Source organism: Ptychodera flava, chromosome 4 (assembly GCF_041260155.1).
Source record: "Ptychodera flava strain L36383 chromosome 4, AS_Pfla_20210202, whole genome shotgun sequence".
Classification (NCBI taxonomy): Eukaryota; Metazoa; Hemichordata; class Enteropneusta; family Ptychoderidae; genus Ptychodera; species Ptychodera flava.
In genome coordinates this window covers 29,293,023-29,417,711 of record NC_091931.1, presented here as the reverse complement: position 1 = coordinate 29,417,711, position 124,689 = coordinate 29,293,023, and the positions used below count along the sequence as shown (strand labels likewise).

Here is a 124,689-nt window from a genome sequence, read left to right as displayed (position 1 = left end):
AAAATGACTTCTTACTGTCCGTAGTACGGTATGACACCGACGTTTGCTTCCATAAATTGCTCGGCTGACCGACTCTTCGTGCCGAGGAGATCTCCGAATCCTGCCGGCTGACAACGATTCTGTCGGCATTAACACTGTCAGAGGTTACAGTCGCACTGCTCGCATGCACGCCTCTTATTTGACCGTCATCTGTTTTCTTGTCGAAGCCTCCGATTAAAGCGGAAACGCTGACACCGGTGATCTTTTCAAGCTCGATCTCTCTCTGTTTTTGCTTTGTGACTCTAATGTTTGACTGGAGCGTGTGAGTTGGCGATGTTAGTTCTATTGGCGGAGATTCGACGCTACGGGTTTTGCTCGGCATTGCATCAGCGTCTCTGTTAACGACCTTCGATGCCGAGTAATCGCCGTCTTCCCTCGTGAAATTTTTAACCGCCGGGTCGCTTTCGTGTTTTTCCACGATTAGGACTTCTTTACTTGTTTTCGGGGTGAACACGGAGCGCGGCGACGAAATTCTGGTGCTGTCTGCTGAATCGGCGTGGTCCACCTCGAACCAGGTAATGTTCTGACGAGCTATCTCAGTTTTACGTGGCTCGCCAGGATCCATTGCAAAGCGAGATGTCTTGTCGAATATCGCTCTCGCCTCCGAATCTTCGTCTCCGGCGTTGCGTCGACCGGCTGGTAGCGGGGGTTTACCATCAGGCGTGGTGATATCTCTGGCATTTCTGTACTCATCCATGCCCCCTCTCTTCCCGCCTTTGTCCTCGAACACACCGATCATGGCTGCCACGTTGATTTTGACGAGTTCCTCGTCTTTTTGAACCTCGTCATGGCTTTGCTTTATCGAGAAAGGGCGTCCCTTCGTAGCGGCGGCATCACCGTTTTGTTGCGTCATCTTATCCTCCGCTTTCTCTTTCTCAATGATTCTGATGCCGCTTTTTCCGACTTGAATAAATGTTGTATCGATGGTATCGTACAGGGGATCATCATCGTCATCATCATCGGAGCTCGCCAAAACCGCTGCATTCACGACAGGAGCCGCTGGGTAGGTGGTTGACAGCTCGTTTGCGCTTGGCGCACTAACGCTCACAACAGATTGTACTTTAAGTAAATCGACGGGCTCCTCGTATATCTGCTCGTCCGACTGTATTATTGAACTACGGTTCAAAGACATGTATTCATCCGTATCTACGGCTTCAATGTCAGCATAGGTTTCCTCGGGATTAGCTGTCCCCAGGGCGCCCTCTATGGATGGCAAGGGACGTTCCTGAATCTTTAGTTTTGGTTCTTTATCCGGAGTTTCCGTGCCGTTCGATTTCGAGGACTCCACTTTGCCTTTTTTCCCTTTCTTCTTCGATTCCTTCTTCTGCTTCTTTTTGCTCTTCTCTTTTTTGCTCGACTTTGTCGTCTTACCGTCTACTTCCTGTGCGGTATTTTCATAGACCACTGTCGCACCGTCTCCCATTTTAGCTCTTCCCGACGTTCCCGTAGCAGTTCTCGGTAATCCACTTCCAGGCGGGTATTTGATTTCTATGTCTTCATAATCTTCCCCAGGGTAAGCTGAAGTAGAATTGTCTTTCCCAGAGTCGGTGATGAGACAGAGTTCTTCGCTCTCTGAGAGGCTATCCAGGGGATCATAAATGGCGTCGTCAAGAATCTCATCTTGTATCAGCGTCGAAGAATGATCTCCGCTCTCGCCGTCCACTTCCTCTGATATTTGATAATCGGTGACGGCCACTTTCGCGCCCTTTTCTCCAGCTTCCCAGTCGATGTTCGTGTAGCTTTCGAAGACGACTGCTTGTTCAGAGACAGTTGGTGATGTCGATGCGAGTGATGGCGTCACGGTGTCCGCTGGTGCTTCTGCGTCCACGGACAGCATGTCTTTTTCAGATGGAGATTCCTTTTCGGATGTCACGAGATCAGACGAATCAGAGCGGATGACGACGCTGTGGCGTTGCTGCTGTCCTGTGTGACTGACATTTCTCATCATTACAAATGTACTAGTCTTCTTTGTGGCCTGGACGATCCTGTCATCGAGATCTTCGTTAACCTTAATCTTCATTTCTTGACTGTCATTTTCTTTTTCAGATTTCGCGAAAACTTCTTGACTGTTCACTGATCTGTCACGCTCTTCTGCCTGTTGAACTAGCTCTGTCACGCGCTGGAAACTACTTCGCCTATCGTCTTCCGTGCAAGAAGCATCAACTTCTGTCAATTCGCCTTCCAAGCTGTATAGAGTTTTGCTACCAGCACTGTCCTGCTCGTCGTCTATCTCAGAATGCTTTCCGCTGTAACTTCAAATGTCGAGTTTTCCTCCATATCATGCGTGTCTACCGTGACTCTTACGGTATCAACTTCACCAGCTCGACTTTTGTCCGCATATAGTATTTCTGTATTTCCGTACACCAACTGTATCTCAGAACGCTCTTCCATCATTTCTTCTGTTGTCGTGATTACTTCTCGATCTGGCATGTCGACCTTTATGGCGTCAAGTTCGTCAGCTCGACGCCTGTCCGCATGCAGTCTCTCGGTAGCTTCATTCACTAACTGTATCTCAGAATGCGCTTCCGTCGTTTCTTCTAATTTCGATGTTACCTCCGTGTCTCGCATGTCTACTTTTACTGTTACGGCATCATCTTCGTCAGCTCGACTTCCGCCCTCACGAATTTCATCCTGTCTTTCTGAAGCTTCGTCCACCAACTGTGGGTAAGTTTCCTTGTGACCACTGACACCAACCACCCCGCCTCCTTCCAGGTTTTCATATACAGTTTGGTGCGATTGTGCATGTATACCCTCTACGGGCTCGATTTCTATATAATCCTGAGCACTACTCAGCCGATGATCGGCGACGCCGATGCCTCTCTCGTCATGTTCGGCAGTCTGCACTTCTTGTACTTCTTCTGAAATGGTGATTTCGTTTTCGTAACCGCCCTTCACTTCAATGTCACGTTCTGATTCATTGTATACGTGTTCGTCAGACTTCATTGGCTCGGTGACTTCAATTTTGACAACGTTCTCGAGTTTTTGTGTGTCTCCATGTTCGTGCGTGTCTTCATGTTTTTCGTTGTTGTCGACGTTTTTCATACCTTCACTTGCGTTGGTGCCTTGCGTCCCTATGGGCATGTTAACGTAAGGATTTGGTGTGGCTTTCTTTCCATCGCCCATGATGTCACCCATACTACTTTTCTCATTCACCACTGTTACAGACACTACACCCGTGGACCCGACGTCTTCCTCGTAGGCGTTGTTGTCACTGCCGCCTCCATCGGCGACCGATTTCCAGGCCTTTTTCCCACACTGTTGACATACATGAAGCCGTTCCGTCTCCTCGACAGCGCCGGCTTCTTCGCCGACTTTCCGGGCAGGTTCGGATGATTTTCGCCGTTTACAGCAGCAACAACAGATGAGGGTGCAGACTATCACGGACACCAGGGCCGTGGCACACACGCTGATCACGATAGGCAAAGTGCAGCTTGCACAAATGCAACCTCCACCACCGTCACCTGTTGTGGTCACCTCCATGGCGCCCTCTCACAGGCTGTCTCCAGTAAATGATTAGGCTACACGGGCGTTGCTGTCGTACCGACGTACCTGGAGACAAAGACAGGGACAGAACAGGGAAATGTAACATTGCAATCTTTTTGTAAAACGTCACACTTTTATTCAATTGTTTGAATGAAGAAACCCTCACAATACGTTTTACTGCAGATTACAGGAAACGGTTTTCAATTTCAGATGTGTACACTAGCTTTCTCCGTGAAGCTGCGGTGCTTAGACCGAGAAAAAAATGTGCTGTTCCGATAACCCGACCTACCCTACTTTTTACCTGGCGACCCTAAACTTTTTAAAGCTACGTAAACATGGAAGAAACAAAAAAGAGAGAAAAACACCATAAAATCGCGCATTCATTACCTGATGGCATTTGATTTTTGCTGAACGAGGATGTCTTTTGTGTATTTATTCCTTTTATATGTATGATCCTTATTTCTGGAAATTTTGTGGCCAGTGTTTGATCGCCCTGAACCACTGAAAAATGCATACTTAAAAATAAAAATATTTTAGAAAAAAAATCCCCGCCGACCTACCTACCCTATTTTTGAAAACCATGTCATCGGAACAGCACAATTTTTTTTTGCCAAATCGTGAACTCGGTTGTTGATGGCGCGTGATATGTACAGATCATGAGAAGGCATTCGATCCATTTCATGGGAAATGTTGAATAATTAATGAATCACAGAATCGCAGTAGCTTTGACATCGAATGTAAAATAAACTTCGCTGCAATTTTTTAACATTTTGAGAGCCATAGCTTGGGGTAGTTCGCACCTCGTAAAATGAAAGACATTTGCGCAAACTTTCCTCAAGCAATCTTCCAACCATCTCTTTCAAAATTAAGAATAGAAATCGGGGTCACTGCGCAAATTTTGGTGACTAGAGAAACAAATTACCCAATATATTTGCCAATATTTGAAATCCAAAATGGCCGCCATCCCTTTGCTATCTCTATGAGAGAAAATAAAACTCCCGACCACAAAACTAAGTGGGTGATAACCTTCTTTACTCCATAGGCTTCAAAATAGGCTCCCATAAGTGGTTGGCCAAAAGAATCTTGTAAAAATTAATGAGTACAAGTATCTCTCCCGAGACGCGTTAAAATAACTTTCGATGAAGAAGTATTGTTTAAGATAGATATCACATTGCATCGATATTCCCTATTACTTTATACGGGATTCGCCGTATCCTATTATTGAATTGTAGCTGTGTTTCTTGGTTAGTGTCGGCCTATTACAACCCTTTTCAGAATTAGAGCGCGAAGCCACTGCAGTGAACTGCAATAAAACTGCTCACACTAATTAGTTTCAGCTGTAGCCAGCTGGCAAAGTCGACAACATTGTATGTCCCATGCAGACAGTTTGTCTGGGGAAGTTGAAATAAAAAAGATTTGTACATGGACCAGTGCATGGTAATGTTACATTGTATCTTAATCTTGAACACAGGGTGCCAATCGTAAACTCTCATTTACAACTTGAGCCTCAGACAGAGCTAGTTTTGCCTTTGTACAAGCAGACTTTTTGGTCTTTATCAAGTAGCCTTGTTCAACACCAAAGTGGCCACGGCTACAGCTGAAACTAATTAGTGTAAGCAGTTTTATTGCAGTTCACTGCAGTGGCTTCGCGCTCTAATTCTGAAAAGGGTTGTAAACTTGGACACCAATTCCTGTAGCTGTGGGTCCATAGCTGTGGTGTTTTCAGACGGTATTCCTGCCTTTTACGGGCTGGTTTTGACTTTGACGACCTTTACCGGACCCCGCCACCATAGCTGTGTTGTTTGGTATTAAAAGTCGTAAAAGTCAAAACCAGCCCGTAAAAGGCAGGAATACCGTCTGAAAACACCACAGCTATGGACCCACAGCTACAATTCCTGAAGAGGTTGGCCCGATGAGAGAGGCCTTTTCATTTGACTAAGAATTGTAAATAAAAGAGCTTTCTAGTTTAACATCAAAGACCATTCGATTCAGTTTGTTGTAAGTAGTAATGATATATTTCAATCCCGAGGACTGGCATGTCCATGAACTTCATTGTGTTCAATCACACAAGGAAAGTAAGACCAATACCAAACCTCTGGTATGTATTCGTCTTGGTCATCTGTGTGTCAGGATCGACAATTTTGGAAATAAGTCCAAAGAAAAAAGTGCTGTTCGATAACCCGACCTACCCATTTTTTGCCTGCCAAGCCTAAACTTTTTAGAGCTACCTAAACATGGAAGTATAAAAAAAAGAGAAAAAAAACGTAAAATCACGTGTTCGTTTATTTTTCTTGAAACGAGGACGCCTTTTATGTTTTTATTTCTTTTATATGTATGATACGTTTTCTGAAAATGTTGTGGCCAGTGCTTGATCGCCCTGAAAAGTGCATATTTAAAAATAAAAATATTTTGGCAAAAAAGAAATAACTTCCGACCTACCTACCCTATATTAAAAACCACGTTATCGGAACAGCACAATTTATTTTTTTTTTGGCCTAACCAGGAGTCACCAAAGGCCAGTCAACGAAAACGTGTTGTGCTGTACATTGTTATTGACGAGCGCAAAACTTAAAGTTACTAGAGCACTTCGACATACAATCACGGTAACCAGACCGTTCTAACTTCATTCAAATCTCCCATGTCAGATGATCTTCTTTTGTGCCCATTGTGCGCAACAACAGTCTTTTCACAATGATACGGCTCCCGGGCTACTCCTTCATAATAGTCCATTTTACATGTACTCTTCAAAAGCCCCTATGATCCACATTTCGAATTTTTCTCTACAAAAGCTTCCAATTACGGTCTGTTTGTTTCGTTGCGTACTCGATGTGAGCAGGACTGAACAGTTATTAACAAGTTTATGTTAGATGTATCATAGCTCGAGCACATGATGACATCAAAAGCTCACCCCTTCGTAATAATGGAATATTCTTTACTGTGAATATAAAAACCATGGAACCGCCCACGTACAAAAGCGGCAGACCGGACAGGTAAAGAAATGGATCCTTGGAAGTGTAAAGGTTTCCAATTTCCTAATGATTAAAGGGAACTGTATACTTTATAGTGTAAGTTCACCAATATTCAAGTTGATTCATTTTAAAATACTGTATTTCATTGGAAACTCGGGAAACTGAAGCTGTTTTTTTTTCCTGGCCCCTTTACACTCCGCCGCACACGATGGCCCTGACACTGTTGACCTCTGAAGGGTGCAAGTCTAGGATTCTTGTCACTGCCCTTGAAATTGAGCTAAGCAATTGCCATTCTTGGAAGTGATCCCATGTCGATTGAAAGCAAATGCTTGAATAAATCAACAGAGAGATTAAGGTTTACACGAATGCGTTGCAGATTTGTTCTGAGTGAAAGCTTAAAATACAGCACAATGTATTATATATACGACCTCTTATATCAATCGCCTCACCTGTTTCGGGCAGTGAAAATCGAGACTGTTTGCTCTACAGGTAAACTTGGAAAGACTTCCTCGGAACTCAATTTGCCGTCACCAGATTGCACATGACGAGACGAAAGCGCCGCGGCGTATGACGTTGTCCCCGTGACGTTGCTGTTGTAGCTGACAGGCGCCGGACATGAACGATCGACACGCTGACAACTTAAATCGTCAAAACGGTTTGTCAGCTAAGGTAAACCCCTGTTTACCTGTTCAGAAACAGGCGAACAATACAGGGACTCTTATAAAGGGGGTTCTGCGCATACCAAGTAGGCAGACGTGTAAGTATGCAGAGAACGAGGAACAAGGACTTGGAAGTACGGGGTCTCCAGAACGTCAGCCCCTCTTTTATGTTTACCCTAGTTCTCACAGGATGCGCAAGTAAAACAAAGTGAACCCGGAAAATGTAATTTTTGGTTCTTTTCATAAACTGAGTGAAAGAATGGGGTGTGGTCGCGGTGCGGTTGTTTTAAGCTGTCTTTTACGCCACGTATACCAGCATGTCATCAATGTCGCGTCGAACTATTGTTGGAACTATTGTGGAAACATTAATCGCTACATGAAGTGGACATAAAGCGCGCTTGGCTATCATCTTGCCTGGGACGCCTCCTTTTGTCTTTTCATGAATACCAGAAGCCATCTCTCGGCGACTGAAGATAATCATGACATCCATAGAAATGAAAAAAAATTATAAAGCGCAGGAAAGACATCGAAAGCTCCTCTGACTACTCGTCTACTGATAAATATGTCGCACATCGTCATAGGCGTTCTTTAAGGTAGTATGCGCCTCGAAAGTGAAAGACTTAAACTTTTGCTCAAACTTTCCTCAAGGAATATTTCAATTATTCTTTTTCAAAATCAAGAATAAAAACTAAGGGTCACCTCGCAAATTTTGGTACAAGAGATAAAAATTACCTAAGATTAACCGACAGTTGAAATTTAAAATGGAGGCCATCTTAGTGTTAACTCTATGGAGAAAAATAAAATTTTCGATTTTCGAAAAACTAAGACGGTAAAAAGTTTTCTATCACCAAGAGCTTTAAAATGAACCCTCATACAAGTGGTAGATCAGAAAAGAATTGTAAAAGTTTGAGAGTCCAAATATCTTATCCCTGGGCTCCTTATACCTTAACCAAAGTCTCGGTTTGCTAATGAAGAGAGCTCGTCCACTTTATATCAAAATAACAGAATAAAATAAAATTATCGTTTCTTATGAATAAACATTTTTTAAAATGAATTTGCTATATCTTTAGAATCTAAAATTATTTTACACGCTCTTCTGCTTTTTGCAATGATAATCATGAACCGTTCTCGTGACAGATAAAATTACTTCTGGTTTCGGTTGTCTCTGATAAGGAGCTGACCAGGAGAACTGTTTGAGATTGAGACCTTTCAGTGCTTTTTTGCTTATTCTCGTTGATTTTCAGAGATCAGTGGAAATATCAAAGGAGCAATACAGAGAGAGGGTGTAATTTAATAGCACCATTTACAGTTCGTGACTCGTATTTTGCATGTTGACCCGCTTTAATTCAAACATTTATCAAAAAAACCGAAAGAAAGTCAAAGACTGAGACCTTTCACCAAGTTCAAAGGAATATGGTAAGTTAAGAAAGAACCTGTAACAGTGCCGTGAACTGTTTTCATGGTCACGTGGAACACAAAGCATCTTCACAGAGTGTACTGTGTTGTTCTGTCACATATAGGGTATCCCATTCGGACATATCTGATCTTGAAGCGTTGAAGCCATCGAGGTATATCACGGTAATCCGTGCCGTGAAAGATAACAGACAAACCCGTTACTGATTCCAAGGATCCGATACTGATTAATGCATACGGGGCTTCAAATATTGTGCCTTCCGTATCCTCGACAAAAATCAAGGGGATACTTAATTCTACATTACATGACCAAAGTCTCTTTTTTTTGCTAATTCTGTGTCCAGCGCAAAAAAGAAGAGAATTTTCTTATTAATAAAAACATTATCAAATTTAGATCGCAAAGAATAAAACAGATTTACTTTGCACTCTTCTGTCATTGGGAAGTAAATCATGAACACGCTTCGTGACGTAACAGATAAAATGACTTCTGGTTTCAGGCTTCTCCGATAAAGAGCTGATAATGAAGGACGATAAGACCAAAGTAGCAATGATAGTCAAATATATTCTGTAATGAAATGGTATCACCTACATTCTGTAGCCTCGTACTTTACATGGTGGCGCACCGTTATAACTCATTCACTTATAAATGGGACCGAAAGAAGCATAACAATGACTTTTTCAAGGAACTTGGTATGTTTGATTTACAAGGTCAAGGTTCATTTGCTGACATACGGGCATTGCTATGTTTAACAATGCCTCTCTCAATACCACATTCAGCTTGCAAAGCTTTCACTTAATGACTTTGATGATAACGGTTCTGCGAACTTTTTGTCCAGTCGTGTGTAATTAAATATATCATTTCTAGACACCTGTCTTCTTACAGTGTACAATACAGAAGAAATGATAGTACGTATAGCATGTGTGGATTTTTCGATTGAAGAGTTGAAACGGGTAATTTAACAATCTTAGCTAACGAGTATTTGTGTGCAGATAGTAAGTTGTTAGCTTGTGTTGTAGTGTGTCGATCACTCTAATGGCTTCAAAATGAGCCAAAACATGTGGTAGATAAGAAAAAATTGTTAAAATTTGAGAGTTTGAATATATGTCCCCGATTCATTTGGCACAACGCCCTAAAGATGGAATTAAATTAGTCAGGAAGTAAATGAGAGCAATTAAATTCAACAACAACAACAACTGCGACAGATTTTTTGAAAGAAGTATCATAGATCATAAAAAAACCCTTTTACAGAAGAATAATCAAAGGGGCGCCTCTTTCGTTCGCGAATGAGAGCGCCGCGTTAGATGAGATACAGAAATTCGTTTGTTTTTGTACCCACTCGCAGACCGTCACTCTGTTGGATTACATCGTCAGAAATGTTACCGTAATTCTTCACCACACACTTGAAATACTCGAACAGTTTCCGTCAATGACGGTTGAACTCTCCACTGGGAAAATTTCTGTCTCAGTATGGGAGCGATAACTAATTGCTGATTTTATTTGTAATTTTAGTTGACCTCCTTCCCAGTGGTGTTAAAAAGCGTCAGTTTTTTTAGTTTGCTGGCCTTTTTTCAGACATCCGACTGCTATATCTAATCTGCGTTTCAAAGAAATTCAACGCCGTGGGAAGTTCAGCTATACTTCCAAAGTGCGTGAAGCGGATGTTTGAGTTCGTTAATTGGGACACTCGTCTTTTCAAGGATAATTACAGGACAGCCGGCATTCTTCACATCATTCTATTTCACGTACCTCCCACAGAAGCTATTACGCGCTGTATTGCGGTCTCAGATCAACAAAATTTAAGAAGGTGATTATATTTACACGATATACTATGAATGGTATTTCCTTCCATCGTGGTCGGCCTGATTTCCAGGTGTATGCTGCGCGGACTAGTTTCTACACGACATTGATCATTATGGCCAGCAGGCTTAAGATGAAGAAAGGCTTGTTTCCTACTGAGATCAGTGTATATTTTTTTTCAATGTCCGGACTGGTTGAGAATTGGCCTGCCGTCTGGAATTTATCCTTCGAATGTGAGGGTCTACAAGGTCAAAATATATCTTGAAATCGTGAGATAAGTTAAAGAGTGATAAGCGCGACAGCTGACTTGGTGACGCAATTACCGGTACACCATTGCAGTAGCAGTGTGATGCAGATATTCGGTGCAGCTCAAACGGGATACCCACTGATCGAATTACACAATGCAAACGGTGAAAGTCACGGCGTCATTGAATTGTTATCGACATTGATTAAGGCAGAGTCGATCCCAGAACATCACGCATCCGATAGCTCCCACATTAAGCAAGCCGTGCATCGCATACGTTCCGGGATAGCTATGCGGGCATGCATGCGTTTAAGCTAGCCGTTTAACATGTTTAATTTGGCGTGGACAGCTGGTCTCATTCTGACATCTGAGAAGATAGCGGCTGGACTGTCAGTGTAACATGCCGCTTACAATTTACTAGTTTGCATACCCTTTGTAGGGATGATGGCTGAACGCTAACAAATTGTGAGTTGAACTCCCTAAGCAAATAATAAATTAATGTTTTTCAGGAAGTTTAAACTGCTGGCTGGCTTTCAAACAAATATTTTAAAACAAAATCTGAAGATACACATACTGTTGCCATGGCTTGACCATGGCCTGTAGTTTGTGCATATTTAGACGCAGCAATCGAAATACATAGATTTAGGTAGATACTATTTTTTATTTGTCTTCTTTCGACGTCGACGTTCTGTTAAACACGATTAATTTCGTCTGTCATGCGCCTGTCGTAAATTATCCTCGCCCCCTTAGTGTTTTGAGAGTTAAGCGCCCCAATTTCTCTGTGCGTTTGCCTCGAAAAAACAATAAGAAGCAACATACGAATCTAGAGCTAGAATCTACAATATATAAAGAAATTCACTTAGAGATTGCGGGTGTACTTGTAGAATATATTTTTTTATTATTTCTGCTCTACAGAATCATATGCATTTCCTTGCTTGCTGGTGTACAAAGTATTCGCCTTCCAATGCTGTTAATGCAGTTTGATGTTTACGGATGGATTCTAGCTCGAGCCAAATAAGTTTTTAAAAATGGACATTACGGACGTTAGACTACAGATATACTCTACTGACGAGTTGGATACCAGACACTTCCGTGTGATTATGGCATTAGAAAAATGATCTGCATTACACAAACAGAGCACAAGTACTGTAAGTAATATTTGTGAACAAACAAACAAACAAACAAACAAACAAAAAGCTAAATTTTCCTATACGTTTCCATTTTCAAAATAAAAACGACACCTTTTTTAATTGCTCACACGAGACGTTGTCCGTGTTGGAAAAATGCATCGGGCACACTTCGGGTTTTTCGTCACAGGGAATTAAAGCGTTGTGTGTCGTTCGCCTTACTCTGTGAAGCATGGCAGTTTAAGAAATCAAGCTGACGGGTTTGGTATTGTTACAGTAAGCTTTGCAGCGAAAGCATTGCCAGTGAGTCTGTGCTTGTTTCTCTCCCGTTCACTGAGCATGCGTGTACATTACATGCCTGTGTGTCACACTGTACACGGGCGACACTGTCGAAATCGGATGTATTCTACGTGAATAGTGACTGCGTTAAAATCGTGAATCATAATAATGATACTCTTATACGTGCATTCTGACATCATCATCTGATGACTTTCTGGCGGAAGATATTGCGTCAAATTTAATTACTCCACAAAAGTGCATAGATGTTAACAGTTAATGGTGAGTAACGGACACAGGAGAACAGAATTTGACAGACAACAAAGTAACGCCTACTCGGCTATCTTTACATTGTTGCCATTATAAATCATGTGCGTCAGTATAGATGATCTTTAGATTGTTTTTCTTTGGCCAAAGCGATTTCATGCTACGCATGATTTTGTTTTCCTTGTCAGGGTACACAAACAACAAACGGATATAGATGTTCTGGTCAAATTACTTGAGGGTCAAATTCCTCTGGGATTGTTTTCGATCATTGGAGCAGTGGAAAAGAAACCCGACAAATCGACAGCCTTAAAAGAAAACTGCTACCACTCATAAGTATCGCCTTTCATGATTCGGTTAAGGTAGAAGGCGCCAAGGCGACAGATATTCTGACTCTCAAGTTTTTGTACTTTTTTGGGCTCATGAATTCGAAGCTCATAGAGTAATTTACGTTTTTACATGCTTATTTTTGTGAAAAGCTACAAGCTGACCACACCCAGTGTCAACAGAGGGATGGCGGCCATTTTGAATTCCAAGTGTCGGTAAATATTGGGTAATTTGTTTTTCTAATATGACCGACCAATGAGAGAATGATTTGATGTTCCCTACAGGAAAGTTTGAATAAACGTTTACATGCGAGTTTTTAAATTTCAAACTGCATACATACAACATTTCTGAACCACATTTCGAAGCATTTCTAAAGAGTTGAACTAGGCTTCAGGGTATGACGTTTCAACGACAAGGCCCACTGATTATTGATCCGTTACGGAGTATTATACTCGATGGCCTTGCAAATGTTACTCTATAGAAAGCCGCAATTGTATAGTTTCCGACATTGACTCTGTAGGTCTATCTCTATCTTCAGTGAATCAGAATCTTCAGTGGGGATAGTCTGCGGAAAGAAGAAATGAAACTCATATTTTGCGACGTGGCGCGAAGAAGAGAAAACTTTCACTGTTGTACAGTGCAGGTGCCGCCAACTAAGCTGTTCGTGCAAAAAGGTGTTCGTGCGAAGTTCTTCAGCGGGCGGGCAAATTTTAAAACTAATCAGCGGGCGGGGAGAAAATATCGATATTTACTGTGGGCGGGGAAGAAATTTCAATACTTTCAGCGGGCGGGGAGAAAATTTTTGACAGTGGGCACCGGAAAATACGTAGAAGGAGGGGAAAGCGGCGTGCTTGATAGAACTTGAGGAGAAATTAAGCGCCTAACTTAGAGGGGAGCAATGTTCCAAGTACACTGCTAACTGCTCGCACGGTTTTGCGTTGTTCTGGGGTGCCTAGTGGGCATCAAGTTGGCAATGGAAAATTTCAGTAGTGGGGAGAGGGCAGCGGGGAGCTTGAATTGTTGTGGGGAGTGGGGAGCGGGCAGACTGTAGATACCGGAGGGCAGTGGGCATCAAAATTCAGTGGGAGGGTATATTTTCAGCGTATGCCAGTGGGAGGGCAGTTACGAACAGCTCTCACTTTCCCCTCCAAATTTTAGGTCAGGGTCAAAAATAAGAAAAATCGGTATATCAGCCTTCAAAACATGTTTTGTGATGATTTTGCGAAATTGATGAAATTTACCAGTTGGCGGCACCTGACAGTGGGTGCAGAGTAAAGCCGAGCACTATTCTTGTATAGTATACCATGCAGTGCAGATCAATAATTAAACTGTGCTTTAACATATCGAAGTTCGTTTATGTTAAAACTAGATCCCAGACGTACCATACGGGACGTTAGCAAAGGAAAGGGGTAAAACCCAGAAAGGGAAAACACAAAGAAGAAAGGTGGGAGAGCGACAAGCGGCTGTTATTAGGATGGCGCTGTTGGCTGCCGTTCTAGTTTTTGCAATTCAAGTTGTCATTTTCAAGTGGACCTCTCAAAAATTGCGTACAAAGATTGGAATGCGCAACTAAGATGTTATCGGCAGGACTCAACACTCGTTGAATACATAGTCCCAGTACTTGACTATTAGAGTGCATCATGCACAAGTGACAGGTCTATTTTTGATTTTCAAATATATGTAAATCATGGACAGGGGTAAGTTTTCAAGTAAATTGAAATTTATGTTCTCGTTCTCCACACGCTGATTCTCCAGCACCAACCTGTCTGCGTCTCTGTCTGTGTGTCTGTGTCTGTCCATAGACTCCAGAGAATCTCTATGGTCGGGGGTCTATCTGTCTGTTCTTTGTCTCCGCATTCATTAGTGTCTATCTCTATGCCTATCTCTGTTTCCATCGTGCAAATCAAACGCGAAACTTAAACCTAATCAACAACTGAAACGAGCCGTGTAATTGGATTTATAGCTATAATGTGGGAGAGAAGTTCCGCTTTCCCGCCGAACATGAGTCACATGCTAGTTTTGAACGAGAGAAAATGAATCACCAGGCGACAAAAGGCAAGTAATTTGTAAAATTACAATTACATCGCAGAGAACTCGCGAGATGATTGAACGCCATAAAATGCAGATATCGATATCGCCTTACAGAATGCCGACATGTATTACGGTGGTGAGTCTATCGCTGTCTCAACACATTCCTCGCATTTCAATACACTGAAGTAACATTTCTCAATCGAGGGAAAGACCCACTGCACTTCGTCCTTTCGACGCCGTTTTTGCCGGACGGCGCGGCAGGTCACATGAGCGGAGAATTTGTCTGCAGAACCTGCGGTGTCACTTTACATCGGGCCCGTTGGGATCACGAGTGACCCCGGGTAGGTTAACCCGCGTTACTTCGCTTTCATGATAACGTTCATTCTGAATTTGCGCATTACGGTTTTATGTGTTATTGTACTGGGCCTCAGCCCAAGTACATTTGTTTTCATTCCGTGGGAAAAAACTCTGTAAGGTATAACCATTCCTGGCTGAGACCAGGGAGGGCAAAATGTCTTGGCTTCATCTTTCTTGGCATAATAAATGGCGTAATGATGTTAACTGAATGGAAGTGCTGCTCTCAGCCAGTCTTGAATAAGTGAGATGTGAATATTAATGCTTCTCTATCTGAGTTTTTGCCACAAAATCTTCTGAATATAATCAAATGTGCATCGAAATGCAACAATTAATGCACCCTCCGTTTCCTAGGCGATGGCACGACCCTTGCTAACACCCACTGGACGAGCCAAAGTGGGAGGGGTAATTTCAGTTTGGTCGAACAAGAGGGCTCGAGACCAGAATTTAACATTTAAACTTGAAACATGTTTAATCGCTGACAAGATGTGGGACTAGTGTTAACCGAAGTAAAATTGTGAAAAGGAAAGGTTTTATATCCCGGACACAATGAAAAACATTACGACTGGAAACTGTACCCCCAGTTGAGAATAGTAATGCCCACAGCGATGGAGAACACTTATCCTTGAGCTGAGAAAACCAGACCATCATTTCGAAATAGAGCTGCAGATTCGAGAAGCTCGTTCAAAATAGCTAGGTACACCCCATAAGGGGTGGTTTCGAGTTTTGAGGGCAAATTTCGCCTCCTTCATATAGAAATCGTACGTTTATTTTTCCAGAGAACACACCATTTGACACAAAATTTGCATGTAAAGGGGTCGCCAGTAAGCACGTGGTCAAATCTGGCATAAGAAACAATATGAATGTTGGGTAAAGCCAGTCCAAAATAAACTGATTTGAACTTTTGTGTTTTGTAATTTATACCACTGCAGTAACATTACCTTTTTTTGACAACATCACACAATGTAATACGTTTTGAAACTGAATACTCCGACGTATTCTGTGTCTCCTTTGCTAAAAAATACGGTATGCCGATTACCATGTAAGGAGATGATGACGTCAAGACAGATTTGTAGTGTGTTTGGTCCTGGATGGTGCACGAAGTTTTGTCAAGGTAGCTTGTGTATTTATTTCCTAAATGGGAGAGATTAGGGTCGATCTAAACGAAGGCCGAAGAATGTTATGATCCTCTAAGCGAGCTGAACTCTAACGCGAATGGTTGGATAATTTGGAGGATGTCTAGAATGATCTCGTCTCATTAAGATTATTTGGCGGTCAGTATTGAATTTCAACTGCGTCACAAGTTTGCGAAATGAGTATTCCGTCGAACGGTCAACGAACGATATTTTAGAAATCTGGAGACATGGCACATCGCATTTTTATATTAATATTTTATATTTTACAAAAGATGTAAGAAGCAATGATTTTGTCGAAAATTCTGAAAAAAATATAGGAAGATTTGATCGCGAACACATTTTCACTTGGGGTCAACTAGCTCTGCGTACGATGCTGTGTGTTCCGCTACAGTTAATCGCCCCGCTCACCACAGCCCTGCAAAGACCCGTACGCGTACGTAGGGTCGGTGACTTCAAATCCATTTTGGGACTTGACGTAAAAAGCCAAATTACTGCCGAAATTCAGCGTTCTTGGGCCCAAGTCGTATCCCAGCCTACCTCAGCTACTCGATCGCTTCCAAAAATGAGAGTCTTTTATTCACTTCTCGTAAATAACCGTCGATGTCGGCAACTCTCTCGCTAGCCCTGCGTACGATGCTGTGTGTTAGCTGTAGCACATAGCATCGTACGCAGGGCTAGGGGTCAACATGGGGTCGCAGCCATGTTGCCTCAAAACTTATTTCTGTCTGCAGTCAAAACTCAAAAATGTCGGATATGAACCTGAAAAATCGATGCAATTTTGTCAAACTTCGGCGAAATTTCAGCATATAGACAAAATTTCATCTAGGTAACTTAGGTAAATTTACTGAAATTTGATCGACAAATAATCCTGACCTTGAACGTGACAGCTCGCCTTCTCCGGGAAGTCAAGCATCCAGCTGCTCATACACAGTTGCCCATATGGCCAGGTTTATGAGATTGTTTTCAAGCGACGGCGGCAGACCGTACGGGGCTCTGGATATGAACCTACCGCCGGTGTAGCTGTAATAACTGTTGCGTTGTTTTTAGTGCCCACGGACGAAGTCCTGGGGGAGTTATAGGTTTGGTCATGTCAGTCCGTCCGTCCGTCCGTTCACGCAGATATCTCAGACATGCCCTGGTCAATTTCTTTCAAACTTTGCACAAGAATAGTACCCAACCCCATACAGATGCACGTCGATTGTTTCACAATGCGATCGAATTTGGCCGTGTTAGAGGACTTTTAGTTTACACCTCCATAGACTCCCATGTATAAGGCAGTTCTCCTTAGACTTTCATGTATAAGGCCAAGAAAAATAAAAATTTAGTTTCTCATCGTATTCATATTGCCTAAAGGATGCAGTGACACAGTTTTTGTCCCACCACGGATAAAGTCCAGGGGGCTTATAGATTGGGTCATATCCGTCCGTGAGTCCATCAGTGAGTCCATCGGTTCACGCAGATATCTCAGACATTTTGACAAAATATCATGTGACCTTGGTGACCTTTGACCTCAAATATACATTATTGTCCATAACTCAGTAACCACAAGTGCTAAACCTTTCATATTTGGTATGATGGGACACCTTATGACGCCACATATTGTACCTCATTAATTATGCGCATATCTAATTTTGAGCGAGCCAATAGAGCTAGAGGTCTGATTTTTGGTATATAGGGATAAGTTAACAATATGATTTGTTTGACAAAACGTCACGTGACCTCAATGACCTTTGACATCAAATATACATATTTGTCCACAACTCAGTAACCACAAGTGCTACACCCTTCATATTTGGTATGATAGGACACCTTATGACACCATATATTGTACCTCATTAATTATGCACATATCTTATTTTGAGCGAGCCAATAGAGCTAGAGGTCTGATTTTTGGTATATAGGAATAACTTAGCAATACAATTATTTTGACAAAATGTCACGTGACCTCAATGACCTTTGACATCAAATATATATATTTGTCCACAACTCAGTAACCACAAGTGCTACACCCTTCATATTTGGTATGATGGGACACCTTATGACACCACATATTGTACCTCATTAATTATTCGCATATCTAATTCTGAGCAAGCCAATAGAGCTGGATGTCCGATTTTTGGTATATAGGGATAACTATAGGGTAGAAATCTAAATATGCCCATCTAAATATTAGACATATACCATCGAGAACAAAGAAATTTGCTGTAATTTGAATATTTAAGGAGTTTAAGCAATTTCACTATAAATAAAGAACCCCTGCCTCAAACTCCACAAAAGTTGCTAGACATATTTTGCCGTTGTCATGCCATTGCTTCGTTTTATAACCAGTTAATCAAATGCCTAATTGACAGGAGGAAATTCAAGACCATATTTGAATAGTAGTATATATTGTCCTCAAAATTACTCTATCTCGGCCCAAGTACTCATTGCCTTCAGCAATACTGCCTTGTTATTATTACATACACCCCTCTGGTGCAAATACTTTAAGCTTGAGCAACTAGTAAAAAATTGCACTACCTTTCGACATAGGCACCTGATACAGTTGCTATACCGCTCCTAAATTTATCACATTTAATGACAATTATTTTCTCCCTGCGTTCTCGATGTTATTTGGGATAAACTTTGGCAATGGATAGCTCTGTATGGAAGCCGTGGCAATCCGATTTTAGCGTACGTAACGCCCCTTCTGGTTTCACGTGCTCTTTTTAATTGATTATTTGACAGGAAACGCCATTTGATCAGCGAGAACGGCGATAACGTAACCTATAGTGTGTTTCGGGTTAAAGGGTCGCTGATAGGAATGATCTTCAAATAGCATAAGGAACGAGGTCAAACTGGGACAGTAACGTTCTGGCCCTACTGCAGTGCGGAGCCTCGTCATATTTGCCACGGGTGCTGGTGTTGTCTCGAGAGAGCGCCCTCTTGCGCCCTAAAGAGAAACCCTAAAAGGGTTTTCTGAGATTGGCGGGTGCGCAAGAAAGTTCACGAAACTAAATCGCCGTCTCCTTTCTTTGTCACAGACGTGTGCATTGCAATATCTCCATAAACCTAGAAATGTATATCTCCATGAAACTGTACACTCACACTGCACAACAAAGTGTGCTAGTCCGTCTGGAACTCCGAAGCTGTTGGGGTCGGTAGATATTTTTAGACATTGCACGGCTCAAATACATCAGAAAGTCAGTCAGTGATCTCATTGTATCATCTAAGAACTACTTGTGCCGACGAAACGCGTTCACTGACGCCAAAGGAATACAAAAATGGATTAGGCAAGTTTCAAAGTGGATAGCTTGCTCTCAATACTTTGAGATTGCCAGCCAGACAGACTAAACATAACTACAGTGGTAAACCATTCACTGTCTTAATCCTCACTTTTTCGACGATATCTTGGAGACTGAAACATTCCGGAGCAATCCACTCGATTTTGAAGCCACGTTTAGGACAGTCAGGAGGCAAATAACTGGAACACATAATCATTAGATAAACTATTTGTCGTAGACTAAAATAAAAGAGAGTGATGGCTGGACAAGAAAATGTCTTCCCGGGCAGCGCTGGAGTATATCCAATCCGCTGACCGTTGGAAGTGTTTGCTCAGTATATGATATTAACACTAGAGACTCGGTTTGGTTTCTGTACAGTCAATGAGAAAGCCATATACGACGTTTCTAAATACATCCGATGTATAGTACTATTTAATCCAACAATACTGTATGTCTCTGTCTCTGTGTCTGTTTTTCTCTGCCTCTGTCTTTGTTTTTGTCTGTTTGTGTCTGCCTTTCTCTCTGCCTCTGTCTTCCTCTATCTCTGTCTGCTGTCTGTCTCTCCCCATCTCTCTATTCAATGGGATTTAACACCTGCAGGAAACCAGTTTACTTTCATTTGCTTACTCAGGATACTTTCACGTCTGGCCGGTGTAACTAACAGCTCGTTGAGTGGGAGTCATCCACGGTGACTAAGCGAGCTGGCTTACATCATTGGTAGGCCCAGGTCAGAGTGGTGTCACGTGTCAAGTCAAGAGGATACAGTTCAGTCGAGAGCAGACACAGCCACGTCTTTTTTCTCCCGCTACTGGAATACGTTTCGTTCCTCATCTGTGAGTATAGCCATATTTTTCTCCATTTGAACAACCTGTGAAAAGCTACGACGTAGTTCAAACACACTTATCTAGACAGATTGGCCTTCAGTGTTCAGAATTGTCCTTGATTACTTGAGGCTTACGATACATTACATGCTTATACCAATTCAAAGTCTGTGTACTATACGTACGTAATGCTTTCTCAAAGTTTTGTTTGTCGGTCCGACCAAGTCGACTAGTCAACAAGTTCGGGCAGTGTCTCTTACTGTATGGTTCGAGTATGTATGTATGGTAGTAAATGCCCCCCCCCCCCAACGGTGAATCGCAGAGTACGATTTCGACGACAATGAGAATGACTCGATCCTGATACACGCGCAACTTTACTCTGTGTTGAATCCAGCTTAATTCTTGTAATATGTGTGCATTGCTTAAATATGCATCACGTAGACTGTAAACAGTTTGTATATTATGAGTTTTTCTTCGTGCGTATAGGTGTATAGTTCAATTATTTGATTGGCAGACAGAGATACAGACAGAGATACAGACAGACAGACAGACAGATAGGCAGGCAGACAGACAGGCAGACATCAGTTGAATCTTTCGGTGCCTGATAACCTTGGCAACAGTACTTTAGGGGCTCTACCATAATGTGCGACAGAACTGGTCACCATTAGTGCAACTTCGCCAAAGGTGTTTCCTCGTGCAGGGACCCTCTCTCGAAACATGGCTATAGAAAGGTTACTCCAACCGGTACCGTGTGGACCGGACGATGCTACTAGTGAGATATCGTCTATTTATGTCTGTCTGCTCTGTCTGCCTTTAGGCCTCTGACCCGCTCCCTGCTTCAACTACGCTCCATATTTAGGGACCTATAGAAACACATGCCCGGCGGAGTTGCTGAAATACTAACGACATTAAATTGTCTGTGCAGTCTTGTATTTACCACTGCTTTCTTATATTCGCCCAATGATTGCCTTCCCCTACTTGAGATGCTTATTGATATACTTCGGCTTCTTCCCTTCGTCGATCATTCAATCATATGCAGCGAGTTTTTTTCTCACTCTGAAGCCTCGCCTAGTTTTTCCCGATTCCTTCCGACGTATCCATAGTCACTTATGCAGACAAAACTTCATGACATGTTTTTTAAGCCGTTAGTCGACAGTTAGTTTTTACCCTTTGTATTATTAAAAAGTTTCCGGTTTCACAATGCGCGAACACTGAAAGTCATATCCATGCGTCATTACCGCTCGCTGTTTGTGAATCGTGCAATGGTTATTAATATCCACATATTCAGAAGTCCTATTTCCGACATAGTCAAAGTGGTTTCTCTCTGACGTCTGTGTAGATGGAGTTTAATCATGCAGCTCGGCTCTTGTAAATGTCAGAGCGAAAGCATGGACACCAGTCTATAACCTCTCTCTGGTTTAACAGGCGTCGCCTGCAACAAAAAGGTGACTTTTATAACTAACACTTTGCTTTCCCACAAAGGTCCTCTCCTGAGGATTTCCAACCTTAGCTTGTATATGCATGTCTTAAAATCTCCACAGTTTAAGGTAGTATGCGTCTCGAAAGTGAAAGACTTAAACTTTTGCAAAGACTTGGGCCTAAACTTTTGCTAAAACTTTGAATCTTTCAACCATTCTCTTTTAAAATCAATAATAAAAATCGGGGGTCACCGTGAAAATTTTTGTACTAGCGAAACAAATTACCGATATTTACCGATCTTTAAAATTCAAAATGGCCGCCATCCCTGTGTTAACTCTATGGAGAAAAATTAAATTCCGAATTTCGAAAAACTAGGGCGACGAAATGTTTTCTTACACCAAGAGCTTTAAAATGAACCCCCACACGTGGAATATCAGTATAGAATTGTAAAAGTTTGAGAGTCCGAATATCTGTCCCCGAGGCGCGATCTACCTTAAGAAACCCACTGCATTACATACTTGCGAGTCTTGCAAAACAAAATGATAAATTTGTCACGCGCGAGGCTAGGTCCCAAAGCGGGCCGGGTCCCCGGGGCCGGGTCGCGGTGGCGGTATGCCGGTGGTCCGTAATCAATTCTCGTGATTTATGTGTGGTGGCACTCTTCCAATAAGTCACTGAGAATGGATACCACACATACACTCCCACTCATTGAAACGCAGGCTCTTGAAGATGTTCAGGGTGTTTGTTAATGCGTTTGACAAGTATCTAACGAATGCGACCGACTTGTCAACAGTATGAAGTGAATACTGGATACGATTGTCTTGAACGCATTGACACACTCTGGTTTCTTTCCACAGAGGTGTTTTATTTCCACAGACTCTAATCGGTGAGCGGCATGTCCCTCTTTTGCTGAACACAAAACTAAACAAAGCAAAACAAAACAATCCATTCTAAAATCGCCTTTTCATTGTTTTACGGTTCTCTCTGACGAAATCGTATTACGCAGAAATCGACTTCCACAGCCCTATCCAGTAACTTTAATTACATGTAATATAGGTCATTCAACTCACATTGAAAAACATGGACCCGATACATGTGTGTGGAAGGAACATTAGCATTGTAGCTGAAGGGTGACGTATGTGTGGTTATATCGCTAGACTAGTAATGACTTCGACATATAGCAAGAAGTACTTATAACTCGTTTGGAAATATTGACAGGGTGCCATTTTGGTAGAAACACTTGTTGTGGATGGAGCATCCATCGACTGGCTACTGCTAAAAAGAGAGAGAGAGAGAGAGAGAGAGAGAGAGAGAGAGAGAGAGAAGAGAGAGGAGAGAGAGAGAGAGAGAGAGAGAGAGAGAGAGAGATCACGGTCCCCACAATTTCACAACTTTCAATGCAGTGCACTGCTTATCAATAGAGATTGCTAAATGCAGGATCATCGTGAGTTCATGTTTGTCAAATGAAATTCAACATTCGATAGTTCTCACGGTAATTGCTTCCAGTACTGTCAATTAACATCGATTGAACTCGCCAACAAAAGAGGTGATCGCTGCAGCTCGGGGAAAGCCAACATCATGGCGCCGTAGATCATAATTTCTATAAAACATCCAACGTTTAACAATGATATTCATCCATGCACCTAGCGCTCTGTTTCTGTACTCCCGGCATGAATTTAAATCGGGACTGTCACATCGATAAATCATTTCTTACTCTTGGTGAATAAAAAAAATCTGTTTTGTTAGTTGGTAGACAGTTATTGGTATCAATCGCTCAAGTCGGACATCCAACTAGCGTCACGTGGGAAAATAAAATGTGAGCGCATATTTTCTTGACGGCTGAGATAATTAATTCGCATGCGGGAAATCGATCATTACGTGCACACAAAGGCGTGATTTCCATCCGTAGCCGTCCCCACTTTCAATTTTTAGTTATGAATACATCTGTGACGTCATAATGTGTGATCTGCCGCTCTACTATAAATTTATAATTAAACTTTTATTCATCATCGAAATTATAGTAAAAAAAAAACAGTGTGAGGCGATTAATCATAAAACCTTTGCTCGATCATTACTTTTAGAGTTCGAAAGCGAGAGTCTTGCAAAATTACCGATATTTTTAAATAATTCTCACTGCCGCTTTTTCCCCGACGTTTTGAAGGTTATTGTTCATTCATGGTATGGTTTCAGTATTCCTTCACTTCGGGAATCATGGCAAGCAAAAAATAAAAGAGGTAAAATTATATTCCTGAGGAAATTTCGAATATGTAGAGAGATAAACGCCTCTCTATTTTTGCTATAGTTGCAGTGTGTTGTAAAACCGAATTTCAGTTTATAATCTAGATTTCTCGGCCCTCTCATTTGTCGCCATAACACAACAATAGGAACGATTTCCGTAAGCGTGAAAGCAGCCGTAATTGGTAAAGTCGCGAATTGGTGAGATGCCGTCATTTAAATTTAATAACCATAATCCTAGGGACATGGAGAGTGGAAACAAAGTGTGCCCTTTAAACTGCGCATGAGCCGATTTACTGAGTTGTCGATCTCCTTCGAGTAGCAGAATGGCCCGTGCGAATTATAGACTGTGCGAAACCACGTGGTGTTCTACCTTCCTTCATGATAAAGCTAAGGGAGTAAAAGAACTTATTATAAAAGAACTATGCTGAAAACAATAAACTGTGCCATTGAGTATTTAAATGTATTCACATCTAATATATTTTTCGGAGTCATGGTGCGATGCAGACTCATGGACAACGATCACTGCGCACTTTCAAACTGCGTGCAACGGCCTTCCTAATCTCGAATCGCAGGACCTCCAGAATGCGAATTTTCCGTTTGTCAACTTCATCGATAAGGATGAATACATGACATGGACAAAAGTAGACTTAGGCATAAAATACGTAAGTTATGTGTGTATGTGGGTTGATAGGTTTAACTTAAATTTAATGTGGAAATATTAATAGCACGTTCTTCAATCGAAATTAGCCTACCAATCGAAACTTTCTGTCGTCATATGAGCATCGAGAAAGTAATTAGACTAAGCTTTGTGGTACATGTGGATGGCAAAGGTCCAGCGCTGAATTTAATGTACACATTTGAATAGTGTAAGGCAACGAGTTTGGGTTCAACCGCGGCACGGTTTCCTTAACCGTGGCTCACCACGATATTCACGGGTTTCTAAGACAAGACAAACACAGATCCGGTTACAACAAAAGACAATACAGAGTGTGCATCTGTTTCTTTTCCTAAAACTAACGAAAATATGCCATGGCTGTCCATATTGTTATTTGTATGCCAGTACAACTTCATTTTGTACCGCCGTCCAACCAAATCTGAGCCTATCTCACGCTAGAGGGCGCTGTACTCGCCAGGCAAAGCAAACACCAATCACTTTCAAGTGAGGTGAACAAGGGAACAAAAGATTCCCTCTCTCCTATTATAGGCTTACCGACTTCTATTGTTCGATGGAAATGTCAAGCAGCGTCGACATTGGTGGTGTTTATGCAAAAAACCTCCCCCATCAAATCACGCATTCGTTGCAGTATCATCATAACAGTAAGCAGCGTGACAAACATGCACAGCCATCCGAGTAACAGCCACTTGTCAAGATAACTCGACTGGCTTACTCTTTATTTTCGACCACAGATATTTCTTCGAGGGAAACCTTTGTTCATACGAGGGAAAGTTAACATAGTGCAACGACGTCACTGCCACGATGGGCCTCTTCAACGCTTTGGGGACGATCACGCTGGTCTATGCCTCGATTACAGCGTTGCTCTTAGCGGACCCGGCCTCGTCTACGTGGTGTGGGAGTCTTCCCAGCGGCTGTATATGCGACGACTCGCAAGCTGTTATATGTCGAGACTCCTTCACTAGCATTCCATCGGGTCTCCCTTCTCAAATTCACCAACTGTAAGTATGAACAGTCTTGCAGTTAATCACGTATAATCCCTTCCCTTTTCTTTATTCAAATCACGGTCACTAGCTACATGTAAACATGAAAGTGAAATATCAGCTCTGTGTTATCGATGGTTCATGAATATTTTTTGGTAGGATGGATCATGAACATACTACAGTGCCTTCTTAAATAAAATAATAAGCTCTCAAAGTTGTCAAAATTCTCAACTGGCATAGACACTTTAGAAAATGCATAAGAAGTGCATCCTATGTTTGATTGTCGAACTACATGTATTTACTAGGGCATAGTTTGTCGCACAAGTTGTGCATTATAATGCATGTTATTGGGGAAACCATAGAAATTTCACAGTGCAACTTCAGCTAGGGGTCTTCCCCCAAAATAAAGCAACGCACTGTGTTTGGTGTCATTCGCGCCACGATGCATATATGCTTGGCCAGTTCACGGTTGTATTGTGCCACCTACAACGCAGAGAAAAAAAACCGATTATCACTCGTCGGCATTCTGTGATTCACACACACACTCTCTTTTTCTTTTTGTATGGCGAAACGACACAAAAGCTGTCTCAGCGTCCTTCAAATTGTGCAATGGGAATAAGCTGGTTCCCTTATAGTTGTGAGCAGAACACGGCCCTTCAACACTTTGGAGGCACAAGTTTGGTCCCTTCAGTCGAATTGCTACAACGAAAGGTGACAGCACATTCAACGCTAAAAAAGTAAACACTTAAAACTTTTTGTATCGCCTCTTACGTTTAAGAAAACGATGCTGTGTTGAATACGGAATTGAATGATGCGGTGTATATCGAGGCGTCGATGACTCAAAGTTCAACGGTTTCTTGACCTAGATAGTGATCGACAGCGCTACATGTGAAATATTTCCAAAAGTGCGAAGTACTCTTCCTTCGTGATAAACACTCTCACATCACCAACTGGTCGTCATTCAAGAAGCGCTTATGAATTTCACAATCTGTTTGTTCACATCCATTTCTCATTGACGGGGGAAAACACTAATAACCTGATCCGTGTTGTTGCTTTCTGCGACCCTTTCACTCTGTAGCATTGTATACGAAGAACCTATCGAATTTCTTTACTGGGACGTTTTTCGGCCATGCACGCAGAGATGTCGTCAAAGGGATCCGTTTTGTCAACGCTCGGTTTACCCCCCCCCCCCCTCCATTGTGGTGGTGAATTTCCGATATAAGTGTTTGAAAAGTGAAAAGTAAAATCGATGATTTGACATCCTTTCTTCTCTGCTGATAAATCAATTGTTGATTTTTCCCTATCTGAAATAAAAAAAGTGCACATGCCGTATGTAATTATGATTGAGGGTTGAACAATCGGCGTTTAATATGACACTTTTACTCTGTATAACACTGTGGGAACGCATACTGCTGTTACTGGACGGGTGAAATGCTATACTGTTACTTTTGGCGATGGTACTTAAGAATGAAAAAACACAAACAAAAATTACGATATATCCGCTCTCAATAACGACGGCATCACTGTCTCTCTTTCGTTGGCAGGGTCTTGCAGGGGAACCAAATCAAGGAAATTGAAGTAGGCGATCTTTCTGCGCTGACTCAGTTGATATCGCTGTAAGTATTGATACAGACACGGAAACACAAAGATTCACGTTGGGGTGACTTCAAATGATTCTCTATCGATAATCAAGAATAAAAAAAGCAGGTTTCATCCTCCGAAGTTTTGCATTAGAGAAACAAATGACCTAAAATATATCGATTCTTGCAAATATATTGAAAATAATTGCTGTCTCTTTATAAGGATATGGGGGGGAGGGGAGATAAAATGTCCAGGGTTTTTTTTCACAAGCACAAAATCATGGTTGAAACTTCAACTTGCTTCAAAATGAGCCCGAATCAAGCAAAGTACTGTAAAAACTTTGATGTTTGGGAGGGGTACGTTCTCAAAGTGCAGTCTACTGTTACCGTAATACAGCATCATTACATTTCACTACTTGATTATCCGTCGGACATTCGATGAAGTAACTGGCAATTTCAACAGAAAGGAAACAGGAATATTAGACCTTTACATTTCCGTTATCACAGAAAACACGATCAATTTCCCGGGATTTACAACCGCGATTTACACGTTGTATGGGAAGAACAAATAGTTTACCAACATTCTTTTCCATCCAATGGCGAAATCCGTATCTCGGAGTTTCTGAGACCGAAAAATTTCACTGCAGGCTAAAATTAAGCTAAAATGTCACTGCAATTGACATTTACCCAGTCACCGATTGCCAGTCATGTTTGAAAATATCACAGAAAACATGCGATGATATAAACATAGCGCAATGCCACGTACTGAGCTCATTGTATAGACACGTCCCCCGCTAATGTTTTGTTAAATTGTCAAAGAAAAGAGAGCTCAACAAACATGCGAAAATATATTATATGAATGTGTTTATACGGACATCAACTGAACCCTATCTCTGGGAAAACACATTACTGTCTGCGAAGACATCACGATCTGTCGCTATTTCCGATATGTATTTGGTTAAAATGCACGCACGGGAAGGTTTCTATCCAATCACAGATGAGTACCATCGTCTTGCGTTGTTTCAGAGGTCACCCTCCTTGCGAATTGGAAGTTCACACTCATGACAGTTATCAAATTTAGTTGTTTTTCCTGAACGCAAACAGTGTCATCAAGTTTAGGAAAATCGTAAATACGACGCGATTCGTTCTTTTAGCACGTCGCTAGTTGGGTAGTTGTTCTCTGCATAAATCTCAGTTTCACAGATTCTTTGCAGGGTAAATTCTTGTGTAATTGTTCAGTGCGCACCAGCACTGCCAGCGTTCGTTTTTGTTCGTTTTCATTTCTTGCAGGAGTTCGCTTTCAGAGAACCGGCGATATGCACTGGCAATTACATCATACACACAGAGCGCTCAGTAATTATTATTGTTGATGGCAATTGATACTGAATGTAAAACTCATCTGTTGTTTGCTTATGCTGTGTTTTAGTCATATTGGAAGAAATAAAAAAACTAGTTGTTTATGTTTGCTCTTACAATACTGTTATTGTGAGATCATATAGAAGAATTGATTTCTCCCGTGTATGCCCAGGGAGAGAGAGTACATGCGCGGCTCGTACATCGATACTAAGAGTATAAAAAAGCGTAGGCGAGCTCCATTACTTCGTGACTGATGTTCATAAAGATATTTTATGATGTTCCTGCACAGTTACTCATAAAAAGATTGAAACAGCGTTTGTAAAGGAGAAAATATGAATGACAATTTTTTTTGCAATTTAATACGTCTAGGATTTTTATCAATCATGTTTACCTCCGACACTATTGCCTGTAAAAGACCCTGTGACTTTTATCGCGACACACAACGAAAATGAATTGTAAGGTGGTCGTTCGTCAAGTTGCGGGTAGAGATGGCTTTTAAAGTCGAAATACCCTGAGAACAAAAGTGGCTGTTGGTCAATGATGGCTGGAGGATGACCTTGAATAAACTCAATAGGCAAGAGATGTATCAAAGGGCGATATTGAAGACAGCCACGCGAAACAATCCGTTTGTCCCGGTCATCGTCGATTGCGCAGATCTAATGATCGATGCGGGTGCCCTGAATCCCAGCTTTGTTGTAATCTCGCGACAAGTATAACATCACCTTATGTTGTTCCATTTGGCTGTGCGTGAAGTGAATGGAGACAGTAAACATCTGCGCACTTGACTGCTACATTAAAACGTTCTATTTTAGCCGTTTATGCGTTGATAAACTCGCCCGGTCATTTTCGCCCTTTTTGAACGAAGAGAGAGAGAGAGAGAGAGAGAGAGAGAGAGAGAGAGAGAGAGAGAGAGAGAGATTATGAAACATAATTTATCTCCCAGAACTACAATGTAGGTAGAATGGTATTGAAAAATGCTAGAGGGATAAGAAAATTCGCCTTTGTCAGGCACATCGGATCTTAGCACAAATCCAGGAATGACCAAGACGTTGACGTGTGTGACTGATATCAGCGACATCCATAGTATCCGACAATGATCACGTGACTTGACTCTCACTCAACTAACGGGCGGTCTCAGAGTCATCGCACGGCGAATCGTTTCTCCCCAGTGCCGTCACCCGCAGAGCACCCATCTGTTCAGTATTTCGGCATCTGTTCGTTTCTGACCCAAGAAGTCCCATCTCCACTTCCTAATCCACCCGGAAATCCAATCAAATTTACTCAGGGGGCACTATTAATCAACGAGTAAGGAAGACATATACCCTTGATCTGACATCTGTCACCGATCTGATCTAGACTGACTCGATTTCCGTTTCCAACTACTCCAGTTGATCACCATAGCACGAATAGGCAACACATATTTCGTGTTCAATGAACGCACACCAATGAGGGAGTACTGCCGAATTTGGAAATTTGATTTTGATTTTGCTTCAAATTGATGTATGTATATATATATATATATATATATATATATATATATATATATATATATATATATATATATATATATATATATATATATAACAAATACAAAGTAATAATATCTGTTCTGTCTGAGAATTGCAGGATGCATGAAACTTACAGATATTATTACAGATAATATAAGTAATATGTGAAGTAATATGTGTTCTTATTTATAACGCTCTGCTTTAAGCATCGAGCATTGCAATTTCCCACGAGGACATATATATATATATATATATATATATATATATATATATATATATATATATATATATATATATATATATATATATATATATATATATACATAAATTGTACGTGTATGTACATGGAGAGAGAGAGAGAGAGAGAGAGAGAGAGAGAGAGAGAGAGAGAGAGAGAGAGAGAGAGAGAGAGAGAGAGAGAGAGACCATGAGAGTGACTATGACTATGAGACTATGATAACTAGCAAATCATTGCAGTACGCATCTTAATATGTTACAGAAGAACATAAAACATTAAATTGAGTTGTAATAGACTCCTCTCTCTCTCTCTCTCTCTCTCTCTCTCTCTCTCTCTCTCTCTCTCTCTCTCTATATATATATATATATATATTGTTTTTCTTTAAAAACTCTCTTAAATTCTAAGTGAATACAAATAGCATTTCCGTTTCATTGCTCACTGCCGGTGAAATTAAAGGCAATTATGAAATAGCTATTACCTGTCAGACAGTAGAACTCTAATTCATGTATCCATGGTCAAGCATGAGAGAGGATTACTGACACGTTGATTATGGCATAAACCCTTTTCAATATCTATGATTATGCATTCACAATCTTGACTAGCACACGCATGGTGTATTCAATGGGCATGCGTTACACCGGTACTGGAGTTATGGTTGCTTAACGAGAGTGGGTTCATAGCTTTCCACGAGGTGTACACACGCTCATGTCGCCCATCATCGAGTAATTTTCCCACAGTTAAGTCCAAAAGAGCAACGTACGCACGAGTGTAGTGGAGAAAAAATCGACCAGTTGAGCACGTGTACTTCGCTCTTCGTAGTCGGTCGGTTTACTGGTCGGACCTTGTGTATCTCAAACGGAACACTCGCACGTCGATGAATTACGAGTTTGGTGCCCTTTTGTGAGTGATTTAAAATTATTGAAATGCGAATGAACTATCTGCAGATGTGCAAGTCTTTGGAAGGGAATGAGAAGAAGGAGCGAGCGCCGGACATACCGACTCGACGCGTACTCTGCCCGCGCCCGATTGTCTGGTCACCCGGGTTAGATTCTGAGCGCACGCGAGCAGCGCGGAGCTGGCCGGTCGCTGCCGACGCTCGACGGAGTCATACCGGTGAAAGTGGCTTCGTGGAAGATGCATGTCATACAATTCCCATAAAATGCCAATAATAGAGAGAGGCACGTGTCCTCCGTTGTGCAGATATTTTCCCAGAGGTAATGTACGACATACTGCCGCGTGGCCCTCCCTCCAACTCGACGAGCCAAAAGAGGGATAATCCCCCGTTCCCACGGGATGACTTCCCCCATCGGAGCGGGGTCTACCTGAAAACGTACAATGTCCCAGCCTCAGTTCGCACGGAGCGTTGCACGGTTCCTCTCGGCCCTCGATCGGTTTGAGGGAGGAGAAGGGAAGGCCGCACTCTTCATCTATTCTAACAGACACGTGTTAGCGTGTCTTTGTTCAAAACGGCCCGGAGGCCTGATACGTTACCGACACCACGACAGCGACACAATGCCGAGGAGTTCAAGCAAAACGCGAAAATCTTTTGGCGATGAAAGAAATTCAGGCAGATGGAGCGCAGTTCGTCTTTAATATTAGCTGAGATGAAAGAAAATAACGCACATTAGGTTAGTCTTACATGAATACTCAATATTCAATAAAGGTAATTCAATTGATAATACTGAAAAAGGCTGGCGCTTGTTCGATTCGTTTCAACCTCCCCTCTATTTTTTGAAACCCCATGAATGCTACGCAGGGCCAATTGTTGACTACAGTCAAAAAAACAAAACCCATTTAGAAGGTGGTTTATTGTCCTGAATTGGGTTTCGTTCAAAATTTGGTAATTTTGTGCTTATGAAGCGCAGGATGACGACCGCCGTGCTATAGACGACAGTACGGGCCTTCTCTAACACGATACTTCCAACCCCTGCTGCCGTGGATGTTTAGCTCGACACGTGCAAGCGAGTCGTCTTCAACGGCAGGGTCATCGTGGTTTTTGCGCAGAGCTCCATCGGAACACTCTAGGTTAACCTCGTCGCGAATCTGACTTGTACTTTGTGAGGCTTTGACCAGGCCAATTTTAAAATTGTAAAGGAAATTGAAAGCCTTGCTTCTGTCGTCTGTTAAAACCGTCAATGTAAGCTTCGAAGTCGTAGAGTTGTACAGATCGCACTTAAACTAGTAGACCTAGGCTCGATTCAGAAGGATATAGAGGCGACCCTTTGTTCTTTCCCGTTGAGGACAAGAAAAATACAACAAACAATGAAGTCCCTTCTGACAAATATAGATGAGATATTAAAAAAAACCGCCTGCCGATGATTACGAAAGTCTAGCCTCTCTTAAGGTTGCGTGCACCCCGGGGACAGATATTTGGACTCTCACATTTTTTTACAATTTTTTTTCTGCTATACCACTTCTTGGGCGCTCATTTCAAAGCTGTTGGAGTAAAAAAAAATCATTGTCTCAGTTTTTCGAATATCTGAAATTTAATTTCCCCCAGTGAGTTAACACAGGGTTGGCCGGCCATTTTGTATTGAAAAAAATGGTAAATATTAGGTAATTTGTTTCTCCAGTAGCAAATATTTATTCTTGATTTGGTAAGAGAATGGTTGAAAGTTTCATTGAGGAACATTTCAGCAAAAATATAAGTCTTTCATTTTCGAGGCGCGTATATACGTACTACCTTATGTAATGAATGTTATGAAGGAACGATGTAGTCGGCTATGCACGCCGCTTTGCCCAGGGGCTATGCCAGATACCCGATATTGCAGAAATAGCTTTAACATTCTAAAAATTGCAATGTATATGCCGTTGAAGGTACAAATAACATTACTAAAAGTAAAACGTAAACGAGGGGGAGCGATTGCCTCCGTACGAACTGTTATTCAAGAAATGGAAGCGGCCGTATAGACAATTACCAGTGAATAGAAATTAATTAACGGTCATCATCATCCTTTACTTCTCTTAGTCCCCGCCGTTCCACGACTTCGGTGATTACAAATGATATGATTAAGAAACAGATGGTCATTCGTTTTCACAGTTTCCTTTCAGAATAAAATAAGAGAAACTGATTTCCCCACAGTTAGAAAGAAGCTTTTGTGTTATTGTTGACCCCGTCTCAGGATTGCGCAATGCAAGAAAAAATAGTCTGAAACAAGCTCTTGTGTTATTGGTGACCCCCTGTCTCATCAGAGCGCCAAACATGTGTACCACATTCGAGGGATTGCCCAATTCAAGAAAAAAATAGGAATTTGTGAAAGAGACATCATGCAACTTAACCCGAACTAGTGTCGATTTCTCAATGGCGCATGTTATTAAATCTGGCAACGTGATCGTATGTTTTGCCTGAGGTAGTTCGCGCTTCGAAATCGAAAAACCTAAGTTTTTTCAAACTTTCCATGATTAACTTTAAACCATTATCTTTTAAATCAAGAATAAAAATCAGGGGTCACTGTGCAAAATATGGTACTGGAGAAACAATTAACTCAATATTTCCCGACACTTTAAATTCGAAATGGCCGTCATCCTTGTTATGTGATTAACTGGACTGGGAATAGTAAATTTTTCGGTTTTCACAAAAATACGCAGGTCATAACTTTGTACACTTCATGAGCTTTGCAATGAGCCCCTTCAAGTGGTAGATCAGAAAAGTATTGTAAAAGTTTGGAGTTCCGAATATCTGTCCCGGGGGGCATTCTACCACAATCCGGAAATTATATAAATATTTACAAAAATGATCATGATCGTTCATCATACATCAAGTTAAGTGACTCGAGAAGCAGTATATTTACTCAAACGTCTGTCCATCAACATGTAAGACCATCTAAAGCTTTGACTTGTATGTTTTGAGAGTTGCAGGAAAATTTCGATAAACGAGACCATGGGACTTTATTTTTCGTTGACTACAAAGTCCGCAAAACATATTAAATGTTTTGAAATACATTGTTCGCCAGTTCAAAGTTTATTATTCCGTGGCGAATATTCCATTTTGATTCGTATAAAAGATTCCGATGATATATTGGTAGCATGACATTCAACGACCTTTACATAATTAAAAAAGTGTACTTCAGATCGTATCGTCAAACGTCCTCGGCTATCTATTGCCTTCGTCAGTTGCATGGTCTAGCAGGCAAAAACTAACCCACGTCTCAATTGTACTTTCACCACCAGCAGAGAAAATGTTGACCCACTCCAAAGAGTGTGCCTATATATTATCACTGAGAAAGGTTATAGGAAACCGTGCACCCCTATAGCCCACTTCATGATGCCATTCAGTATTTCGAGATATTTAAACAGCATCCCTTAACTCTTCATGATTGTTTACCATCCCCCCCTTGCAAAGCGAGTGATGTAAGCGACCTGTAGGGAAATTCAAAAGGCTTTTGAAGTTACTCTGTACTGTAGAGCTATACAAGTAGCTCTCTGGACAATCTAAGTGGGCAGAGTGGCTGGAATGCAAATATCACTCCTCAAAGAGTCTCTCGCAGCAGGAGAGAGAAGCTCAATGCGTGTTTATCAGAATCTATAATTTGTGTCAAACCAAACCGAACTGTTGGTCATCGTTTATTGATATGAATTATGTATATCTTGCCGTAGGGTAGGACTCTCGACACTCGGATACTCATTACTCAATGATAAGCTTATCATGACGTCACCCCAATCATCCCACGTATGATAATTATCTAATGACAGAAATGCAGGATACCTTCTGCATTCGATTATGACATTCCTCTTTGAACTTAAATTTGTTAATCTTTTCCCCGCTTCTTTCTTGCAGTGACCTCAGCAGCAACGAAATAAACAGAATAGACAACGGCGTTTTTGCGTCTTTACAGAATCTAGAGTCATTGTAAGTAGCCTGCTTAAATCTAAAATATTTTGTCTGATTTTTTTTCTTTTCTTGCCTATTACATATACATAATAGAGAGCACCTACACCAAGCATTGGGGATTTCATTATAAACGTTTTCATCTCAACAATAGCTCTGGGCGGTAGGCTTTGCACAGTGTCGGAGAACAGACATTTCCTTCCAGCACAATGACGAGATGACCTTAGTGCCGCTCACGGGGCACATAAGGTCACGCGACCAGCTGTTTTGAACTTCTTCCACAATACTCGCCTCAAGACCGGATTACTCAACCGTTGGTGCGTGATGCCATTGCGCAAGTGTTAAACGGTTGTCATACAACAACTAACAACTTCCCAAGTGTCGGAACATAGTTCACGCATGGTCAAGTGCGAGTCCGCCTCATGAATTGTGTTAAATATTAAAGCAAAGTTTGTTTGCCATGAGGCAACATTGTCATCAGAATCCATCCGCCACTCTGTTTATAATGATCTTGGTAGACGGCCAAGCAAAACACGTTGTGTCAAAGTTGACGATTCTGGTCTTTGCATCGTGAAGCTACAAAGAGGGCCCTCTCTAGAGTACCGTGTTTATAAGAGTACAAAAGAAGGCATTTTTGTTTAGGCGAACGTGACAACTGGGTTTTAAATATCATCGCAAGTAACTCATTTACTTTAACACTAATGCATCTTTTTGACTCGAGATTTCTCACATTTGAGCGTTATTGCCGCAAAGCTGACTGGCAAGGACTAAACTAATGTATCGAGAGTGTGCGTGTGAATAGAAAACTACTAATAACAAGTTGTGAGACTACATTTAGAAACTGGAAATGGAAAAAAAAAGAATCATGACAGGAATGCGTTAGATAATAAATTAATGATGAGTTAGACTGCAGTAGAATTGGTAGCCATGTTTTTGGTGAAGTCAGTAAAGCGTGATTCACAGCATGGCTCGCAGCTCCAATATATACATGGTCGATAGGAGCTATTTTAAATCCCATTAGCTTTACATTAGCCTGACTGACTCTCACGCTGGCAGTGACATTGCAGTGAGAATGTGGCTTTGCTCTCATCTTCCCGAGACCCCCCCCCCCCTTGGAGTCTGTCTTACCCTATTTGAACCACAATACTGGTAAAAACTTTCTCACTTTCAAATTTCCCTATTGCTTACAGATATTTAGAAAGAAACAACATAAACTGGTTGGACAGAGGTGCCTTCAAGGGCTTGACCCGGCTGCGTCATCTGTAAGTATCTTATCCTCTATCCTCTTCTGACTGTTGGCGGCGCTGTACATTCTCGAACAAAATACCATAGTCGATGTTAATGATTCGAGTTACGCATCATAGGGTTTGTCAGAATGCCCACATGGCATTTTTCGCGTTCCCAAATTTGACATTTTCCCCTGAGTTTTTACATTGTATGCTTGCTATTTGCCCCAAATTTCGCATTCTTCATTTGATAGCCTTCTTGCAGCGCAACTGCAATCTTTTTTGTAGAGCAATTTTTGCCCTGCAGTAATTTCATTTTCATATTCGATCCCCCCCTTCCCGAGATCTTATGATCGGACCCTTATTAGGAATTTTTCTTTCACACCAGTCGACCGCATTACCTAGTAAGACACACACAAAGCAAATCTAAAGACAAGAGTCTGAGCTCGAACAGAATCTGATCGACAGCAACATATAGAGCTGCCAAGTGTGCCAACTAAATGACAGTTGTCACGGCGAAACGCTCGGCGAAGACACGTGCCCTCATTCATCGTGAGACCAACACTTTGTAGGGCTGCGCATGCCCCATGTAACTGAGCTCCAGACAACATGAATGCGCATTACAAAGGAAACTATTAATTAACGGTTCTCAATCGCCGATGATAGTCCCGTACAGCGGCTCGTGTGAGATATTTGGTCAATAATACACACCCTTCATAAAAATCGGAACGTTTTCCTGCAGCTGTGAGTTACCGATATCGTAATTAGTTCCCCATTCATTGATATTTTTAAGGCATTATTACTTTCCCAGTATTATTTAACGTATAATGGAGAATAATAGAGGAAATATTCTATCAGACATGGTACGATAACTTATTTTCCTGAAGGATTTTCTTTTTGGGACTGTTTTTCGATGAGATTCTCAGATCATGGATATTTGCGCTATCTTGCTTGAATTGGCCACGGCCAGTCCTTGCAAACCGACCCGGTCCCAGACCAAAGCCTCAGATTGGACATTATTTTATTAAGGAAGAAAGGGCCTCGAAAGTGAAAGTCTTCAACTTTTGATAAAACTTTCCTAAGGGAAATTTTCAACCATTCTCTTACCAAAAATCGGGGGTCATCGTGCAAACTTTGGAACTAGCGAAACAAATTGCCCAAGATTTTGCGCTACTTGAAAATTAAAATGGCCGCCATCCCTGTATTGACTTTATGGGGGGAAATTTAATTTCGGATTTTCGAAAAACTAAGACGGTTAAAGTTTTCTTTCTCCAAGAGCTTTGAAATGAGCCCTCACAAGTGGTAAATCAGAAAAGAATTGTAGAAATTTGAAAGTCCGAATATCTGTCCCAGAGGCGCGTTCTACCTTAAGTTCTCTGCTTCAAGTATTTGTTATGTCGGACAGGAGCGTGCTTTATGATTTCAATAAATTCGATCCGATTCAAGTTGACACACTTTGCTCTTTGCTTTCTATATTTCAGATATTTGGATCATAACAGCGTGTCTTTTCTTCCGATTGGTTTATTTTCCCAACTGCCATACCTGCATGAATTGTAAGTAGCTCTTAATTTTGCCCCTCTTTTAGCCATCATGGCGCTTGTTTCAAACAACTCAAATGATTATTATTGGTTCGTTTATGACCGTTACTTTCTTATTCGTACAAAGGCGACATACACCTACTTTAATCTTTGACAGTTGCATGGAGGAATAGGAATGCTCCTGTCATGATCACAGTCTCTGCCATCGGTGACAAGACGAGCGCCTCACTGAAATCGTTCCCTCTCGTAAGACTCATCATGGGGGGAGGGCGGGAGAATTCGATGACAAAGCGAAGAGCGTTGTCCCTTACACTAATGTCACATTTCTTCCTACTTTATTTCAGACGCTTGAACAATAACAGATTGCATGACGTTGCAAGACACACTGCCGATGAACTATCTAGAACTGCCGTTAAACTGATGTACGTATGAATTCCTCTTATACACAGTCTGTGCTTTCCCCACACACTGATAGATGATATAGTATATTTCATTGTGGCCAACCATGGAACAGTAGCCAACGAATGTTTGTATCTAAGACGATATCTGCAAATTGTGTTTACTGTTTCTCGCTACTCGCAATTTGAACGTAATGGTAATAGAACTCATTTTTGACGTCTGTTTCTCAACAGTTCTTTAGACCACAATCCACTGCAGTGCAACTGTGACTTGCTACAATTCGTGGATTGGCTGAAAGGAACGGACGATGTGTTACTACTCAAACAGGCAACTGTCAAGTGCACGAACCAGGACGACGTTAGGCGAGCGGTCACTGAGCTCACCAAGCATGACGTGAGATGTGGTATGTAGGCGAACTAATCCCTTATAATTACATTGCAGTACAAGCTCTAGTCTCCTTAGAACTTTTAAAACTGTTTTTTATTTATAAAATGCAGTTTCCTTTCCACTTTAAAAATCCCATTGAAATGCCCAACGTCTATCTTCGTCAACACACCCTGTATGTGTTTAATGTGCACTGTTATACTGTTGACAACGAAATATCCGTTCGGATAAGATTTCTTGTGTCAACAATAACACAACTTATTTATAAACAATGAGCAATGTTGGCATGGCTACTACTATGTATATGCATTTCAACATAATTTAGATTAAAAAATAATGTGTACCATGTTTGATAGAGCAAAAAGACGGATATCTTCATGAAAGCTGCATTTCCCACTAAAATGCAAACTACATTCTAGATGCATATATTTGCCACTTATAAAAGCAAAGAACTATCATTTTCATTAAATCTGAGAACCTATCGAACTATCAGGCCAAGGAGCCCGGATGTGGACTATTCAATTCAACGGAAAAGGGGATAATATCGAAATATCACTGCCATCTTCTCAGGAAATTAAAGTGTGAAGAGCAATATAATTGTATTTTTTGTTCTCATTTCATTTGCAGCTCCCTCCATAAAGCCAGAAATTTTACTCATAGAGACAAGGTCATGTGACAGTGTCCGACTGCATTGGTCATACTCTACACTAGGTTTGTTCCACGAGGGCAAAGTTCCGCCGACGTCCATGGCATACGCAGGCGAAAGCCGGTCAGTCCCAGAATTTAATATCATGATAAAGACAGTCGACTCTCGCGAGTCATCTCCCCTCCCTCGTGTTACCATGGAAACGTCATCTACGGCGACCATTGAAGGGCTGAGAGCTCTGGACGAGTACCAGTTCACGATCCAAGCCTTGAACGAGGTGGGACGAGGACCCTTCAGCGAGGAGCACAACTACAGGATTTCGTCTTATAAATTAGGTGAGGAATATGCCGCAACGGTCACGTATGGACCATAGCGTAAGAAACTTTAAAGATAAAGTTTCACTTTTTTTCTGAAGTGTCATTTAACAATCCTCGTCGATGTCAAAATGTCTTCGTGAAATGTAACATTTTGATCAATCGTTTTATTTCCTTCGACATTCCCTCCACTCTTCGCTTGTTTCAGATATTTCACGTAAATGCAGTCAAGTCAATTTCACGTCGGGATGAACCCCGTCAGCGAAGCACATGTGTAAACTTACATATTTTATGAGACTATAAATTTGCTCCACTATACCAGATTTATGAAAATTTGCAGCGATATAGTGATCTGTCGTTTCAAATGCACCAACCTGACTTGTTGTTTTTCTCCATTCAGATGGCAAGATTATTTCATGTCTTACCAGAGAAGAGGAGACAGGTAGCATGGACTCGAATCCCGCGGGTAGTGGCGGGAAAGGACATGACAAAGGAAGCAAGAACCATGGCAGAAGTGACGACAGTAGTCAAAGCAGTCTGCTGATCATCATAATTTCTTCCGCCGTCGGCGCCATTGTGATGATTGCTGCTATCGTCACGTTGCTGTGTAAAGTGTGGTTACCCAGGAGGGATATTTTGGCGCCTTTTCAGGCGGTCAAGTTCAGTAAATTCATCCCCGTGCCAAAAAATCGAGACCCCGAGATAGCGTCCTCATCTGTTGACAGCGTCTGCAAGTACAACTATCCGAAGCCGAGTGAGGACGTTCCCGCTGTTCGAATATTGACAGAAGTTCCCCGAAAGAAGGTGAAGTTTGTGAGAAATTTACACGCAGGTGGATTCGGGAGACTATATTTGGCGGGACTCGAAAGCCTGTTTCCGGGACATCCTCCAGCCATCGCCATGGTGAAGGAGTTGCAACTGGATGCCACTGAGCATGCGCGGCAATCGTTTGATGGACAGGTGTCGGCCATGTGTGAATTCGAGCATCCAAATGTGTTGGAAATGCTCGGCGTTATAACCATCGGGCAGCCTCTGTCAATCATCTTCGAGTACGCCGAGTATGGAGACCTCAAACAATTTCTCGCGGCTCGCTCACCATCGGCGGAGAAGGGCGCCACCAAACTGCAGCCCCCATCGCAGATCCACCGTAACAAACTTGTTGACATTGCAACGCAAGTGGCATGCGCTATGTCCTATCTTGCGTCCAATGATTTTGTTCATCGTGACTTAGCTACCAGAAACTGTATGGTTACCGGAGACCTGTCAATCAAAGTGGCTGACTTAGGAATAGCGAGCGAACTGTACCCTCAGGATTACACGAAAGTAAGTGCTATGGGGTTTTTACTGCCCACGTTGCAACTGCCCAACGTTGCATTGAGTCTATTTCTGTCGGGTAGTTTTTTGGCCACGAACTTTCTTCGGTTATTCGACTATATTCCAAAGAGTGAAAAGATCGATATGAAAATTAAGCATATGGCTTTTGTCCAGCACTGTAAGCTTAATTCAATGTTCTGTTGCATGTGTTCGTTTTGATAATTTTCACCCAACACTCATAAACAGACTTCTTATATTTATGCGAATCAATATTTCATTGCTAATCCAACTTAACAGTACTACATCTCTGATGTACTGACCATATTTTGCCTGGTAAGATCATTCTAAAAAATATTTATTTTAATACTGTTGCAAACACATCCGTTTGATGATTCTTAAATAATATTTTCCAAATGACATGAACACAGAAAATGTTCCATCATGTAAATCTAGCATGGTTTATCTAGGTGAGCAACATTAACGGTTCACATTTTTACCATCATATGCATTACATGTAAAAATTGAGTCAGTTAGCAAAACAGCTTCCGAAGAAATACTCCTATATTTTCACAATTTACTGACTGCCGTGTCTCTCTCTATTTTTTTGCAGATCGGACGCAAAATGCTTCCGATTCGTTGGATGGCCCCCGAAACGTTGGAAAAGATGGTCTACACGACGGAGAGCGACGTTTGGTCCTACGGAGTGACTCTGTGGGAGATTTTCTCGTACGGAGCGCTCCCTTACAGTCACCTTGACGACGAGCAAGTTGTCGACGTCGTTTTGAAAGGCACGAATCTTCAAGCGCCCGCGGACTTCCCCTCGAAGGTACTAGATGTCATGCTGAGCTGCTGGAAACTTGATCCCAACGAGAGGGCGACATTCAATAAAATTCACAGCAGCCTGTCAAATTGCTGTCTGACACCGTCACATTCAGCTATCCCAGTTGTCCCAAAGTGAGGTTCTCATTACATGGTCGCATCCTCAAGAAATGACGAACTTTACAATGTGCAGAATTTAGGACATGGACGCAATTTTTGCCATTCCCGTGAAGTGTTCATGTGCAAACACGCATTCTTCGTCTCATCGCCGTCGACGGGTCTCTCTGCCCTACTACCTACTCGATGACGTCAGGGCTTCGTTTTGAAACTTATATGGCGGATCAAACGGCCCCCTGTGTGACAGTTATCGTGAATCGCGTGTGCTATCTCTGTGTGGAATTCAAAGAGTCGGGTTTGGGACGTGGAGTTTACATTGAAGATCCATATTTTTATAAGACAGATTTGAACAATATTTATTTATATCTGTTTAAAGGAAGGAAACATTCCATTGTTTGTGAAGTTTATTTTCAATTTTAATAAATTTGTGCTGCCTGTCATTGCAGTATTCAAACGTATCAATGAAATCATATTCGCTTAACCACTGAGTATTACTGCGATATACAAAACATCAAACCAACAGCCTCGATTCTCCGAGGCGCAGGCACCCTGTCAGAAAAGGTACTTTACCCAGACACTCACCTGTAGTGTTAAACGGTTACGTTTTGCCGCCAAACTGACCGAATGTTTTCCCCTGAATAAGATCTACCCCTATTTCGAGATACCCCGGATGACACAAGGATTGCCAGTTTGATGGTGACAAAGGACACGCACGCACAAGCGTTTGGCGGGGAAATAGAAAACTTAGGCGACTGAGTGCATACGGAGACAAACTTACAAGCTTATCGCGTCCAAAAGCTTGACTCTTTTTTCGCGAGAGTTGGCAGGGCGGGCAAATTTTCCCGCGAATGTCACGCTTATTCAGTCTTAAATCACGTAAATATGTCTCCCTTTTTGCGAAAGCAGCAAAAGTTCAAAAATGTTTCACGGTTTTTTCCCCGTGCAGACATTTTTATGTCATTCTTTCAAGATCTAATGGCTGTTGGTGATAACTCGATCCAAATTTTTACGAGTGGCATTCCTCATCTATTATCCAAGCCTTTGAGCGCGTCTTGCAATATTTATCCTTCAGACACGCCACTATCCATAAGTTCTTTCACCAGGACGAGTACGCACTCCAGTCTCGCTGTTTGATGTAGCCTTTGTCAAACTCACACTCGAAGCTATCTTGAAAAATAAAACTACCAGTTCAAAGTTACGCCATGAAATGTTGAACTTCCAAACCATGATACACCCGTTCAGTCCAAAAGATTCATTATCGACTCTTTCCTTTTATTTCCAAAAAAATACGTCGCCTCCACTAGGTGTAATTTCATTACAGTGCCTTTGTCCTATATACAATATCTTTTTTCGAAAGTATCATTTACATTTCTGGAAGCTTAATCTAAAGTGGTATGCACTGTTCTAAGTTTTTAAGTTTTTATAACAAAAAGAGTACATTAAGGTAGTATGCGCTGCGAAACTGAAATACTTCAACTTTTGCCCAAACTTTCCTCAAGGAAGCGTTCAACCATTCTGTTCCTAAATTAAGGATATCCATCGTCACCGTGCACAGTTTGGTTCTAGAGTAACAAATTACCTGATATTTACCGATATTTGAAATTCAAAATGGCGGCCATCCATGGATAGAAAAAATAAAATTTCCCAAACAAGCGGTACATTAGAAAAGTAATGAACAAATTTGAGAGTCCGAGTATAAGTCCTCGAGGCGCATTCTACCTTAATTGAGCAGACATTTCATCCGAAGATGAAACGCCACGATCTGGCTAAGTCTACCTCAGTTCGTAATTTTATATCTGGTGAGATGGTGAAATTACTGATTGCCTCCTAAACTTCTGATATAATACAAAGTCCATTCTATTTTCTCTAATTTGAACGCTAGATGGGATTGTGGGTTTCGGTCTCTAGAAAATCAGAGCATGAAAAAGATTGTCAATTTCAGCAACAGCGAGCACTGTGTCATCTCGACAACAGCATCTATTGGACGGAAAGACTGTTTATTCGGCATCGCTATGTGGATTTGCTGCAGATACTTTGTTGTCACTACGTGAGTCGTGGTATTAAAAAACGCTGAGTGCAACGTTAAAGTTCAACTAAAGCTATAAATTCTTAAAATGCTGCGCAATCTTCGCTTAATTTGCTACAAAAAGAAGCTGTACAAAAACCTTTGTGAGAAAAAACCTGTAACGTTTTAAAGGGACGGCTATAGACAAGGGCTATAGGTGTGTTGAAGACTGCTGCACTGCAAGGCTATAAATATCAACTGGTATAGTGCTCTTCAAGAATAACATCAAAAAGATTAACTACAATTACTGGGAGTACCGAGAGTTATACTGTCACCTACAAATGAAACTAGCGGCAAAACAATGTTCAGTAGAATAGTATGATATCGACTCGAACAATATGGAACAATTATAATCACCATACATTTCCTTAAATACCAGAATACCTATTTTCACAGACCGCGCCTGGAAAACACATGAAGCTAACTTTCGTTTCGCAGGCGTCTCAACAGACTAGCTGATTGGCTAAGCATGCAAGATTTGTAACTTCAAAAAGACAATGTGCCAATCCCTTTTTATGGCGATCTTGAACACCTAAATTTGCAACATAGCTTTACGAATGATATGAATATTTTAGGAACAAGAAGATATCACTTTTTTCTGATCCTTTGGCAAAGGTGATGCAGATATACCCTTTTATATAAACAGTTTGATGTAAATACACTATCGCATCACTTATACTGTTTTTTCTTTGTGTGTGAGTTCACTGAGGCTGCTCTCCTCATTTTTGGCATTAAGGGGTGTGAAGATAAGGCAACTGATCACATTCGACCATTAATCTTTATAATACCATCGTCAATCGTTTTCGTTATGTTGGTCCAGACCTGTCCACCTATTGTCCGGAAAGGCAAGTGACACGATTAAACTCCCTTTGAAAAACTAGAATTAATATACCTCTCAGGGAAAATTTCACTACATATCAGTGGCAAGGGTATCTAATATGTCCGATAAACGTCAAGGAAACACTGTCTGAAAGGTTGCCTTTGGTGACTTTTTCCGTGAATTTCTCATCGCCGACCGATGAGGGCGCAGCCGAAACGTCCATATCATCGAGGCAAAATCCCTTTGTATTTAGCAGGTCTGACGGCCATGCTTGCACTAATTTCTTGGACTCAAATCGGCTGCTGCTGAAGTCAGAGGTCAATCGACCAGGGGCGTGTTCGGCAGCTCTGTTTCCACTGTGTTGAACGAAGTATTCGAGCATGGTGACCCACCGACCTGTCGGGATTAAAGAGTGAAGTTCCAGTTAGCCCGCAAACAAAAAACCATTTTCGACAGATTCATGTTGCTGTTGCCATGGTATGGAATCCAGGGAGTTCATACAAAAGCGCTAACATAGTAATCTCTCGAACACCAACATTGAAAAAAACATCATCTAGCTTCAAACGATAATTTACGCAAGTGTGGAATTATCTTACGAGTCATCTCGCCAACTTACAGGTAACTCTCCCTTTGAAAATGTTGCCCTGTCTTACCCTGGTGACAATGACGCCGCCCGTTTTGTCCGTGATGCTGAAATCTTTCATCCCTTCCGGTTCAATTTCTTCCACTTTCACGACATTAACCGAGCTTGACTTAGTTGCCCTCGACATGGCGTTGGTGGCTCTGGTTCTTGATTGTTCCTGTAAGATTGGCAACCGACTCGTTGACGAATATTATGTATTGTGAAAAGCCAAACATTCGGTTCGTAAGTTCTAAAAACCTAAAATAAAGCTTTTTTAGTAAAACAACCGTGTGCGCACCCTTTTCGAAAAACTATAGTCATTTTTTGAACTCTTCGATGACCGAGTTGGTAAAAAATATACCACACACTGGGTGTGTGATCTCTTCTTTTATGTAGATATGCAAATTGAAAATTCGTATCTAGGAACCTTTGTCGATACCTTAATTACCATTCTCTTCCACGAGGTTTTTGTTGTTTAGCCGTTTTAGTTAAGAGACAACAAGTAACAAACTATCCAGTTGTACTCCAGTGATAAAATGTGAATATTCTATACTCTAGGTCTCTCTCCCTTTCTCTTATATTTATATACATACAGAAAAACATATCCAAACCAAAAACAATCGGGACTGGAAAAGTAGTTCAGTTTGGGGAAGTGTTCGGTTCATAGAGGAATGATTGACATTGCGTCATGGGTATGGGACTAGGATAATTGTTCAGTATAGACAGTATTCTTGTTTATAGAGGGTTTTGTTTTAGAGAGATTTTACCCTACAGGTGGCTGATCTTGTTGTGTTGTCTTTTTATTACTGTCATTAGTTTTGGTATGCTGACGAAGAAGAAAAGCGCGGGCATTCTGCATCAAGGGAGCATAAACGATGTTTGCGCTAATAGGTGTTCACTATAGAGGACAACAAATCAGTACTGCATTTGGCTGATTGCCAGACAGTGATAATGTGCCAGTGACTTACCATCGTTGACAGGCCAAATGTGAGCGATCCCTTTTCAGCGGCGCGTTTTTCGAGTTTTCTCCTTAAGGCAGCTCTCACCTGAAACGTGGGGGAAATGTGAATCCTATTATATAAGTGTCTCTACTAGAGTACGCCAAGGCTACGTTCTGATTGGATGAGAGCTCATGCAAGATAGGGTAAATAGTGATTATGCAGAATACAGGGCTCCGCATCCACTGACATGGAAGGTTCAAGTGCCGAAAAAAGGCGGTTAGATAACGGGAAAATTCGGAACTAGAAAAATTGTACGACTGAAAATAAAAAAACGATTTTTAAGAAATGGCGTAATTTTTCACAACATATATTTCAAACTGCTCCATTTATTTTGGCGCCAACACATATTTTCCAAAGGGATATTTCTTATCAGAGACGACATTATAACACCTCCGTACTATGTCTTTTCTCAAAAAGTAGAGAATCTAAAGTTTAGTACGGTAGCATAGGGTGAAGTGAGTGGACTATATTGTTTAGAATTATTGAAAATTGGTGAAAAGCCAGAGAATCGTGCAATATTATGCATAAACTTACGTTTCTTTCTAATTAAACTTATGACTGTTACGCAAAAATGTAAGCCCTACTAACATTTTAACCTTTTGTCAATATATCAGTAAAACTGAAATCTTTGCAAAAAAAGTAAATTTGGAGGGAAAAAGCTGTCTAACGTATAACGCCCCTTTTAAGTTTTACTTTTAACAACTACAACATATGCTAACAACACCGATGAAAGTCAATTGGTGAAATCAGTACTCTGATAACTCCCATCATGCGTTGCTGAAGGTACCTCTTTAAATACGTAATCATACTGAAATCAATGAGTGTCACAGAGAAAATATAGTAGCACCATTTGTAAGCTGCGCGACAGGAATTGCTTTGCAAAGAGGTACATTTTGAAAATTAGATTGCAAGGAAGACCGCGTTGGTCTCAGTCAAAATATAGTTCATGCTCTGACCGAACCCGGGACTGTATAATATCATTGAATAATAAATCAATGTTGTGTATTGTTCAATATTTGATCTACAGAGATCACATAATATTTTATTATTTTCACTGGTATTAATGTTCGGTTAATATTTATGGACTATTTTATATGATACCTGTGGTGTTTGAATCGGAAAATTAAAAAAATATCACATTTTAGCATCCTGTGAAAGTAAATAAATAAATAAAAGATCAAACTTAGGGAGAGATATCACGAATATTCTACACAATTCAACAGGCCTGTAATATAGTCTTTAATATGTTTTGTCTAAATGTAGTTTGGCTCTGTATGTGTTCCATTTATATTCAAAACGACATATAAGTAATGTTCATATCGAACAAAGCGCGACAAAGGGTCAAACTTACCTCCGAGTTGAAGACAAAATGGAACAGCACCACGAAGAGACCCTGTCGTAGGTTGGGCAAGGCAGAGGCAGCAATGGTGTGAGAATTAAGGTACAGAGATGTCAGACAGATATAGTTACAGATCGCGCGAACCAGGAAGATGCACAAAGAAAAGAAAAGAAAAGAGAGAGAGAGAGAGAGAGAGAGAGAGAGAGAGAGAGAGAGAGAGAGAGAGAGAGAGAGAGAGAGAGAGAGAGAGAGAGAGATTAATTTAATTAAGTTACATGAAGAACTGAACTCATCAGAATCTGACAGAAGTGTTGACTTCTAGAGTTCACTAAACAGTACAGCTAAAACACATGTGTAGGCCTACAGCTGTATATTTTCCACACTTTCGTGTAGAACTATGCACATCCATACTTACTTGCAGGGAGTTCAAAATCGCGAAGAGATACAGAAACACTATTGTCTCGTTGTCGACTGCAAAGAGTCCAAGCAACCATGTCGTTCCTAGTAAAGGAAGCAACATTAATGCACTTTTGACACCCGCTCTGGAAAAGAAAGAAGCAAAATGGTGAGTGTAATTTCGGCCAGCACCGTGGCCTTCTAAATGAAAGCACACAGTGAAGGCAAATTGGCTCTGACCTCCCTGTCTCGAAAGAGCGCCACCATACGTTTGTTTAAATACTGTGCCGATGCGGTCAGGTAAGATACCATCAAACGATCTTTGAATCTGTATCAAACTGTAGAATTTGATATTACTCGATTTAAGCTGCTAACAGGCTAGCCATTTCTTGATATTATGTTTAAAATATTATATACAGAGTATGGCTGTAAAATGTTAGAGTCAAGATCAGGTAAGCGATATTCTTAGCTATACCTGCTGTTATACCGTCAAACACTTATCAAAACGTCTTACATTTATTTCAAGACATCTCTGAACATCATAAAAGAGTATTCCTCAAAAATACAAGAAAGTGTATGTGATCGGAAGATACCATTATCAGAAAAGTAAGCGTGGGAATTCGAAATTCGACGTGTGTCGACCCCAGTTCTGTCCCTGGTTAATCGCGTTTTGAGCGGCCGGTCAATGGATTCATTTAAAGCCAGACCACACGTACATAGGATTCGTTTCAGTGTGGTTGCTTCCCGGAATTTTGTTCCATCTAAGTGACATTTATATACAGGTAATTTCTTTGCATTGAGAGAAGGATGCATACAGTTAGTTTGTAATTATCGGTAATATGTAGACGTCATATATTCATTACTCTTATCTGACTCCAGCTATTTGTAGTCTGTAGGGCAAAACATGGAAATGGTAATCAAATGTTATAAATCGAATATCTACTGAAATTGCTGCAGTTTCTTCCAGTAATAAGACAGCGGATAATATACAACGTTTCAATATATTGAAAAATTCCTAGTGTATGGTATTTCTCTGAAGAGTGAAGATCGTGAGAAAGTACTCGGATAGTTTTCGCCGACTATAGGTCTTTGCATATTTCATGAATTGCACACAAGACCGTAGTAGTTTTAGCCCGCAGTTCTTCCGCGGCGTTCAGCGACCCATCACCTGATTGCCCGTTCTTTTGCAAGTTACGCATGAGTCACTTGCTGTCTCGCTGCCCTGTCTAGAGAGTCACAAAATTTCTGTGACATGCTAGTATCACTACAAACGTACACACCGAGAGAATCCTTTTAACTGCCCTCTTCGCTATGGGAATGAACTCATCGCGTTAGTGACATCCAGGGGTGTAGTGAAAGAGTCATACTGATTGTTTTCCTAGACACATGTTGTAAGGTATGTTCAGATGGCGGCCCCACGTGAGTCTTTTCGTTATAAGAGACACGTTGCCCAATTTCAAGTAGAGACAGGTAACTCAATCACTTTTTTTACAACCTAGGCTAGTCCTGGCTGGGTTTGTAAATATTTAACCAGGTCAGAAACACTTCTATGAAGCCATACTGGAAACAAACGACTTTGTGTTTGAATAATTTGTATGTATTCACACAAAGGGACTTCGCTTTATGCAACAAGAAATTGTATTGTGTACGCTCATAAAAAAATATTCACACTTTTGAATCGATGATATCTGAATTGTTAATGTTTTTATTAGTTTGTCCTTCAAAACTACGACATTTCCTTCTTTTCCTTACTAAAGTGAGATGAAATACACGGTATAAACGTTGTCATAGTTACTTCGGAGTAATCGTGACATTACAAACATGACGCCTTCTGTACGAATAAATGCAATGTTGTCGTTGGCACACGAATTCTTGTCCGGACTAAAAGTCGGTCATGAACGACAACATTGGTCATTAAATGCATGAAGGCTACTATTTCAGTGCTTTGATAAATTGCAAGCAGAACATGAACACTGGGCAAAGTTCGACATGATTTTGGGAGTATGACAAGTAAACTTAACTGACAAACAGGATAAAAGTGATGAAATAAAACACCGTAGGTCACAGACTGTATATATCTTCAACCGCTTAAAAAATTTAAAAGTCGAGTACTCGAGAAGTGGCATGTTATTAGCTGATAATAATAATACGTATTGATAAGATGAAAGCTAATCGAGGTATTGTCAAAAGAGTGCAATGGCGTAGTTGCAAATTAGTCTTTCGACACATCCTTTTTAAAACTCAATTATGGTCGACCGCCTATCGTATTTACCAGCTTGAGGATTTTTTGCGAACAAGTCTTTATTTCAAAAGCTACGCAATCCTCGATGAACTTTCTCCTTGTTCTACAGACCCCCCCCCCCCCGAGATCATAGAATAAATGTAAATCTACTCACTTTGCGTGGTCGTACTCTTTAGCTTGTGTCATTTTCGCAGCGGTAATGACCACCTTGACGACCGCGCCTAATACGATAACGTTGGCCTGCAATAGTTGTACAGTTTTGAGGTCAGCATGTGGTGTGTCCCGCGGCCTTTGAGCTAGCACAAGCGGGCGCACTCTGGTAGATACGAGCATAAATCGACCCAAAAGGTCGGAAATGATTCAAATAAAGAGCATATATGAAATCACACTGGTGTGCAGTTGACTTAGTTCATGCTGTAGAGTTTCATCAAGACAGCCAGGCGGCCTAAATCGCCGGCAGGTCTCCTGCGTAGAGGGTCAAAGGGCTGAAACTGTTGAATCCTTTAATGTTGCTATCGACTGAGAAACAAATATGAGCACTATACTTACCAGGATGATGAAAATTGCAATAGCTGCAAAGGCCCATATCAAACCGTGATCAGCCGACAGCCAACACCTGAAACGAGTCACAAGTAAAGTTTTACCGAACAACAAACCAAATGCAAAGAATGATAAAAATGTTTCCAAAACGAGAAACTTGGCAGAAAGGCGGACACGGTATATGATCATTTGAAATCACTGGTAAGTTTTGTTCTTAGTTTTTTTTTGTAGGAAACAGTGTCCGTGTCTCCAAAAAGAAAGACCCGGACCAAATCTTTGGTCACATCGGGTTATAAGTGAGTTCACGATCCTATACTCTCTCTCACAATATTCAATCACAGTATACAAGACTGATAATCACTGGTTTACAGCACGACACAGAATGTTGTCCCGGAGGGCAAACAGATTCAGCGTTCCGGCGACGACAGGTAATATAGACACCGGAGACAAGACGTTCACTTGGTCACGTGATGTGATGTGATGTGATGTGATGTGATGTGATGTGATGTGATGTGATGTGATGTGTGCAGGCATGAACAGTTAAGCTTCTACATCGCAGCTATAAAACATTCACCGAAGTCTTATTTATATCTTTCGCATGCATGAAAGCGCGATGCAGGTGGTACAGCGGCATTGATGATTCACAAGCATACATGCAAAATGAACTTCAATGCACATGCATTAAGGCGTAAACGGATGATGTTAGAATGTCGACACGACTGGATGCCGACCGTTACGATGTTGGGGTCAAGTGATATCCAGAATCGCCTTGTTGCTATATTCGGAATATCGTTTTACTGATAGCATTTTAACTCTGAAAGACACGCGTACATTGTTTCTATACATTGCTCAGTCGTAAATCATGCTCTGATTTTTCATCGATGTCGCCTTCCCGATTTAAAAACATCTACTGAACTCTGCAAATACGCATGTCCGGTTGAAATGTGAGCACAGAGAAAAAAAGATGATAGACTCTTTAACGCTATGTTATCAGGAGTGCGCCATCAACTCTGCGATAAAGAGGGAAAGTGAAATTTCAGTACGCAACAAACTGAGAAGACGTCACTGTACGCTGCTGGCGTGAACCCGCCGATAGACCTTTCTCTGTTTTTGTGGCCCTTACCAGCCTATGTATGGATCCCCCGTGCAGTCGTGGTCTTGTAACCTGTGATGAAATAATTGTTCAACAACACTTCGTTTTCGAGAGAAAAGAAATCAAACAAACAAACAAACATAAAGATCATCTGGCATTCGTTAAATTATCTGTGATGTTAGTTCTATTGTTGTTTACTATATGTTAGATACTATGGGTGCTTAAATGCGTATTGAGTGTCGAGTTAATTTGCATAAGGACTCTAACTACAGTATCTGCTAAAAGTGAATAGATATTATTAGGTACACAGGTGCCTTTCCTGGACGTTATGTTTTGACAAATCTATATCAACCGTCATATTGTGTCGTTCCGATTCTTGTTGCTGGAGACTAGGGACACCTCTGACAATTTAGGAAAATTAGCATGATCATCGACGCCATAACTTGCTGACGTAGTATGTCAAAGTAGGATACGCATCAGGGACAGATAATCGGGCTCTCAAAAAATTTCAATACTTTTCTGGTCTACCACTAGTGGGAGCTCATTTTAAAGCTCTTGGTGTTACGTAGTCTTAGCTTTTAGCTTTTGGAAAATCGAACATGTTATTTCACCCATAGGGATGCCCGCCATTTTGAATTTCAAACATCAGTAAATATTGGGTAACTTGTAGTGCCAAAGTTTGCGCGGTGACCCCTGATTTCTATTCTTGATTTTGATGGAATATTGTCGAAAGTCTGTTTGAGGAAAGTTTGAGAAGAATTTAAGTCTTTCACTTTCGCGGTGCATACTTAAGTACGATGGCTAATGTCATCTGTATTTACCGTGACGGTTGGGATTAAACCGCAAACCCGTGTCCCGAAGAAAACACCCGGATTGACACAACCTCTCTTTCAGCAAATTTGCCAAAAATATCATCCAGGAATGGCAAAGCTTCACTGGCTCGTGTGTGACAGAAAATAAAAGTTAATAAATTTACTTCATGGGACTGATTTTGCACATTGCTTGAAAGTCTTATGTGAACTGTTGGTATACAGCAACTTCCGAGATCGGCTGTTAGGCTGATTACCAAAATAAATTAAGAAATCATTTTGACAGTTGCTTAATTTGACATTTTAAAAAAGGTTGTATTGCTGATCGACTTATACGAAAAAGCACGCCCAGAAAACCGCATTTTCATCGACATTGTCTAAATTTGACTGAAACCTACTTTTTATCACTTCCATAATCTTGCCATCTTACACCGAGACATATTCCAACAATCACTGCCGGAGTGCCTGTGGGAACAAAGTGGAAAAAAATATTACATTGACGTAATTTCTGTCTCAGTGCTACCCCTTGGATGAATGCACCAATCATGCAAATTTGAACGTATCAGTAAATTAGTTCTATACAAATCAACAAATCTCTCATGTTCTGATTGTGACTCGCTGACAATGCGTCCTATAGATTCTGAAGAAGGGTATAATTATCTCTTAGGTATTTGTACTGTCCGTATCGAAAGAAAATTTAAGCATTTAGCCTCGTCTAACTGTTATGAGACAGCTTACCTCAAAGGTGTTCAATAGACAAATCTAGGAATGAACGACTGGGTTTCTTTCATCAATGAAATCGATACTTACCCCAACAGATGGTATAGTAGTACTTCAGCCAACTGGTCTCACTGCCGTACACTGTTATGACCTGTCTGTACAAGTGTACGCCCTCTACCAGCATCCAGAGGAAAAGCGCTGTGCAAGAATAGTGTAGAACGATGGCCACCATCTTGCAAGTCACCTGGAAGATGGTCACAAGTGAAAGAGAAAATTTAGATGTGCACTTCGAGGCACTAACTTCATTTGTTTCCCTATGCAATGATCCCATGAGTTCAGGTATAGTCCTGCCTTTTTCCCTCCTCGTCATAGGTAGTCAGTTTCATGGCTACACCACATCGGGTCCTGTGTTTTCTATGCTATCACAAAATTTAAGGTAGTATGCCTATCGAAACTGAAAGACTTAAACTTTTGTTCAAACTTTCCTCAAGGAATCTTTCAACATTCTCTTTCAAAATCAAGAATATTTTTATTTGGGGGGGGGGGGTCACTGTGCAAGTTTTGGTACTCGGAGAAACAAATTACCCAAATTACCGATCTGTTAAATTCAAAATGGCCGCCATCCCTGTGTTTAGTCTATAGGAAAAAATTAAATTTTATATTTCCAAAAAACTAAGACGGTGATAATTTTTACAGAGCTTTGAAATGAACTTCCGCATGTGGAAGATTAGAAAAGAAGAGTAAAAGTTGAACCGGGTCAGAATATCTGTCCGCGAAGCGCATTCTACCTTAACACGAAGATTTTCAGGTACATGTGATAACATTTCCAGAAGCTCAGTAACTTGGAACTATTTCGCAAGGCAAACACATATTCAAGTTCTCCATTCGCTAAGTGTCCACAGTCGAAGGTAGCACTGGCTGGAGTTTTCTGTGGGTTTTAAACCATTTTCTTACTTCGCTCATATTGGGTTAAGAAACATCACCGTTTAGAGCATTTGCACCGTTACACATTGGTTACTAATCAGGCAGAAACTCTACGCTAATCCATGAATTTTGCAAGATAGCAAAGTATGATTTTATCTAGGTAATGTTGCAAAATTGAGAATCGCGTTTCGGTCATGATAACAAAAAACAATCAAGGATTACACTCACAACATGTATACTTGCTGTATCCGAGCTGAGAACAAGAATCTGCACGATAAATATGGCCACCATCAAATTTTTGTGAATCGTCATTCTTTCCGAAGAGAGTGATGAACTGTTGTAAGAAAAGCAATAGATAGTCACGTGATTCAGTGTAACCAATAATGTGTACTTCGCTGCTGTGAATCGTCAAAGGTATACAAGATCTACACACTTTTGACAAAACAGGGAGTTCGAGATTTGCATGGACCAAGCAGAATTAAGCATAACTTTTGTAAAATTCAACCAAACATGCAGTCTCTCGCCCCCTTTTTTGTGTCGCAGGTAATATCTGGTTTTCTCTCCTAGCTGCAGTAGTGTGGAAAAAGTTCCCAGTGGATGCACATCAACTAATACCTCGTTTAAAACCGAGTTAATCTTTTTTAACTTGCTGTCTGCATAAAATGAGTTAAGGAGTAACGATGAAGCCTTATGACTTTTTACTTAGACTTGGTTCAAGCCGGTGAATTTTTAAAAAATAAAATCATTTATAATAGTTTCTCTTGTGTCTGTCCTATTTCGTATAAACCTATTCGGAATTTGGTGGCCCAGGTCCGGTTTTTCCAGGGATTGAAAGCGTTACCTTTGAGTCTGCGCAGTATAGTGAGTTAGTTTCTGCCGGATTCCGAGTGAAACTTCCCTGTATAGCGTTCACCCCACTCATCGCGTCCACTCACGCGCGCGTTTCACATGGAAACAAAATACAAATCATTGCGTTCGTTCCACTCAAACATTCACAAATCACACACTTGAACCAAGTCTAATTTTTACTGTAAATTGTGTACACAAACAAATGATCGACTTTTTTTCCCATCTGAGATGACATTGTTCGAATACTTACCCGAGATAAATGTACATAACAAAAGTAATGACAATTGCTCCAATGGAGATACTTGATCCGATATATACAATCAGGTCCAGTATTTTCTGATGTACAAAGGATATCTGGGGAAATACAGAGTTGTAAATTAGGACGACAAAAGACGAGTATTATGCTCCATGACACTTCCAACGGCAAATTCCGCCGACATGTGGTCGCTGTATTAATAGAAGACACTTTTGTTTTGCTCCTATGTGCCTTCTTGAAATGCAAAGAGTCTGAAATTCTCTTACGACAAAATAGAAACCGTAAATTACTCTATACGTTGTGACATCGACACAGGATGCAGCCTGAATTCAAAAAGCCTTTAGCTAACTCCTAAAAGCATGATTATTTTTTATATTGGATTCTGTATCGCCATTCTTGCTTTTTCTATTCAAGCGTTGTCCTGTGGGTTTTTTTCTAAATTTGTATGTTTTTCAGTCACCTCTGTGTCTATTCTCTGTGCCCATTTACCTATGTATGAGTTGAATCAAAACGCACAAAATAACCACTCGTAGGCCCTTGTGACAGATTGGTTTCTGAGAACGTGAATGTTCTCGATTTTCTGCAGCCAATTTAAAGTATGCAGAATTTGCAAATTGTCAAGAGTTCACCGCTCAGTTGTCATGAAGATACATGTACCTCTATTGCAATGCAAACATCATTGCACTGGGCGGGATATGATTACGAGCAGTTCAATGTGTGTGAGTGAGAACGTGCCTGATCGAGTGCATCGCAACACAATCGATTTACTATACACAACAGCGAGATGTACGAAGATTGAAAGCGTTGGAAGAGACAACTGGAATTGAAACATAAAGTCTACGTGGTCAAAGTTGTTAATCTTGGGTTTTGATATCACATCCACTCTCAGAGTGCCGTGAGACGAATAGGTTGTTGTTCGACCGAAGTTGTTAAAAAATAATAGCGTAGATAAACACCGAGAAATCTAAGAACAACAGCATCATATCAGATAGTACGGCGATTCCTTTCATGAGTTATATGTACAATTGCCGTTTTGCGGTTGTTAAAAGTACCCGTACTTAAGCTTTATTGTGCAATTGATGAACCAGATGCAAAGGAACTCCTGTAAAAATGAGATGGGTAAACGCCAATCTCTTCTGATCCGATCAAAAAGCCTAAAACGACCAAAAAACGAAAGCTTAACGCACAAATTTCAGTCATACTGACCGCTGGATCGCAGTGAATGACAAAACTGAAAGTTGTAAAATAGAAGGCAAACATCTGCATCAGCAGATAGGAATATTGTTTAAATGACATCACGACACTCCGCATCTTTCTTCAGTCATGGTCATTATCCTTCATTGTAGCAATGAACGATGCATCACGTTCATTTGGAGAAAACGGCCTACGTTCATCCGGGGAAACCAAAACTTTCGCCCCTTCTGAACCATGACCCCACTTTACCTGGTTTAGCCTCAGACTTCTACCCAGGTTCATGCGCATCTCCTTTCCTCAGTGAAAGTTACATATTACACTGTCTTTGTATTACACAATTTCCTATGATTTCCTGACATATTTTGTTCTCTGAGACGAAAAAGGAAGATGTCGCCCCCGGCCCCCTCCCCCGAGGAGAATTTTACAGGAGATAGTCGTCGTGTTTGACGTAGCTTACCTCGATTGGCACCACCGTCATCAGTACTGCGAAGTTTGTGGTGTGTGTGCAGTAACACTGCACCAATTCGTCTGACACGTTGACAGCCCTGCACCCACCGCTTCTCCACACGGCCAGTGAGTAGACGTACTCACTGTTGTTCCTGTAACGGTAAGAGCGCGCGAAATGGCTCGGGTAATTTACCACGAACTCAGTAACGAAGATGAAGGTATTTCAAATATAAAGTAGTTCTTGTCATTGTACGTTCTGTGTTAGCATGGCATATTCTGGTATGATCAGGCTGTTATTATTACTACACACATTTTAGGTAATTCAAAGCGAGGCTTTGACAGAAGGCCATCTTGAATTGATACTGATCAAGTGCAATCTACCATTCGCAACAAAAGACGCATACAGAGTTTAAATACATACAAGAAACTGGGTAGATTTTTTTTCGGTGAAAGCATACAGGCGGATAGACACACAGACATAAACACAAACAGGGTCCCATGTTACATCGTTGAAACGGAACTTACGTCATAAAATCTAAATAGGCGCAGGATTCTTTCAGTGAATTGCACTGCCCAAACTCTGATCCATTCTGCAATGGGATTAGAAATACAAAAAAATATCAAAATTTACCAGAAGGTTCCGTGAGTGTGTTTATATTCAAACTTTAACGATTGTGACAGATATTTTGTGCTTTGAAAAAACGACTACACACACCATTAAATGTTTCTGGCTCGCTCTTTAAGATGTAATTGTTACTTCAACGTCCGTATGAGCAGACTACTTACTGTTTCTCAGTGCAACAAGATACGAGGTGATTTAGTATTCGTTTGTGCAAAAAGTATTAACGAGCGTTATTTTGGTATCAAAATTTTATGGAAGTGATTCCTTTTCAATGTGCAATCTTAAAGAACTTTGCATCTTGCGGTGTATATTGTGTATTAGGAAGTCATGAAAATGCTTCATGGCGAAACGAAAAACTCAAAAAACAAGTGAATGGCCGATAATTACCGTTGTTTGTAGCTGATATGTGACTGGCAGACTGACAAGGTGCCCGTTCAACGTCACCGATAAAGACAAAATATCGGTCGTGAGGAATGTTTTACCGCTGTCGTCTGCAGCGTACGCCACACTGCCACCGATTATATCGTACATGTCTCGATACCATGCACCGATCATAACTACAGAATCGTTGACTGGAGAGAGAGAGAGAGAGAGAGAGAGAGAGAGAGAGAGAGAGAGAGAGAGAGAGAGAGAGAGAGAGAGAGAGAGAGAGAGAGAGAGAGAATAGGGTGAATCTGAAAGCGGCGACGTTTATAAGGCTGCGTTCACAAATAACGCTTGGGGGGGGGGGCTAGAGGAATCTCGATTGAAATCTTATGTTTTTTCAGATCCCCCCTCCCTAAGTACCCTAAAAAATTTTCAAATGCCCCCTCTACATGGTCAAAATTTTTCAAGTCCCCCCCCAACTATCACAGGCCCGCATATTTGTGAAGGATGTGAGCGCAGAAAAAATAAACATGTATTGCGTCGTTCTGCTCACAGGTGTTCAACACTACCTGTATTAGCACTTTGTATAGTCATATTCCAAAAGCAAGTTCTTTAAATGCATCAGTGAATTTTAAGATTTATTGGTCTAAAAGCCAACTTCAGTTAATCCAACTCTGGCCAGGTCAATTGCTCCTGTTGAAGAGCACACAAAATGCAATCATGAGAGAGTAGGAAAATTGTGAATTTTGGCTAATTGCCGTATTGCACAGTGACCTACCAAAATATTGTTTCGAATTACAAGACCTATATGAATTAGATGCTACTCAAAATTGACAATACCGTAAGGTTAAAATATTCCATCAAATAAATGTTTTAATCTCTGAAATTTTGGGTGTGATAATTGCAAATTCGGTTAAAAAATAAATAATTCCATTTGGTCACATATTTTTTCTTTTAGTCTTTACTATTCAAAGTTTTACTTCTGTATAATTTTATAATAAGAGTGTGAAAATTAAAAAAAAAAATCAAGCATGGTGACCCCATATTTTTCTTTAATATTTGATTATTCTCATATGCCAGAATTCCAACATTTCTATGTTTTCTTCCATGTGTTGCTCTCTGGCCTGATCTTGTGTTCAAGTGAGTTTCACTGTCATGAGTGTCATTTGACCAAAACTCTTCTTCAACTACCATGTACATCAGAGTCAGAGCTGTCTCTCTCACTGTTCAGGTATGCAGTGACAGTGACACTGCAGTAGCAGGGTAGTATCTGATAGTGACACTACCCGTAGGCAGTAGCTGTATTAACTTTGATAATTTTGGCAATATTTTTGTTCAGTTTTACAACTCCGTTCTTGTTCTACTCCCTACAGTACGTTGAATTGTCCAGTATTCAGCTTGCTATCACAGCCTATGTATGTGTACCATGCATTTGTATCACTGACAACTGACTGTCAGTCTGGACTCCTATTAAATTATCACCAAATACATATTTATATTTATATATACAGGCTTTGTCGACAAACTAAATATTGTGTGTTTGAGCATGCTGTAGGGAGATAGCAAGAAACTGTAGTTGTTATATTCCATAGAAATATTGCAGAAATCATTAACAGTTGCAGCTTCTGCCCTGTTACGAGGCTCAAGTTTGTTTTTTACGACAAATCACACGTTTAGATTTTTTCGAGATAAAAGTCATGAAATGTGACAAAATGGTTCTAGATTTTGTTAAATTATTACTAACATTACAACATTTTGATGACATAAAAATGGTATTCATTTTTCATTGAATTACCTACAAAAACTTGGAATCGGAAAATGTAAAACTCAAAAGGGACCCAAAAATTTTCAAGTCCCCCCTACAGGTAGAGCAAAATTTTCAAGTCCCCCCTCCACTACCCCCAAAATTTTCGACCCCCCCTGAATTCCTCCAGCCCCCATAACCGTTTTTTGTGAACGCAGCCTAAAGTACAAGTAGATCATTTCCCGATTAGTCTATACTTCATTCCTGTACTAAAATGTTCCGCCTAGGCAGATATGGGTTCTTTTTTCTTTTACTCTCTTTTCCCGTTAATCCACACAGGTTGGAACCCAATTGCGCGCTTCAACGAAGACAGACCGAGTACTTACCCCCTGTTCCGTAGACATCTACGATCTCTTTCAAGTCATCTCCGTTCACCTGTATGAACTGACCCTCCTCTACGCCATCGTAGAAACTCCATCCCTCTGCTACGGCCTCGTTGCTCATGGAAACCACTTCTAAAACTGACGATGATGACAATAGACAGGTTATATATTCTGAATAGGGACTCAATCGTACCTTCGGCTTCTGAGGGGAAATTGCAGTCCTATGCCTTTATTCGTATGGACACTTCAACGCACTGCATGCTGGCCTCACTGATATTATATGTAATTTATTTTTTTACGGTCTCACTACTATAAATCATTTTATAGACAGTGTACAATAGTAGTCTTACCTTACCAACGTTTAGAATTTGTAATTAAACTTTAAATGTATCTTTCTAAACGCGTGAACTTTTAAAACCCGACATTTAACCTTATTAATGAATCTAAGTTAGAGTAAAGGGATAGCCATGAGCCATGCACTGTTTATTGAAAGTCGTGCACTCAACAGTCTTATCGGGGATCTGACTTTATCATGCAGGTTCTTAAGCAACTTATGGCTTCTTACCCACGTTCTGGGAAACTTCGCGTATCTCCTCGCCACTCGGCAGCTTCTCTGCAACTCTTTCAGCGAAGCCGTCAATGCCGTGAATGAGATCCAGTCCAGTCTTTCTGTCGACCAGACCGGGCTGAAATGTTGAAGTGTGAACTTGGTTAAAAATCGAGAGGAGAATCAGGGTCACTCCACGGCTTGTCTCGTGATTTTATATACGAAGCCACTCCTAAAAATACTTTCAACTCTCTACATAGTCAAGAAAATGATCACTCAATTAATGGTAAATTACCAAATCAATCAATCAATCACTCAATACGTCAACTCTTATATCAGATCGAAAAATTTACTAGTAGTCATTATCACTAATTTGACACCAATACAGAACTCTTACTGAAGCATTTCTGTCACAGACGAGCGCCTTGTCAGCTGTACTAAAGTTCGAAAGCCCCGTGCCAATCGCGATAGCCCCGGAGGGCTAGGAAGCCCTCATACAAGGATACACCCTCTTGTCCAGACATATGAATCATTCGTTGATTTGACAATTACAGCGTAAGCGTATTGTCAGGCCTTCTTGTATTGAATGTCACTAACCTGCTCTAGTATGACTTGAAGGATGTCATTTGAAATCTCCACAACGGCCTAGATGAAGAAAAACATAATAAATGCAAGCGACACCTGATATATTTAGTTATGCGAAATTTCAAACATGTCTTTTAATACGTTGTCTTCTCATACGTCAAATTCTATCGATAATATAACTGATACAACAGATAATTATTCCAAGATGTAGGATAGAATGCCTAGTCGTCATTATCAAACAGTGATATTATAACCATGGGGTATTGATAGAGCCACGCCGGATGAAGAATGTATACAGTGGTTGCAACGACTGGCATTGCCTTTATTCTGCATGCACATTCTTACTCTAGCACCAGTGTCCATAACTTTTCCTTCATTTACTTGTAATCAACACTGAGGACTGAGGAGCATCTTATAATTTGACAGGTACTATGCCATGAACTGATAACAGGCTTCGTATCGGTGTAATTTACCGTGATGGCCGTGATGAGTTGGGTCATGTCAGAGGTCAAAGTGACATCATCCAAGTTTTGAAGGAACCAGGTCGCGTTGAAGTCTCTGATTGGTGTCTCCGCCTGAGAAGGAAGCCAATGTAGAGACATTTCATTTTCTACTTAGACTTGACAAGCATGGTGAAAATACAGATAAGGAAGCAAACTACAAACAAAAAATATGGTGAGACAAATTTTTCTTGCAAAAATACATCTTGTCGTCAGGCAAAAAACTGTCACAACTATTTGAGCATTGCGTCATGTAAATGAATGGGTTGTACCATTATATCACCGTACAAGGTTGTTCAAAAGTTAGACAGTGTATACTATTGTATTACGGTACTAGGTAGTGTGGAAGTTAGACAATACCATTATATTACTGTACTAGGTAGTTTGAAAGTTAGACAGTGCCATTATATTACTGTACTAGGTAGTTTGAAAGTTAGACAGTACCATTATATTACGGTACTAGGTAGTTTGATAGTTAGAAAGTACCATTATATTACTGTACTAGGTTTTTCAAAAGTTAGAGAGTGCCATTATATTACTGTACTAGGTAGTTTGAAAGTTAGACAGTGCAATTATATTACGGTACTGGGTAGTTTGATAGTTAGACAGTGCCATTATATTAATGTACTAGGTAGTTTTAAAGTTAGACAGTGCCATTATATTACGGTACTAGGTTGTTCGAAAGTTAGACAGTACCATTATATTACTGTACTGGGTAGTTTGAAAGTTAGACAGTGCAATTATATTGCGGTACTGGGTAGTTTTTGATAGTTAGACAGTGCCATTATATTACGGTACTAGGTTGTTTGAAAGTTAGTACCATTATATTAAGGTAGTAGGTAGTTTGAAAGTTAGCGGTATTAGTTTGTTCGAAAGTTAGACAAATTATGTTTGTTTTGGTTGTGACTTTTTTAGACTAATACAGCGTGAATTTCAATGTTTGCATTACTAAAATAGGCGATCTTGTTGCAATAAAACTTGGCACTCTCCTAGCCAGTTTTAAAGCATAGTTTCTATTCATTCGGAAGGAATTTTATCCAATAGTACGATTAAGACGTTTGTTGATCCCACCTCCTTTGATTGACACAACAAAATCCAACAATCGCTTAAAGAGGAAATAGATTGGGATTTAATTCATTCTTATCATCGTCCTCCGTGTATTTATTCGAACTTATTTGTAAAAGAATTAATGGCAATTTTATTTTGAATTATCCTCTGTATAAATTTTAAGAAGGTAGCATTTATAAATTCTTGATTATGTCTAGTTTTTTCAGGAATGACAAGAATCAAGGCACAGTTTGGAGAGATCTATTTCAACTTCGGGAAAAAATTAAACCTATGTTCACTTCTTGTACCTCAGTCCAATTCCGAAAAAGTAGGTGTTCTTGAATGGTGTTCACTCCATGACGCCAATGCAACCTACTCTTTCATGTTCTAATCAGGGTATAGCTCATTCTCTAATTGTGTTTTTTACAGTGCCAGAGTTATACATCATCTTTATCATCATTTCCATCAACATTAATAACATCATCAACAACAACAACAACAACAACAACAACAAAAACAACTTCACCATCATCATTTCCATTGTTTCATCGTCATGTTTCATTTTCTGACTTACCATTGGTGCCTCTTCAATCGGCGCAGAACATGTACCGTTGTCACGGGTAAAATTTGCCATCGTAGCGAGATCTAATAAATTTAAAAATGGTTTCATCGTAATATCGTGGTCCCATTTTCAAATTTCATATAATTTGTTTTGATTTCATCACAATTGGAGACCCCTCCCAAATAGCGTCACAATATTCAATCAGGTAACACAACCACTCTCGTCTGTAGGTAATAATACTAAATAAGCAATATATTCATCTCTGAGAACTCTACGACTGCAGAACTTCAAGGTATCTCCCAACCACGATTAAACAGGTCACAAATTATTCTTCATGGTGAATGTTTGTGATACATAAGGTACTGTATCATACAGGAAATACTTACCGAGTCCAAACCGAACGCAGTTGTCACAGTCACACTCATTGTTACACCAGCCAGTAGCCGTGATATCATCACAGCACGTGGAACCTGAAAACGACTGGCACCATCCAACTAGCCCGTCTGCGGCACGCGTGTCGATGACAACTGGGGTTGTTATGCCGACTCCGCAACGATTTACCATTTTGCTCAATCGGTTACCTAAAGAAAACAGTAGAGATATGCGGCCTAGAATAAGATCGTTGATCGTTGAATCAGGAACGAAGAAGACATTTATAGATGCAATAAACAATTTATAGTCAAATTCTCATCGAAAGAATTCTAACAAAGTTTCACATTTCAAGGCCAACAAAATGCAACTAAGATTTTCGTCTGTCATACCTTCCTCTTTCTGCCCCTGATGAGGAGCACGATACGGTCACAGTAATTTTCAACATTTATTCAATACATTTTTCTCCCTCGTAGAGTAATACGCACCTCAAAACTAGGCCCTGATATTCTCACAAAAACTTCCGCCGAGGAAACTCTATATATTAAATATGTTTATACATTGTATCGTCCATAAACAAGGATTACGATGCAAAATTAATGTTTAAGGGGGCGCGGTACCCAACTCAGCGTATTTTGCTCAAAATCACTTTTTTGCAAATATTCATTCATATTTAATTGATTTGTGAACCCAAAATTAAAATATTGTTTGGGTTCACCTTTTAGCTTGTCAAGCAGTCGTACGTTGTGTGATAAAGAAGTGTTGATTTATGCAAATTTATGCAAATCACTCGATGTCCTGGCTTCTCTTAGTTTCTCCCGATTTAACTCCACTCTATAGCTGGATGAAAGTTTCATTCTATGTTCTTTAAATGCTGTATAACAAAATGACTATTTTGTTAGGTAATATAGTTCTAACATTTTGAATAAGAGGAATTTTAAGTTTGCTAATCATATTTTAATCACTTTTTTGACTGTAAGTCTTTCAACTCATGCCATTTAAGAATTCGGATAGATAATGCAAAATAGAATAGCCGTTTTTTTCTACATATACTCTTGTTTCAAGTGAAATATTACATTTCAGAAAATAGTACCAAGTTTTTGACTTCAATTAATTTTTATCATCAAAACCAAAATTGAGGTTTTTTACCCCAAATATAAACCCACTTCATCCTTCGAGTAAACTATTGCTACCATACTAAACTTTAGATTCTCTTCCTTTTGAAAATATATGGTATGAGGGGGTTTCCTTGTCATCTTTGATGAGAAATAAAAACTGTGTTGTCAACATGCAGCTCAACCTTAATTCAGAGGAGGAATATTTGTATCGATGTCTTTCCGAATTTCCCTTTTCACTCGATGGGAACAAAATTACATGTTAGAGTTTCGATAAAAATACGAGACGTCGAGAAGATTTCACTTTTCTCTGCCGGTTTCACAGTAAATCCTCATCTCGTGTAGAGCAGCAATTATTGCATTACTTGAAAGTTCAAAAATACAGGCCCAAGGCGCATTTTTGCCGTCGTCGGATATCAAATACTGTCAGACAGACTTTTTTCAAATAATTTTGCCGAGTGACGTACCTCGTCTAGGCTCTCTCATCCAGTACCAAATCTTACCAGGTTGCGGTAGTCGGCTTTCGATCCATGGTGCCGGGTCGTAGCCTACGACGACGCCCCCAGTTTCCACGGCAACCGTACCCCACAGCGAATCGAAGAGGAGGTCGGACGTCGTCAGCATGCGGTTGGTGGCATCGATCCAGGGCATTCGGTTCTGAACGGCCCCATACCCAATCTCCCAGTCGTCGTCGAACTTTTCGACCAAGGTCGAGAGCTGATATGGGCTGGTGCTGTTAAAGCTGTACGTGTGCGGTACCTCCCATATACCACCATAGCGACCGGGGCTGGTTCGGAAGGCATCGAGTCGATACTGAGGCGAAAATATCAATATTGTATGTTATTTACTTCAAGAAATAGAAGTGGATGTTGTATAAATCGTCGGTAAAACAGAGCCCAGGGATTACTCCGTGACAATCACAGCAAGCCTATTAACCGCGACAGGGTAATCTATTTTCAAATTCATTTATTGAAATCTCATTGTATTAAAAATGTTGGCAGCGATTTGTGACGGATTGCGATTGTGATGATGTATTATACTCGTTTTGTTGTTTTTTAACACCTATGCATTTGCAGGAGACTGCAGTACGCGTAGCAACGACTATGACGATCTGCTTTGCTCAATGTTCTAAATCTTGGCTTGTTGTCCCACTATTGACACCAGGTGTGTATATATATATATATATATATATATATATATATATATATATATATATATATATATATATATATATATATATATATATATAACATGGAAGCTCAATAATAGTTGTCAACGATAACGTGAAAGTAAAATCACCGAACTGTCTCATTGGAATACATGCATTTGAAGTGACATGTCCTAGAATGGTTAATCAGGTTGCCTAATGTGCGAATTACAATAAGTCCCGAAATAATAGACCATGATAAACGATGGCGTCTCTGTGATGCTGTGATTGTCTTTGGCCTGACTTTGACAGGTGTGCGAGCATCAATTTTAAAAAGACTCGTGTGACGAGTCTATTTTGGTAAAACTGCGGCTACCGTAAAAACATCAGGTCAGCATCGTCAAAAGAAGGCGTGTATACGGCAACTGAACGTATACCTAGAGTCTCCGATTAGGCCTTAACTTCACCTTGATTGTTTGTGAGGAAAATAAGTGGCACGGTTATTTTTTCAATCATCTCATTTATGATGGTTTGACTTGATTTGATAATTGTTTGATTTCATGAAAAGCATTTGGCCGACCCCAAGAATGGGTCAGAATAGAATAGAATATGAACGGTTAAACTGCAACGCGGAGTACAGCCGCCATATTTGCCGAGAGCAACGTAAGATAGCAATTGAACAAACAAACCTGAACATTACCGACCAATCCAGTTGACTTTATCGTATCTGCCCAGCCGAGTATGGAATAATCGTTCTCCAAGGAAGGGTCGTCAGGATTGGTTTCAAGTAAACCCCCACTTGCAAAACCAGCTGAGCTTGACGCTGTTATAAGCAGCGTCCATCCTCCCCCGTTGCACGACATGTCGCAGTATACCTGTTTCTCTTCACCATCGACTTCAATCGTGTAAAAACCGTCGTATAGGGCCTCATCGAAGTTTGGTTGATAGGATACGATTTGGTACCAATCATTGCACGACTTTGGAATCACTGAAACGACAAAATTGCATATTTTACGAGGTTACAGATGAAAATTTAATGTTTCAATCACAGGAAGGCAAAAAACCCCACCCGAAAAAATCTGACGGATGGCATCATCAACAAGTGATAATTTGCGGTCACTTCTATGCATACCAATTGTACTATTTGTAGACTAATAGTAAAGGGAACTTCTGTCCTTCTTTATGTTACCTTACTGTAATTCGTTTAACTGTTCATTTTTATGACGACATTTTTGTGCGGGACTGAGGAGACATTAAAGACAGTAACCCACTGCATTCAGCAACATTGGTAGCACGACTTTCATGACACGACGATATTTCTGGACTGATCGCGCCATAATATTTCCAACGTCGTTCAAGGCTAACATTTGTCTTATTCCGGCTGGCATGACATGTGAATAATTCGGGTAAACAGTGTCGTTAATGAAGCATCGTCCGAGCGTAGGCAGTTATTTTACATCCTTCAGTAGGCTTGCAGAGTCTCATGTGGCTGCTTCTCTCCTTCAAAGACATTGAAATCAGTCGCTCTTAAATCATGAGTCATGGGAACTTGCAAATATGCAGACGACACGATACGCACGATTTCCCGCGCGCGTCTGCATTCCGACGTCAAAGTGATGCCACTGGGATTGGAACACAACGTGTATACCCTTGCTGTTGATATTTGTGTATATGGCCACAGTTAGCCTCCCACGAAAAATCAAAAGCCATCAAGATATTACAGGATACTCAATACAAGAACCGGAATTTAGTGTAAGTTCTTGAAGTTTCCTTTGCAATGTTTCATGTACAGTGAATTAGCGAAATTGAGGACAACAATCGAAAGTCGTGGTAGGGCATAAATTAGCTTTGAATGTTCAAGAGTATTGTGAATGCAACTGACATCGGGAGACAGACAAGCTGAACATACTTACTCTGTGTGTATGCTAGCGCCAGATCAAAGAAAACGCTCATAAAAACAGCCTAGAAAACGAAAGGAAACAAAGTTTTAGTTTTAAAAGAGATGTCTGTAAGGTATAAGCTAATTTTGACACAGCCACGGAATATAATTTTTATGACGCTTATTCGTCGAATGCATTTCCTAGTATCTGCTCGAAAATAGACCTGTCCGCCGGCAGACGAACTTTACGCGTCATCATCGGAGCACTAGAACAGTTGAGGCTTGACAATTAGCCCTTTCCCTTGGAAGTTATGTTTCTGAAAATGAACTCTGGAGTGTTTGTTTTTCGCTTTCTTTTTTGCTTTATTCTACAGTCATTCATCGGTACATTGCCGTGTGCTATCGTCTACGGCAACGGGGCATGCGCAGCTAACGAGATGCCATGGAAATGCAAGCTACGTAAGACTTAAAAGAGAATGGGCCCAGTGGAGTTTTGTCACCGTTAAAGTCCACAGCTTGCAATTTTGACGGCTAATTCTGAAATTCAAGAAAAACTTGGACTTTTAATGGTCTTGAATTTAGGAAAATCGAAAATTTATATTTTCCCCCTTTAATGACGCAGTATATGGTCATTTCAAATTCTATAACATCTGTCCTAAAAATTACTTTGTGTCACCCCAGATACTTATAGTCGATCGATAAATCTTAGATTATACTTCAGAGATTCGTCGAGTACAGTATGGACAAAAGTTTAAAAACTTTCATTTTTGAGATGTTAACAAAAGCGCTCTGCAAGCGGTTACCTCAAATTCTTCTCGATGCAAAGAGTGCGGAGTGACCACTCCGGGTCTCTGAGAATTACTATGTCGTTTGTCTATAATGTGACAAAATGTCTACCGAACAGTTCACAAGGAGGAAAAATATCTTGTTCCTTACATCCGTACAAAAGACAGTTGGCTGTATTGCAGACGACCGTACATGCAATGATGTGCTATATTCGACTTGGATGTCATCTGGATTCATCTGGACTTGCCATGATTGAGCAAGGCACACGCCATTTTCACGTTCACGGGTTTACAAAAACAATCGTTGCTATTTTGTCCCTCCAACCGAACGATATACACCAACACAGCGACGTTTCAATGAACAGGGCGCTATCTATTTATTTAACAGTCGTCTATCCGTAGGTAGTGACCAGAACATATCGCACTTCGAGCTTTGCGGACCAAATACTTCCTCAGGTTATATATCTCTGCTAGTATCCCAAAGATTTTAGTTGTTCAATCCTCCAGTCTTAGCTTAAACCACGCTGGAGCAATCGGAGTACTTTATGCATACCTATACTCGAGGCTAAGTTGAACACAGTGTGAGAATAGAGTCGTTTTATTTCCTATATGTATGCTGTCCACCACATGTGAATAATATCTGTGTATTTATCAGCATCGATTGGGAGTCAATTAAATTTATCCCCATACATTTCAAATGAGGCAATGCAACTTGTCCGTATCATCTTGGAGCACCAAGTAAACGCAGTAATTCACGGCCAGCGAAGTTATTCCCAGAGGGATTCATCTCCACTATCGACAATTTGCATAAAATAAATCAGACCCAATTATATCAATATTTACGGCCAATGCTACGGCGTGCATGATTGAATTTCGAGACACCGGGTATATATTGCTTATTTTCCCTACATTATCATGACCGGAATGTATCCACTTTGACTTGGATTCGAGTACACATGTCTCTTGATCGCAATTTCAGTTTTAAAAAATGATGAATTATTTCGCAATAATTCATGGGAGCACTCGTAAACTGTGTCATATCTATCTGATAACCGTAGGCCATGAGTTTTTAGGTCTATCAATCAATTCGTATTATCATGATCTTCGTTGGAATGCAGTTTATCCAGTAGAAAAGTCAATGAACCGAAAGAGGATGTTTTCTCACTACAGCCTACGGAGGGGGAAAAGCAGCATGCCACCCTGCGTTTGACGACATACGGCAGATACCCCTTGTCTAAATTACCCAGCTCCCCGGCCGAGGCAGAGCGCAGAGCGAGCGTACGTGCAAAACAGTGTACCGTCCCCTCGTATTTCTCGACAGTTTTGGTGGAAGCCTCATGACGTATACAAGTTGTCCGTGGGCGCCAATTTGAGAGAACACGGTTCCAGTGTACGTGTAGATGGCACAGAGTTGATCCGAGCGCAACCGCAGAGATGTTGATTGGTCGTCGGAAGAAAGCGCCCAAGGGTTTCGCTGTGGTAAAGTAGGCGCGGTAAGCCATCAAATTCACGACTCGAACACATTGTAAAAATGCAATTTTACGGACCACTGCGGCTACTACTGTCTGATAAACAGACTTAATTTCGTGTTTGCGCCGAACAGGAAAAAGCATATTTATAGCTTTCATATTGACACTATTTATAAATCTTTCAAGATTCGTCTTTCGTACTGCGTTACACGCCCTGAAATTGAGCAACTTTTTGAGAATTCGTACACAACTCATGTATTTTGCTTTTGCACATTCAGTTTCTGCTGAGACATTTAATATCAAAGTTTGATTAAAAAGGGAAAATAATGTAAAATAACGTTTTAACTGTTATTTGCTTGACTTATTGATAGGTGTACCCGTCCTGCAATATATTTTTATTCTTTTCCTCTGATAATCGAAGTTTGACTTTGATGACTCAGCAAAAACTAAATGAGCGAAACCCAAAATTCATGAGCAGGTATTACATTAAACAAATCTTATTCTTTCAGCCCTACTGTGTCAATATAAGGGTCCAATAGATCACACTAGATCAGAAAACATGAGACTTGACCTAACGGTTTACAGGGAAGGGGCTTGAGGATTTTCTCGGTAAAGCAAGCGCATAAATGGACACAGAATTCTGTAAAATTTAATAGACGTCACATGATAATAGTTTGTATACTTTAAACATAACGCCACTTTTTATCAATATCAGCTCCTACCGTGTTTCGCCGTAAGCGATTTGGCTGTATGATTATTCGAGTCCTATCGATTTCTGCGGGTTGTCGAGAAGAGTAAAGTGCTCGCGAACTAACCTAGATATACCATGGAAATATTACGGGGCCGAACGTGCTAGGTTTAAATAAATGTACGGAACAGCTTACAGAACCCTATTGTTTGAAACTAATAGCAGCTCGTCCACCCAACCGGCTCTCATCGCTCCAAAACGTCAGTCTGGTTTGTCTGTCCGATTTCCTTAAAGTGAGCTTAGTTACAAACATTACTCAAAAGAGGACGCTATGGCACTATAGGTCAAGATCGGGTAAGAGATGAAACAATCGGATAAAAATAATCACCGGGCACACCATCCTCGATAAACAAAAAACCTGATAAATCATGATTCGTAACTGGTTTGCGATAAATAGACGTCATCTACCAGTAAATAGTGAAAGAGCGGGCACAGGACGTTGTCGCGTACTTAATGATCAAACAGTTTGATCGTTACCAGGGATAAAGCCAGCTTTGCTGAGTCAAGCTGAAGGAGACGATGACACTATAGTCCAGCATACGCGGTGAATAGAAACAAATTTGTCTAAATGACATGGTCAGGACATTGAGAGCCACACATTCATCCAAGACTCGGCACAGAATTGACGAAGCTACATAGGATGGTTGTAACCTGCAGGTTTCTTCAGCTGTGATATACCAGGCTATGAAGTTTCACTTTTAACAATGATATACCTATTGACTAATCAATGCGTGCAAAAACTGCAGATTAATTCTTAAAGGTCATTAAGTAACATACAAATATGTAATTAGCTGTAATTTAAAACACTTAATTTCTTTGACTGTTGTCATTGTATCACCACTTTATATAGCAAGTGTAATTGCCTTTGGTCAAGTCCTTCAAGCTATATATGCCGAACTGTGAAAGCTCATTAGATATACAAATTATAAATTAGTTGACATGAAATGCGAAATGACTTTCAATATTGTTTTAACCAGGTATAATCATCAATGTGCATAGCATGTTTTGCCGACTTTGAAGTAAATCCCGGTATATATCCCTACTTAGGAAAGTTCATCAAATATGCAAATTAGGCATTGTCTGAAGTAAAAATGTTCAATTTATTATAGTACACAGCAAGTTTCGTAAACTTTGGTCAAGTCAATTTAGATAAATATCCTTAATTAGGAAAGTTCATTAAATATGTAAATTAGGAATTGCATGAAGTGACAGTGCTTAATGACTTTCAATAATGTTGTATCATAGTATCTTTAATGTACATAGCACGTTTCGTCAACTTTGGTCCAGACAATTCAGATATATATCCCTAATTAGGAAAGTTCATTAAATATGCAAACTATGAATTGGCTGAAGTTAAAATACTTAATGACTTTCAATAACGTTGTATCATAGTATAGTCAATGTACATAGCACGTTTCGTCAACTTTGGTCCAGACAATTCAGATATATATCCCTAATTAGGAAAGTTCATTAAATATGCAAATTAGGAATTGGCTGAGGTGAAACTGCGTAATGACTTTCAATAATATTGTATCATAGTAATGACTTTCAATAATATTGTATCTTAGTATTTTAATGTGCATAGCAAGTTTCATCAACTTTGATCAAGTCAATTCCGATATATCCCTAATTAGGAAAATTCATTAAATATGCAAAGAAGGAATTGGCTGAAGTAAAAATGCCTTTTGCCTTTCAATTATGTTATATCATAGCATCTTTGATGTACATAGCAAGTTTCATCAACTTTGGTCGAGTAAATTCAAATATATATCTCTTATTTCAAAAGTGCATTAAATATGCAAATAAGGAATTGGCCGAAGTGAAAATGCTTAATGACTTTCAAGAATGTTGTATCATAGTATCTTCAATATATGTAGCAAGTTTCGTCAACTTTGGTCCAGTCAATTCTATTACGTATCCCTAATTAGGAAGTTCATTTAATATGCAAATTAGGAATTTGCTGAAGTTAAAATTATTAATGACTTTCAATATTGTTAAATTCTAGTATCTTCAATATACAAGCCAAGTTTCGCAATTTTGATCACGTCAAATCAGACATATATCCCTAATTAGGAAGTTCATTAAATATGCAAATCAGCAACTTTCTTTCATGTCACCCCTTAATGCCTCTCACGACTGATATATTTTTGTATGATCAACATTTGTAGCAAATCTCATCAAATTCTCTGCAGTCGTTCTCAATGTATATTCATTTTTTTCTAAAATCGTTAATTATGCAAATGAGCAAAAAGTAAGCAAGCCACACCCATCAAAAACTAATCACTTCTTGCCATTTGCAAATTTAATCTATGTACAAGATTTGATGATCTGATGAGCCGTTTTTTGAGATATCGGGCGCACAGTCGGACAGACAGACTGACAGACAGACAGACAGACAGACAGACAGACAGACAGACACACAGACATCGCTGCAACATTAGCCCACTTGTGTGAACACATGAGCTGAAAATGGGGACATCTCAGGTAAAATGTCAGCCCATTGCTCGCTCAGTGTGACTGGCATGTGAAATGGGAGTTAACAAAGACCGCGATATAAAGTGTCGCGCTAATTACTACTCGATACCAGACCATCGACCCTCGAGAAAAACGAGGTCTAAGGCCAGACTTAGCATTCAAACTTTGTATTTCTGGATGAGAAGACTTGCAGAGTCAATTTTAGTCAGTCAGTGAGTTACCCATTGAATAACTGTTCGAAAAGAAAATTTACGGTATACAAAGAATAAGCTATAGGTAGCAGGGAACTGCTTTCGAACGAATCTTTCTAACATAGGGAAAATGGAACACTTACTTTATGTTTCAAAGATGGCTCAGTACCTTTATTTACGTAAAGATTGCTTTAGTTGTCACGTGATGCTGGAATTCAAGTTTATGCAAACTGGTTACTAGGCTTACGGAGAAGCGGGCCTGATTAATTTGAGTATATATTGTACTTATTTTGCTAGCCTGTGTACCTCATTGTGTCAGTAGTGGTAAACTGTATAGAAAGTGAGCTTAGCCCCAGGGAGATCGTGAAAGACGCAGATGTTCATCTCTGGGTACGAGTCACAGCCCAATGCATTCTACGCGCGCGCATGGATACACACAACCGTTATTTTGCATTGCTGACGCCTTTTTTCCCGATTATCTGTATCTTAGTTGGGAGATAAAAAAGCTAGGGACGCGCTATCAAACATCAAAACTTAGAGACTACGAGAAATGTTAACACACGAGTACACATGACTGGACTGTTCTTGCCTTCAGGACTCGTACATTTTAAACGGGGAGTACGGTCGACACACACTATCGTGACCAAGTTGTCGAAATTCGATGTCCCAGTGCAAATGGGGCATATCTCCTATTCTTTAACACAGGGGTACGCCCCTCTTGAACTGGGCCATCGAATTGTATAGGCTTTGACGAAAATTTTCAAATTTAAGAAAAGGTTTCCAGAAAACTCGCTTAATTGTTATGATGTCGCAGTGCCCTTAAGTTGATGAGGTACGAAGGAAATCGATGACTTAATCAAGACTAAGAGAAATAAAGTTAGCAAGAAATATTGACTAAAATAGTTGAAAAAAAGAAAAAAGACGTCAAAATTGTTGAGCGCAAGTTTCTAGTATTTTAATTTAATAACAGTGAACCTCTATAACTGAAGTAGTATGGTCTCTCCGGCATACTGAGGAATATCGGCTCAGTACGAGATGTCGCGAGATTTAGATATACAACATGTGATATGCTAGACTGCCAGTCAGGTAAAACACGTTATTGCATAAAAGTCGAAGGACAGGCGTACGTGAAATGGATTAAGCGATTGTTTTAGCGGGAACTTACCAACATTTTCCATCTTCGGGAGATAAAAATCAGACGACAGGGAGAAAAATCAAACGACAGGGTAAATAAAACCTCGAGCTATTATGACTTGGAGGAAATAAAACGATACGATGACATTAACCACGACTAATATTTACCTGGCTCTGCACAGTATACGTGGTTCTCGTAAAAATTTCACAAAACTTCGAGAGAAAAAAACACAACAACATGAGCAGGAAGTCTCTTCAGAGCACCTACGCCACTCAGACTGTGCAGTCATGCAATACCGACGTAAGAAACGTCGTATGGGCTAAACCACAACCGTAACTCATGCAAAGCGCTTGAGATCAAATCAAATTCGCTTACCTCTCTTCTGAACGCTCTGTTCCGGTGAATCACCCCGATATTGTTAACGGTGTACACTTTCCTCGCGTCTCCGAGACACTTCAAAAAAGACTGTTATTCTCGGATAATTAACTGGCTAATCCGCGAATTGCCCCGGGGCATTGAGTTCCCCCGTCGAATCGAAACGTTGAGCGGAAAGGAAGTCGGTATTTATCTACTAGAAAACAGGACCTATCTAGGCAATATCATATTCGGCATTAACGCACATGTGTACAGTGATACTGTAAGTTATACGCACACAGCTATTCATAAAGCCATTCATTTAAATCACAAGCATTTTCCCAAGTACTCAATTGCGTAAGACGAGTACACATTGCTATGAAAAGGCGTTTCTTCTCAACTCGATAAATGATAAATGAAATTATGGTTATGTTATCTTAGAGCGTTTTTCAGCGATTAATACACTCTGTGAGTCATAATTTTAGAATGGAAGGGAAACGGAAAAGAAAGACTTTGCTTTGAAATCAACATTTTGCTGCCAGGAGCAAGGAAAATGTGCAAATTCCCTAATTGGGCCGTGTCTGCAGACAAAGCTCTGACTTGAAAGTTTATATCACTCTAAATTTACTGAAATTTTCCATATGACGCACCCAAGTGTTTTGCCGACTCTGATTGAGTTCTGAATCAATGCCACCAAAACGAACGAAACAGTGCCGTTTAGTTGAAAAGATGATGTAAACCCACGTGATTAATGTCACTCCTACGTCAGTCAAGAGTCGTTAGAGACAGCAGCAGTGAACTTGAAATCAAATTTTAGCTTCGTTTCCTTGGCGAGAGATGTTTCTTAATCAAATGTGATACTGATTGCTGTTGTACAACAGACTCACTGCATGGATAATTATTCTGCGACAAGAGTAGATATTGGTTTTATGATAGGCCAAAATTATCATTGTTAACAGGACATGCCGGTCCACAGGGAGTCCAGGTAATTTCGAAGTTTTTAGGTCTGACAAAAATTTAAAATTTGGCCGGCCTAACACAGTATGTGTGTGTGTGTGGGGGGGGGGGGGGTGTTACAATGGCCCTATGATCCAGTCAGGGAAGGGCCCAATGTTATCATACCATTCGAATCAAGAAGGCCAGGGGTCACAGCCACTGGTACCGTGGTAATTGTTTCAAGCTCAGAAAACTACTGTGGTAGTTGTCTGTCGAATTTTCCGTGAGCAAGACTTGCATAGAGCAAATCTACCCTACAAAGAGGTACTTTACCCCCCCCCCCCCCCCCTAGCCAGGTCTAGTCGTGAACGGACTGTACATGATGCATGCTGTGTAAGGCTTCTCAAAGACAGGTACGTTTCCACTTAAAATCAAGAATTATTTCGTATTTCTGAGGCAAAAAGTGTCCCAAGCATAGAGAGAAAATGGCAGATTTTTCACTTTTTATAGCTGTGCATAAACCTTTACGAGCATATTTTAGCTCGACCGCATCGGTTGAAAAGTCAGTCATCAAGTTAGCCGCGAGCAAATTCCTTGAAGAAAACAAAGGAACGGTTTTGACGTTTTGTAGAGCGCAGATTCTAATACCATGACAAATGCTGTATTTTGAAGTGAAAATCGCACCGAATTGCGTGCCCGTCAAAAAAGGGCAATTTCCTGCCTCCGTCGTTGCAAGTTTCGCTGCGGGCCATCTGCTTCGGTCGACCTTGACACATGACGAAACCAACCTCACTACGCTATGGTAAATTAATATCGTCAAAGGACTTCCACGTTTCCGAACTTCCTCTGCCATGCTCATATCACAGTCACATCGGTCCGGCCACCGCGCCACTCATCAGATCCCCAGTAAAGTAACTCATAAATCTCCATAGCCGAGCCGACGTTTTAAGTGACTGCTCTGCCACGCAATGTCAATAAAAGACAATTGCAATGCTATGGTGGTGAAATAACCGCCTCCTTAAAGGCAAATTATCCACTAAAAACACGATTTCGGACCTTAACCGCGAGGAACGATCTCTTCATTTTACGCGCACTTACCAAGTTGATGGGAAGAAAATAATAAAATGACAATTTAATAAAGTGCTGAACACAAAATCATCGCCCACACCTCGACAGATTTAAGGTTCACTAGTCTGCGTGTGTCGATGTTTGTTCATAGGTCTCTTACGGTGAGATTCATAGGCGAGAAAGAGGAATGCTACAGCGGTAAGCGCATACACGAAAATGGCCGTTCCTTCAAATCTCCGATTCAGGGAATGTTTTGATCGATTGATGCTGTATTCTATAATCACGAGGCATTGAACTGATAAAACGATGACATGCGAGCTGTAATTTCCTGGTGTATCGCTTTCCTCGGTCTTGATGCATGGACGGTAATACCATATCATCACAATATTAGCAAAACAACACCTGGTCAGCACGCCAAAGGTGAGCCATGAGCAGAAATTTACGTACATTAAACTCTGGGTTTTCCATTGTGGCTATTATGGCTTCTACTCAATCATGATATTCATTCTTTGTGATGATCACGCCTTTCCTATAACTATGGAAGGAAAATAGCAACTGTCTAACATCTGAAGTTGAAGCTGACTTTAACTGAAGCTTTTGCGGAGATTCAGGTTTGCCTAATTTGCCTCAGACTGTATTAAAGTAGAACGCGCCTCGGGGACAGATATTCGGACTCTCAAATTTCTACAATTCTTTTCTGACCTACCACTTGTGGGGGCTCATTTTAAAGCTCATAGAGAAAGAAAAACTTTCACCGGCTTAGTTTTTCGAAAATAAAAAAATTAATTTTCCCCATACAGTTAACACGGGAATGGCGGCCATTTTGGATTTCAAACTTCGCAAAATGTTGGGTAATTTGTTTCGCTAGTTCCAAACTTTGCACGGTGGACCCCGATTTTTATTGTTGATTTAGTAAGAGAATGGTTGAACGTTTCATTCAGGAAGTTTGAGCAAAAGTTTAAGTCTTTCACTTTTGAGGCGCATTGAACCTTAAACCGATCCAGGCACGTTCTGTAATTAGACATAGCACCGAACACCTGTGAAGTCAGCGCCCATACTCTCGATGTTGGTGGTAGCCTAAATACTCCCGCGAGATCACGATGTAATTTGATGGCGTGGGTGAGAAAACCTCGATTGACCCTATTTTCATTCCTTCGGCTTGTGTCCTCTGTCGCCAAACATTTCATCTTTCCAATTTCATCTTTCATATGGTTAACCCCACACAGTCTTGACAAACTCTTTCAAAAAATGTGAAATTAAAATTGACGGGTCCTCGCCAACTGGGGAAACTATACGACTTCTTTTCTTTCTTTCACGCCTTCGTATAATTCCGATTCAGTTTGTATTTCCCAAGTGATCATAGAAAGAAGTCATTTCTTACAAAACGTTTTCACCAGAAAACATTAAACACGTTAGGATTGATAAAACCTGACTCAGTTTTGACTTTTTTACCATCAACGCAAATCAATACGTGCATTCATTGTACTCTGTTTATACTGTTTTAAGTCATGTTGTTTGAAACATAAACAACACTTTAAGTGTAAGAAATTGTTCGTTCTCATGATACAAAACAAAAGAGTCATACGCCTGGAAAAGTAATTCGGGATTTTTCTGCGACTGATCTTAATGAAGTTTCATTGACAGCTTTCGCCGCGAATTTCTTTTCAGTGATTCACGGTTTAATGTACGAGGGACTTGAACTTCGACCGGATCAATCAACGGTCGAGAAGCAGCCGTTGTTATCGCTATTAAATGATTACAGAACGTCTAATGTTGTACCATTAAAATGAGCAGATATAGGAAGAATGTTCACTGAGTTCGCGCCAAAAAGAGCTGGCAATGGAGGATCAAAAATCGTTCTTATAGATAATGGGTCAGGAGGCAAGATTACTGAGCGATATTTTGTCGATATTTTGACTCGTCTGAAGCTACCACTTACGGGAATGTTACGTTTGGAAAGGTTTGGATATTGAAAAACTGACAAGTGCGTTTAATGCGTTAAGGCAATTGTGTGGAAATAAGTGCCAGCGCGTTCCGGAGTTAAATCGAGAGTTGAACGCACTTCTCTTCTGGGATTTTCGAATTACATAAAGTATTGGACAAAAAAAGTGAAATCGGTTTTTCAAATCAAGTATGGGCTGTCGATCGCAAAATACGGCAAATGAAGGCTTCGTCTTTGTTTCTCTGAATGAAGAGTGAACTAAGTGCAACCTCTGTGCATCAAAATTAGAATCTTATGTGTTAATCATGTATGTCCTGGATTTACGGAAGATTACTGTTGCATATGCCTCACAAATTTCCACCTTTCAGCGTATTAATGAATTATTTCTGCAGCCTTCATATATCCTGTTATGTATGATAAAGTGTTTTGTGAGTGCACGTCGGCAATGTCGGAGCCGGGCAGGGAAGCAAAGCTGTTCGGAGCAACTTTGGCGGAAGAGGTAGACATCAGCGTCTCAGCGAGATAGATCCTGGTTTTATTTATTTCTTTATTTCTTTACTTACTTATTTAGTGCTTAATTTATTTCTTTAGTTCTTTATTTATTTCTTTAGTTCTTTATTTCGTTCTTTCTTTCTTTATTATTTTATTTATGTATTTATTCATTCATTTATTCATTTTTTTTATCATTTTTATTTGTTTGCTTTCACTTTTTCTGAATGAGCGAGTTATGTACAGTATAAATTTCCATCCAGAGGAAAATATTTGAAGAGATTTATCGGAGAAAGAGAACAAACCATCAAATAAGTCAGTCCAAACGACCAACTACTCAGTTTAGTTGTGTATTCAAGGTATAAGCATCGGACAAGAAACTACACCTGCCACAAAGAAAAATGATGAAAACTTTTCAGAGACACAAACAGGTCATTGGTAGCCTTGGAAATATTCAGGATAATGCATAACTTTACTAGGTTTCACTTAAACACATTTTCATTAAGGCTATTTAAAGAAAATTCTTTGTTTGTCGTCCTCTGAGTTTTGAAAAAAACCTACCAGTCAGCCAGGGAAAAAACAAACACATGCAAAAAACACAAGTGTATTAATATAAGCTCAATTTTATTTTCTTTATTTTGATAAAAATAATATTTTTATTCGTAATAGTGTTAACATCGTGTTTGTTTTCTTAATTTTCTCTGAAAACCTACCAGCACGCGGATGGCAAACAAAGAATTTTATTTACAGCGCCTCACGTCGGGTATATTCTGTGCCCCTATATCTCCTGATGGTCAGCAACCGAGCTGCGCCGACCAATTCATCTTGTTTGATTTGGGTGTAGTCATGGCGACGATGCAGACGGATGAAATAATTATATGACGTCACTATCGTTTACCGATTGATTGGAAGGTGAAGTCTTAGAAAACAAGAGTGCAGGCCTTGTCGACTCTTATTGCTGTCAAGAAATTGCTTTCAGACGAAGTCTAAACTCAAGTGATTATGTAAAATATTAGGCCAGCTGCAGACCAAAGCAAATTTGGTGCCACGTTAGCCGAACAAAATATCTTTGTCAATGAGTTCGTCTCCTAAACACACATTTTAGGGACTCATCAAGAGTGCCTGGTTTTCCAACCGAAGCAGATCAGAAAACTTCAAAGAAGGCCGCGCTTGATACTTTTACAACTCCATAAAAATGACGCGCGCGATTGTCCTATTTAGTGTCGTTAAGAGCTGAGAAAAGTCGTGGTTCAATAAGTGCAGTAAGGTTGTTCAACAATTCTAATAATTTTCCAAATTATTGTGACAGTGGATGTTCGAAGGGACGAGCGACAATCTCGGCACGTCTGGAAATTCGACAAAGAAACCGACAAACGCTCACTGTCGACCGCAAGAGGCAGAACTCATATATATCCTACGGGAGGAAGCCGTCAAAACCTTAACATCTATTAGTGGGCCACAATAAAATATCACGTTGTCGATGCAAATATCAATTATTAACACGCGTATAAAATGGTCGGGATATCTTTGTTGTTTATATTGAAGCTGGTGATTCAAAATTAAAGAAAATTTGATGTTTATTACCTAAAAATGACAAGAAATGGCTTGATCCATCTATTGTGATGCGGGGGGGGGTGCGGTTGTTGTACACTGAGTTCGATTATAACCCACCTGTGACGTCAGAGGAGCAGGTTAGAACGGATATTCAAGTCTCCGTTGAACAATGAGCGGATAGCTTGCGAACTGTAATATGATTTGAATCGATGATGATCCGAAATTTATAGAGATAAGGCACAGTTTTAAGAAAGCAAGCTTCAAATCGAAGTTTGATTAAACACAAATCAGTGAAGTAGCTCGCTGCGCGGACGTTTTGGAATAATTACATCCTAAATGATACATATCATAACGACATGGTGTCGCCATGAATAAATGAAGATTTGGTCCCCCTGCTTTGCATATCGTTTTGTCTTTTCGTATATTCGTCTTTTTTGTATATTTGATCGTAATAACACGTGACGGAACATACGTAAACCATCACGATTTTCATCAAACACTCTATAATATCGGGTATTTCGGAAGGTCCAATTTGAAATGCTTCGAGGTGGCCCCGACTACATAATTAACTTGCTCGTTACCGGCCTGGTGTTTGGGAACTAACGATTCTGTCTTGGTACGCAAGGGCAAAATTATATCACCGACGCTGTATGTGACCTAGATCATTACCGTCAAAACCCGTGACGCTAACCGCCGCCGGTGCTGATCCTGAAGCCAAAAGATTTGTATTTGGCGAGTAAAATCAGCGTTTACGGTAGCAATTCCCTCACACTACCGGTATGTGCCTTGGTAAGTCAACTTATTGACAAGCGCTCTAAATTTTGCGGGAGAAAGCCCGAGTTGGCAAATAAGAGAGAGAGAGAGAGAGAGAGAGAGAGAGAGAGAGAGAGAGAGAGAGAGAGAGAGAGATTTTACAGTTCACCGCTGTCTTAAATGAGCCAATTTTCAAGAGGGATTTACAGTACGACCATCACATAACCAGTCGCATTTTGCGCATCCGCATCGCATTGCATTCGCATACCCGCATCACATCAGCATAGCATCATTATTTTCCAACATCGCATCCGCATCCGCATCGCATCCGCATCTCAGCTGGGCAAGTGTACATCTCATTGAAAGTAAAACCTATTCAATCAGTCACATGTTACCGGTCCGGTTTCAAAGACAATGTTGGTTTCCGACCGATTTTTTTTTTATTCGATAATTAAGTTGTAACGCTTCCTGCTCACGAATTCAACACATTCAACTATCCTTTTTATCATGTACATGTCTGATAATGTTTCCTTTTCTTGGTTTCAATTTTTTTTTGTATTTAAGTTGTTTTATTGGTAACATTTTCTTTAGTAACAGTAACTTAAGTTAAATGAAGTACAGTGCTTAGATATCTACAATTTTGTGTAAAATTGAAATCCATTTGCTGCAATGTCTCTCTAATTTGTCTTTTCCAGAGCTATTTCATACTCTAGATGGTAGTTGAATTTCACTTGCAACATAAATGCTGCAAAGTGTGGTTTACTCTGTTTCATTTTCATGGCATAGATGTGTCTTTTGGCTAACAGTAGCAAGTGATTATGAATACCAGAGCAACCGTCAACACCAAAGAGCACTTCATTTAAGTTATGTCTCGTGAACAAACTGAGAGATTCCTCGAAAAATGTGTGAAACTCGTTCCAGAAGGTCTCAGTGACTTTACAGGTGTAGAAAAGATGATCTAGTGTCTCGTTGCTGTTTTGGCAGAATGAACAGAGCGGTGATTGGTCCATGCCTCTTCTAGATAGATCGTAGTTTGTGTACAGAATATGATGAAGAAGTTTGAACTGGAATTCACGTGTTTTTGTGTCTATGGCTACCTTAAATGGTAGGCTATATGTAGGAGACCATGGTCCAGTAAAGTCATATTCTCTTTCATAATAGCGTTAATTAATTGGACTTAAGTCCTCTGTACTGTAAATGGCGTTTCTGATGCTCTCCCTTGTAACTTTGTAGGAGGGTCGAAAGTTACAATTAAAAAACACATATTCGTATTCATCTTTAAACACCGGCTCAACCAGCAATGGTTTTGGCCTCTTAATTGTGAGAGATGTGATTGCTCCATAAAGAAGGAGAACTTCGTTCCCTTGGAGGTTTTTGTTGGCTAAGTTATCCCATGATAGATACCCCTCCTCGGTAAGTAAATCAAATATTAATTCAAACCCTTTCTGTCTTAGCTTTAGATTGTAGACAGAATTCCCTCCAATTAGAACGTTTCTGTTGTTCCAAATTGTCTGACAAGTAATGTCAATCTCAGAGTCAATGACCGCGACATTGCAGGCCGACCAGGATTCAAGCATTTCTTGGTAGAATCTCGGTAGGCGCAGGCTGAGTGAGTTAATATCGAAGTTACACTTGAAAAGGTACTTTCCACCCACAGATTTGGTTTTAATTCTTTAAGAAATAAGCTTCTAAACCTCGTTTTTTTCCTAATTTTCTATTCGACACAAAGGTTTCCCTTTCATGATCGATTTCAGAAAAAAGTTCCGACGTGACAAGTGTTTTAATTTGTGATAGAACTTTTTCCTTCTGACCTGGTTGACATGATAATATCATTTCTGTAAACCGACATTAATGGAGATATAGGTTATTTATGTCGAGTGTTCTATGTTGAGACAAATTGCCTAAGTCGCATTTTATTACAAAAAGATAACTGATGACTAGTGGACATAAGCATATAATTTTTACAAAGCCATTACGTTTTCGTCAATATACGATGTCCAAATAAATTTGCCCAAGTTATTACTTGTGAGGAAAGTATACCTGTGATATTGGTTCACAGAAGATATTATTACTCAGAAAACAGCCATCATTTTAATGTACGATATCGGGAGATATTTGCAGATATTGCGTCATTTTTGTTTTCTTGATTATTACCTTTAGATTCATGCTCTGCGCAGATCATCTCTTTTATCAATACCATGTTGTCTTGTCAGCGAAAATCATATTTGCGACCAGATTTTCATTACATATTATTCGTAAATGAGCTTTCAATTGTGTGTTTTTCTGTTTGATATACATCTGCTGATCAAGTCGACAAGCTATTCATACAGTAGCACAGCGTTCCTTTTGTGTACGATATCAGGACAAGTGCAGATACACGTCATTTTCATTATTGTCATGGTAACGGAACTCTATCTTCCTATCAGATCGACGTGCAATTATCAGTGTATCAAAGCTATTGTTTTCGTGTATAATGTCAGGAAAAATTAGCCGATATTGCTGCATGTTCAGCTATAGTAATTCTATGTCGACGTCACTCAGGGCAATTGTTGATATCACGTCGATATCGCGTCCCTTTTCATTGTTGTAATAATAATGAAAAGATACATTCCGATCCACTATCTAATGTATTTAATTGGTACAAGGTTTTTCCTTTATGTTTGTGGGGAAAAGTTGGTTGTCGATGTGATGCTCTCATTTCTTTTTGTGTCGCGAATAAATCCTTCCAAAATTCCGATAATGTTGCGAAAACAAAAGATATTGTGACAAACGTGAAAAAAGCCATTTCTCTATTCAGATGATGACTTTTCCCTTCACAACTCGGATTTTAAGACCGTGTAAAATAAACTTAAAAACTGTCGGGCTACTGATAGTTTTATTCAAGTGCTTATTCAATCGTGTTGTGTCGAATACAAATTCACAATTATAAAGTCAAAACTGAAAAAGTCGGGTTTAAGAACTCGTTAAAGTACATGTACGACTAAAATCGTTCAATCAGTAGATAAAATGTCAGGCTTCAGAACATTTTCATTCTAGAAAAATACAGTTCTTTCATAACAAACACTAACATGAAATTCAATTTATTTATTTTCACACTTTATTATTATTACAACGAAAAAATCGGGTTTAAGACCCTCTCGTTCAAGTAAGGTTAGATCGTTAAATAAGTTGAATGTCACTATCCTAAAATGAAATCTATATAGTTCTGTTTTCAGTTTCGTTTATAAGTATGATTCAGTCATTTCATAACAAATACATGCATGGAAATAGCATCACGTACAGACGATTCAACCGGTTATGAACATCACTAGCAAAAGGTTAAACTTAAAAGTAGAGTGTCGGCAATCTTTTCGAAGCAAGATTTGGTCATTTTTATCAAAGCAATGTTCGAGCTTTACACCTATAGACTCAAATATTAAAGTCGGTCTCAGAACATTTCATTTGAGTGTGATAACAAGACGTAAATTGTTAGATTTTCCAGCGGTTAAATCATAGAGAAAGATAGCTATATGTTTCTCTGTGGTTAAATATAGAACAGAAACGTTTTGGAGTGTCTGTTTAGGTACAATTCGATTATTTCATAAATTGAGTATATTTGAAGCGATTTTTAGAAGCAACAATTGATGCGTATGCGAGAGGATGTATTCGATCGCTTCAATCCATGAATAATGCGATGCCGATGCGATGCCGATGCGATCGTGATGCGATGCTGATGCGACGTACCGTTCGGCGATGCGATATGTAGACGATGCGCTGCGGATGCGATGTGGATGTGATGCGGAAGCGATGCGAATGCGAGGTGATCCAATCGGTTATACAATACGCGTACTGTACTCTTGGCAAAAATGATCCAGTGATCGATTTCTGTGTTCTGACGACCTCTACCGCGCGGCAGGTGTAGGCGGTTTAACTATCGTGAGAAAGAACTTCGATTCGAAGTCATAGTTTCACTTTGACAGATTGCCACAATTAACGACCCAGTGATTCATTCGAGAAACGTCCTGACAAAACAATTGAGAAAACTGATGATCTGGCAAAGCTGACACCTTGTTTAAATGCGTTGTTTTGCCGTGACTTAATAGCCTATCATCGAGGGACACGCACAAAACACAACAGACGAATGACAAATAATTTCAAGCGGCAGTATCTCCATCTTTGCTTTTTTGTCTGAAGGCAAAAAACTCAGAGTCTCAATCCTGGTACTGAAAATGGTTATGTACTAAAGTTGCACAGTGTATCACAGCCATCTTCACACAGACGGCCATGACGTTATATCCGATGTGAGTACAATTGGTCCACGCACAGAGGCCGAGTCCATGTGTCCGTAGTTTCTACTGCATCCATTATCATACACACTTTAGTTTGCCGATAAACATGAAACGCCGAGAGCTCGTTGGCTAAAATTGGCATATTTTTAAGCAAGCCTCCATCACCTCATCTACTACCTTAGTGGAGATGGATACGCGCGACAAACTGAAAGTGAAATTGCTAAAAAAGGAAAGATTTACAAACTGCTAAAAATAAGAGCCTCAGGAAAACCACGTGCAAAACTACCTGGTGCGATTCCAACTTGCCTTCTGGCTATAATCGGCGTCAGGCAGTAACAAATATTTATTTTATCATTGAAAGCAATATACTGAAAACATGTCTTTTTTGTACATTTAGGCTTACTGCTCGTTTCGTTCAACAAATCATTCACTAAGATCTTCGCATAAATCGTAAAACCTCGTGATCACACTGTTTGCATCGAAAATGATTGTTCGCAATTGGCAGCATTACAGGTCAGAGTTCAAATGAGTACCTGACCATTTGAATTAGCGTGTGCGTAAGGGCCCAGCCACTGTACTTGCATTCATACTTGGCAATGGCTGTACGAGTCGAACTCCATTGGTTACAGTAATCGGGATACAACAACAACAGCATGGCAAAAAAGATGTTTCTTCTCGGCACAGGCATTACTTGAAACCCTGCGAGTCAACCCTTACTTTCTGTTTCTGGGGAGCAGAGATCGGCGATGCAGTAAATCACGGTGGAGGGACTGTGAGGAAATTAAGTATTAAAGTCGCAAAATAGTGTGCTTCATACAGACCACGTCTTTCCCAGCATTCAAATTACAAGAATTACATACAACACACGGAGATTTCCTGTTAGCTCTATGTTTTATATGTTTTGAAAGCAGACTAACTAAACCGAATTTTAAAAAAATTAAAATGCTCACCGTCACTCCAATTTTAGAAAAAAACCTCGACCAGAAACAATTATTCTTACTTTGCTGGTTCAAAATAATAATATCAAATGGCACTGACGTGTGCGTCTGTTCACTCCAGCAATAAAGGATTAAGTTTCACAAAATGGCCCATCTGAGCTCCAGCGTTAAGAATTAATGCTAACACCATAAGCTTCGTTCTCTTCCTGTGTTCTCCCTTTAAGTGCCGGGAAAGACATTTACCGGTATCTGGAAGTTCTGTATAAGGTTACAGCTTGAGTCGACGAAGGAAATAGATTCCGTGAATGGGATTAACAAGTGAAAACAAGTCATCGGTAATGACACAGTCCCCGCCGGTTTAACCGGGATTCAGCCTGATGTGCTGGCTTTTGTTTGTTGTCATATTCGAGAGGCCTCGGTGGCTTCAGTAAGCATGGGCCAGACATTTTGACCCATATTGTTTAATTTTCGTATTTGTAGTATTTAAGCGACAAACTCCTTCGCAGACGGGCATACACTCGATTTGGGTACATTGCGCGACATATAGCACAAAACATTAGACAAAGTTATATTGAGCGAATTGTACCCAAATTGAGGGTATACCCGCCAGCTAAGGGATAATTACTATTATATCATATCAACATTTGTGTCTATGGCGCTTAAAGTTGTTTTCTCAGACTAGTTTTTAGCACCCCCCCCCCACACACACACACACAAAACAGAGAAAGCAAAATCGAATAAAAATTGAGTAATCGTCGTCGAACGCAAACCAAACGCCGAGAACCGAGCATTGTTTACGCAAAGGAAACAGAGCACGTGTACTCTAAATGCTCTATGTTTCAATATTAAGCTTATATACTAGTTGAGGGGCCTATTTTAGCACTCGTAAAACAGTTTGCAACGGTCGGCGTGAACGACACTTTGGCGTGACGGTTGATCATGATACGCTGATAATGTAATTGCAATTATTTAGGAAGCGATCGCTTATAGGACCAAGCAAACAAAAATTTGACAGTTGTGACGTCGGCACAGTTTCTGAGCAACAGGTCTCCACGAGAAGTGAATCTGCTGTAAAGTGCTTAATACTTTCATACCAATTAACTGCTTATTTCTGATGAGAGATTTTCGATCACAGAATTTAAAGACAACTATGTTCTCAAGAATACGTCGTTACTACGTAGCTACCAATCTGAATAACGTATTGAAGAGTCTAGTCGCCAACGATCATATTTTACGGCAAACACGAATGAACTGTATTAAAACTGGACTCGCGGGCCGATATGAAAACTTGAATTTAATCGTTCAGATATGATTGTAAGTGCGTCTAGGTTCTATGCAGTCTAATCACTTTTTTCACCTAGACGCCCTAGACACACTGACTGGGTATTTTCACTGACTCCGGGCCGCCTAGCATGTGCAGGGAGATTACGCATTGTCTCAGCGGGTGTGTAAGTCTTTTTCGCCTCTAATTTGACAATTGAACAACTGTGGTATAACGAGCGCCATTCAGTAGATGAGTCATCGATGGAACGACAGCCGAACGCACGTTGGAATTTGCCAATTGTAATGTTGGCTTGTCGTTTCGCGCCAATTCTATTTTAACGGTTGAGCCGTGGGAAATCGACTATGCTGATAACAGTCAAATCACGGACGCAATATTATTTTACGAACCTATAATACTTTTCGCTTTTAATTGTCTAGAATACAGGGGAAATATGCATACCTCATATATGGATTTTTAAAGATCAGAAATAGCGTTTATTACCCGCAAGATATTATATACGGAAATCGTATTCTGAATATTAATGAAGAATAGGCAAAGAACGCCAATCAAAACCAGCGTTCTATTATTACTGGTATCATAAGGTTGCAACTTGAAAGCTAGTAAAGAAATTACATTTCCAAATTTACCGAATAAATTTATGATAGAGAGTGACATCTTTGATTTATTTGCGCGGAAGGGTGAGAAGGGCGACTTTCAACATCCTGTGGTGGAAGTTAAGTTTTTGGATGAATTTCGCGTCGATTTTCCATCCCAGCAAACTCTCTATATAGTGTGATGAATCGAGTAATTTGAAGGATGCAGTATGACGTTTGCAAAGGCGACACGGGACAAGCACCGTGAATGAGTATCGCTTCGTTGAATCTGTTGGTCGTTCATTTAATCCGTCCCCAGAATGAAAGAACTCTCACTCCAATATGGCATTTAATACGCCCCCCCCCTCCTTTTTTCGTTTCATTTCGTGAAGAAAACACCAGTGCGCTTCGACATGGGAAGAGAGCTTCACCTTGCAAATGCTTCATAAGATAGAGTTGCTGAGATATGCCCGGATGTTCAAAGAAAAATCTCGAAAGATCGAGAAAATCGGTCCCCCCACAATATTACTGAGCTCGCTAGGGTTTGAAAACCTTCACATTGGACAAGTTGGGGATCACATTACATGTAAAAGTACTGAAGTGTTTGCTCCTGGGCCGGAAGGGTCCTCGCTAACAATCGTAAAATCGGCTAACAAGATAAAACATTCAGCACAAAGTTTCCCGTCAAGCTGGCCTGATTTGATAAAAATTGCACTTTCATCCAAAAACGTACGCCACAGAGGGATTGTAAGGTCTGCAGCGACCAACAGAGCGCAACGTCACTGATTGCGAAGGGAATTTGTCATGTAAGCGGAAAGGAGTACTTTAAGAAATATCAACATGAACCATGTAAGATTCCCAGATAGTCCCTCCGGCAAGTAAATTCAATAATGTTTCTCATTTTTCATCCCAGGAGATTTCTGGAACACGTTTATTCAAGCTTTAGATCTGTAATTTCTTTTGCTTATGATGTTGGTTGCATGCACAACCGTATCAATGTTGTTTGGTTTATCCGAGAAACGCTAGCGTTACTCGTACCCACTACGTATCCAGCGTTTGTATGTAACATTAAACATCTTTATACTCTCCTCAGATTTAGGATCAACTGACTTACGCGGAAAGTCCTTAAAGTTGCGATATTAAAGTAAAAAAAACATACAGTAGGGACACTCCGTTCTATCTCATTTCCTTTTTATTATCTTCTTATTTACCTTTCTTATCGTATGTTTAGTCTATCTTTCTATCTGTCTGAGTATCTATCCAGCCGTCCATCTGTCCATCAGTCTATCCATTTCTCTCTATGTCTATCTGTCTATCTCTCTATCTGTCTGACTTTCTGTCTGTTTGTGTCTGTCTATCTGTCTGTCTGTCTGTCTGTCTGTCTGCCTGTCTGTCTGTCTGTCTGTCTGTCTGTCTCTGTCTGACTTTCTGTGTGTCTGTGTGTCTGTCTCTGTCTGTCTGTCTGTCTGTCTGTCTATCTATCTATCTATCTATCTATCTATCTATCTATCTATCTATCTATCTATCTATCTATCTATCTATCTATCTATCTATCTATCTATCTATCTATCTATCTATCTTTCTGTCTCTCTATCTACCTACCTAACTACCTAACTATCTATATGTTACTGGGTATGTCATTATGTCAGTATCCAAGTCTGTCATTTCATGTGTCCATCTTTGTTTGTCCGTCCTCACGCCGTTATGACTATTTGCCTGTCTCTGTATGTCTCTGTCTCCGTCTCTCTGTCTGTCCCCCTCTCTCCCTACCTCCCCTGTCTCTGAGTTTTCCTTGTGAACGAGCACGTTAAGTAAGGTACCCTCTCTCTCAGGGGTTGCAGGGACGGCGCGAGAATAAATAACAATCATTCAGCCTTATCTTGTTAGTTTCAAAAGGGTATTTATATTCATTTCTGTCAAGAAAACCGATGTCTTCTAACGACATAAGTGATGGGCTTCTTAATATGAGAACGCGGCATCTTTTCCGATAGAGAATATATATTACATATTTACATCTCGGCCCTGACGTGACATTTTTGCAGGCAGATGAGCTTGCATTTTAAAGTATACTATGAGATAACGCTCACTTCCCGTAGTCGTAATCCGAGGTGCATGTTAAATGACACATCGGCTGGGATACAGGCATTTGACAGACCAGAAATTTTTATCAGCATAACCAACTTATCTTTCTATGGAGAATTACATCTATTGGGGAATTGCCGAAAATTTGACCAATATTTGACGGGAACAGAAGCAAATAAGACGAAGCTCGCATAGCATTCTTACAAGTCAGTTGGACACAGGTTAAATGATTTTTGCCCTAGATGGGACAATCCTGTCGCTAGGAATGAACAACGCCGTAACCTTTCAGACAAGAAAGAGAATCTTACTTACGTAAATGCCGACATGACAGCATGTACCATTTTTCTTGAAGACGGTCATAACGGTGGCCGTATACTTAGCCACCTGTTTTTTTGCCTCTTGTGATCAACTTTTGCTTCAGACACAGATTAAAACCGAGTGGAGAATCAGCCTTCTTTTAAAAGCGACCTTGCTACTTTCTTCGTCTCACAACTGGGCACTTTGATAAATCTCTACCGTTCACAACACTGTACTACTCGGATCGACAAGTGATAAACTGAAGTGCCGAAGCGCCGAAGAGGACGGAGTCATTCGCTCCAGCAGTGCAATCTATCATTGGTCGAATTCCCCGGTTGCCAGTTTGCGTTCGCCGATCACGTGACCATTTCGTTGCCGGGATACGGATGTGTGCACGACGTTCGCATAGTGGCTATTCCTGATGTTCACGTTAGCGTGGGTCTGGACATTCCGTTGATTCGCTATAGGTTTACAGATCAGAGCAAGGAAAGAGTGGAATGGGAGTTTCCAGGAGCGTCGATTTATATCCATTATGGAAAATATTAGAGTTTGGACTTGCCACTCAGAGCACGATGCAACCTGATAGCCACGCATTCCGCTAAACCCATTGTTGAGTTAACAAATAATTGAAACCCTGTCAGGTCTGATATCGTTCACCAGCCAAAAGAGGGAACGGAAATCGTCAATTTGTTTACATTGTCAAGAACCAAACAGCATCTGATTTGAGGGGGGAGGAGGGGGAGGTCAGAATCTGTTAATTTAAAAACCAGCCGGCGACCAGGGGAGGACAGTTCATAATTCAGGAACACCCCAGACCACATCATGCACATAGCTGCTTCTCGTTCAACAGGCGTTCGATCCTCAGATGCCTCAGATAAAGTGGCGCGTCAAGAAAGATGTGTCTTTTGATTTATTTACATTTGGCGAAGAATGACTGATTTTCCCCTTGAGAATGCCTATGTATGTTTTCTTATGTTATTTCCAGCGTGTCACACTTCAACTACCGAAACAGTAAATAAATAAAAAAACCGAAATGGGAAAGTAACAACAGACAATGTCTTGAATCATAATATGTAGCACGAATATGAAGTTTTGATATCATAATATATACAGAAATGAAGCAATTTCCCCGTGCACATAATTGCGGAACTTGAAATAATGCGAAACCTTATGCTTTGCCGCTTCGTTTGGATTACTACTGCCTTTGAAGATATAATGTAACATTTATATATCAACATAATTGTACAAGAGGTCACAGCAGCTATTGTCAACGCAATACTTGATGAACACAAAATTAACAGACGTAAAATGTACAAAAACCCAGCAAACCTTGAAGTGACTCACGCAATTAGTCTTTGCCGATTCAGGATTCCTCGCCTCCCTCATTTATTATATTTATGAGGGCGAATGATTGTGAAATATTTCCGCTTCTGTAATAAGGAAATGGCTGCCACGAGTCATTATCTAGAACGAAAGGGCCGAGTTCGAGATTTTAACATCAATGAAGCCTGCTATGGGACTTCGTCATATGGTTCTGTCACAACCATCTCCCATGATGCAATGTTGATTACATTTTAAGACTCTTATTGTGCGCTGTTCAGCTTTTTTGATTATCGCTTTTGTCTGAAACAAACGAAATCTGACCGACAGATAATTGCTACAAGTAATATAAATTATTTCTCTGTAGGAATGGGTTGAAAATTACAGTACAGTCACCGAAGGTGGATAGTTGGGTACACATTAGGTTTAGTTTTTTTGCACGTTGCACACAAGTTTTGTAGATAACATTGTAGGTAAGAAAAAACGACTCATTTGAGTGTTTGGATAGAACATACAAGTGCCAAATTACTTTTTGAGTTGTTTGTAGAGACTGGAGTTAATTAGGATGGAGTTAATCAAGATGGAGTTAATTAGTCCCAGCTTCCTGCACACACATAAAAGGATAGCAGAGATGTTTACATTTGTGTACAATTTTTATACTGTTATTCTTAATCGTGACATGAAAGTCAATACATTGTGTGGTATTTATGGCTTGTTGTTTTCATTAAAAGTCTTTTCATTAAATATTGCCTATGGCAGAATAAGAACTAGTATTCGATAGACAATTCTGTCTGGCACAAATGCCATAGTGGCTGCTTCATTCATTCATTCTCTTCATTTTTTATCCATTTGCATTGTCTAATAGAAAAACTGATCGGAATCTGTCTGCATTTATTGTATCATGTTTCGCCCATCGGAGTGTTGACATATTAATCGGCAGCAATCTATTTAGAGGAGAGCCTGAAACAACATCATATGAAATACCTGATGGTCGGGAATTTTTCTAGCCCTTATCTTAGGGACTGGTCAGTTTCTTCGGCCTGGGGGCGGTGGATTATATTTTGCCGACGTCAAAATGTGGCTGACCCCCCATTCCAACTTTCGAAAACAGGGTGACCCCTATTCCAACTTTCGAAAATAGGGTGACTCCCCCGCGCGCGACAAAGGTAAAACAAAAGGTGGAATATGAATATAATTTTGGGGGTATATTTTAAACATTCAGTCATTCTGTGCTTTAATGAAATTGTTGTCATGTCAGTTGTAAGATAAGAACTTCAAAGTGTCAATTCTAAAGTTTGAATACAGTATTTTGAATGAGCTGTGAAGGTATTCCACACTCTTTATGCATAACCAGATGTCCAGAACTGTTGTAAGAAAAATGTGATTGTGAAATATTAGTGTATGTTGCTTTTTTATACGAAATTGTCATAGAGAAAACAGAAAAGTATCAGAAACTTGACATGCTTTTCATATGAACTGTAGATTTTACAATGATTAATACACTTTGCAAAACAGATTTTCAATTTACAGACATCAAGATTATTTCCGACATATATCTCTGATATATTAAAGTACTGCGCCCGAAGGGCGCACCAAAAAATATAAACATCCAGATACTCTTATATATGTCTTATATATTAAAGTTTGGCGTTTGGAGGGCTCTGAAAAATATGTCTGATTATTATTAATGATACGCGCCCGAGGGGCGTGCCGAAAAATACAACTAAATGATGAAATTTGTGGCTGGCATGATGCACTTTAGGCAAGTATGAGCCCTTGTCGAAATTCAAAAACACACTGAGCCCCCCCCCCCCGGCATTTCAAAAACATGGTAACCCCCCTTCATCACCAAAGTCAAAAACAGGGACATCCTCCATGAATCCACCACCCCGAGGCCGAAGAAACTGACCAGTCCCTTATCTGCTTACTTCAAACACTGTGTTGGAGATGGCCATATCAAACGGCTGAGTTGGTCGTGTACTATACTTCAACACTATAGTAGGGTATTCTGTAAGGGGTCATTGAGATTACTACAGGATTGTGTTCTCAGCCGTGGATTTTATGCCGGGGTATACGTCTAGTGTCATTTAGCACACTTTCACGAACCAACACTTTCATGAAGGATCGTCTGTGCGCGTATAGCGAGAGCTGTCCGATCGTCTCCAGGGCTGAGGCATTCTAAACGTCACGGTGGCCCTTGTCATCGGTAGAGATGTCTAGAGTCAACGTCGATTGGATGTGTCTATCAACTGTTGTCATCTGTTGATTTGCATATCCATATTTACAATGATTGACTTATATAAACTGCCACTACAAGATTCTATCATTATTCAACAATACCCCTTTGACATCTCCGCGAAAATGCATCTCTAATTTTGCTGAAGCAAGGTTCATTAAGGCACCCACTTCAAGTCAGATTTTAATCTTGTCCTTTTAGAAGGATTCCTATTTAGATATCTCACGTGAAAGATTAATTTAGAAAATGACGAGATTAATCACAAAAATGAAGGCCGTTGAGGTACAATGCATTGTTCCCACCTCTTCGTCTGTTGTGTGACAATCTTTCAAATTTGCACGTAGGCGTAGACGGCCGGTCAAGCACGGTCCCTCCACAGTGGAGGGACCACATGGGTCCATCAAAGGGCGATGGAGGTTTCTCACTTTGCGTGCAAAGGCCGAATTCGGCGAAATTATTGTTGTTCTGATTTCTTCGAACTTGACGTATCAATGATCGCCAATGATTTCTTTTCTTTTCCCTCATATACGTCGCAGAGGCAATTGCTTTATTCGTTATTAATCAGTTTTATTACTTTAGTGTTCTGAGAAACGGGTGTTTTGGAACATTAAACCCAATTACATATATTTCAAATATATTGTCGACGGTTTACATGACATGATAATGTAGTTACACGTAGTAACACTTCCTGTGTATTTGACTTGTTGACGGACAATACCGGGTGAGTGATTGAAATTACTTTTTTTCGGATAAATAATTCCTTTTTCCTCACATTTGGTAATGTCATGTATTAAATTTCAGCGAGATAGTACGTAACTTAAGTGATAAGCACAACTTGAAGGTGGGGACTGCCAACTTGAAGGTTATTGGCCTATCGAGGTGCAATTTCTGCTGAGACATAAACATCGAAAGAAATTATCGTCTGCAATTTCGCGGGCATTGTTTTATGGAAGGGCGTTCCCAACTCACCGTTCGTCGCGGGCAGCTGAATTCTTAGTCAGTCAGCGTCACGGGTATACATTTGACTCGCTCATTATAATGCAGCGAGACATTCGTATCGTTATTATCAACGCGCACACAAATTTATATCCACCGTATCTGCTGATTTAGCTTGGATCACATCGTTTACTGGTCGCCATGCTGTGCAAAGCACCGTTTCGATGGATGAATTAGTGTATGAAATCGCAGCGTCTGACAGAATAAAACTACTAATAGATGTGTGACCATCGAATATTATAGCGCCAACGGTACAGCATATGACGGACAGCACCGCTATTTGCATTCCATTAATTTGCAGCTATTCACGCCTGTGCATTAAACATCTCCTTCTTGTTAAGTGCTCAATTGTAAGAAAAGTGACGAATTGCAGACTTTCCATACCACCGGAGAATCAAATTAACGTGCGCGTAATTTGGCACAATCAATGAGTACATTTCCGGATGAATGTCGGCTGCGATGTTCTTATTGAATCAAGCGTAAATACGCGTTTCTGAACTTTGTTTATTTCATTTCGTTGTTTGCGCGAAAGGCGTTCAGTCTCTAAAACGGCAGATCGACCAAACCTAAAATGTGATCACGTTTTAGAAAAGGGCGACATTTAAAAGAAAGCAAAGATTAAAGATACAGGAGGCTAAAACATTGAAAATTCGAACAGCGACGCATGAAAAGATTTGTTGAAGTATATAGCGTATAATATGGACCATTAGGAAATGGAAAAGCCGGTATAGCAAAAAGCGTCACATCCCGATGCAGGTATACATGGCGCGAGCACGCCACCAAGCCAAGACATCTTTACTGAATCAATGCAGATACCAGCACACGACAAAAATATGGAACCAGGCACCTATTTCATATTTTTATGGCGCCACTTTCTGTGTCATGAATATTTTTAAAATGTTGACAGAGAGTTTGAAACTTTCATCCCTTTGTTTTGAACTGTCATCTTCTTTTATTTCTTACCCAATCTTTTTTAAACACTCCAATTGGAGGTTATACAGTCACATCGCTGACGAATGTCGTTGATAAAGAGGAAACTTGTCGTTAATATTAAACTACATTCCTCTCGTACTGTTATTGTATATAACACCATGCACTGTCATCAATGTCTTTTTCACAAGTACAGAGGGCTCGTAAAATTTACTAGGCTATATTTCTTATATTTACACGCGTTCCACAAGTACGCTATATCTTTCATATGAAATTTGAATCAATTTATGAGAGCTTTTTATTGTTGTACAGTTAGAGTGTCTGTATATCAACTCATGGCAGAAGATGTAACGATTAGTTGACTTACACTACCGATCAAGTATTCATGGTTTAATTTCCAATGAGTCATGCGTTTGATGGCGTTTACGCCATGACATTCTTATTATTATCTGTGCCAAGTGACATATCATTCGTGTGATTGTTTACCACCTAGGATCAATCTTGAAATAAGTCATCTTTGGGACTCTGTAAATAGAGGACCATTGTTTCTCTTGAGACTTGCGGCCTCGCAGTGTGCTGCCTGGCGCTACTAGAAATGAACGGTTTCGTCCAAACCGACAGCGGGCTCTTACTTTTTGTCATCCCGATGCAATGTGTCGCCGTGGTTTCTCGACACCCTTGTCGATGTCCGCGTGTTTCGGAGATTTGTAGTAAATGTGATCATTTCTGTACTTTAGGGTTTAGAACAAAGTTGAAGCACTGAAGTAAAATATCAATCATACGACGACGGTTTACGCCTACGAATTATTATGACTTTTCCTGTAGAACATGAAATATATTTTCAAAGCGCTGAATACCCGAACATAAAAAGTCAATTTAAAAAGCACTCATCCATCCGTCCATCCATCCATCCATCAAGCCAGCCAGCCAGCCAGCCATCCATTAATCAATCCATACCTACCTACTACCTACCTACCTACACACACACATACATACATACATACATACATACATACATACATACATACATACATACACACATACATAGATACATAGATACATAATATATATAATATATATATATATATATAATATATATATATATATATATATATATATATATATATATATATATATATATATATATATATATATATATATATACGATGCACGCCTTTGTTAAATGACCAGTCTCCTTCGATCCATGAACATTAGCGAGGTCGTCGCCATGTTCAATATGTTGACCGAAAATGCCAATTAATCGCCTCGTTCAATTTGCAGTAACGACGATAAATAACCATGCAATTACACACGGCCTCACTTTCGGATTCTCCGATGTACTTGTCTGCCCGGTTACATGTAGAGACGATTGGTTTTATGATGAATTGTGTCCCGGGGCAAATTCCGCTTGAGAGATCATAAAACGAGTTCTGACATCATTGTTAATGGATTGTCTGATATTTGGACTTTCTTAAAGGGATGTAAATCAACTCGCCGATTTACAATTAGACCGATACTACATACAAAATTACACCTTCTTGGATTCTCAAGAAATAATGATCCTACTTTTTTGTTTTTAACTTGCATTGAGTGTGGCCTCCCCTCCTCGTCCAAGTTTCGTCGCATACTCAGCAGCCACGCTGCGTATTAATCTCGCTACTGCGCTACACCTGACTTGATATACATGCATGCACATAGACCTTATTTTGCGCAGCGTTATCTTCGCATCGTTTATGACTGGTTCAGAACAAGGGGGCAATGGATAGAATCACACATGCATTGTGCCTACGAACACGAAAGGCGATAATCACATACACAGCAAATTCGTGCCTGTGACTTTTCACTCCACAACGCCATTAGCGCGTTTTGCAGCGCCATTGTTCATGCCAATAATCACAAAAAATGTGCCGACGTCAGGCAATTGTGAGGTGAAATTGGATAAGCACACCATGGCCCACGGGAAATAACACAGCAAAATATAAATATAATGAATCTCGGGCTGCCAATCAGCAGAAATCACGTCCGCCTTTCTCTGACATCAATACACACAATCAAGTTTCAATTAGGCCCGGGGAATTTTCCATCCCTGGCGAGAGTAATTTGTTGTCGACAGTTTGGATACCTTTTGAAACTTGCCACGGGATAAAATTACGAGGATTTGAACTGTGTCTTCTATGGTCTCGAAGAGCGTTCCGTGCCATTGAAAGTTTTCATAGAGTATTCGCCTATAAACTCTCCGAAATCTTCAGAGTTGACAATAAGAAAAACGCGTAAACGGTGTAACAAAACTCTCTGTAAAAATTATCCCTATCATGTAAAAGATTTCAGTTTTCGTATCATGGACTGAACCGGCACAGTTCACTTTCATACATCGTCAATGACGTTGTACTGAAAACAGACCTGCTGATGTAGAGCTTTCATTAGAACGATATGTCTTCAGACCTTAGCAGTGATCGGGCGCATTTTATTCTTACGATGTGCGTGTTAAGAGTACGGTATAAGAGCAGGCAATGCATGCAGTGTAGATAGCCGCAGGCAACGAGGACAGAAACCTCACAACTGCATACAATATTGGATATTTCAAGAGTCGGATTATCAAATTTTGCAAAGCGCTTGCCATCAAAGGTGTGCGGATTTCATCTTTGTTCAATTTTAATTTTCGAAACCATGGCAGGAGATAATGAATACGAGCCTATGAACATACAAAGAAAATCTCATCGGACTGCGAAACATTGAAAAAAAACATACATAGACACTTCGTTTATCTTGGCTTGGTCACAAGACACGCGCTGACTTACATGATTATATTGAACACTGTCGCTTATACATCGTCCTTTCTAACTTTTCCGGGAAACGCATTATTACTCCAGCTATACAACACTTGTAGCTATAATGATTATAATTAACTGTAGCCTTAACGCATATTGTAGATGTATAAACCTGTATTGCAATGTTCGAGGCGTGATTGGCTGATTGTTTGCAACAAAGCCACATAAAAGGCACTGTGTCCCTTCCTTTCTGTTGACGGGGCGTTGAATGGCTTGTTACTCTGTAAGAGCTTCTCACTGTACACTGAACTTTGTTCTGCAGCACGTTAAGAGCGACTTAACTGATGTGTACACTCAGGAATGGATCTCCTTTCATTTCAGTTTCTGAAATGTGAAAAATTACAACCTACAGACTCGTAAAACTAATCGGGCTATCTATTTCTTGAGTTGAACATCAAATGGATACACAGCGCCCAGGGTATTGCAAGGTGGAACGTCTCCTTCATGAACTGGGGATTCGTACATGAGGTATAGTCTAATCAGCGCCCTCTATATCTAAACATCGAAGCTTTAAGCTTAGATTTGTCTATCCGTCAGAATACGCTGAGGACTATATCCGTCAGTCCACATGATCGATTGTTTCTTGGTTGCCAAATGACTTCAACTGAACACCATTGGGAAGCTTTTTGCAAAATGACATAGAATATAAATTTGAGAGTGGCAAATAACGGTAACACAAAATGACGACGAGATCAAATATTCCCATGCGCACACATGAAGGCCATATAAACCATGGATTTCCCATCGTCGATCTACTATATAGTAGGGCGCGGCTCACGATAATAGACAAACTTGAAGACTGGGGTCGGGACCTCTATATTAGCAACCAGGAACAAATACTCCATGGTTGCCTTTCATGGACGTCGTATAGTCCCCTGCCCCATTTCTACCGCTGGCTGCGCTATGCTAAGGAAAAGCGTCAGGTATGGGTCGCCTTTCTGGTCAAAAAAATTGACTGAATAGTTAATGATACTGTCACCTGACAAGATCATGTGATCAAAATCCATAGACAAGATTTGCACCGATTCCTAGGTGTCTGTAGCAAATGACAACTTACTCCCATTTCCACTACTCATACATAAATAAAATGTTTTTTTCATCTGTTGCAAGTAATAGTTAATGTAATATTAAATAATTAATATAATATTAAAATTATTGTTAGGGTAATGAGAATTTACATTTTAGGCATTTGAAAACCGTGGCTAGTTACTACACATCGGGTAACTGCGGAAATATTGCGCATGAACATTTTAAAGGCATAAAGATTCAGAAGCAATCAGAGTCACATATTTGTTGTGTTTACTCGTAGTTTGATACACGGGGACAACCATTTGTAATTCACGATCTCTGATCTGATAGGGCTTAATATTTCTTACGATAGGCGGTTTTCAGCCCCAGTGAGAGGATGATATCTCGGGAAAATACAGTGAAGGGGACATTTATAATGAAATAAACTGGTTGTCAGAATAGAGGGTCGGACGAAATAATCGAGTGTATGTTTTTGTCGATTACAAGGACCAGCAGAATGGCAACACTCTGCGGGAAACAGTCAATGACCGTAGGACTGACGTTAACTTAGAACGCAATTCACTTGCAGCATTTTCCTATACATCATACGAGGTGTGTCACATTTAAGGTATGTGTTCAGGGTTAGACAGCATGTACATATAATGACAAGCCTGGATATAAGACGATGAAATCGTCCGTAGAATTTTTTGCAAGGCTTCACTTTCAAGCCTCCGGCGTTTTTCTATCTAGACTGTTCTATCTAGACTTCATTTAATCGCTGTGCTCGATACTATCGACCGATGACTGCCATGCTTACAATAGCTAATACCGGACCCTGTTTTAGCATAGCGTGGCCAGTTGTAGCGATGTAGCAGGGGACCAGACTATCAAGGACGATGTTTGGCCCCCTCCGGCGTCTTGACGTAGATGGCGCTGTCCTAAAGACTGTAGAGAGCTCGCAAAGTATCTTCTTCGAGTTGTCCGCAACTATTGGTTTGTTGAAAATTTGGATGTGTGGCATGCCGTGCGCATATACACTTAAAATGCACCGTGGCTAAAAGTAAACTTCTGCAGCAAGAGTTTGAGACAGTGATGTAATAAATACTTACCGTAAACATAATAGCTGTTACAGTCAGTTCGTTCATGAGACTGACAAAACTCATAGATCTTTTCGTCATATTAGACATTTCCGGTTTGATATTCATGTACAACCTAAAATTTTACTTTGGCTTCTGTAATCTTATAGCTTGGGTAGCAAAATCGCATTTACGGTACCGAGAATTGTGTGTCCACATTGTCGTTTGCACTTTAAATTTTTCGTCGAAAGCCCTGCTTGGGAAATGGTTGTAGACACGAATGTGCAAGGATCACTCCTGGTGGCCTCTGGACATCGTGCTTTTTTTGAGGAGAACATTTCAGTTCGCCATTGGTTTTTAGTCCGCTATTCCAACGTTGAATATTAATAGGGTCCACAACATTCTGGTGTATGGTCCATGACCAGCAGTCGTGTCTTACCTGATGCAAGGTCTAGAGGTAAAATAAAACGGTGAGGTGCAATATATAAATTGAGGATTTTAGTCGCACTTTAATGGGTTCATGTGGCTGAAGCGTCCCTCTGATTTATCTGGATGTCACTCGTTCATCATATTTCAGTTTTCTGCTCAGGAGGCGGCCGCCGCTGATGTGTGACGCAAGGGATGCACACACCAGACAAAGGAATGAATTGCCAGTGCTAGTGGCAGTATATGGTAATCTCCGTACAGAGATTGTAGTGTGGCGTGGATAATTATAAACTAGCTGGGGAGTCTCAGCAGTAGCCACACTCGGTGAGGGCGCGCGGTCACGACTCGGAGACCCTCTAGCTTGGTTAGATCCACGCCGTACTGCAGCTGCCACACCGCGCTTCAATCTCTGTGTGGAGATTGAGTATATATCAAAAGTCGCTAGGTGAAGACCCTACGCATAAGACATTGACAGCCGATTCTGTTTACTGATGTACTTTATTCACTTTGTCAATTACTGCAATTTTTAGCTCACGTGTGTAAACACGTGGGCTATTGTCATAGCGATGTCTGTCTGTCTGTCCGTGTGTGTGTGTGTGTGTGTGTGTGTGTGTGTGTGTGTGTGTCTGTGTGTCTGTCTGTCTGTCTGTTTACACGATAACTCAAAAACGCCTGAACGGATTCAAGTCAGATTTGGTACACAGGTACAATATGCTACTTGCAAGAAGTGATTAGATTTTGGTTAGTGTGGCTTGCATATTAATGAAGTTATGCAATATCGTTTTTTTCCGTACAATGGTTTCCCTATGGAGACGGTAATGGCAGTGTAGACATATGTCAAGAAATACTGCACAAACTTTCATGAAACTTTTCACAGATGACAATCTCAGAACATTATGATGATACTGCATATTTAATGAACTTTTGTTATTAGTGAGATAACTCTGAAATTCCTGCACCAAACTTGATGATACTTGCAACAAATATTGATCTGATATATATCTAATTATACTTAGAAGCATTGGACAGTGTCAAGTTAATAAATAGGTCATTTGCATATATTTTTGAAGTTTTGTAATTAGTCATATAACTTCGATATAACTTCACCAAATGTGATAAAATTTGCTGCAGATACTGATCCGACTGATGTCTAACTGTAGTGTAAAGCATTCAGTAGTGTAAAATTAATTAAAGGTTCATTTGCATATTTAATGAACTTTGTAATTAGTTATAACTCTGAAATTACGGCACAACAGTCTTGGAAATTGGGTACAGATATTGTTTTGATAAATATCTAATTGTACTGAGAAGCATTTGGCAGTGTCAAGTTAACAAATAGGTCATTTGCATATTTTATGAAGTTTTGTAATTAGTGATATAACTCCAAAATAACTGCACCAAATGTTATGAAATCTGCTGCAGATACTGATCCGACAGATATCTAATTGTGGTGTAGAGCATTTACTTGTGTGAAGTAAATTAAGGGTTTATTTGCATATTTAATGAACTTTGTAATTAGTGATATAACTCCAAAATTACAGCGTTAAATTTGATGAAACTTGCTACAGATGTTGATCTGATAAATATCAAATTGTACTGAGAAGCATTGAACAGTGTCAAGTTAATAATTAGCTCATTTGCATATTTCATGAAGTTTTATAATTAGTCATATAACTCCGAAATAACTGCATCAAATGTGATGAAAACTGCTGCATATACTGATCTGACAGATATCTAACTGTGTTGTAAAGCATTAAGTAGTGTAAAGTCAATTAAGGGTTCATTTGCATATTTAATAAACTTTGTAATTAGGTATATAACTCTGAAATTACGGCACCAAATTTTGTGAAACGTGCTACAGATATTGATTTGATAAATATTTAATTGTGCTATGAATCATTGAACAGTGTCAAGTTAATATAGGGATTATTTGCATATTTAATGAACTTTGTAATTAGTGACATTACTCTAAAATTACTGCATTAAATTAAATTAAACGTGCTACAAATGTTGATCTGATGGATATCTAATTGTCCCATGAAGCATTGAGCAGTGTCAAGTTAATTAACAGCTCATTTGCATATTAAATAAAATTTGTAATTAGTGATTAAAATCTGAGAGTACTGTGTGATGTTGAAAAAATCCTACTTCATTAAGTGATAACATAGATCTTATTTTTCTGTGAAGCGTACTACTATTAATGAACCCGTTGTAAAACACGTGAGCATATTCAGTTCATATCTGGTTATAATGTTATGTTTGGGACATGTTCAACGACCGATGTAAGCATTTTCAATTACAATGGCAATAAAATATTGCATTTCATACATATTGTGATTAACAACTTTAAAATAAGCTGTATTTAGAGAAAAGTCAACACGTACCTTTGGTATTGTAAAAAGGTAGCAATGGGTACCATCAAACTGAGCATGTAGGAATACAAAACCATTCAAGTGAAACCAGATTGATCTTCTCACTATACCGTATCACAAGCAAAGGTAGAACCAGTGTGTGAAGTTGCCTTCATTTCCTTTATATCGATTCAATACGTTTGTTGTCTGATTGTTGCGTGTATTATTGCTCAGACCGTTCATTTGTAGGCGCCTTGTGTTTGAATTTTACTTGACGGATGATATCTTGTGTTTTTCTTCCTTTTAAACGTTATTATAGCTTTTCTGGAAAACATGGCCAGCGTTTAATCGCCCCTCACCCTTTTCCAGTTTCTTATCACATTGTTTGATTAGGCTGGTTTTGATGAGGTTGTGCTGACAAGTTTTTGTTACATCATTGCTCTTATTTTGTTGATGAAGGATGGCTGACGTTTTGTTACATTAACTTATTTTTGATACAAGCTATGTCTTTCTTTATGTTATCTCGTTGTTGAAGTTTGTGCTTTTAGAAATTGACCTTTTTTCATGAAGTCCATACTGTTGTTGCATGTACGAACATGTCTGGTAATTCACCTTTAATGAAGCATTTGAAGGTTGGTGGCAGATAAATATCGTCAGATGGTTTTGTGTGGGTTTTAAAATCGAGCCATCTCTCTCGATTGCGTCTGTGACATTTGAAGACAACAAGGTCAAGGTATGAGATTTTGTCGATGGAATGTTGAATTATGAATTTCCAAGTTGAACGTAGGGTACAGGGTGTTCCACTCCTCGACAAGAGTGGTAGTGCCGTCTCCGGAGGTGTAATTTTGGAGATGGGAGTCTCTATAGACATTTGGAGAGCCAGAATTGGTACGTTCAGCATTCCATCCAGCGGGACAGGCGTTCGCCATGATTGTGACGTCAGTGTTGGTGCCGTATGCTTAGCCCTACGGCTAGTAATGTTTGCTACGCTGCTACTATCTGGTGATGTGGAAACCAACCCTGGTCCAAACCAAAGCAGTCAACAGTCCTCTGATAAAAGGCAGACTAGACAGACTACGTTATTCGGCTCCAAGCCTTCTACAAGCAGTGAAAATCCTGAACTCGGAGATGTCTTACGTGAGTTACGTAATATGAAATGTGACTTGAGTAAGAAAATGGACAAGATGGCAACAGACCTGAACAGGAAAATAGACGCCTTGTTGACGATATGCACGAAATAAAACAAGAACTCACAGAAGCACGAGAAGAAACCGCTCGGTTAGCTGACGAGAACAAAGTATTGACTGAACAAGTTTACGATCTGAACAACGAACTTGATTCATGAGGGGCCAGATGAAACGGGACAATTTGATTTTCAAAGGTATCGAGCAAGATGAAGACGAATCATGGGACCAGTCCGAAGCAAGGTTAGATCTCTTATCTCTGAGAAACTTGGTATTGACGGCCAATGTATTGAGTTTGATCGTGTCCATCGGCTTGCAAGTGCTCGCTCTCGCCCACAACCGATTATCGCGAAATTCAACCGTTACCAGCAACGAAAACAGGTGTATGAAGCAGCCAAGGTTTTGAAAGATACCGAGTTCAAGGTAACTGAAGATTTTACTAAAAGAGTGAGAGACATACGACGAAAACTCGGACACCATCTGGCAGCGGCGAGAGCAGAGGGAAAGAGGGCATTCCTGTCGTACGACAAGCTCAAAATCGACGGCACTACATACATCTACGATAACGCATGTGATGATATCCGTCCTTTGTCTGGTAGGTCGACCCGCAACAGATAGGATGAAGGCCAAGGCCAAGTTGAAAGCGGCACCAGTAATAACATTCCGAATACTTCTTTTTCCGAAAAACATTCTGATTTGGCACCGGAAACCAATTCTGTACGTATTCATTGTATTTCCTGGAATATACATGGTTTGACATCTAAAATGTGTGATGTAGATTTTACTTCTCATTTACAAAACTTCGATTTGATTATGCTAACAGAAACTTGGATGGGCATAGATTGCAATTATGACCTACCGGGATTTAGATCATTTCACAAAGCTGGGTCAAAAAAATCTAAATATGGAGACATTCTGGAGGATTTTCTATTTTTTACCGAGAGTCACTTTCTTTGGTGGTCAACTGTATCCCGAGTATTTCTGATAATATTGTTTGGATGTCTTTATATAATGCGATTTCTGTAAATTTACCTACAATAATGCTAGCTGTTGTGTATATTCCTCCAGATAATACAGGAAATAACAGTTTTGAGTGTACTTTTGAGATTTTAGAGCAAGAGTTGGCTAGAATTGTCTGTGAATTTCCTCATGCTCAGTTATATGTTGTAGGCGATTTTAATGCCCGTACAGCCAACGAACCAGACACTCCAAATGATTGTGTAATAAAATATGTGTGTCCTGAAAATGCAATTTTGACTGATGGTGATGTAAATATTCCTGTTCGTATGAATAGAGATAATACTTGTAATTCCGCTGGAAAGAGATTTCTCGAGTTTTGTAAAACTACAGATTTACGTATTGTTAATGGTAGGTTGTTTAAAGAACTGGGTAGTGGTGATTTCACATTTATAACTGATAGAGGATCAAGTGTCATTGATTATCTCCTTGCACAGCCATGTCATTTTGTAATATTGTCAAATTTTATGTAGATACCAGAATAGAATCAGACCATCAACCTCTTGTTTTCGATTTGATGTGAATATGCCTCAGCAAAATCAGTCAAGTTTGAGCAATGTAACTTTGAACAGCATTGATGACTCCAGAAATACAGATGTTAGCACGCCCATTGTGAAGTATGTATGGCAAAATGACAAATATGCAAATTACCTTGAGTATTGGAATTCTATTCAAACTAGAAGACAGATGTGTGATTTTCATTCTCTTGTTGATGAATTGAATGTGGAACAAGCTGCTGATTGTCTTTTGAGAATGTTTCAGGCAGCTGCGGTTGGAATGAAACGTACAAATGAGTGTAATTCTAGATCAAGTAGAAAATCGTGTATTGAAAACTCCTGTTTGATACCGAATGTAGAAAATTTAAGCGCATTTTAAGTACAAGGGTAAACAGATTTAGAAATAATAGATCCTTGTGTAATTTAGAAGAACTTATTAAGTGTAAACGTGAGTATAGAGAGTTGGTCGCTCACAAAAAGAAAATTATAATAGTTCTAATTTAGATAAATTAGTTTATGCAGCCGGACAAGTAAATTCCAAGTATTTTTGGTCATTGGTAAAGGGAGGTCTACCCCACCATCTTGTAATATAAATACTGATGACTGGTATCAGTACTTTGCAACATTATTGAATACACCAAGTGTAACTAATGATAATTATCATCAACTGTATGATGAAATTACAGATTTTGTTGACAACTTTGAGCTAGATGTAAGAAATGAATCTGCTGATTTTGAGTCTTTAAATGCTGTAATTTCTTTAGATGAAGTTGACACATGTATTAACAAGCTCAAAGTTGGTAAAGCTCCTGGCATTGATGGTATTTCTTCAGAATTCTATAAGAATTGTCCACATATAGCACGAGTAATGATGTGTAAACTTTTTAACTCGGTCTTTGATTCTGGAGTTTTCCCCTCCTGTTGGTCACAAGGTGTTATTGCTCCAATTTTTAAAAAAGGAGACCGAGATCTTGCCAGTAATTATAGAGGAATTACTTTGCTGCCAATAATGGGTAAGATTTTCTGTAATATTTTAGACAATAGGTTGCGCCATTGGATAGATAATAACTATCCTATAGTGGACGAGCAAGCAGGTTTTCGCAAAGCTTACTGTACTTCAGATAACTTGTTTATTCTTCATACAATCATTTCTAAATACTTGGCACACAAAAAGGGTCGACTGTATGTAGCTTTCATTGATTTTGAAAAAGCATTCGATCGGATTAACCACTACTGTATGTTTTATAAATTACTCAAATCAGGTGTACATGGTAAAATGTATAAGGTACTTTTCTCAATGTATCAACATGTTAAATCCTGTGTGAGAACACCAAATGGAATTACTGACTTTTTTAATTGTAGCCTAGGTGTTCAACAAGGCTCAGTATTGTCAACTTTATTGTTCAATATATTTGTCAATGATATTGGGGAAGTATTACAGAATACAGAGTATTTTTCTGGGGTTGACATTGGCCTTCTCAAAATCATCTATTTATTATTTGCTGATGATTTAACCCTTGTTAGTAGTTCTAAAATTGGTTTACAGCGTTTATTGAACCAGTTGTATGATTACTGTAATACATGGAAATTAACTGTTAACATTAACAAAACCAAAATCATTGTTTTTAGAAGGGGTGGAAGTCTGAAAAAGTACGAAAGATGGTTCTATAATGGGCAACGAGTGGCAGTAACCTCCTTTCAAAGTTACCTGGGTATTGTTCTTTCATGGACTGGACAGTGGTTTCTAGCTCAAAAAAGTCTGAGTGAACAGGCCAATAAGGCTCTTTTTAGTTTGAAAAGTTGTCTATGTAAATTTGGTAATATTCCAGCAACAATGGCTTTAAAAATATTTGACTGTAAAATCATGCCAATCCTCCTGTATGGCTGTGAAATTTGGGGATTTCATCCTGCACCAGATGTTGAAAAAATCCACAACAATATGCTGCGTTATATCCTCAGGTTATATCACAATACATCAATTATTGCCATGAGAGGAGAATTGGGCAGAGTGTCTTTAAGAGTACCAAGATATCTTAGAATTGTTAAATATTGGCTCAGAATTGTAAAAATGGATAGAAACAGGCTCACCCACAAATGTTATGTATTTCAGTTAGACAATATTGATGTGAACAGGTACGACTTTTGGGCAAAGAGTGTAAGACACTTATTACAAAGTTATGGTTTTGGGGAAGTCTGGAACCAACAAGGGGTGGGCAATGAATCTGCTTTTTTAAATATCTTCAAACAGAGATGCATCGATATTGACATGCAATCATGGCTAGAGGATATGAGTAAATCAAAGAAACTGAGTACTTATTCAACCTTTAAAAAACAACTTATTTTTGAGCCATATTTGAACTTTATTGATAAACCTGTATTCAAAATAGCATTATCAAAATTTAGAATTTCCGCACATACTTTAAAAATTGAGACTGGCAGATGGAATAATATTCCAAGAATTGATCGAACATGTGAAATGTGTAATTTGAATCTTGTCGAGGATGAGTTCCATTTTCTTCTTGTCTGCCCAAAGTATAGAGATTTAAGATGTAAATATATTGCCACATATTATTTTAATCCACCGCTTGTATATAAATTTGCGATACTTCTTTCCACTTGTAATAGTACTACTTTGAGAAATTTAAGCAGATATATTTTCTATGCCACACAACTCAGGGAGAATACCCTGCTTAACCAGGGCAACAGTCTGTAACTTTTCCAGTGTTTGTAATATTGTATAAAATGTTATTTACTAGCGATCCTTACAATATATCGCTAACGTTTGTACTTCATGGCCGGAGGCCAATAGTACTGAAATAAAGAATCTATCACTCCTCGACAAGTGTTCTGAATGTTAGAAGTTGATGTTCTGTTCCTGTGTAAATCATGGAAAGAAAATAAAAATATTTGATCGGATTTGAGATTTCATATAACTTTCTCCGTTTCACGGTATGTGATATCAGCTTTTTCTGGTGAGCCCATGCTGCATCCATAGATTTGTTTGTATTTTTCTCAGTTGAATTAAAATATGTTGCGTTTCAGAATAATCGACAGTAAGGCTTTCATGTACGTTGTTGGTGGTTTTTTTTGGTATCGTGTCAGTTGGCTGTTTCAGAGTCCAACGCTACGATTGTTTCTCATGATATTGCACAATCTTGTAATGCGAATAAATTTGTTGATATCTCATACGACAATTTTTCTGTATAGGCACTTCTGAGTGGGAATACACTTCAAGCCTTTGCTTAATGATTTGATTGCAACATTTGTTAAGGTTTGATTTGCAAGATTGTTGATGAATATGAGAATCTTTGTTTAACCCTCCATTTCTGTTTATGTTCTTCCTGGCATTTTTTATGTTTTGACAAATTGAATCTCAATATGTATCTCCGCAGTAAACAGTTCATCATGCCCAGACGAGACTGGAGCGTTACTAAATAGAAAAAGAAAACCAAATTCAATGCAGGTCCGCTGTCACGTTTAGGTAGGTTCCCACCAATACAGTTGCTTTATGAGGCCCATAAAATTCTAAAGCAAAATTTTATTATAGAAAGAACGGGCGACGCGCTGACCATTAACGTTTATTTATGAGCAAGTTCGAGAGGAAAGCCAAAAATTAACGAACGAGGCTTGCCGAGCCCGTTAATTTGGCTTTCCTTGAGCCCGCGCCCATAAATAAACGTTTATGGTCAGTGAGGAGTCTGTTATTTCCATTATATTATCAACGAACCGGAGAAAACCGTCAAAATTTGCGAAAATTTTTGGAGCGAACGACAACTGGGCCCCAGAACTGAGCAATACGCGACGCACTGTCACGCACGCTGTAAAATATTGGCAAATCCGGAGATATCTTCAGAAAAAAGTATCTCAACTTGGCCCACAAGTGCTCCATTTTATTAGTATGATTTACGTTTTAGCTGTAAAGTTACGATATTTTGAGTTGTTAATCTTATTATTCATATTCACGGGCATGTAAACAGACCATTACTGTGTATTTGTGGTCAGTCACATGGTTCAACTCGACCAATCAAAATGCGACAGGCAGGGCATGGTAATATAATGCTTATTTTGTGGGTGTAGGATACCATACTTGCATAGACGCACCTGTTTCAAGCGCAGCAGTTCGAAAGAGCGTCATTTCAAAGATTTCAGTAAGAACGCGTCTCCGGAACGGAAATTCCGGCTTTCAAATTTCAGTAATTCTCTTCTGATCTGCCACTCGTGGGGACTCACTCCAAAGCTCTTGATCAAAGAAAAATTTTAACAGTCTTGCTTTTTCGAAAATCGAAAATTTAAATCCTCCCAAAAGAGTTAAACATAGAGATGGCGGCCATTTTGAATTTCAATTTTTTTTTCTCTAGTACCAAATGTTGCATGATGACCCATGAATTTTATTCTTGCTCAGGTAGAGAATGGTCGGAAGTTTCATTGACGAAAGTTTGAGCAAAACTTTAAGTCTTTCGAGGCGCATATTATCTTAAATCAAGTTATACCGGTGCGGCTTTGTCAAACTGTTCGACATGTTGGTCGGTGAATGTCTTTGTAGTTACTGCTATGGTTTAGGTCATAACTAGCAGAGGTCATATCAAAATTGTCATGAAAAGATTACTTTGTAATGTAACAATTCTAATTTACTGTATTCGCAGAACTGATATCAGTCGAATGGTCGAATCATGGACAAAGATAACTCCGCTTGTAGCACATGTGACATTAAAAGACTGAGGTCTTGAACATGACGATCTTGTTTTATTCAAGCCATCATCCATCGGGCGAACGCCAAGGTACCCACAGCCCATTACCCAAAGGAGCAATGAGGCGTTAGCTTAAAGTGCCTTGCTCAAGGACACAACACCGTCCTGGAATCTCGAACTTACCAGTGTTAACTGATAAAATGATAATATCATTATATCGTACCAGCGTGTCATTTATGCCAATGCGTCGTTTTGATTGGAAGTCAGTACTCGGAAACCACTGATTCACCGATTAACCGGTGTTGGTATATGGCATAGTAGGGAGGAAACACAAGGTACCTAGATAGCAGAAAAAAGCAACATTCGAACTGAACAAATGGCAATCATCACAAGTGTATATGTTTAGAGTTTTGTATTTAGAACTGCTTTGTTAGGGCATTCGGCTTGCGTTTCGCCAAAATTAGCGGTGCCGCTTTTGTCATATGCTCTTCCTCCGTTATAGCCATGTACGTGTGCTATGAATCCTTACCATCAACCTATATAGGCGCTAGATTTTAGACGGGGATTGCTTAGTATTTGATTCTGCTTTTTCCAATTTTTTCGTGCTCAAACTAACTACGAACGGAACAACTTTTTATACCACAGACATTAGATTGACTTAATATTATAGCAATACGCCCCTTTGCAAACGGGTGTACATTCCATTCGGCTACAATATAATGCGCTTCAAATAGCACTCGCCTGCAGCAGCTATGTCGCGCGTTGTATCCAAATATCGTAATATCGTGTATACCCACCTACAGATAGGGTAATTGCTTATTGCCCTTCGAACGACCTTATTCCTTGAAATCTGCTCTTGCATACTTTAAATTCAGTTAACTCGATGGGGTTCGAACTCTCAACGTACGCACTCAGTCACATAGCGAAGACATCAGAGTCAAAACCGCTCGGCTAAATCCCCACCTTTTGACGTAAGTAGTGCCTTACAAATGTCGCTTCCATGACATCATCGTTCAAACCTCCTGCACCGATACTACACTAACTATACAATATGTAATGTTGAAATAATAGATTTCCGTATCTGTTCTCTCGTAAATCAAGAAAACTAAATCATAATTGGACGATCTGTTACACAGGACTAACTTTTTCGGAAAATTCATACAGAAGGCAAACGGATTGTAAATCGAAAATTCGTGAACCACCTTTATTGGTTTTATATGAATGCAGGGTCATATAGTTCAATAAACTCAGCTGTTTCATTTTTTAAAAATTAATTTAATGCGTTATAGAGTCTTAGTGTGGAATTGCACGAGGAGCAGATCAAGAAACATATTCAGTCACATTATTATTGGTGATCTTTCAATATTGCTGTCCTTCCAAGCATTTAAAAATTCTTACGTAATCTTTCTTGCCATTGTGTTGTGGATTTACATGTAGTCTACAGGTTGAATCGAAAGCAAAGATAAAAGATATTTAGGGAGCCTTCATTAATTACAGGGGGTGGACCGGGGAATTCCGTGCGCACCCGCACTGTAAAATGTGACCCTCCTCTATCCTCTTGTCGAAAATGTGACCCTTCCCCTTGTCCGACATTCTAAAACTTGACACTCCCCCAAAGCAATACATATTCTCTCCAGGAATCACTGAACCAGTATCAGATAATTTACATAACAATTGGTTTAATTGTTATGTAAGTTAGGGACAGAAATTACAGGGGGGAAGGCTGACGTTTTGGGAGGGAGGGTCACAATTTATCTCGCAAGCATTTTTGAAGGATCATAAATTTGCGGGAGGGTCACCTTATTTTGCACAACTAAAAGAAGGCAAGATGTGGCTGATATAGTGCTTCAACCAAAATTATCAATCACAATACATGGGAGTCTATCAGGCAAACTATTGACAACTTTCCCCCGCAAAACAAGCTATATCTGTACATTTATAAATGGTTGATAATATATGTAAATGCACTTGTGGCAAATGGGAAGTAAAACGTGCATGTGTGTACAAGAAATTAGATTTTTGGATTCCATTGAAAATGTTGATTCCACTGTACATGGTGGTCCATAAGGAAATTATGAATAATTTTTTCCAATACAAAACTTGGTATATTTGTGTATTTATGTACTCTTGATTATTAATATTAATGCACTTGATTAGACTAGGGTGGTTACAAGTGGATGTTTGTGCAAGAAATTGGATTTTGGAATTTCACTGAAATGTTGATTCACTATACATGGTGGTCTATGAGAAAACCATGAATAGATTTTCTCAATAAGAAACTAGGTAAATTTGTGTATCCATAAACTCTTGATTATTGATGACAGTGTATTTGATTAGACTAGGGTGGTTACAAGTGGATTTGCGAGCAAGAAACTTGGATTTTGAAATTCTCTAAATGTTCATTCACTATGGTAGTCTATAGGAGAAGTATGAATAATTTTTTCAAATATAAAACCCTTGTATAAAACTAACAATATTCCTGCATTTATAGATGTTTGATAATTGATATACACTTTGCCACCAGTCCCATATTGTTTTGTCTCTTTTTTTATTCATCAGTTTTAACTGTACAAGATGTTTAATGTAGGATACCACAACGTCCTCTTTGCTTGTGAAGCTTGTCGACTCGGATATGTATGCATTTAAAAGAATCAATGTATTTCGTCGGTGATTTCCTATTCAAGAAATATCACATGGAAAATCGAAGGTTTGGCCCTAAAATCAGCTTCTTTAAAAAGTGACCCCAAGATAGGTTTTAAAACATGACGCTGCCCCTTGGACAGTTTTCTAAAAAGTGACCCCCCCCCCATTCCCCGGCCGACCCCACCTGCAATAACTGAAGGCTCCTTCCTCAAATTTAAGTTCTCACGCAGTCGCAATGTATCTTTCGCAATTAAAAATGCATTTCACAAATATCATATGTACAATGAATCTGTGAAAAATTGATAAGACAAATAACTTATAATCGTCGTCTTCATCATCACCATCACCATCACCATCATCATCATCATCATCATCATCATCATCATCATCATCATCGTCATAATCATCACCATCATCATCATCATCGCAGAGAGGTAAACACACGTTGCATGTAGAATGAAATATCATTTATTCACTTTTAAAGAAGGAAGTATCTAATGTCAAATCGAGGATTACCGGGTTATTAATTATTACCAGATTATTATATTTTGCACGACCATAAACCTTTTCATATGGCCTGTCTGTAGCATGTCTGCATGGTGATTGCATATTATATATTTTACTGAGATATCAACGATATATATATATATATATATATATATATATATATATATATATATATATTATATATATATATATATGATAACATTTGAAAATGTAATGACAAGCTTTTATTTTCCTTGCTAAGGTATGTTTGTAGTGACGCAAATTCTAAAGCTCGTACAGCTGGCTCTCCAAATCCGATTTGAGCACTAAGAATGAATATTTTCTGTGTGAAAAGGAAGATGCAGTACATTCCAGCTTTTGGCCATACAAGTTTTGACGTGGGCACTATACGGTCAAGGCCCCGAGAACCGTATAGTGCCCACGTCTATGAATATTCAGCGTGAACGAGGGCGATAAAACTACAAAGACTGCTTCGGATAAGGCTGGCAGGAACGCAAACAAATTATCTCCACTGAGTCCCGAATTCTACACTTGGCTCTTCTAAGTATTTCTCTGCATTCCCACCTGGCCAGTCCACAACGACTGGATTTTCGGTAGTTGAGAACGGCGACACCAAACGATGTGAGTTGAAACGGATACTAGCAAACTATTAAAAGTGTATTTTATGTTGTAAAATACCAAAGTCACCATTTTTGGTCGAAAATGAAAAGAAATGCGCTGCGACACACGATAATTTCGAGTATTTAAGCCCCACAGTCCCTCAAACCACGGCCATACATGAACGCGCTCGCTTATGTCCGTAAGCTCCGAGTGCTACGCTTGCGATCGTGTCGATCGGTACGACGGTATGACATGTATCAATGGTCCAGTTCAAGCACAGGCGACCAAGTATTACTGAGTTTTTCACACTGTTTTCTCTATCATTTTCTCTTCTTTCTTCATGCTCTGAATGATCGGAATAAATAAAATAAATGGTTTATATAACCTAACCTAACCTGTGACTCTTTATTTATTTTACACTCCATTACAAGGACGTATATCTCTCATACACACATGCTGTAATTAATTAGTCAACACAACTAATTATGCTAATCCGTGGACTTATCAGAGGTTGGTCAACATCGGAAAGATAGTGATGTTAATGAAATTAGTAACCATTCCTATCTTTCGCGATGTTGACCAACCCGTAAAATCCCTGATAAGTCCACGGATTAGCATAATTAGTTGTGTTGACTAATTAATTACAGCATGTGTGTATGAGAGATATACGTCCTTGTAATGGAGTGTAAAATAAATAAAGAGTCACAGGTTAGGTTAGGTTAGGTTATATAAACCATTTATTTTATTTATTCCGATCATTCAGAGCATGAAGAAAGAAGAGAAAATGATAGAGAAAACAGTGTGAAAAACTCAGTAATACTTGGGTCGCCTGTGGTTCAAGTGACTTGAATGACTACAAAACTGATGTTTTCTCCGTTGTTATGGACAAGGGTCCGGCATTCACAGACACAGAACATTTCGGCGAATGGACATAACAATAAAACAAAAACTGACCAACTTCGCCTGTTTGTAAGCACTACTATTCCCGGGGACAAGGATTCGCTCAGCCCGTATCCGGGCCAGTAGCTCGATCCCTGCATGCTTTGTACTTAAGCTGGCGGTTGACTGTTTTTATCTTTTATCTAATCTAAGCCTAGTATATCCATGTGATATATATATGTGGTCAAATTTTGATATACTGTAGTCTAAGTTTGATATGCTGACTTATTCACAGACAAACTGAAAAAATGCTCACATGCCGGCTAGCCCTTGTAACGCCGGGAACACACGGAGGCTGCAGTGTACGCAACTTACGGCTAACATTGCCGCTAACTTCAAGAATCATGGCTCAATTTTTTTCTTTTCTCCTCCAATAAACCCGAGACAATTTTACTGATAGTATTACGCTATTAATAACCAGTCTTGTTATGAGGAATTGTGTATACACTAAAGTTTTCGATTTCATAAACCAGAATTCAGATCTCTCTGTTCAAGTGACGAAGTTTCTCTTAAAACTCGACCAACAAGACTCAAATTATGATGATCGTTCTTTCTCATATGTCGCCGTAGCAGCAGCCATAGCTAGCTCTCGTACGTTGCGACGGAAAAACTCTTTTTTTCCGTTGCACGACTCGGAGTTTCCCTTTGCAATCCATATTCGTCCGAGAAAAACGAGAGCTACGACTACACAGATGAAAGCCGCTGCTTCCTTATGGAATAGACTTTCTAGTCATATTCCTTCAGCATCAAAGACCTGCTTCTTTGAGAAAGCATCGTCATGCAACACTAAAGCGCCAGTGAAAATTTTCTTTATGCTTTGTCTAGAAAACTTAGAAAATAGCGTTTAGGACCCGATAAACAAAATGTTACACTTGGTGGGGGTGTTCGTGATAAGTGGAACGGCGTTTCTGTCCTATCACTGGCCATGCTTGGTTTAGGCGTCAAATTTAAAATTCATTGTTATCAGTCAGTACATATTGACACACACACCCACTAACTCATTAAGCTGGCAAACGCTCTCGCAGAAATTTGTATGGCAAAAAGCTGTCATGTAGTATTTAAAATCATTAATGTAGAAAAAGTTGAGCATATGGTCATAAAGTGTACGAATTTACAATTTTCATATGATTCTTCTAAAGCCAACTCTCTGCAACATCCTGTAAACCGATTACATGCAGCAAATCCTACTATAAAACCACCAAAATGTTGTCATACGACAGCTTGTCACTAGGATTGATTGTACTATTTCACTTTATCTGTCACTTAAATATTTACGGGGTAGGCCTAATGTTCACATTATCTATGCTGGCTACTTAATTTTCACTACGATTTCTGGCGATCGAAGAGGTGAACAACTAGATCAATAGAACTGAACGAGGCTGCATTTTAAAATCCACAATGGTGCGCTGTTACCTTACCCTCATATTAACAGTCACTGTCATCGGCATCGTAATTTTAGAGAAGACTTACTTTACAAAGCGTACTTACTTTTTGGAGCAGAAACCTGTACCTGGTATACGTATCCCGACATGGGTGAGATTAGCGCGACTCAATCTGTATGATGGCAATTCTCTTCCATTGCAACAGAAGATATCGAATCATACCTGTGATATATCATTCGCGTGTATGAAAACGCTGAAGGAATATATATACAAAGGTTTGCAAAAGTCACTGGAGAAAAACGACAACGGTTATGTTCTCTGCAATGTGAGTAACAGCAGCCAGCCATCGATGATCAATAGGGCGAAGCCCCAGCCTTACCCGGTTGTACCAAATATCGCCCACTATGTGTGGTTTGGCAATTCAACGTTTCGTTTCGATCACCTCATCTCTCTGCTCAGTGCCCATAGAGTCATGAAAGCTGAAAAGATTATGTTCCATACTGACTCCGAACCGACAGGAAAATACTGGTTGGAAGCCAGGGATAGCATACCCAATTTGAAAATATTGCACCGAGAAATGCCGATGACGGTCTTAATAATTCCCTTCAGAAGGCAAACATTCGTCATCGTTCGGACATCAGCAGGCTTGAAATTCTATTCCAATATGGCGGCGTATATATGGATAATGACGTCATCGTTGTCCGTTCACTGGATGAGCTACGTCACTACGACTGTGTACTCGGGCGCGAGAGTTCGACCGGAGTGAACAACGGTATCATTCTAGCGAGAAAGCATTCGCTTTTTATAAAACTTTACCTTGACAGCTATCGAGTGTACAATCGATTTTGTTGGAATTGCGACTCAATACAGTTTCCGAACACTTTGGCCGAACAGTGCCCTCGTGTGGTCCATGTAGACCAGGGTCATCTTCTTGCCAACGTCGCTATTCATAACATATTTTGGGGAAACTTCAACTGGACAGACGGTTACTTGACAGTTCACACTTTCATTCGCTGGGCCTTTGGTTTGCATAAGGATAAGAACAAAAGTATCAATTTTACTGCCGACAACATAAAAAATCTTAGCACGCCCTTCGGTGAAATGTGTCGCTTTGTGTACTACGGCAGCAGAGATTTAATCAAAACCTGATCATGCTCATGTACAACTCTTCATGCTGAAAATAGAGGTGTTGTAGATGTTGCCGCCCTACCGAGTCGCTCACAAACAAATCTACAATGAGGAATGACATTTTGGATCGATATTTTGAAATCAACGAAATGCATCTTCATTAAACAGTAACTTCCCTAACGGACCTGTATCACAGGCGTCTTTGTACAATACGCGGTAGTCGCACGGGCCGCTTGTCGAGTGCTATGGATTGTACCCAACTCGACTGTATACCCTCCGTCTGCAAAGGAGCGAGGCTATTGCTATTACTTTTTCTAATGGTGAATAGTTGGGATATACGTATTTTAGCACTAAAAGGAGCAAGCAAAAAAAGTTGATAGACAGTCATTAAACGGAAATTCATTGCCAGGGACAGTAATTGTTGCCGGGAGGTAGATATATCACAAGTACTGTAGATATTATTGTATGAAGAATTTTTCGAATAATTTTTCGAATTTGAATTGTGTTTAGAGAACATATTATACATGCAGTTCAATAAACGCAGCAGTTTAAAGCACAACACATCAAAATTGGTTATTATTTTAAAACTTAATTTGATACCTAAATCCGCATACAATACCACTGTCTCGTAGATTTACATGTAATCTACAGGTTGCATCGAAAGCAAAGTTAGAACATATTTACGCGATTCAAATTCTCACACAGTCGATATCGTCACGTCTTCGAAATGCATTTCAAAAGTATCATATGCAATGAAAATGTGAAAAATAGTCAATGAAATTAAATTGTTATCATCAGCATCGCTTTCATCATCATCATCATGACATATCATCATTTTTATCAGCAACATCATCATCATCATCTTCATCGTCATGTCCTTTTTAATTTTGTCTACCTGTGTACGTATGTACTGGGGAAAGCTCTGGAGTGTAGAATCTACTATACATCGTACTGACACGAAATAGCTGGCGTTTTGTGGTATGTCGATAATATTCTATCGAGAGAGTATATGATGTAGCGTTTCGTAGAAAATATCCAGGTAGCTCTCACACCGATATAGTTATCATGATCGGAATTACGATAATTTATATCGCTGAAAAACAAACATATGTTTCTTGTAAATATTTCAATCATTTCATTCATTCATTCCTTCACATTGAAAAAATAAGTCTTAAACATGATAGATTAAGTGATAAAATTATTACCGAAATGTTGTTTTTTACTGACCTTAGTGATCCAACTGGCCTGCACATTATTTACGTATTTTGGCTATTGTAAATTTCATACTTTATAGATTAGTCCGTGAGCCAGACCCCCAAAATTGGTCGATTGGTACCATTTGGGTGGGCAAATTCCCCCATACATTTTCTGAAAGCCAGAAATCTGAACTTTCTGAAAATCTTTGGTGGACATGTCTCAGAAGTAGCTTTCTGTCTCAAAAGTTGTTGTCAAGGCAACCATACTAAAAATCTTAAAAGTTAAGAATACTATACAAAACTGACTATTTAGTGAACAGCAAAAGATATTTACATGATTTCATGACACATACTGGTACCTCACATTATGGCCTTTCAGTTGACCCCATGACCTTGAACATTCTGGGTCAAGGTCCATAGGTCATGCCCATAACATCTCGGAATTTCTGTAAAATCAAGCATTTTTCACAAATACGTTTCTGCTACGTTTACATAACATATAATAGAACTCAAAAACTTGCTCAACAATAGCCACAGATGTGTGCTCTTTGAAATTAGTATGTTTTGTATCAGGGATGATGTCATTAGTGAGTAATTACCAAGGCAACCATATGTGTGTTTTCAGTTATGCATGTAGCCTATGAGCCAGACCCCAAATTTTGTCAATTTGCTTCCATTTGACTCGAGTGGGGAACAAAGCAGCCTTTAAACCTGAAAATCTGAATTTTGAGAAAATCTTCATTGGACAGTTTGCTGAAAACGCTTTCATTGTAAATATTGTTGTCGTGGAATCAGCATTCAAAAGCAATAAAATTAAGCATACTATGTAAAATAGATTATCAAATACACGACAAAAGATATTTGATTGATTTAAGGATGCATATCAATAGTTCGCATTGCTTCTTAATTGACCCCATGACCTTTAGATTTGTAGGTCAAGGTCAATAGGCATTGCCTTCAGCAACTTAGAAATTGTTTAAGGTGGGATTTTTTTTGCAAATAGCTTTGCAACATTTTTACCAAACCAAAAAGTACAAACATGAAAACCTATGGTCAGCTATAAGAGCTAATGCGATCTCTTTAAAATACTAGTGTTTTTTATCATATACCTTGTTGACAGGGCGGCAATCACCACAGCAACCATCAATGCATTTTCAGATACAGTAATAGAGCGACATTGGACATACCTTTGCATGTATATTAATGGTTATAAAATCATAACTTTTGTGTGCTAAGTACACAGCAATGTCAACTAAAGTCATATCGACAGTAAAAGAGGTCAAAAGGCAAATATACGTAAGTGTATTTGATTGTTTAAAAACAAAATTTGGCAAAGTTTTATGGTTTTGTTTTCATGATTGAAGTAACATGTTCACTTATCAAAAATGAGTATCTGTGTCGGACCAACGTACATGTATTAGTGGGAGATGATTATAAGCTTGTCAACGAGTGGACAAGTAGTCTGATCTCAAGAGATACCGATATACTATAACTTTTTCCGGATATTATGTTGAGCTACCCTGTATCTCCAGATAAATGCTTTTGGTTGTTATTTTCCATTGGGGCGGAGCTTAGGTCACATGGGAAAAGCTTTAACAAGAGGCCTAGCAGCCGATAGACTTCTGCTGTTATGTATTGCTTAAAATTAAAAAAGGTCAGGTTTTGTTTGTAAATAAACTTTGTAATACTGATACATCTGCTTATGTTGATTTTAGGAACACTGAACAAGGACATCCTTGCAAATGCATGTATTACTATTATATAATAATGGGCTCTTGTTTTTCATCTCTACCATAAATATGCAAGTATCAGCAAAATTTGAAGAAACTGAAATAATACCTAGGAACCTTTAAAGATAATTGTGAGAAAATTGTGTTTTTCAAACAAAAACGAAAAAAGGCCCAAAAATTTCAAGTACGAAACTTTTCTTCTCAACTTGAATAAACCTCACTCAGGTTGTCCCTAGAAACCCACATAGGCCGAACACATTTCAAAGTTGATAAAAAGGAAGAAATGCCCCAAAATATAAATATGTAAATTTCACCATGATTTGAACAAATCTAACTGAACTCAGCCAAATGAGTTGCATACCAGTATTGAAAGCAATTAGACCAGCAGTTTCAGAGAATTAAACAATTGTTGATAGATGACGGATGACGACGGACAATCCACCTATCTGATATGCTCCACGTCACTGACAGCGGAGGTAAAAACTGCAAAACCGCCTTAATTCCTGAAAAATGATCGCTGTGTCGTGAATATCTTGGTCCAGTTAGTTGCGCTGATTTAATGACTGTCGGTTTCAATGTTACACATGTTGCTACAGCAAGTAGAATTGCAACTTCAGTTCGCCTTTTTTGAATCTATCTATTCGCCTTTTGTTGAAAGTTTTGAATTTTGTCTAGGCATGTACAATACACATATCATGCGCATACAATATCCGAGTAATTAAGTAACAAAGAAATCATCAACATATAAAATAATTCAGCTTCATGCGATATTTCTTATAAAACTGGAAAAGTGAGTTGTGTAAGTAATAAAATCAAACATCTTGAAATTAAACTTCACTAGTACTCCAAGGGAGTGATTCATTTGTTGTACATCCCATTGGTTTCAAGTTGTGGTCAGATACTCACTTATTTTTTCAGACATTGAAATTCACTTAACCTTTGGTGATTAAAATACAATTAGTCACCTCCTAAATGATCTTAATTTAATATATATTTCAATAAAGTAAAAAAGATTAAGTGGCATTTCTTTTTTCACGCAATATCATTTTCTCGATTGAGTTTGTGAAAATTTTGTTACATCTAACGTAATGGATGTTTCAGAGGATGTTAATCAAAACAAGCGGGCGAAAAATGTGCAAATATTACGTCCACGTATCTGCTATGGCTCATATCTTAATAAACTCGGGGAACTCAACTTTTGGAAAGGTTTGTTCAAAGCAACCAAATTTGCAAATTTGAAACTGTATTACATATTGTATAATCTAGACTGCGAAGAAAAAGTGTTCCACAAGAAAACACTTAGAAGACTTGAATGTGAAAATTCAGTCAATCTACTATTAACTGCAATCTGAGTCTAGGGTGTCACAAAGGGATGCTACAAATGTAAATACTGGAGTCTATCAGAAAAAGATGTATAATTTGTGAAAAAACAAAATATGTAATAAAGGGGCTAAACACGAGAACCCCTACATCAAGCAGTAGACTTGAGGCCAAACATAAGTCTTTGGGAAAATGCTGTAGAAAGGATGATGATATAACGTCTAGGGGTATTGTAGCAGCAGAAGCACACTGCCACCTCAGCTGCTATACAGTACCCGACAGAACTAACGCAACAAAAGGCAAGCCTCGGGCAGGCCAAAGGCTTGCCACAGGCCAGCTCAGGCTCACATAGGCTTGCCTGGGTCTGCTACAAAAACCCTTGATTTTACTGAATGCACAGTCTGAGCTTGTGTTTGATAGCTGGCATACCTGTACCAACATTACCTTGTCGTGATTGGCGACAGCAGATGGAAAATTTGTCGTAGCTTATGCTTCGTTGTTATAATATTCGACAAATATTCGATATAATGGCTAATATGAACACATCTTGTGAGATTGAAGGACAGCCAGGGGCGTAAACAAGTGACAAGATTGAGTTCCGTTCAGATGCAGCGCTGTGATGCAGATACTTGTAGAGTTCAGTAATTTTTCCCCACATTAATGAAAATTGGTCAAGGAAAGAAAATTGATCAAGGAAAGAGCTGATACCGTGCAACAAAATATTTGGAAAATGGAATTCCATTGTATTGTCGTAAATGTCCAGAGTCGTTCATTGCCGTCCACATGACGTTAGGTCGTTATCGTTCAGCTGTCAGTGAATCTGATTCCGCTGGAGCCATTCACGTCATTTCCAAACCCGTCGAATATGTTCTGACGAAGATTCGCCCAAGAAGGAAATATTTCCTTCCTTTGCTATATATGTCGTTTTACATTTCTGCAAGTTTTCTTTAAAAAGTACGCCGAAGTTTTCTTTTTTTGTTCTTTAAAATGTATGGACAGGCATTATTTCTCATCTCAAAATAGTATATGTCCCAGGACAATAGTAAAAAACACCCTAGCTGTCTTTATTTTTGGGCACATTACTAACGCTAGGATTTTTTTCCAGAATCTGAATAACAGAACTATTATTGTTCAGAGTTTTCCACTGACTTTTGACAGCAGGGCATGACATCTGGCCACATTTTAGGTAACAGAAAAAATTGTGTAGCCTGTCCATTTACCACTCAGGCTTCCGTTAGGAGATGAAGTGTTTCTGAACGTTTATTTTTAATTTATTAAACAACAGACATCAAAACAGGTCCAATAATCATTATCATTCAAGGTAACTAAGAAATTTACCAGGTCCAAGGGATATATCAAAAAATGACAAAAGCAATGGGGTA

At 39.7% G+C, this 124,689-nt stretch overlaps 4 protein-coding genes across 5 annotated transcripts; 2 read left to right on the top strand and 2 right to left on the bottom strand.

The window, feature by feature from the left end:
• Nucleotides 1-2,265: 2,265 nt before the first annotated feature.
• LOC139132216 (uncharacterized) lies at nt 2,266-7,185 on the bottom strand. The gene is made up of 2 exons (XM_070698606.1): nt 6,941-7,185; nt 2,266-3,588 (listed from the first exon to the last, which is right to left on the bottom strand). Exon 2 carries the CDS (start codon nt 3,517-3,519, stop codon nt 2,266-2,268), a length of 1,254 nt encoding a protein of 417 aa, XP_070554707.1. The 5' UTR covers nt 3,520-3,588; nt 6,941-7,185.
• Nucleotides 7,186-14,854: 7,669 nt separating this feature from the next.
• On the top strand, nt 14,855-42,239 carry LOC139131408 (high affinity nerve growth factor receptor-like). 2 transcript variants are annotated; one of them, XM_070697433.1, is made up of 12 exons: nt 14,855-14,971; nt 20,012-20,213; nt 25,266-25,532; nt 27,059-27,130; nt 34,974-35,045; nt 36,215-36,286; nt 37,732-37,803; nt 38,133-38,210; nt 38,421-38,590; nt 39,199-39,552; nt 39,932-40,854; nt 41,456-42,239. In XM_070697433.1, the coding sequence occupies exons 3-12, from the start codon at nt 25,336-25,338 to the stop codon at nt 41,801-41,803; spliced, it is 2,358 nt and encodes a 785-aa protein (XP_070553534.1). In that variant the 5' UTR covers nt 14,855-14,971; nt 20,012-20,213; nt 25,266-25,335; the 3' UTR covers nt 41,804-42,239. The 2 variants fall into 2 exon arrangements, with proteins under 2 accessions (XP_070553534.1, XP_070553535.1); XM_070697434.1 differs by lacking the exons at nt 14,855-14,971; nt 20,012-20,213; nt 27,059-27,130 and having other exon boundaries at nt 25,122-25,532.
• A 795-nt stretch (nt 42,240-43,034) lies between these two features.
• LOC139131407 (adhesion G protein-coupled receptor L4-like) lies at nt 43,035-91,571 on the bottom strand. Its single transcript, XM_070697432.1, has 25 exons — nt 91,321-91,571; nt 67,999-68,047; nt 66,775-67,073; nt 65,406-65,751; nt 63,841-64,035; nt 63,467-63,537; nt 61,819-61,920; nt 61,358-61,405; nt 60,779-60,899; nt 60,217-60,351; nt 58,108-58,292; nt 57,624-57,688; nt 57,109-57,250; nt 55,452-55,555; nt 54,581-54,686; nt 53,519-53,672; nt 53,107-53,173; nt 51,930-51,971; nt 50,816-50,882; nt 50,421-50,506; nt 48,044-48,170; nt 47,641-47,682; nt 46,257-46,334; nt 45,320-45,466; nt 43,035-45,062 (listed from the first exon to the last, which is right to left on the bottom strand). Exons 1-25 carry the CDS (start codon nt 91,366-91,368, stop codon nt 44,985-44,987), a joined length of 2,904 nt encoding a protein of 967 aa, XP_070553533.1. The 5' UTR covers nt 91,369-91,571; the 3' UTR covers nt 43,035-44,984.
• A 14,311-nt stretch (nt 91,572-105,882) lies between these two features.
• Nucleotides 105,883-106,278, top strand: LOC139132215 (uncharacterized). Its single transcript, XM_070698605.1, has one exon. The coding sequence runs from the start codon at nt 105,883-105,885 to the stop codon at nt 106,276-106,278; it is 396 nt and encodes a 131-aa protein (XP_070554706.1).
• The last annotated feature ends 18,411 nt before the right edge of the window (nt 106,279-124,689 follow it).

Excerpts from the sequence above, each read along its gene's own strand:
- LOC139132216 (XM_070698606.1), bottom strand. The coding sequence starts at position 3,519 with ATGGAGGTGACCACAACAGGTGACGGTGGTGGAGGTTGCATTTGTGCA.
- LOC139131408 (XM_070697433.1), top strand. The coding sequence starts at position 25,336 with ATGGGCCTCTTCAACGCTTTGGGGACGATCACGCTGGTCTATGCCTCG. Across the intron at positions 27,131-34,973 it reads CTGACTCAGTTGATATCGCT|TGACCTCAGCAGCAACGAAA; the intron begins GTAAGTATTGAT and ends TCTTTCTTGCAG. Across the intron at positions 36,287-37,731 it reads TTGACCCGGCTGCGTCATCT|ATATTTGGATCATAACAGCG; the intron begins GTAAGTATCTTA and ends TCTATATTTCAG.
- LOC139131407 (XM_070697432.1), bottom strand. The coding sequence starts at position 91,368 with ATGACCGTCTTCAAGAAAAATGGTACATGCTGTCATGTCGGCATTTAC. Across the intron at positions 60,352-60,778 it reads CGAAGTTTCCCAGAACGTGG|TTTTAGAAGTGGTTTCCATG; the intron begins GTAAGAAGCCAT and ends CATCATCGTCAG. Across the intron at positions 54,687-55,451 it reads GTTATGTACATTTATCTCGG|TTCATCACTCTCTTCGGAAA; the intron begins GTAAGTATTCGA and ends TTCTTACAACAG.
- LOC139132215 (XM_070698605.1), top strand. The coding sequence starts at position 105,883 with ATGGGACCAGTCCGAAGCAAGGTTAGATCTCTTATCTCTGAGAAACTT.